Here is a 104,180-nt window from a genome sequence, read left to right as displayed (position 1 = left end):
AAAGTAGTTTATAAAAAAAATATAACAATATAAAAGTTGCTTTATGTATTAGGTATTATAAAACGTGAGCATCAAAACAATGATAGGCCTAACTACCATCCCAAGTTCTTTACTTTTGCTCGTCAAATGCTACTAATAATAGCAACCTTACACTGTTTTAATTTTATAATTATTGGTTTAGTAATTAACTTCACATAATATTAGCACATTGAATAAGAGCCATGTAGCAAATTAAAGGTCAACTTGCTTACAGTGAGTACTTGGCCACGATTCGCAACCACAAATAAGAAATAAAGGAGATATGGTAATGGTGCAAAGTGCAGTTGTACGGCTGAATAAGTTCTAGTGGACGATTTCCTCATTATTTAAGAAGAAAAGAGAAAAAGAACACCAATTGCATCAAGAGACATTAACTGGTGGGCCCCAAGCTTTTGTCGTTGGAGGATCATGATGGAACCATTGAAGTTCATGGTTGTCTTCGATTTGATATATGCCACCTGACAAGATTTGGCTGTCTTCTCCAAATCTTTTATTTTATTTTGAAAAGATCTTTCTACTGGGCAACTAGCCAAATTTACTGTACAAGTATGAAATTCATGCAGATTTGTATCTAATTTCGCATAAAATTTTTTTAAATCTTTATATAGAATCAAAATATCTAAATAATATATTTTATCTAATTTTTTAGATAAAATTCTAAATTATTATATAATATTAAAACTATATTTTTTTAATCATACTAAAATTTCGAATGCATGAAAATGACTACAAGGGAAACAAATAGAATGAGTGAATCTAAGCAAGTTAGTAATACCATACTATCTTAATGACCAACAAATCTAAAAGAAATCTATGATCTCATATAGTTTCATGTCTACAACACCATCATCTCTACCAAAGACTTCTTTTTTTCGCTAGTTAGGAATCATATCAGAAGCTTTGCATCACACCATTTGGACCCTTGAGGGTATAAAAATGAGGCTTTAAGTCCTGTTTGGTAGCCTATGCATGTTAATACTTTAGTTAGGTTATGAAAGTAAATTTACATGCAGATTTTGAAACTTCAGAAGCTCTAGTTTTATGCAGAGTAATTTAATTTATATGGTGTTTTAAGTTAATCATGGGTTATATATATTTTTTAAATAGGGACCCTCTTTTTGTCAAACTGTTCAGACTTCAAAAGTTCCTTTGTCATTTGACTCATCAATAGTTTGTGGGGTGACAAAAGCCACTGAAAGGTAAACATGTCCAAATATCCTTGTTTGGTTTATAAAGCAATCATGGACTAATGACTACTCAACTTAGTGCAAGGAACATGCAAAGTACTAGATATGGTACACTAGCCACTAGATATTAGCCGTACGTATTAGATCTCCATCATAGATCAGGTTGCACTAAAACTCGTTCTTGGCTTGCATGCTACCTCTGAATCATTAATCATATATATCGCATACAATAAATCATTAGAATTTCCTACCTTCACTCAGAACAAAATCTTTTATGGAATCAACTAAATTAAACCAAATGCTTGCTATCGCTCCTTGAGAATGATAGCAAGCCCAAACTATTTTACTAAGACTTCATGTTCATTAAAGAATAAGTATGAGCATATTAACCTTGCAATTTGTTTTGAAGGGCAGCCCTCCAGACTAGACCAAGGTGGAAGCAAGTGAGCTCTCATCTGCTACACACCAACAGCACCACTTCATTTGCCGTCTCAATTTCAAAAGTTTAATCATCCACACTTATTTGATCAAGAACAATGCAAACTACTTCAGCATTTGAACATGTTCTTTGCAAATTCGTTAGTCGTAAAACTTGTCCTGCTTTTATTTTTTAGATGCTTTTTAAGTTTTATTTTTTAAATAAAATATTTTAATTAATTTAATTTTTACTTAAGATAGAGGAACAAGTAAAGTGTACTAGCTAAAAATTAAAATATATTTATGAAATGAGAAGTTATAGCTTTTAATATTTTTTTATATGAATAGCGGTGCCATTATAATTGATGTCTTTAAAACAAATATAGCATTTTTTGATTTTTTTTAGATAAATTTATATTAAAACAGCGTGAATTGCCCATCTTAGCAATATATATATATCGGTCATTAGTATCTAAGAGGATCTTGTTATTGAAGATGGATTTTTCTCAAAAAGATATTTAAAGATGGATCTAAGTAAACTCCATGAGGATCATGACAACAAGTAAAACCTTATCATATGTCATTTATCTTTCACAATTTTACAACCAACCATCATGGCATGTGAGTACCTCTCCCCTTGAAGGTCTGACTGATCCACCAGAACCTTTCACAAAATAACACCTTGTGAGCTTACAGTCTTCTGAGTTGGACCATTGCCTCAAGCCTACCCCTAGAAGACCGGAATGGAGCTGGAGGCTTATCATGAAACTCCCATCTACGGTTTTTATCATGATGATTGATCTGTCCTTTATATCCTGACAAAATATACTAAATCGGTTATTGATGTAGGAATTAATTTTAGATATTATTTTGTTATTTTTGAGAGAATAATGAGCTTTATTTGATGTTCAACACCTTTAGAAATATAGTACTGTACTGTATTAATATTTAGCAACATGTACATGTACTATTTCATTTTTTTTATTAAACTAGATGTACCGTTTAGTATAACATTACTAGGTATTTTGCCAGATTGTCTTTAATTTTGATTGCATTACTTTAGTCTTTGTCCTTGTAAGGCCACAATGGCGTATTAAACTAATCCGTTCCAAAAAGTTGGTTTAGGCAATTATTAGCCCTCTGACAAGATAACATAATTAAAGCCACTAACAATAATCATTTGGTTAGTATTCTCTCACTGTTGTTCTTATTTTTTAAAAAAATATATATACCTTAATTCGTGGTGTGTGTATATATATATATATATATATTGATAAAATATATTTTAAAATATGAGAAAGCATTTGCATGTCTTGGAATAAAGATAACATTTGCAATATACAAAGATTAATTCAACTACATTTCTGAAAAATGTGGAGGATTAAAATATATAAAAAAAAATCAAAAGAATAATCCACAAGAGAAACAACTATGATTCAAATTATTATATAATATTATTTTATATTTTTAAAAGCCTGGAATACGTGTCTCTTTTTACTTGCAATTGAATTGAACTGATTTAATTCTTGATTAAGAACTTGCTTGTGATTCAATTAATTCATGATTAAATCAGTTGCCAACCGCAGGAGATGAAAGAAAAATTAAAGGAAAAAAAACCAACGTATTTACCAGACAAATAAAAGTGATATTTTAATCATTAATTGTCAATATTTAATAATATAATCCTGGTGGAGTGTACATATGGCCGCCGACAGCCACTCCGTCCGTGTGCCATCCGTTTCGACTTTCCCGTGCTTGAGATGGACGAAAATACCCCTTCCTTTTAAGGGCGGCCACGAGAAAGGCAACCGTTAGGTGGGGGTATTATGGTACGTTTATAGCTCGTGGGGCTGTCACACCCGTCTCTCAAGACCCCCACCCAAATTTTGATGGTATCATCCGTTGATGGGGATAGAGTAGGTATTGATTTTATAATCAGGAGTCATGACCCTAAGTTCATCATTATCGGAGGGCGAAGCACAGCTAGTTTGACAACGGTAAGATAGAGCTCAGGACAATATGAGAGAGAGCATCATCTATGCGAGAATGTTGAGGACGAAACGTATTTTTAAACGTATTTTTCTTGAGAGAGACTCAGCAATGATGATCGGCTGGAATTAGAAAGAGAGGCAGAGAGGACATGGGAACCCCTGCTCTATGATATCTATTGGATGGTGTGGCTTAGCATTCCAAAGAGATCTTTGGGACAGACCGAGATCCGCTTCTCCATTGCTTTGTCATCTTCCTACTCTTGATTTTGCTAGCTGCACCTCCGTTAGAGCAGCTTAAGCATTGTTGTACTTAATAAATAATAATAATAATAATAATAATAATAAACCTAAGCGTATAACCCTAGCTCTTGAGAACCCTAACCGTAACTCCTGGTCTCCATCCCCCTCCCGCCATAAAGGAATTGAATCGAGACAAGGAGAGATCCAGTAATCCGAGTTCTCTCTCCTAAGCCCTAACAGGTGCCGCAAAACCCTTAGAAATCGAAAGTTGGAGAAATGAAACCCTGTACCTCGGTTTCATATGTTCGGATCCGAATATCTCTTTAGAACCCTAAAAATTTGAGTTACGGAAAGAAATAAAGCAATTTGGTCATTAGAAGCTTCAAAAAAGAGATTTTGGATCGTGGAGAATGACAAAAAATTCGGCATTTTCGCTTGAACCGATGACAAAAGAGAAGGGGGAAAAAAAAGGAAAAACGAGGGTTTTTTCCTTGAACTCAGATCTCTGATCGGTGTGTTCCTAGTTTGTGATCGAGCTGGAGTAGCAGTAGAAGGAGATAGAAGGCCCGAATTTTTCCCCTTCTGTTGACCCGAATACGGAGAAAGGAGAGAGGGAAGAACTAAAGAAGGCGAAAGAGAATATAGTAATAAAAAATCTATTGGTGGGCCTGGGGGTGGAGATTTAGAGATCATAATAGCGAGATGATCCGAATAGTTTAATTGCCGCGTATCTGGCGAAATCCACGAATTCGATTCAGTCGCATTCGGGAAAGCGAGTTGTCTCGAATATTCATCCATCCCACCCAGGAAAAAAAAAAAAAGGAGACCGATCGACATGTCTCCTTGCCACCTTTTCTCCTCCTCTGCTTCGCTGTTCCAGTTCTCCTCCCTCTTCTTTGATTTGAGCGCAAGGGAACAAGCTGCGGTCTTGTCCTCACACCCCCAAGCTTTGATGCCTTGGCAGCGATAGCAGACGAAGAGAAGGCCGGAGTCTTTGCCCACTGATCCCTCGCTTTGGAATTCGTGAGCTCTCCTTTCCCATCTTGTTTCTTTTGTAGTACTCTTTCCGTCCTCTCTTTCATTCATACGTTTTCCCTTGTTAATTCTCAGTTGAAAGAGTGGAGAGAGAGTGGAGAAGAAGTCACGGACTTGCCCCCTGTTTATTCCTTCTGGGAAGAGAAAGAGGAAGGAATTAAAAAAAAAAAAGCTGGGATTTTTACTTGGTATGAAGTGGGGGAGAAAGGGAGGGAGAAGGGTTGAAAGCTCTTGCTGCGGGTTTAATGGCGGAGATGGCGGCAGGGGAGCGGAAGTGGTGGCTGAACCGCAAGGCGATGGTGGTGCTGTGGGTGGCAGCCTCTGTGGGGATATGGGTGGGACTCCATTGGTACCTCGGGAGAGTGAGCATGAGGAAGGCTGAGGAGTCCCTCGTGAGCATGTGCGAGGAGCGCGCAAGGATGTTGCAGGACCAGTTTGCAGTGAGCGTCAACCATGTCCACGCCCTCGCCATCCTCGTCTCCACCTTCCACTACCAGAAGCACCCGCCCGCCCTCGATCAGGTGGGAGAGATAGAGCTATGCTGTGATAGATTAGTTCATATTTATCTATCAAGTTCTTTTCATCTTTTCACATTCTTTGCATTCATTAGATTTGCCTTCTTCCATTATAAACTTCTTTCCTTCCATGAATTGTTTATGGTTTTCTCTTTGATAAATTTAAATGGTGATACATAGACACGGTCATTGTTTTCTTTCTTGTTATGGTGGTACTTTAGGTCTGATCTTGTTTGAATTTTCTCTCTTGGGATTGCCAAGCTAGAGATGAACGTCATCTGCAATTGTCGTTCTTTTAATATGGTTTCTTCATTGCAGTTACTTTCTGATTCAAATTGTTTAGTTTTCCCTTGAAGTATTATTGTTTTTAAATTAATTCCTTAGATCTTTGGTCCAGCTCTATATTCTCAGTGCTCTTTGCTTACCATTTTTTTTTTTTTTGATTCCTCTGTTTTGTATGCCAACTTTTGAGTTGGCTGGTATTTTCCTGATCAGAGTTTGCTTTCAGGAGACATTTGCAGATTATACAGCGAGGACGGCATTCGAGCGGCCATTGTTGAGTGGAGTGGCATATGCTCAACGGGTTGTTCATTCTGAAAGAGAGTTATTTGAAAGTCAGCAAGGGTGGATGATCAAGACTATGAAACGAGAGCCATCGCCAGTTCAAGATGAGTATGCGCCTGTGATATATTCTCAGGAGACCATATCCTATATTGAAGCTCTTGACATGATGTCTGGAGAGGTTTGTTGACAATTTAGAGGGCTTCTTTTCTTGACTTCTCACGTTGCTATCTTTTTGATAGTGTTACATTATGTCCTGCTTACATTGCAGGAGGATCGAGAAAATATCTTAAGGGCCAGGGCTACTGGCAAAGCTGTTCTTACAAGCCCATTCAGACTGCTGGGATCCAATCATCTGGGTGTGGTCTTAACATTTCCGGTATATCGCTCGGGTCTTCCTGCTGATGCAATGGTAGAAGAATGTGTAGAAGCAACTGCAGGGTGAGCATTCTGCTTAGATCTATTCCAATGTATGGCCATATATACTTTTACCTTCTCTTGATTTGTGGATTGAACCTGTCTGTATATATGAACGATTCAGCTTTGGATCGTGGTTTATCAGATAGAAACACAAAAAAGGCCCATGAAATATCATCTTATAGAATATGAGTACAGTTTGCATCATTACCCTGAAACCCATGTCGTTTGCTTACTGGATGTCTTCTCCTAGTTGTGATGAATTAGCTCAAGGTCAAGAAGAAAAAAATAATTCTATCAGTATACTCCAGCTTTTAGATTTTCAGGAATTAAACTATAAAGCACGCCCCAACTCTTGATTCTTTTTTGTCCAATTCGGGAGGCCACAATTCCTTCCCTTTTATAACTGGATTTGCCTACTGATGCATTTTTGCTATATTAGGCTTAACAATTTCATGAAAAAATTATTGTTTTTTTTTTTTTTTGGTTGGAGGGGCGGGGTGTCGAATTATATCAGTTGATTGGCCATAATGGTTGGATGACCTGTTAAGATTTATTTCCAGGATGTTAGATTTTCCAAACTCTGGATTCTACCACTAGTAAATGTTAACCCAGTTTCCACTATTTTTCTTTCTAATCCAATTCAGACATTATTGCTTGATGCCAATAACTTATTTGGTAGAATCTACTGAATGCAATATCTTAGAAATTTAACAAACAGGGCTGGAGAAATCAACACATCATTATCGCAAGCAAATATGTGTCCTAGTAATTAATTTTCTGTAAAGAAGCTGGTTTGCAAGGTACCTTTTAGAGAAAAGTTTTATTTTAGTCTACTTCCCTTTACTATTTCATCTAAAGATTAAGTTGAGATTTCAACATGGTAAGAACTAAACCTTTCACCAACAAGTAGTATGAGCCAAGGTTATTGAGAATAGTGCCCATTTTCTCTCTATCGTGCTGATAACAAGTATGAGCGCCTACAAACTGGTACTCATTAAAATTTTCTACTTGTTAAGTATCTCTTTCATTTTGAAAAAGTGTTGTTTCCTTTGTTTCAACTGTTCATAATTGATATATCCCTTCAAAACTAGATATCTTGGAGGAGCTTTTGATGTTGAATCACTTGTGGAAAACTTGCTGAGGCAGCTTGCTGGAAATCAGGATATTATGGTAAATGTGTATGATGTCACTAACACTTCCGAGCCCTTGGTCATGTATGGATCCCAATTCCCTGATGGTTATATGTCATTGTCACACGTCAGCATGCTTGATTTTGGGGATCCATTTCGGAGGCACCAAATGGAATGCAGGTAAGCATACCTAGATCATATATTGAGATACAAGGTTGATCTTACATTTCCTTATGGACTCATACCTTGCGGTTCGTTGACTAGGTATAGTAAGAAGCCTCCCATTCCATTGTCTGCCATTACCACCCCTTCTGGTGTCTTTGTGATCTGCATGCTAGCAGGATATATATTATATGCTGCTTGGAATCGCTATGACAATGTTAAGGAAGATTGTCGAAAAATGGAGGAGCTAAAAAAACAGGCAGAGGCTGCAGATGTTGCTAAATCTCAGGTTTAATATTTTGTTTAATATCATTGTGCAATCAGTGAACCATATGATTTGACCTAAATCATCGTTTTGTTTCCATAATGATAGTTTCTTGCAACAGTTTCTCATGAAATCAGAACTCCTATGAATGGTGTGCTAGGTAATCTCTAGTTCCGCCTATGACTGGGTTCTACTTTTGTGGATAGACAAATAAAACCCTTCATAACCTGAAAGCTGACTACTGTCATCTTTTATACCAGGGATGCTAGACATGCTTCTAGATACCAACCTAAATCTAACCCAAAAGGATTATGCCCAAACTGCTCAAGTCTGTGGGAAGGCATTGATATCATTGATTAATGAAGTGCTTGACCGGGCAAAAATTGAAGCTGGCAAGTTAGAGATAGAGTCAGTGCCATTTGACCTGCGATCAATCCTAGATGATGTAATATCTTTGTTTTCTGCAAAATCGAGAGAGAAGGGGATTGAGGTGAGCTTTACCGCTATGCTAGTTGTCAAATACCACATGCATGACCAGTGTGATGATCATAGTAGTTATCATTTCGATTCGTTTCCCTACTGCTTTTGTTGTTGCTTAGGTTTGCATCTTTAGTCTATGTATTTTCATTATATTATTAATGCTCGTCAAAAGTATCTTTTTGAGTCGGTATAGGGTTTCTTTATTTTTTTTCCCTTTCATGGATTCTGACCTTTCCAGTTATGATGCTTCTTTTGCAAACTGCAGCTCGCTGTATATGTTTCTGACAGAGTTCCCGAAATTCTTATGGGTGACCCAGGGAGATTTCGTCAAATAATCACAAATCTTGTGGGAAATTCAGTCAAAGTAAGTATGCCGTGTTTTTATAGCAATATCATTGGATACTCTTTTTTATCCCTCTCTATTATGAAGTTTAGAGCTCAGCATACCAAGATCTATGATTTCATATCAAGGTTATGGACACAGAAACTGTGATATCAAGTTATACTCATCATTAGGGCCATTGCCGAATCCAGTCTTCTAGTAACTAAGAAAAGGTAATTTACAACAGCTAATCAATTATTTATTTTCAATGTCACAGTTTACTGAACGTGGCCACATTTTTGTCCAAGTTCATCTGGCTGAGCATTCAAATATGGTCATAGATGCAAAAGTTGAAACAGGCTTGAATGGGCATTCAGGTGAAGCCAAAATTACATCCACCAGTACTGTATTTGATACTTTAAGTGGTTTAGAAGCCGCTGACAGTAGAAACAGTTGGGAAAATTTTAGAATGTTACTTTCTCATGAGCATACCTTGCCTCGTCCATCTGATAATGGGATGCCATATGACAATTATGCTGACAAAGTAACTCTCATGGTAACTGTAGAGGATACTGGGATAGGGATCCCATTTCATGCCCAGAATCGAGTTTTCACACCTTTTATGCAGGCTGACAGCTCGACCTCCAGGAATTATGGAGGAACTGGTATTGGCTTGAGCATCAGTAAGTGTCTGGTTGAACTGATGGGTGGGCAAATAAATTTTGTAAGTCGCCCTCATATTGGAAGCACATTCACTTTCACTGCTGTCCTCCGAAGATGTGACAAGAGTGCAGGTGGTGATACAAAGAGAGCTCTTTCTGAGGCTCTACCTACCTGTTTTAGAGGAATAAGAGCAATTTTAGTTGATAGAAGACCAGTTAGAGGTGCTGTAACAAGATACCATCTACAAAGGTTGGGCATAAGTGTTGAATGTGTTGGTAGCATCAATGCGGCGCTTAATGCAGTGCAAGGACAAAATGGTTGCTTGAGATCTTGGTAATCTCTCTATGGTTGTTGGTAGTTATCATTGTGGACTTTACTTAGTATGTCTCTCATGTAAATTACATCTGCATGCACACATACACAGCTGGGTGGCATTTGGGTGGTTCTCTTTTTTTATATGATGAGATTCTACTTTTCATTATTTCTGTTGACAACATTCACTAATTTTCTCCCTTCTAAAATACAACCTAGGTGCCATGGAATTTGTTATCCTGTTTTTCCATTCATTCAGTACTGAAAGTCTTCTGCACATATGAATGATCCCACCATTTTTTTCTCTGTAAATTTTCTTTTGTTGACCCAAAAAAGAAAATCAGATTTATCGAAAGAAAAAACAGAGTCTTGCAAACTTCATAGGCCATTCTACTTATCTGTTTTCCTATTGCATTGATTATTTTTTGTTTGCAGTATGGGTTGTTTAGGTCTCCCCTTACCATAATACTCTTGTTATTTCTACAGTACAGATAGCAAACAACCATGCATTTTGCTAATTGAGCATGATTCATGGGATACTAAAGTGGATGTTTGCTTGTGCAATCAACTATTACAATGGAAAGAGAATGGCTGCGTCACTGAAATACTCAAGGTGGTCCTTCTTGTGACTTCTGAATCTGATAAAACAAAGGCTGCATCGGATTTTGACACTGTGATCATGAAGCCTCTAAGAGCAAGCACAGTGGCCGCATGCTTTCAGCAAGTGCTAGGAATGGGGAAACAGCAAACTAGAGATACGCCCAAAGGATCAGCTTCCCTTGATGGTCTGCTAGATGGAAAGAATATATTAGTGGTTGATGATAATAAGGTGAATCTCAGAGTTGCTGCAGGTGTCCTGAAAAAATACGGGGCAAAGGTGGAGTGTGCTGAAAGTGGCAAGGATGCTCTCTCTCTCCTCCAAGTGCCCCACAAGTTTGATGCCTGCTTTATGGATGTTCAAATGCCAGAGATGGACGGGTATGTAAACAGCTGTTTTTATATTGACACAAATGCATTGCAGGTTCTCTACTTAATTATGAAAATTTTTACACCTGCCCTTTACAGATTTTGATAATTTTGCTCCAATATTACCAGATTAGTGTCTTTTAAAGGCAAAGTTATATTTGAACGGTTCCTAGTGGTTGGAACAGACATGAGGAACCCTTAAGCATTTATTCCCATCAATATTGATGTTCTTTGAACTCTGTCTCCAAATCTTTTTGTATACTTTTAAATTGGAAAGAGCTAGATATTTTAAAGTGAATATATTTTTTTCTCCTTGAGAGCACCAATGAAATTAGTCTACCACATCTTTTCCCTGTCTTTATGGGTAGATATGTCGGGCACCTATTCATGTGTAATCCTCAAGAGGGATAGCAATGCCTGTTTGAACTGCCCCTAGGCCAAGCATCACTGTGCATTTTCACAAAATGTGATGCTTGTCAATGGTGATCTTATAAATTTTGGAAGACCAGCAACTTGTCAAACTGCAACCACAAATAGGTGGCAGTATGAAAGCCAAATATTGTAGGCATTGAAAAGAACCGACTAGAGAACAAACAAAGTTTTTCCTCGATTTCTTTGGTGACAATCCACTGTAGCAATAACCTTTTTTGAAGGAAAAAAAACATAGATTGTCTAGATCAAAGAGGGTAGTGTAAAGGTGAGGCTGATGAGTAAAGTATCTAACCTCACAAAAGACAACAAGTATCAACTCTGTAACTACAAAATAGCAGATAGAAAGGTGAAAGAAAGACATTTATATGTGAAATAATGATAGGAGGCAATGGGTAGAAAAAAGAACAAAGGAAGAAGAAGAAAAGGAAAAGAGCAGAAATGGGGGTAGTCTTTCTTACCATGCCTATTCTCCTTGATTTGTGAGAGAAGAATGATGTTTTGCACAGGGTGTAGAGGTAGAGCAGAGGAAGCCTCTTTGTTCTAGCTGAAATATCGAGTTTCCGATAATTTTCGCTTCTTCACAAATCCAATGCTAGACCATTTCTTTTTAGTTCAGAGCAATGATAAAGAGCCATGTAAACTAAGGTTAAGCATTGGCATCTTTAAAATGCCATTCTTCCTTGTTAGAACCAAATTATTGATCTTAATACTCGACATTGCTTTCTCCAATGTCAAATAATTCCTAATCACTATTAAAATTCAAGCTAACTGCTTATGCAAGAAGACAACCATTATAATTGGTCTTCATAGCATAAAATTATTGACCTTCTTATCATAAGGTATTAACGGGTTCTTTTAGACTCTTGTTGGTTGTATAATTTTTGTTCCACCGTTGCTTGCCAAATGTTCCATGGCCATAAGAATACATAGCTAGGGTAGCACCACCATCTCTGTGTTAACATAGTGAAGAGTCTATAAATGTACAAGGAGTAACTTGCTCAACAAGCATGATGCATGTTGGCATAAACAGTGATGATTAGTCAAGCTATCTGTGGGTAAGTATGTCTTGTATATGAACCATGGTATGCCGTACCGGCCCAAACCGGGCGGTACGGGGCATACCGTACTATACCATACCAGTTCGGTACCGGTTTCTGATACGGATAGCGTACCGACACTCGGTACGCCAAAAAAATTTCGTATCGTACTGATACTGTGCTAGTGTGGCACCGGTATGGGGTGCGGTACCGAGACGGTAAACTTTGATATGAAAATTATTCTCTTTCTGTAGTTGTTCCAAAATAGAAACTAAATCAACTAAATAATTGTTGGCAACACACTATGGATAATCAGTTATCCATTGATCAATTCCGTCAAATAGGTTATACTTCTCTAGAAAACCCTTCCAACAACCTCTTATGCACACAAACATAGGTCAGAAGTACGCCATATTATGCACCCTTATGCAAGCATCTTAGATGGGAAAAATGGTTCAGCATGCTATAAATGGCCCAGGTCTGACTGCGATCATGCGAAAACTCTCAGGCGAGGTGGAGCATAACACAAGTAGTGTTGTCTTGACACTTTAAATTGGTGCTTTTTGAAGTGCCAGAATTGACACAGCAGAAGCGGCATTTTTTAGCACTGCTTGGTATTTTTCATGGAAGGACACTTGACTGTAGGTTTTGGCACTTTAACTCCTAAGTGTTATATTATATTGACTCAGCATCGGGCCCTTGCAGTGAAATGATAATTTTTTCTTGCTAATGTAGTACTGTTGCAAATGTGTTTTTTTTTTTGAATAAGTTTTTCTTTTCTTTTTAGAATAATGTATCTATATCAAGTTTCTTAGAGGCTGAACTATCAGGAACTCTAGGTAACTTTCCTGCAACTATTTCTGTCTCTCGATTTGACCATTTTATTTTTCTTTCAAAATCTGGTTTGTTAGCAATCAAATGCCATCCTTTGCTGACAATTCGTATTTAACACCAGTGCTAATGGATGTTGACAAAAAGAATTTCCTGTGATCTTGCACAAGTAGCAGATGTCCTGTAAAGAAAAATTTCTTAATGTTACTCATGACATCTATATCCATCGGTTTCTCCACATAAGGAATGAAATCCATGAGAAATGTGTGTTCCTGTTTTTAACAGGTTTGAGGCAACTCGGCAGATACGCTCGATGGAGAGTAAGGCAACTGAAAAGATTAGGATCAGAGCAGGAACTGTTCCAGAGGAAGGTTCTTCGAGGACTGAATGGCACCTGCCGATCCTAGCCATGACAGCCGATGTCATCCAAGCAACATATGAAGAGTGTCTGAAATGTGGTATGGATGGTTACGTCTCCAAGCCATTTGAGGAAGCGCAGCTCTATCAGGCAGTTGCCGAGTTCCTAGTGTCAGACTCCTGAAACTCCGCTCAAGAACAAGTGCTGCATTTCATGAGATACAATTCTGGACCACGCCACTAGACTTCCTGAAGCCGCAATGGTTTTCTTTGAGATCCATGCATGGTCTGCGGATGACGCCTTGAAGGTTCGGTAAGTGGAAAAGATATCCACGATAGTCAAGTGAAATTACGAAACTTTTATCAGGTTCCAGTCTCCTTTGACGTTATAATTCTCCACTGTCACTTTGAGCCAATGTGTAATGCAGCATCCGGCTGCTGTACATGTACAATTAACAGTATCATAATGTAAACTCTGTTTGGGTCGGTTATAGCTTGCATCAGTTACCCTGCTATCTAAAACAGGGTGTGTAATGTAAAATTTTCCATTCCCTGCTGTCGACTATGGGGGTAAAGTTTTTCGTGCCTGTTTTCCATTAAGAGCTATAGGGAGCATAATTTTGCCTTTAATGCTATTGAACAGGGATTTTCAGAAGCAAGAAAAAAGATATGGAGAGTCTCTCTCTCACACACACACACACACAGCAGGGGAGATATGGAAAGTTCACCAAGAGTTCCACAATGTTGGACCAGAAAAAGATATCAATAAGAAACGTAGCCTTGTGTCCTAATATACCAATTACTTTAACCGTGTACAGAGAAGGCTGAGAAGATCAAAATGAAAAATAGGGAAACAGTGGCAAAATTATAGGGGATTTTGCTTTAAAGACTAAATTATTTTTTTCATCTGCAAATTTGATGGGTATTTTTTTTCCTTTGTTAGAGAATGTGGTGTTTTTGCACCATAAAACAGAAATGTTTGGCCCCTGTTGCCACCCGCCGACGCTATTGGTCTGTCAATTGAAAAATGAGTAAATTTATTCAAGAATTGTTCAAGAAGTATCCAGATTGTGCACGTTTTCTTATAAAACTGTAAGTTTTGAAATTCTTTTGACAAATTTGTGTCATTGATATTTAGAACTCCTGTAAATTATACTATTAAGACCATGCAAGCTTGATTAAGACAAATACGCCAGCATGACAGTGGTTGAAGGCATTTATCTGATGGTGAGGAAACATCCTATTCTTACAAAAAGGAGAAAGAAAGCATATTGAAGTCGCAAATAATAAAACTTTTTTCCTTTTTCCAGAATTCCCTTTCATAATCCTAAGCATGACATTTGTGAGTAATCTAATCCTATACAATTCATGCATAGTTGAATAATTCTCGAATAATACGGTTATCTGGCTTGTGGACAGAAGTTATAATTATTCCAAAAATATTGTTACCATGAACAAGTTGGTGATTTCACCTTGATCAGCATCGACAATATTCTGGACCTCCACTTAATCCAACCCTCCATGTAAATTGTGGCAATACCAGTATAGGCGTCTAGAGCCAATTAAGCTTGCCAGTTACCCTTCCAAGCTCTGGTGTTGCGGGGTGCTGCTAATTCCCTCATCAGGCTTTCTGCTATGAGAATAGCTGGTCACCATGACCTGATAAACCATCGTAGCTCCACTTTAGTCGAAATTAAAATGCTTACAACTACATCTGCGAGTAAATATTGATAGTAGTTTCATGAACTACAGTTATATGATTTAATCTTTTCAACAATTTTATTTTTGAGACTGCTAAAAGTACATTACAGATGACTGGATAAGAGGGTTGACGGCTTTAATGAGGGGCTCTCTGCACAATGGATACCTGAGTACTTCGTATTGTATCTTCTAGTATCAACCATTTCAGACAAATCGAAAAGGTTCACCAAAGGCCACAAAAATGTCCTCTCATGGGATGAAGCAATGCAAACGCTGTAATTATACCTCAATGTAAGTTATGCACTAATATACAGCAACCAGTCAGCCAATTATGCACCCTCAGTAGATAGATTACAGCATTTCCCCGTCACCATACATCACCCCACCATTACATGGCACCCATTCCATGTCTGACATAAAAAGGTTAAACCCCAGTTACAGATCTGGGCTTCTGAGATACAGGTCAGCTCCTGAATCACTAGGCTGTTGAATTAACTCCACCCACAGAAAGAGTTAAAGCATATCATAGTTGCCTAAGGTATGGAGAAGAGCTTGCATCGGTGCTGTAAAATGACTCATCGAGGATCCCAAAAATATTTTCATCCTTCATATCATCCCATTTCAGGACCTCCCTAATGTATTTGAATGCCTCATCAACAGTATTGCACTCGAGAGCCTTCGTCTGAAATACAAATAGCTTCCGGCCGCTGATTGAGGCATATAGATCCTTAAATTTCACTGCAATGAAGTAGTATGCATGGCTGGCCAATGACTGGTTAGTGTTGTGTGGCTTTACTGGACTAAAGTCTGCAAACCACTCGCACACTGTTAATGGTACCCTGTTGATCTTCTCCTCGAAGGTGTCATACTTGTTTAGTAGGAGCACAAAAGGAGTCTCTCTAAAAGAAGGGTGCCTCACTACACTCTCAAAGAGTTCTTTGCTTGCCATCATTTTGTTGCCGAGTGGAGCTGAGCCTCGAGACCACATTTGGTCATAGTCACTTAGAGAGACGCAAAAGATCACGGCACGGACATCTTCAAACATTTCCAACCATTTGCAGCCTTCACTCAATCCTTTGGAATTTACTCGGAGCAGCTGATACCTGAATAAAGAAAGATATGGATTTAAACTTAAAGCAAAGCCTACATTCTCCAGAGTAATATTATTTTGAACCATAGCCTTAGGGAATTCTGAGAGCAACAGCCCCCAGGAGTTCCAGATGTCCACTTCACAGGGCTGATATTAAAGGATTGTTGCAGCTGTTCATTAATTGGGACCTAGTTGAACGTTAAGGACCTTTACTAGGTAAACTATGGTAATGAGCCATCTAAGAAAATCTAATTTATTTGAATCTCCAATCAAATGTCACATATAATTGGTCAAGGCGAATGTTATTGTCAAAACATAATTTTCATGTCAGTTGATCTAACAGAATTGGAGTAAAATGAAGACAAGATGGCTTACTTCATTGAGGGGGGAGGACAATCAAACTTCTCACTGTACAGCTCAGACATTAGACCCCGGTCATCCAAAGAGAACTCGACAAAAGCAAGGCCATTGCACTGGGTGACTCCTTCAGCATATAGGATGTCCTTCTCAGTAGGTTCATATTCATTGCTCGATATTTCAATAGCCTGCAAACAATTGTATTCTCAATCAGGACATGATCATCAAACTTTTGTTCCTGACATCTTTGCCGATGCATGAATGCATTCTGATCATGCATTATCACTTAAAAGAGGAACTCATAAAGATATGAAAGAGAGAAGCATATTTGATGATCCAGTCTAAGGTTGGGAATGGGTGTTCAAAATATCTTACAGTAACAGAGTGCAGATAATGGACGACAGATGACAACATCAATACTCTCAGCCAAGCAGTATCAACATTTTCCTTGACATGATAGATTTTTTATTTATTTTCTTTCTAATTTGCACCTTCCTTTTCTGGCCATCAGATTCCTTTAGTTTGTAGAGCTTTCCTGAATAAGTTACAGTATTCATTATCAGTGTTGCTTCCTGAACCCATTTTGAGTGCAAGGTAGATTCTTTTTGGAAAATTGTTGCCTTCAGTCGTAGTCATGCATAGGACAAAATTACGCATTAGAACAACATGTTTAACTAGTAGAATAATTGTTTTTGCTTCTTTGACAATATGATCATGCATAGCAACAAAATGGAGCATGACTATAACCGATTTGGCTAACATGCTTCAGTATCTTCTTCTGTTTACTTATTGAATTTAGGGGAAAAAATTCTAAACATGAAGGTAGAGAATACCCTACCTACATACATAAACATGATCTCTAGTAGTTACAAGGCACGAACTTTGAAAAATAAATGAACTTCTAAAATGAAAAGACTTTCTACATTAAGGGTGATTGCTGGTGCAGGTGCTGGTATTGGCTCAGAAACAGTAGCGCCAGCTGACACTTTCCAGCATCCACCAGTGCTTAAAACCTTGATTCGAACATATGCAATTCATTTTGCTTCAGTTAAAAACATATAAAATGGAGATCCTGTTGGTATCATTTTTCTATTAGAAACATAATCCTGATGCTAGCTTAAAGAGAAGTAGACATGAAAAATTCATAAAATGATAGCAACATGTAGTTCTGCAACCACAATAAGCAAAGAAAAAGTTAGTAGAATTGCAAATGCATATTGGCAATATAATTCAAAATTAAACATTCAATAGTTATAATAAGCTAAAGAAAAGTTGATTGAAATTTATTTCTGTAACAAAGAATGCACTAAAAGGCTCAGTTGAAACATACCCGGTCTAAGAAGTAACTTGCAACATCAGGAAGAAAATGTAATTCGTTTCTTCTCTTGTATGTCTCTTGAATAGCAGGATCTTTCCAAACCTCCTCCACTACAGGGGCATACTCACGCGTTGCAGCAGGAAAAAAGGCATCCAGATCTCCCATAGCCATAATTTCCAGCAGCCAATCAGAAAAATGTTTCAACCTTTGATTGATTGAGTATATGCATTTGTTACTTTCCTCAACTCTTCCTTCCCCTGATTTCATTTCACATCAAATGTTTTACTTCATTGTATCATGTAAATATTCTGGCATAATCCCCTCACAGCTTGCAACTTAAAATATGAGGATATTTAAGAAAATATATGTCTCTGCTCATAAAGTACATAATGATCCACCAAAATATGCAGTGGACTTCAAAAACAATGGTAAGTTCTCGAAATAAATATTTTACTTGATGACATGGAGCAAGGATAGCTTACATATATAACTAGCATTATTATCAAACTGCTGGCTGAGATTAAAATAAGTAATTTTGAAAAAAAATTAAATGTGCATGGTACAAGTAAATTATGATAGATTACAATGAGTGCCTTCAAGACTATGATATTTGAATATCAAAATCAAGTCAGTATACAAACATTAGCTTTATATCATCTCTTCCTAGCCAAGCTTCAAGGTGTGAACTTTTTGAGCCTCGATGTAGGCCTCTGAAAAACATGGCAAACATTAAGGAGACCAGTTGTTTGCATGGACAAGGACACTAGAGTCGAATCAAATGCATAACTAAGTGGCACAAGGCTATGCAGGGACAAAGAGTAACAAAGTAATAAATAGTAAATTTTTAAGGTAATATAGATGGTGGTTCATCCTTCATATAAAATTGAGAATATGTTTCTCTGTTGTTAACACTTAAGTTAACACTTAACATATGTCATAGTAGTGATTTATCAATTCATGATGTCACTTTTGAAATATTTTAAAGATCAGAATTCATTTAATGCTTATTTTGAAATGTGAAAGAATTAAGCAAATAGATGACGACAGATGAAGCAGCAGATCCAAGGAACTAGTCACAAGTATAATTATGATAAATAAGTTTGTTAATTTTATTTCATCATAGGTAAAGGTAGGTATATTTTCTACTCTAAAAGCTTCAAAAAAACGAAATGGTTAGTTACTATACATCTTATTAATGGTATCACTATCAAAATTCTAGTTCCTCATATCCTAAATCCAGGTCTTGAGGATACAAGGTGTATGACATTTTACAAAGGTTTTTCAATACCTCCATCCTTGATGAAGCTTCACTAATAACAAAACCAATTTCTTAATTTGCAATGCAAGTTGGACTCATTGGTATAAGTGTTCAATGCCAACTTATCCTTAAAATTTGCAATCATTTAATATGCATCCAACTAATTGATATGTGCTCAACATGCATTCTTCGAGCTGGAAACAAAAGCCCATGTGACACTGGATATTATTATATATGTTGATTGTAGATAATATGTTGTTAAATGATAAAAAGAGAATAGGTTCAATGCAACTTATATCATGGAGGAAAGCAAGAATACAGGTCATAAATGGAGTCTGAAGAATGAAAATTTGGTGGGAAAAAACGAGGGAGGTCCCAATAACAATTCTTGTCCAACAGATGCTTTAGTTGAGTCACTTTCACTTGCTTGGATCTTTCATATAGAAGAATAGAGAAATGCGGCAGATGTATATAGATTTAGCAATGAATGAAGCGGAGAACAAAAACTAGAATGTTGTCTCTCAAATGGTAAGAGACTCGCAGGAAATATTGAAGAAAGATGGTCATTCCAGTACTGTTCTATAGACAGGAACTCTAAGAAAGAGTTTAGGCAAATAAATTTAACATCACAATGGTGCGGAAGTTAAAATGGCTGTGTGGTAGATTTGAGGTCAAAGTCATAGAGAATTAACTTGCAAGGTGTTGGAATGTGCACCAATAATCTTAAAGGACCTTGGAAAAGTACTTTGATTTATATGTAAGGGCGTCAAAGAGGAGTAAGAGAAAGCATAACAAAATATAAATTTTTTTTTTGGGGGGGGGGGGGGGGGGTGTTGAGTTGACAAAGGAGGTAGCTCTTGATAAGAATAAAAGTTTGTTCAGTATCCCAGCCACAGATGGGTGGAATATGGCATTTTAGTTAAGGTATTTATAACAAGATTTAAGCTTGTGCAATATTCATGCAGCGGAGAGGCAAGCAAGCTAGTATTGCAAGTACAGCAGTGACATTAATTGAGAAAACTTTAAAAAGATCAAAGTGTCATGATTATGAAGAATACACTGTAGTGGTAATATAAAACGAATCCTAAATGTCCAAATTGTGCAGAAAATTCAGAATAAAGATAAAAAGAAATGATATAAATGGAATAATTCATAAAACATCAACCCCATAATGACATTGTCAAGCAAAAAAGACCAATATTAATTGAAAACGAACATGGAAAGTCTAATAGGATAAAAGAGCAATCTGGTGAAATGGACTATAAATAAACAAAGAATTACATAGCTAACATGTGCACAAGGGCGAAATGTTAGCCCAAACCTTGGATAGACTTCTCGGCATGCAGAGCAAGAGATTTTTTCTCCTCTAAAGACTCATCCTCAAATCGCTCTCGACCCTCAAGTAATGTGCTGAGATATTTGTACAGGTTGCTTTGAATCATGAGCTTCATGTCTAGCATTTCCTCTGGAGTGAACTTGTTTCCATACAAGAATTTTGCCTATATAATGAGAAAATAAGTTATAACTTTTGAGACACCAAGAATGATAAAAACCAACATTCCTTAGAAAGATGACAGATAATACATAATACTAAATGAACTTGCATCAAGATTTAAAAAATTGCATACTAAACTAGGCACATCTTTACAAATACAATGCATCTAATTGCGCAATTTATATTCTTCTGCAACACAAATGAAAAAGTCAACCAGAGCTTATGACAGAACATTAAGAGTGCAGCTGAAACATGAAGGCAATCATAATTCTGGACTAACATAGCCAGTAATTTTTAGCTATTATATATGTAGATAACACATCAGTAAATAGAAAGGGTCCACAGAAGCTTAAGATATATAAAGAGTTGAAGAAAAGTTATTCTTTGACAGTTGGCCAGACAGGCACACCATGATATAGTCCATTCTTTCTAAGGGCTTCCATGATCAATACCATACTTCTAATTGCCATGATATTCATGACAGGCCTGTTTGGATGTTGGAAGATCTTGACAGTTGCTAAAAACTTCCAGCAGGGCCTTGTTATTTAAAGTACAGTGCAAATGAGATCCTTGGAAGAGATCAAGAAGGTGGAGTATCTTTAAATTTTAGGGATAAGATAAATCACCTCAGAGAAGTAACTAATTATCCCTGAGAATTAGGATTAGTTTCCACCACTAACTGCCTCTCATCTATTTCCGCCGCTAGGAGCCGATAGTTTTTTCAAGAGGGAGGCCTTGCCGGAAGATCTTATCTTTAAATTTTAGGGATAAGATAAATCACCTCAGAGAAGTAACTAATTATCCCTGAGAATTAGGATTAGTTTCCACCACTAACTGCCTCTCATCTATTTCCGCCGCTAGGAGCCGATGGTTTTTTCAAGAGGGAGGCCTTGCCAGAAGATCTTATCAGACTGATAAGATCTTCCAACATCCAAACAGGCTTGACAAGTTGACAACTAACAAGAAACAGGCGAACAAATTCTTCAGTCTTTAACTGACACAATATTCCAATATCACTTTATCATGCACATAATAATAGCATTTTTATGATAAATTTATGGCTAATGATGGGAATCTTTAATTTATGACAAATTTATCATTCTTCAGTCTTCAACTTACACAAGATTCCAACATATTTATGATAAAGGATGGGAATCTTGTCCACTAATGGAGTTATGAGAAAATTTCATGATTTCCGTGACTAGAGAAAAACATAGATGAACAAACGAGGATTGCGCAGGCATACCTGTTTAAAGATAGTGCTGGTTCCTGATCCTTCTAGCCCAAGTAACAAAAGTTTCTGGACTCTCTTTTGCTCCAGATACTCTGGCACAGACCTGCCTGAAAATGTAGATGCATCTTCTTTTGATCCAGGATGATTTCCAGGAGGGGTAGGCAACGAGAACAATGAACATATCAGCCGAGTTGAAGCCTGACTAGCAAATACCACAAATCAACTGTTCAATGAACTAATCCATGATCAACATGTAATGCATCAACGACCAATCTTATAAAGTCATTTTACCGACAAATGAAGGAGTACCTTTTCCCAAATCTTTCCTCTTATGTTATTCTGTCCCTCTTCCTCATATGAACCATCATCATATACCCAGAAATGAGTATCTCGTGGACATTGCACATTGGCCAACTGAATCAAAAGCCAGTTAAAACTGTCATAAATCTTCTTTCAAGAAATATTTAACTCATAGGGTATGGTTTTATTGAAGTAGGCTTAAGAGGAAAAGAATGAATGAGAACTAAAAATGCCTAAACCACTTGAAAAAGAAAGGAGCTTATTTGCCAGGTGGCCCAGGTCCTCTAAATGAACACAGCATAACATGTCACATTGAGCACCTAGAAATTGTGTGCCTCATGCAATGAAGACGAAGCAATAATAAAAAGAAGCATTTAAGTAAATGATGGAAGAATAAATCATGACATAGTGGACATACAGTGAAACAAGACATCCAAGACGGGCTCTCCTCTTCTTCTTCTTCTACAAGCTAGGTTTGCTTGAAAATGGCCAGAAATTGTTTTGCAGTATATTTAAGCCTTCTGGACTGAGATTGCAATGGTGATTCAATGATCATTTCTGTTGATGTTTTTGACTCATATTTGCACTCGTTACATTATTTCTCTCTCACGAAATGTTACTCCTGTCCTCTGACTTTGTTGTTGACTCTTGGAGTGTCAAGCTAGTGACACCTACTTGAATCCCTTACTAGCACAAATGCATAGATAAATGAACAAAGCTACACTCTATAAATGAATTATATGGACAAGCATGATGTGCAAGCGTACAAGCAAGATGCACACAAGGAAGCATGAATTGTTGCAATCACTAGCTTAATTAAAGCACTAACAATTGTTATATATGGATTATAGTAGGGAACTTGCATGTCCATTAATGTAATTATAAATGAAGTTCTCGACAATATTGCCGCACAGCAAGGTTTTAAATGTGCTAGAATGGTGTGTTACCACCGGTACCATCCTGGCCCGGCAGGATTTCAGCACCAAGACAAGGCCCAGGTCTCCAAAACAAAGAAAGAACAGGCGTCCCAGCTAGGTTGGGACAATTTTGGCAGGTAGAGGCACTGAGATTTTAAACTTTGCTGCATGGATTATGAAGTTAAAACATACTCATGGAGCATTTTTCTATCATTGCATGCTGATGAAACTTTTGGAGAACATTAAGGCCCACATTCTTGGAACCTTTAAAAAATCAAAACGTAGGTCTTCAATCCACTTCTGGGTTCAGGACCCTATTTTCCTATCAACCCTACAAATTTAATGCTTCTGAGTTTTCTACTCATTACCTTTTGATGCATACATCTATTATATATAACTACAATAAAGGCTCTCTATGCACCACGTGGATGCCCATATTAATAATGTTATTAATACATTTCTTTATTTTTTGCATAATACGTAGCGCTCTTATTAAATATGATTCTTTAATTTGGATAATAAGTAGCATTATTAATTAATATGGTTCTTTATTTTGGATAGTCTTTTATATATATCTAAAATGACTACAATCATTCATCAAACTCCCTATTCTTGATAAAACTAATAATATTCATCAAAAATTTTCTGCTCTTAATAATTTTATAAAATCTTAACACCTTCTTCTTGACATGTAAATTTCTTATTTTGATAAATGAATCTCTTATAACATATTATTTATTGTTATAATAGAAGGTTTTGATATCATAACAACCATAATTTCATTTGCATCATTTTTTTAACAAAATATTTTTACAAAGTTCATTTTTTCGCAATAATTTTCCTCTAAAAACAATTGTATAGTTTGAGAAATAATATTTTTTATCAAGTGAAAGGTGATTAAGGAAATGCTATCTATTCTATTATCATAGTCATCATAATAGTAATTTTAAATACCAAATTAATAAAATACTATATTTTCTAGAAAATAATGGCGGTTAATTACTCTTATAGTTGATGCAAGATGTAGATAGGCCTAAAATGATCACTTGTTACTAGATATCTATTTTAAGTGAGGATTAAATTATCTGTTTCCTTCATGATAAATGAGTATAAGTGATAGATAATAGAGTATCTTACTGTTATCAGTGTGAAGTATCAATTATATAAGTACCAATTATACTTATATAATTGATACTTATCTAAACTAATATTACTACGTCAGTTTAGAAATTTGACGAGACTTTCGACTTGGCCATCATTAAAGTTTCTTGCTTAACATGCAACAAAAATTTGGCTATTGAAGCCATCAATTTATTATAATTTATTATATTTCTATATTGCATTTTAAAAACAGCTGAAACAAGAAATAAAAAAGGTACCCCACATTTCTTGGATTATACACTAGTTGTATTCTATTTCACAAAAAAAAAAAAAATAGCACTCAACCCTGATATCATTCCTTTCATTAATATAACATCTAGCTTACATTTCTGATCACCCTACAATTTTCTTGAATCAAGTTGACAAATTAATTTTGTAACATCAGTCACAAATACAAACATCAGATTAAGAAGCAAATTTAGCTTTTGAATGGTGTGGATGCTGATATCTAAACGGTTGCATCAGACATGTTTCTCATACCAATAGTACTTATTTATTATCCACCTTCTCGTTGACTTGAAAACATGCTAGACTATAGTAAAACACCTAAATTTAGCAAACGGGCTGGAATATGTAATGCTTCACTTGTTATGTGAAAGAAGCTGCATCAGCACATACGAGTAATGTTACATTGCATCTTGCAGATATTGATTTGACTTGAAGACAGTGGGAAAATAATTACATCCAAACATTTATTTAGAGAACTAAATAACCATTTTAAATTAAATGAAGATAAACAGTAAAGCCATACCTTCAAAACCCTGAGTTCTAACTTGGTGATCTCACGCCCATTTATAAAAACTTGTGTGTTACCATTGCTTGCATCTGGCCTTAGCTTCCCTCCCACATTCAGCTTGGAACTTATAATCCTATCAGGTCTCTCACCTTCCTAAAATCCAAACCAACAGAAAGAATCAAGCAACCAAGTTCCTTGTCGAGTGCAATGCAACAAGATCAATAATGAAAACATAGTTGCCAGGGCAAGCATGGTTAATCAGTAAGTAGAAAATAGAACCACGAAGAAGTAACAGGGTGCATCAAAGTAATAACTAAGCTCCCATAATATATGGAGACCTAAGAACAAATTATCACCCACCCCACAATCTTATTCTTCACTTATTACATAGTAATTATAGTTTGGTATAAACACAAAAAATAAATATAATGCACATCTCATTCTGAGTAATTATTGAAAGATAGAGAATAATCAGCCACCTTGATCCTTGTCCGTTTCAAATAAACTAAACTGCATGCAATTAAAAACACTTACACAAAAAACAAGAGTATATGTGCTTCTCTCATTGCATTATCAATTCAATTTCTAATACTGCACTAAATTTTAACCATCGAAGTAGCTCATTAAGCATGCAAAAAGGTTTAGATAGACTTAAAGAGTTGTCACCTTTCCCCACAGCCCAGAATCTTTGTCATACCAGTACCTCCCGGGCCTCAACTTCTGCGGCGGCATTGAACACCCCAAAATCTCATCGAGCTCTTCCTGCCTCAATGGCTGCCCATTGACGATCAATTGCTCAGGTCTGAGCTGGTTTGCAGGGCACTCCCTTTCTGCCTTCATGATCTGCCGGACCTCCAACGGACTGCACAACTTAGACAGCATCCTTGAACACTTACCAAGGCTCGGCCTCTTCGACTCATCGATCGGACGGCCAATACAGCTCACACACTTCCTCCCTTCCGGCATGGACCCCATAGCCTTCAGCACACAGTTGCTGCAGTACCTCGCGTCGCAGACCAGACAGGCCTCCCTCTCCTTCAAGATGTTACCTTTCCCGCACCTGCTGCAGACCCCCCTCCTCCTCTCCCTCGACGGAGCCGCCGGCAGCGGTGCAGCCGCTGGGGAGCCGCCGGAGAGGTCATCCTCCTTCTCGGACTCCACCGTGGTATTAAACGTCACGGTCCCGGGTCGGGGCCTCCGGGGAGAGCCGGAGAGAGAGTTGGGGTCGCGCGCCGAGGAAGCTCTAGGGCTGGACCGGGACGTGTCTCCGCCGTCGGACTCCGCCGACCCTCGCTGGGACTGGACGACGGAGGACGATCGCGCGCTCTCCATCGGGCTCCCCCGTGGCTCCCCGGTCCGGAGGCGGTTGAATCTGGGCCCCCTTGGGAGCGCCGGCAAGTCGCCGGCGGAGGCGCTGGAAGAGGCGCTCCGTAGGTCCAAAGGCTCGATCTTGGGAACCTCGTAAGGGACGGGGGGACCGTCGTACTCAACGGCGATCGAGTAGTCGAGGTGTTCCTCGTCGGGCAGCGGAGCTCCAGGGGGAAGCATCTTCCGCAGAGCCTCCTCCCACAAGCTCCGCTCCTTCCGCTCCGCCGCCTCCGCCGCCGCCGCCGCCATTGCCGTCCTCCGCACGAGAAGAAGGCTTAGAGAACCGCCGGCTGGACGGTGGACCTAGGGTTTCGAGAGATAGGGTTAGGGTTAGGGTTTCTGGTCGCCATTAAAGAGCTCCGAGGAGGAGGGGCCTCGGTGTCGGGTGTAAGTAAGGGAAAGCCGTTGGAGTTGCAGAGGTAACGGACGGATTTGACGGAGAGGGGACGGAGTCCGTTATGCTTGACGGCGGTTCGACGTTCCCACTGTGGACGACGGTTGACTCTCGACACTCCCCAGCGCTTTGCCGAACTCTAAATCATGTCACATTGACTAAAATACCCCACACTCATGAATGAAAAATGTGCTTTCAAATGGCAAAAAAGTCGTAAATATCAGCAAGTTTACGGGTTTCCCGTAAATAGAACAACGGAAAAATCGAAGCTAGGCGCGTCGCTTTCACCTTTAGTTTCAACATGCCGCCGGAACAGGTTACGTACTTAACTACAACATTTGGCATTCAAAACACCATCCAATAACATATCGGCACGTCGGCGAGACTTTCTTTATTATCATAACCCGATGGTACACGTCAGGGGACAGGGAGGACCGAACGCGAAGTGGGGGGGCGCCCACCTGCACACTGCTTTCTTCTTGGGCTGGCGGCTCTGATCACCGTTGGTTTGAAAATGGACGGTAGATGATGGGGGGAGAAATGATGTACATGACGGGTGTGCGTTGGGCAGTGGACCAATGGCGGATGATCCGGTACTGACGTCAGGACCGAGGACGGCGAGAGATCAAGGAGAAGGACTAGATCAGAACCGTCCGACTGTCTCTTAACGGACGTTATAGGAGGACGCTAGCTACAGGACAAAACGGAGAAGATGGAGGACGGATCTACGGACGCGCGGGCAGGTGTCGATAAAAGCCGTGTGATAACGGCTGATACAACGTTTGATAAGTTTGATACTTTGGTTCGGAGCGACTCCAAAGCCAGCCGTTTACGTTCGTGTTCCCAAAAAAAAAAAAAATCAGTTGACCCTCCGACTATAGCCTGTCAATCGACCCTCCCACTACAGTAAGTCAACCATCTTCATTTAGGCATTGGATTAAGACTCCGAAATCCAAAAATATTTTTTGAAGGATCAAAATTTCTATTGAGTAATTTTAAGATGTTCGATAGAAATTTTGAAATATTTTTTTTTACTCTTACAAAAATTGAAAACAATCTATTAGAGAAAAAAAATTAATTTAGAATTTTTAGGAAAAATTTCAACTTTAGTACATCAGAATATTGTTTGTCACTTAAGAGACTCAAGCTCAAGTCTTAATAAAGGATTATTTTATGGTAAAAATAACATTTTTTTAAAAAATTGTCATAATTGTTTAAATTGATCTTTTGTGCCATAATTATGCAATTAAACTTTTGAATTTATCTATTATATTATTAAGTTTAAAATATTAAAATAATTTATTTTAGCAATATTTTTATAATAATAGTTTTGATATCATATAATAATAATAATGTATTATATTATACCTATTGTATTATTTTATTTTAGTCCTTGGTGGAGTGTTCTTCATGGACAAGGTTTCTAAACCTAACTATTGTGCGACAACCTATGATTGAGTAGGATACAAATTGTTGTTGACATAGCAAGAAGAAATATTAATGATGCTCGCTGTTTTGCCTCATGCTCTTCTCGAGATTTTCACAGCGTCGATGTAAAATCCAAAGCAAAGAACATTTTTGGTGAACAGAGATTTGAAATTCTAAAGGCCTAAAATTATAAAATAATTGCTCAGCTTTGTCCTTTAAATTCGAAATCATTAGCATATGTTATTAAGATTGTATGGACCAAAATTTGGTCCATCAATTATGACTTGAAGAGATCATAGTTGGTCACCAGTTACTCAGACAATAAGCTATACATGAATAGTTTATTGCCGGAATTAACTATTATGTGGATGGTAGTACCGTTGTAGCTTAACTATACAAAAAATTGATGACAAGCATCATGAGAAAATTATCAAGATAAGACACTGTCCAAAAGAAAGTGTTGTTGCTAGAAATAATTCTCTCTATATTTGAAGAGAAAGAAGGATTCGTTGTGGCTCTCTCACACTCTAATGCACTGATAGATAATGATATCAACATCAGCATGAATAAAGCTTCTAAGCCTCCTCAACTAATTTTTTTCCCTTTCGTCTCACTGGAGTGGAAGTTTGATATATCCTAGATATTCTCAACTATTTTACATGGTGTTTTTAAATCATTTTATCCTTTTTTTGGTGAAATCATTTAGTCCTATTTGACTGCAATGGATGAATCTCATTATATATCCTCTCAATGCTATCCTAATAACCATTCTTGTATTGGTATGATTATTGCTATAGTGAAAACTATAATTGTTATGGTGGCAGTACTCGACTGCGTGGATCAGTCTGAACAAGGTGAACCGAATTGGTCAAAATCAGGCATGATTTAAATAACTTAATGAAGACCAATGATGACCGAATTTCAAAAAAATCTAACAAGGGTCGAGGTAACAGGTCAACCTATCATCCAGGTACCGAGGTGGTTAAGGACTTCCACATTAGGACCAATTGGGACCCAAACAAAAGAAAGATAGGGCTTTCACTAAAATTCCTAGGTGTGCTTAGAGAGAGAAAGAGGAGAGAGTAACAATACAGAAAAATAAGAAGGGAGGAAGAAGAAAAGAAGAGGAAAGAGAGGAAGAAGAAGAAGAAGAAGAGAAAAAAGAGGAAGAGGGAAGGGATAGTGCTGCAGTCAAGTGGCCGAGGTGGTCAACAGCTGGAAAACCGGCAACCAGTGGCGGGCGACCAACGACAGGGCGGCCGACAATAGAAAAAAAGAAAGAAATGGTTAAAAGCAGATGTTTCGATCCTTTCCCTTTCCTTTACGATTCTCCGATGGTGGGGCTCCAGTGACGGCCCAAAGCAGCAAAGGGGACAAATCTCCATCTCCGGCAACAAGCGCCGACAGCAGTGGAGGCCGAGAAAAGGATATAGGTGGAGTTTTGGATCGAAAAATTGGGGGTTTTCGAATCTAAAAATAGAGCCACTCATTCTCGAATTTTTCCGACGAAAACTCAATCGACGGCAAGGCTTATGAACGAGGAAATAAATGAGATGAATATCGAGGCTCTTACCGATGATTCTGGCAAAGCTTGGCTGTATTTTTCAGTAAGCACAATGAACTTAAATCATCGGCAATCAAGGGAGGAAAGAGAAGAAAAGGATGGTGGCTGCGAGATCTACTGGTGAAGAAGATTTATGGAGGTCGACAACTTAAATAAGAGTAGAGGCTAGGTTATCCTAGTCTCTGGCAGAGTCCGTGGTGGAGGAGGACTAATGCTCCTCCTCTACCATGATCTACGAGGGCATTGCCTGTTTCATATCCAAACGGGCCTTCGGGCCTTCATTTGGCAGCGAGCAAGGCCAAAATGCTGACCAGTGAGGAGGGGCCTCACATAAATCCTCTCTACCACCAAGAACCAGAGTTGCCATGCAAATTGTAATCTGACCTCAACAATCATGCAAGTAGCAAAACAACGACTCCGAGGTCGTTTGGAGCGGCAAATTACACATCGTAAGAACAACGAAAATATTATCCTTCACTTCAGCCTCGATTCAGACCTTTTTCTGGAACTTTTTCTCAAAGGATTTCCAGGGCTTTATACTGGTGCTCTCCGCTGCATGATGAATGCGTGATGCTTCCAAATTGCGAGTTCCTCTCTCAAATACAAACTGGTTCTCATTTTATCTATCTATTTATTTCGGCTTATATGTGGATGAATGTAATCCACGCCAAGCCCCTAAAGACCAGTCCAAGACGCGTGCACAACTTTTTCCTTCAATCATATTTATTTTTTAATACGTACGTTCCAGCCACGGAGACAAAAGTATCATCAATGACCGTACTATTCCCTCATCTTGAATAAATTTAACACGGGCACCAAGTTTAACCAACGGATCCACATTTTGTAGGAGATGTGTATGCATGAATCTAAGCATAAAACTAAAATTTTTAGGAGATAAATCTATCGACACCAAGGTTATCAAACTTATTCGTATGTTGTTGGAGATAACTGTCAAAATTTTGTGCAAACAGGAATTGGTTGGGTTAACTGAGCATCAGAAACTTCATTTTCACCCTGTGCTAAGTTCAATATATACCTATGGGGAGGCTAGGCTAAATAAGCTGCTGACTTCGACTGTACTATAGTAAGCTTTCATCGTCTTTTTTTCTTTATAACTCTTTTCTTATATTAAGTAGGCGAACCTAGAGGTCCTTAATAGCGTTGACGAAGAAGAACAGCTGATTAAAAGATAACAAATATTTTTAATATATGGACCAGCTTGACAAGCTACCTTTCTTTTCGATCTGAGGTGCAAAGAGAAACATCTCTTTTTTATGACTTCCACTTCTCGATCCCAGCCTGAGAAAGTGACCCTTTTGATGAATGAAAGAAAGGATTTTGGAGCCCTAGCCCTGTAAGCCCGCACCTATGTAGAGTAGATCGTTCAACACCTGTGGCACAAATCCATTTTTGACCAATTGATCCATCTATCATAGGCGGTTGTACAACTCCCCTCTAATTACTACACCGACCTGCTATAATAATCCCATAAACATCTAGAGAAGATATGACAAATAAATAAAGTAGCCTTATATTCGGATCCGACAATACCATAATGGATGCATACATATAACTAGTAAACATATTCTCGAAACAAATTCCAAAGCCCCTTATATGTGGTACACGTATGATAGTGAAAGGTAGCTTTTATTTTTGTTTGCTTAATCTAATGAAGTTGCATCCATATACGAGATATAATTCACGGCGTATATTGATAGGTATAAATTTATGTTTGCTGTTTGTGCTTTACATCAATGGCAATCAACTTTTGCGTTGCTCGCTTGCTCTCTCTCTCTCTCGGCTCTGTTTGATGGCCACGTGTTTCTTTCCCACGAGATCTCAGCCTCCTGCAATTGTGGTCGTGGGAGGCCCGCGAAGAACGTGAAGATCAAGGGGCCAACGCGATCAAGTCCAACCGAGACATCTCGAGTCGGGACGACGGGAATCTTCGAAAAAAATTCCCAAGGGAACGGGTCTAAAATGGCAACGTAACGCATGAAAAATCACCAAAACAACCTTAACTTTGACGAAAATTTGCATGTCCGATGGAACTGGCTGGGCTCATGTTAGAGCAATATGAGAAGCTGATGCATCAAAAAAAGAAAAAAAAAAAATCATCGTTGGCCATGATTCAAACATCTATAAAAAATAATTTTATTATTATTACTATTGCCATTATTTTAGTTTATTAAGATCTTAAAATGTTTGGTTTAGGATAGGTTGTACTAAAAATAGAAATGATAGGAGTTTATGGAACCTACATTTAAATTATCAGTTTAATGATTTATTTAATTCGGTTAATTTTCTTATCTCTATCAAGTCAAAAAAAAATGTTCTAAATTATCACTGATCTGGTTTTGCCGGCACACCACCTTTTTTATCTTTTTCTTTCTCCTATCTTCTCTACCTATCTCACTTAATTAAGTTAGTGCTGCTTGGATATATCATATCTTCTGACAAATGGAAAAAGATCTAGCTTAAAAATACTAAACCTTAATAATACAATTTTGTTTCACATATACGTTATTTGATCCAACCCAACTCATTGCCATCTTTGAGTTTGGACATCTTACTCTTCTTCTTCTTTGAATTGGAAAGATTAATGATTGCTCGCTAATGTCATGAGTAACTAATAATAATTTATGCTATACAATAAGTAGTAAATCCAAATGAGTTGAAAATTGCAAAAGGAACTACATCACAAAGTGATCATATTTCAAGACTACGTTATGACATGAACAAATTTTGTCTCACTATCTCTACTCCCTTGTCATTATTGATAAGTGCATCCCAAAATAATAACAAGGGCAAGAAAAGGGGAGTACAAGAGAGACAAAGTAGAACTACAATAAAAATTTATTTATTAATAGCATGTTATTTGAACGAATTAGCATATTTTTTTGACAATTAAGGGGGAAAAGATTTGCAAATGGCATAATTCTTGAGGAAATTTTTTGAGAGTCAACTATAGCATCAAGAAAAATGTGCCTGCTTGTTGATTAATGAAGCCTCTTGTGTTGACATAAAAAGCTTTTTGTTTAACTTCACTCTCCCAATATTCAATATGATTTTTATCTAGCCTAGTTCTAATGGTGATGATGATAAATCACATAGGAATCTCAAGACAAAAACTAGACAATGAAGCATTTTCTTATCATCCATTCATCCCTATCAGAATCCTCCAAGCTAGTACATTAAATTCCTTGGAGGCGCAGGCGAGAAAGAAATTTGAATGGCTGACTTGTGGGTTGAAGTACAATTATTCAAAACATGTAATACATTTGACCTCAAAAATCAATCATTACATAAATTCTCCATGCTGCCTGAAATGCTGAAATTGCCTGTGGACTTTTCACAACAAAAGATGTTATTCCAAGATCATAGCAAGAACAAACTTCCATTCACAATCTCCATTCAATGACTCAAGTATGCAGGCGACCAAAAAAAAAAAAACACTACTAATTAACCAATGGCATGAAGAGAAAATATCTGGAACTTGAAGGGTAGTTCTTCGAAGGCCAATCCATCAAGGGACCTATAAACGGTGCACCTTCCCGGTCCGACGTTGCGGAACGTTGACGGCTCCTCAAAGCTTTTCCGATCTCCAAACCTAATCCCAACCATAACTCCAATCCTCCTTTCGTTTCTTTTGCTACTTGTTCCTGCGGTACGATAGATCGTTATTTTGATTCTAATTTTAGGGATTTATCTTGATTTCCTTCGCTCCGTGTTTCCAATTTCTCTGATCCAGGGTTTCTTGTGTTGCAGGTTTAGAGATCTAAGGCGCGTCGATCTCGATCCATGGACGCCGTGGCGGTCGTTCGGTCTCCCCAGTTCCTCGGCAAAGCTTCCGATTGCGCCTCCAGATCGTGTGTTCTGGCGGCCTCCCGGCCGGATTTCGTCTCATTCGATCCCAGATCCCATTTCTCCAGCAGATGGCTCAAGGTATGAAATTTCGATATCCAATCCATCACTTGGTTTTGGTTTTTGGATATATTAGAGCTACAAAGGAGGCAAATTTTTTCGAAGTTTCAATCTTGACTCCATTCGTTTGATATCTTGATGTTTGATTGTTGCATGGATCCGTGGTAGGGTTGCCGTTCAATCTCTGTACGGAAGCTTGGGCAAAGAGGATTCGGTGATCGAAGGAACAGCGGTATTAGGGCATCTTTATCGTCCCCCAATTCATCCGAATCGTCCTCCCCCATAGCTCCTCTCCAGTTGGAATCGCCAATTGGGCAGTTTTTGTCTCAGATCCTCATCAGCCATCCTCATCTCGTCCCTGCTGCCGTTGATCAACAGCTCGATCAGCTCCAGACTGACCGCGAGGCCGAGAAGAACAAGGAGGAGCCATCCCCTTCCGGCACTGACCTCGTTTTGTACAGGTAGGCCATAAAAATCCGATCTTCCTTGCTGTTTATAAGTTACGGGTTGTTTATAAGAGTGAAAGGTGAGGCTTTTCTGTTGTGATTGTTAGGAGAATCGCAGAGGTGAAAGCTAAAGAGAGGAGAAGGGCTCTGGAGGAGATACTATATGCCTTGGTTGTCCAGAAGTTCATGGAAGCTGATGTTTCCTTGGTTCCCACCCTCTCACAATCAACGGATCCCTCTGAGAGGGTTGACCAGTGGCCGCCCGAGGAGGAGAAGATTGAAAGGCTCCATTCTCCAGATGCATATGAGATGATCAAGAATCACCTGGCTCTTATATTGGGGCAGCGATTGGGGGATTCAAACTCTGTTGCACCCATAAGCAAGCTTCGGGTTGGACAGGTTTATGCTGCTTCAGTGATGTATGGGTACTTCCTCAAGCGAGTGGATCAAAGGTTTCAACTTGAGAAGTCAATGAAGAGCCTCCCCTGGGGAACTGATGAAGAGGAGGATGCCATTAAACAAGCAATGCCCGATGAGTCGAGACCATCAGCTCAAATTGGGAATTCTCATCCTGAGGCATCTTTGGGGTCTTCTCCAAGCTTCAGCCAGGGTGGGTTTGGCCATAATGTCAAGCCCTGCAGGCTACGGTCCTATGTCATGTCATTTGATTCTGAGACATTGCAAAGGTATGCGACAGTGAGGTCGAAGGAGGCCTTTAGCATTATTGAGAAGCACACTGAGGCGTTGTTTGGGAGACCAGAGATTGTCATCACACCTCAGGGGACGATTGATTCCTCTAAGGATGAGCTGATCAAGATTAGTTTTGCGGGCTTGAGAAGGCTTATTTTGGAGGCTGTAACTTTTGGGTCCTTCCTCTGGGACGTCGAGAGCTATGTAGATTCCAGGTACCATTTCGTGACTAACTAGTTTGCTCGAGAGTAAATTTGAGCAAGTTACTACTGCACAAGTTAGTTTGAAGATGTTCATCAGCGATAAGGAGATTCATATTTGCCAGTTGTGGCAAGCATTATGGAGTTGCTAACTCTTTTGTTACTATCAGATCCCTCCCCTCTGTTTGAGGGTTTAAGCATTGTACAAAGGGAGCCTCTTTAGTTTTATATTTAGGAATTTTATAGTTGCTATTAATGCTTAGAACTTGTATTTCTCAATGGTATTTGGGATAATTTTGAGTTGCAATGTGAAATCCTAGAATTTGTTTCTGTGAGGATGATAAATTCTTCTATAACTAGATTGGGTTATTGGCATTGCTGTTAGATTCTTGGGCTTATTCATGATTTTGCTATATTCTGAGGTAGTCGTGATCAATTTGAATGCAGGCTCGATATTTCATTTCTGTCAGCAGATATTATGAGTTTTTTATGACTTTGAACAACAAATTTATTTGAACCTATTGTGTTTAGGCTACTACTTTGTATGAATTAGGTGGCCGGTGAAATATCTCTGAAACAGTAGTTGTCCCTTCTGCATCATAAGCTCTTGATTGATAGCAAAAAGTTTCAGGGGCATGTTTAGGAGGCTGCGTGGATGTTCAGCTACTGTATCTGTGGGATATGTTGTAATGTGTTAAAAACAAAAATAGCATATGTTAGCCAAAAAGAAGATTGGAAAAACAAGAAGGAAAAGCATAGAGACCTTGGATTTGGCTGAGTGTGGGAGGCTGAGCGAAAGAGAAGTGAGACTGGTGAGGGAGCTGGTCAATCCTATTAGTATAATGGCAACATTTATGGGATACCGACCTTTCATCACAATTTTAGATTGATCGTGCAATCGTGAATATCTTGGCATTGTAGGAATAACAGCCTCTTTGTTTGCATCTACTTTGCCATTTCTGGATCTCCTAATTTTTCCCAAATGTAAAAAGAGCTCTATGTTCTATGTTCCACCCATGCCTCAGATATACAGAATTACAGATCGCTGGTTATATGACTCCTAGTTTCTTTAGCTAGCAAGGCTGTCCAAATTTATGAAATTTTTTTTGTTGTTACTTGCATGGAAATATACTCAAAGCACAAGTAGTTTGAAAAATAAATTTTATAGGGTAACCACAAGATTACCCCATCAAGTAGTATGATTAGATTGCAAAAAAATTATGAAGGTCTGAAATAGGTGTAGCCCTTGTTCTCCATCAAGAAAAGAAGACTTTGGACACTTGAAATATAACATGGTTCCTGTGCCAACTAGTCACGTTGTTATGAAGGTCGTTGTTATGACTGGTCTGAGAGGAATGATGCTAAAGTGAGTACTCGCAAGAAAGTGAGAAACCAGCAAGATATTTGAGGATGCACAGAATTACAGATAGTGGTCATGCAGTATACTGCTCCTAGTTTCTTTAGCTCACAAAGTGTTTGTCTAGATTTATGAAAATTTTATTGATGGTATTTGCATGAATATGTAGTCAAAGCAGCGGTTTGCAAACTAAATTTTACAGGGGAGCAACATGATTATAGCATCACAATTTACAAAGAAAAAGTATAGAATTAAGAATAGATGCTGTCCAGGTTACCTTGAAGAGTAGATGTTTGATGTGGTTCGTATGCCAATTAAAGGTGTTGTTATGTGAAGGTTGTGATTATATGATTGACGAGATGCACAATGTTGATGTAAGCACTTGCTCAGGGTTGAAATCAATTGTATCCACAAACAAACCAGCAAAATTTTGGAGGGTGCATCTTTCCACCCTTGGCCCTTCGGTTGCATCTCAACAGCTCTATATTCTTCTTAAGGATCTCTTTGGAATTTATGCTTTGCCAAATTCTAGTGTTCTGGGTCGGATTACTTGTGTATGAATTCATACGTTGTTTAAGAATTTTTTTGGTTAATAATCTTATTAACGCGGTAATACTTGATATAGGAATTGCCTTGGTAGATTTTGGTCCAGTTCAGGTGTCTTTGAAGTTTATCTGAAATCTCTACGATCTGCCATAAAAGGGCTATGGGCAGATGATTTTGAATCTTGGCAATAATTTTGTTATTATTATAAACTCTTAATCACTATATTATCTCTCTTGTTCATAAAGCCTTGTTTAGAAGAAATCTTTTGCTCCTTTTGTTTTTTATGATTTCCTGCCACCTCAAGTTCTATGGCAGCAAAAGATCATGGCAACTGTTTCCAGATAGAGAGATCTTGTCAAGATGATGATTGTAAAGTCGAAGTCACTGGTTTCTCCTAGTCGATCGAAAACTATTTACAGTATCATGGTCCATTACTGTAATCTAAAGCAACTTTATTCCTCCAGAAATTCCGGCAGCATGCCGGCTGCCAAATGATGGTTGCTAAAGTTGAGTCTTATGGCCCTTTGCATGGTCCTGTACAGATTTCAAAAGTGTTTTAGAGCTTGAACACCTAGAAACACAGCATATTACAATTACCCCATGCCTTCACTTGCTGAGCAACAAAGTTTTCTTTGTTTCTTCAAGGTAACAGGTGGCTTTCAAATGCTCTTTTCAAAGCTACCAACTGTGAGCATCCCCAGAATTCTCAAGCCCAAATGTAGAACCACTCCCTGTATCTGCCCTGGGTAGCTAGGGGCCTTACCAGGTACATTGTTTGGCTGGTTTTCAATTACTAGGTATTGGATGTCATCCAATAGCTTCCCTGCATCATCTGTACATACCGACATGGCGTCGAGGCGCAGACAATGCACAAGGAATGCAGTTTGCAGGATCTTGCAAGCCAAACTGCATCCTTCCATCTTTACAGCATGTTAGTATTAGGGTGTGAGAGGTCAGTATATGGCATGTATGGGTGGTGCATTTGATCCCCTTGACTTTTATATTTGATTGGCATCCTAGAAATCTCTACTTAAGTCTAATTTAATTTGATCTGTCAGTAAGCTAATAATGTATTTTTATTAGTTTTCTATTTTTGATTTTTCATTTAGTCTGTCAATTACTTATCATTCAGGCTCCACATCATCTGATAATAAGATCGGCTTTTTTGAATGGATACCTGAATTAAGTTATTAAGTTATCAAATACCTAAGACATCCTAGTCTTTTAAATCCCCCATTAAAATGAAGCAGCCAATTTTTTAGCTAATAATGATATTGTCGTATAGGTCATGGAGAATGTAATTCAAGTGTCTTTATGGATGCAGAATACTTGGAAATCTTCTCGCTTCTTTATGTGTGTCCATTTTGCAACAAAGGAGCGAAATTTGCAAGTCATGGTATTTTGCATTCAAGCAAGCGCAAGAGGTCTAGGTCTGGTTCATGTGTAGTGCATTTAGGTAAGTGTAATAGGTGTAAGTTTGGCTTTCCAAAGAATATTATCCACTCCTCCCCTAGGAGGATATGGATACCTTAATGATGGAATGATGGATTATGAGGAGGCTATACTTCTAACCCTAGCGACATCAAATATTTAATCTTTCCGGCCATTAGCATCCACAAACTCCTAACTAAAACAATGACAAAAGTTTTGTGCCAAGCTATATACATGTAGCTCTTCCCAGATGCCACAATAGTGGGAGCCTCTTGCATTAAGCCGCCCTTTTTATACTTTATGAATATGCTCATCCTCATTGTTAGTTGTTTAGCTTTTAAGCAAATGGTTGGCGAAGAAATTGATATGTGCTCATCCTAAAGAGCATTTGGGAGCAATAACCATTCTTATCTTTAATTCTTAAACTATGTAAAAGTGGCTTAATTTCCCAATCTTTTAATTCCAAAAATAATTTTATAACCCTAATTTCAAAAGTAATCCTCATCAAAGTTAGTATATTAAAGATTTAAAATATTTTTATAATGATTGAAATTAGATTTCTCTTTTAGTAGATTCAAAGCATGCTAGATTTCTAAAGAAAGATGTCCTAAAAAGGAGTTTTAGTTGGTATATAAGAAAAAACCCACTTTTGCCGGCTTCTCAACTAACATGTAAGAGAAAATCCAAGTCATCAAAAAAAAAAAAAAAAGAGTTTGGGAACTTATGAAAAGATATTAATATTTATGAACTCTAAGAAAATTCAGAAGAGAAGGAAAAGAGATACAACTAAACCAACAAGCACATATAAGATATAACGCATTAAAAAGTTAGTTATAATTTAATTACTCTAAGCATTTTTTAGAATTTAGGCTTTGAGTATAAAATATCCCAAATCTTAAAATTGTAGTAGTCATATACATTTGCGCATGCATTATAACTAGTCTTTCCAAAAAGATACTCTCTAAATTTTTAACCAAGTACAAATTCTTAAACTATATAAAAGTGGCTTAATTTTATATTTTTTAATTTAAAAAAATAACTCTAATTAGATTACTTTGTCAAAAACTTAGATTTTTTTTTTTTGAAAAGTTTTAAGTACACGGAAGTTCTATAAAAAAAAGGGGATTCTACTAGACTTTAAAAACAAGAAAAGTACATAGTACATAAGAACATACTCACTTATGTAACTATGAAACCAATAGTTGAGAAAAACAAATTATTTTCAAATATTTTTAGAATTTAAAAATTATTCAAGTTATTTCAAATATAAATTTTAGCAACTATGTATATCTGCATGCGCATTATAACTAATGGCACTTAAAAAGCTAGCTAACTGGCTTATTGCATATATCCATGCATAGTCATAATTTTTTTGGACAACGTGGAAACCTTTCATAAAATTACAATGTGACATTCTATTGACAAGGATAGAGATTCTTTGTGATTACCATTGTTAGCATCACTATATTGCTAATGGTGGTTGCGATAGTAGTAAATGTATATGTTCCAAAAGCCTTTTAGCAATTCGAAATCAAGACATGCACCAATGTATATAAACCTACAAATAATTCATTCTATTTTAGTTCTCGTCGCATAAAGAAGTAAATCAGATGTAACCATTCATAAAATAATCCAAATTCAAGGTCCCCCCCAAAAAATAAAGAATACCAGAAGGCATTGATAGCTCTATGCACCTTTGATTCCCTGCCTTTTTTTTTTTTTTGCCTTATGAGATTGAAATTATGACAACAATTATATAGAAAATGATAGGACCAGGAATGAGGAAGGGGACAACCACTTTAGCCAGCCGCACAAAACGACACAACTCCCCGACAAACCAATCATCGACGCGCACCCTCCTTGTTGGGTCCCACCACAAACGGAGCATCACCGTGACCCCACGTCATGACTCGTTTCGGTTCCTGTGGGCCCTGGAACTCCAGCTTTCTCCCCGTGCGATCTTATCCGCTCGAAACTGGTCCGCGGAGAATTACACTCGCATGCGCCCATCCCGGCGGCTGGTGGCAGCCTACCCAATAGACTCGGATCTTTTTCCTTGGATAACTATGAGCCTTGGTTTAGTGGACCAAGCTGTGCTCTGGCTAATGGGGGCAACCTCAAGTTCAGATTGATCATAATTCTCAAAAAATAATCTTCAAATATGATTATTTTAGTCAACCAATTGGTGTGGTTGATTCAAATTATATATGATAAGTAATACTATTTAAATATTATTAGAATAAAAATATTAATATAATAATAATTAATTTGTTCGACATTTTCTCATGTAGGATAATGATAGCGTACATATATAGGTTAATACTCATAATTACAATATTAAGAATTATATAATATTATTTAAATATTAGGAATATAGTTGATAATATAATACTAAGATTTTAATCTATCGATACTCCCTCTCGCATGCTATATATATATATATACACACACACTAATACACTGCAAGGGGTAATTTTACCAATTACCATCCATTTTGGGTGATCACATCTCCCCACTATCAGACCAACCAAATATTTTTTAAAGTGATTGGAAATGCTTACATAGCCAGTCACTCTGGTAGTACCCTAAGGGCTGAAGATGGGGAATTGCCCCTAGCACTCCATAGTTTTTTATTTTTCGATTTTATTTGGTGCATACATACTCGTCAGATATGATCCACTCGCCTTAGCAAAAAAAAAAGTGCACTTAAGTGTTTTAATTCTTCTTGTAAGTCGGATAGCAGAAATGTTCATTATTAAAAAGACTATTTTCAGAAAATATCTAGAAATTGCTCTCAGAGCTGGAATTCTTTGTGGTGCATATTTTGTACCATAGAAAGCTATATATGTTTATGTTTGGATGGGTGATACATCATCCATCTCAGAAAGAGGCAGTTGTCGCTCATCTCTCAGCCTACCGTGTTTTGTGGGGGACTTGATGAGTTATGGTTGCGTTATATCCATCACGCCTTGAAAGCTATGGATGCCATTCTGATGGCAATGACAAAGCCACCTAACTACCCTCTCGTGGCATGAATAAGAGAGGAATATGGAATCATCTAGTGGTTGTTTGGCTGTCTAAATCTATCATGGAATAGCTGTAAAACTCAGCTGCTTCCTTGCATTGAGAAGTCACAGACAATCAATAAAAATCATGTTCAGGATTTAAAAATCATCTAGTTTAGACACTTTAGATTACTAAAAATTGGATTTTTTTTTTTCTTTACTTTCTTCACAACCTTAAATATGGTGACTACTTACCAAGTATGTTCAGGAGCTTCCACATGTTCAGAGGCATTCACTACTGCTTGAGTCCTATTCATAGATTTGTTTATAAAACTTGACATTCAATAAAACCTGAAAACTGAATTTATGTGAAAGAAACTTTCATTTTTTCCACAAAAATTCAAAACCTAATTCTATCATCAATTTTTTTCTAATAGGTTAACTAAATTGTTCCTTAAGCAATGAAGCATGAATAAATTCGCAACTGGACACAGTTAAGGTTCATGATCATTGTTGCTGGAAATTGGACCCGGGGGCCGCCGCGAAACCAGGGGAGGAGGAGCTCCGTTGCCGGGAGGGCGGACGGCGGTGCGCCGGCAGACTGCGTCCTCCGTGGGGATGAGAGAGTGGAGAAGAGTGCGTCCTGTCCTGTCCTCCGTGGGAGGAGCTCCGCCGCAGGGACGGTGGTCGGCGGTGCGCCGGCTGGTGGCGTCCTCCTGGAGGGTATGAGTCCTGCAAAAAAGCCGGTGGCCGGGCTTTCCAGCGCCGGCCCTCCGATGCTTAAGTCAGAGGGGGCTAGTATGTGGAGAGAGCAAGGAAGAGATATGTGGAGAAGATGAAGAGAATATTAAGCTCAATTGTGTCTGTGCTGTTTCTTTTTCTTTCTCCGGTCCGAGTCCGGGGCCCCCCTCTTTCCTCCCAGGTTCCCTTTTATAGAAGGGCATTATGTTACCTGGGAGGTGACAGGGGAATTTGTCTTCTTTTGTGATAATTGGGCACGATTTGGCCCATTAATGGCGTAGTAGAGAATAAGGCCGAATCATACCGGAGTCAGGGAGTTGTCACGGTTGATCGGACCCGTTGGGGTGGTTGAACCGCCGGCCGTGGTGGGCCTGGGGTTCGTAGATGGCAGGCGCATTGATTGCTGAGTGAACCGGCGGTCAGGGAGAGCCATACGCTTTGATGGTTCAGTGATCCGGAGATCATCTTGAGCCGTGTTCATTTAATGACTGAGTGCATCGGAGGCCTGAGGGGGTCTCAGGCATTAATGATAGGTCGTGCCGAATACCTGCGGAGATCTCGTGCCTTGAAGACTTAGGGATGGTGGCGGATTGTAGTGGGGTCATGTATCTAGTTGTCAGATCCTTTGGAGGGTTAGGCGGAGATTGGATATTTGGCTAAGGCATGGGCTCGGCGGGGTTGCCTTTCTGGTCGACGCTCTCTGGTCTCGGCCTTCTGGTCTCGGCTTTCTGGTCTCGGCCTTCTGGTCTCGGCTTTCTGGTCTCGGCCTTCTGGTCTCGGCTCTCTGGTCTCGGCCTTCTGGTCTCGGCCTTCTGGTCTCGGCTTTCTGGTCTCGGCCTTCTGGTCTCGGCTCTCTGGTCTCGGCCTTCTGGTCTTGGCCTTCTGGTCTCGGCCGATGAGCTCGAGAGCGGAAGAGCCCGATCACTTGGATGAGCTCGAGAGCGGAAGAGCCCAATCACTTGGATGAGCTCGAGAGCGGAAGAGCCCGAGCACTTGGATGAGCTCGAGAGCGGAAGAGCCCGATCACTTGGATGAGCTCGAGCTTGCTGACGGATTTGGGTGCTATAATTGCATTTGTGGGGTGGTCCATTTTTCCACCAACAATCATCATTATCCTAAAGTATTATTGATCTATTTTGATATGACAGAGGACACTATGGACCACTTTATGATGTGAACTAGCATGAATTATTAGTTAGTGAGTTTCCAATAGCTTTCAATTGGTTTGTGACACACCAGCAGTAGTTTATCATAGTCTAATAAATTTTAGTCAACCCCATTTCACTAAATCAAGGATAGTGGTAAAAATTCTGCAAGGAAAAAAAAATCAGGAGCTGCCAAGTAACTCTTTGAGAATAAAAGAACTTTTTTCTAATAGGAGGATGCCATATCTCGTCTCATTGACATGTTTCATCCATGTTAAAGAAGTTGGATTAGGTTGGTTTGGATTTGGTTTGTATTTTTGATTTGTGCCCCTAATATTTATTTTGTTAAGATTATGCTTTTGTGTGTGTGTGTGTGTGTCTCAAAAAGAATATATTTATTTTTTTTGTAATTTTTTCTTGATGTTTTTGTGGACCTATCTTAAAATTGTTCTTCTTAGGAAAAATACATGAAATTGCATAACAACAAAGCATGGGTTAAAGGAAGAGCATGGAGATACTCTACACATGCAACAGACATGCCCAGAGCTAGCATAACATAATTATAATCATACATGCTACAAACTTCCATTATTTTCCAATTAGAACTTCCATTTGAATACTCATAAATAATTCAATGCAGATGGTTGGATCACCTGTTAATTCCTATGTGGCCAACTCATTCATCAGCACATCAACTCCTTTATTATGCAAACAGTGTGCTGCCTGTGATACCAGAGGCAGGTGGATGCAAATAGTGTGCTGCAAGCATGAGTTCCTCTGCAAAAACTATGCAACAAGTGCCACAAAGCACAAGGATCACAAGTGCCACTGTCCAAATAACTAAGCACAACATTCAACACCTATCAATATCTTCCATTATCCTTATCCCTTTCTCCTTTGCTTCACATACATCCTTGACCCCAAATTTCCAATGCTCCCACTCTTCTTGTGACCTTAGTGATCTACAAAGGACACCACATGCATGAGACCTCTCCCTTTTTTTATTACCCTAACCACCACCCATGACCCATGCACATACCTACATGGAGGCACAGTCCAAACTAAAAGTATACCACCTTTGCGTGCTGGGCAATGCTGCCTTGACCCTCCCCTCCCACCACCTTTTGTTATCTCCTTTCCACCTCGGCAACAGCTGTTCATTGGCACATAGAGAAAGACTCCAGAAACTTTTGTCACCCTAGATTTAATCTATTGTTTTGTGACCATCCATGCTCTATCCATTAGAAAACTGCGTCCATGGATGGGTGAGGGTTTGGGGTGGCGAGTGGAAGCTGGGGTCAATGGCCCGCGCCTGGTGGCTTTGGAGCTTTGCTTGTTTGGATTTTGAGGAGGGAGGAGTATAGTTTTGCATGGGGTGTACGGGGTTTAATTTGGGCTCACGGGGGTCGCTTTCAGGGAGGGAACAGTGGCTCTGACAGCTTGTCCGGCTGAAAGACCTCGTTGGCCTGCAGGCTTTTTAGAAAACGGTTCCGACGACGACGACAAATTCAATTATCCTCCATACCAGATTTTTTTTCTCGGCCAGCTTTCTTCCATTGTAAATTTTTTAACGTTTTCAACTTTTTGTAATCGGAGAAAGACCGGAGCCGTTTAGCGAAATCAGAATCCTAACAAAATTAGATCTTAGCTGATTCGATCTATTTTTTTTTTTTTGGTCTTTGAATCTAGTTAAAGAGATTAATTACTCTCTAAATCATGACTTATGACTCAGATTCTATAATTTAGGAGAAAATTACCGCTTAGTTATAGTTCTAATTTTTTTGCACCTTTTGATTTAGGAAATTTAATATCGGTACTACATTTCAAATTATTTTTTTTAAAATGAACTTCAACAATAGTGTTGGCAAGGAAGGAAGCAGTGAAGATCACATATGCGAGATGTGTGGTGTATGCAGACCGCATCCTTCTCGAGAGGGATTCGACTATGGTGATCGAGTGGGTCCGAGATTGAGGACGCAGTACTAGCAATAGGACATTGCTCCACGACATTCGCAGACTTTTGAATAAGTATAGTTTCTATCGGGTCACACATGTCTACTGAAAAGAAGCTCTGGTCGGCTATAACTTGTAATAAGTGTATTCCTCTTCTTGGTGTGCATCAACACGTTCACTTTCTTGTAAAATTCACTATTTCTAATGATGCCACAACCTGGTGTAAAACAAATAGAGATTGCATGACACGATTTGGCTTTCTACTTAGCTGCCATCCACAATTAAGATACAATAATTAAAAATACCTATCAAAACAACAGGGCTGAAACAGGATAAGGTGTCCGTTGCCGAAGTACACCAAGCAAGTGGGCGGTTGGTCGGTGGAACGAACCTAGCCTGCTCCTTCCAAGGCGCCCTCTCCCCCCGTGAACTCAGAAAAAAAAATCCACTGACGTAGCAAGAAGGGTAAAGGCAACCACATGATTTTGATCAGACGGACGAACCATTTTGGGATCTGTCAATCCTTTTGACCGTTGTAAGAGGCGTCGTGTGGGGCCGGACACTAGAGTCTGACTCCCGATTGGGACCTGCGTACTGGTTAACGGCTACTTATGCTGACGTTGCGAGATAAATTTGCGACACCGCGTAAGGCGCGCGTGCTTTCGGGATTCGGTTCCTCGCCGCGGAGCGCGCCGTCCCGGACGACGCCGTGGCGCTCCTCGATAGCTCCTTCACTTCCCTCCCACATTTCCTTAACTACAGTGGTCGGGACCACCATTCCAGGCTGACTGCAGCAGGAGGATGCACATTGATGGTATGATTACCATTGAAGTAGAACTTCGGACAGCTTGAAAGGGCATTACCTTCACTAGGTATATGCTCAGTGATAGTAGAGTATGGCTGGAGGGAGACTGCTATGGTAATCGGTTGGATATGAGAAGAGGATCGACAAGAGTATGGGCATCTATTATTGTATGACATCCGCAAACTGACGAGTGATTTGGACTCCTTCTAAACTGTCTATATCTATCGAGAGGCGAACCGTGCCGCTGTCTAGGTCATCTCATTTGTTGCTCGATACTCTGCAGCGGTTCTATAGACGTGTAATGTAGGGACCCCTCCTTGTTTACGCCATTTTTTTTTATAGACTCGATTGGTTGTATTCTAATACGAGCTGTATGAACTGCCGCTGTACCAAAATAAAAAAAAAAACTACAGTGGAAACCTATCATGACTAATTGCTAGAAGACTCTGAAAATAATCCCATCATGTTCAAGTTGATAGATGTAAATCTTGTTTAGTCGCTCAAGTGATGAAGAACTGGAACTTTTGAACCTTTTAATCAGACTTCACATCCTCTAGAAGGATGCTCGTGTTCAAGTTGATAGCTGTAAATCTTGCCTTAGAGTTTTCCCTCCTGTGTGATGTCCCAAAGGACAAGTTGAGCATTATTTATCATGACAACTTTGTCCATCATTTTCTCCGCCGGTTGGATTTGCATTTTGGATACTATCATGAGTGCTAACATTGTAGTTAATCTTGTATAGATGGAGTAGGGATCAGTTGTTTGAGGCCATGTATTAAAAAAAAGAGTAGAAACATCATGTTTCCAATAAATGGTATAGGGAAGGGTTAGCTAAGGGCGGTAAGCATAGGTGCTGCATTGATAAGTGCTATAAATTTGGCAATTATGGATGTTTTTGGTAGAATGGTGTTTGTTGAGATTCCATTTTGTAACTATGAGGCCAGAGGTGACAGAACATGCTGAGGGATTTAATGCAATTAAACAAGGGTGTAGGCATATTATGATAACTATGGATATAGGAACATAATGATAAATATTCTGATAAAATGGTGTTTGTTAAGTTTTCATTCAGAACTTTCAGACCAAAGGTGATAGAACACATAAGGCAATTTAATATAATGAACATTGATGTGGCTCATCATGATAAAAATATTAGTAGAGTGATGTTTGTTATGTGTCTATGTATAAATCTAGCACTTGAGGTGACAAAACATAACATTCGGCAAAGTGATGTTTGTTAAGTTTCTACCTATATGTATTAATAAGAGGTGACGAAACTTAATGAGGGAGCCGATGTGATTAAACATGGATTCAAGTATATGCTGCTCTAACTTTGCTATAAGAATTAATAGACAAAAGAATGGAAATTTTATGGTTGATAAAACAAATTATACGGGGATATCTTTGGGCAAAACCATTAATCTAGAGAGAATAATACAAGGGGAAGAGGTTTATGTGCATGGTTACATGCTATTAAAAGGAATTTCTTTAAGAGATGATATTGTCCTTTTTATATGTCTCGACTAAAGATATTTGGCAACTGATTAGTTAATAAGATATCTAATTATTAGCATGATTATTGAATTTGGATTGAAAAAATGGCGGCACCATTCTGCAATGACTCAAGTTTCTGAGGCACATAGAAGGGTCTGATTTCTTGCTGCGGATTCTATCTTGACTATATCAATAACTGGATTATCAAATAGCATTCTATAATTTCTAATATTTGTTGTTTGCAGTCCACATACTATTCGAGGACTGTAATTTACCATGTTTTTTGATTCACAGCATATATTAAATAAAATAAATGAAAGAAATCAATTTATAGTGTAGTAATCCAGCAAGAAGTGACTCGAATTTATTGACCTGCCTATAACCTCTAACGCATAGTTATGTCTTCCAATTAAAGTTATGAGAGATGCAATAATGCTCATATTAATATCTTATTTTATTAATATTTATCTCGAACATGAATTTAATAAACGACCGATTGGTTTTTGACAAACCAATGAAATCCAATCTCCAGGACCATGCAGCGTGGTAAAAGGATGAAAACTGCCAATTAATGAACTTCGCCATTTCAATCCAGATTTCAGAACTCTAGTACTCTTATCAGCCTTCATTTGTCTCCTAGATTTGTATGCTTACCAAAACGTACAATGGCCAAGAAAGACCTGCCATCAACCACGAACTCTTAAAAATCAGCATCTATATTGATGAGTGAAGAGAACTTCCATTGCTTTCTTCTTTGATCATCAGAATCCAGGTAAAATATTTCAATTCAGTAAGGTTACTGCTTTTAGGTTCGTATTCCTTGCTTTGCAATTTCTTTTCTCATATGCTGACCAAAGAAATGAAAAAACAAGGGCTTCCAGCAGATCTTTTGGCCAGGATCATGTGATGCACTGATCAGATGCTTTGAATTACTTCTTTCTTACTCCATTCCCATTTGATTACTGCTGCTAATCATATTAGCATTGCTTTTTAACACTTCCCTTATATCACATATTCAAGTCATTGTTGAAATGTTTACTAATCATTTACCTAGTAATATTTACTAATTTCAGAATAAGCAAATGGTCTCTTATCCTTCTAAATCTTCGAGAAATAAACCGGTGATTTATTTAAATCATCAACTTGATCAAAGAACTAGAGAAGAAATCTATTCAAAATTTTTTTGGCACATGATTAAAACATATTTCACAGTTTACTCAAGCTTGGATGACTAATTAATTAATTAATTAATTACCCCAAAATGTTACTTTTTGACTAATTGCTATCTCTAGCTTTGTGAACCGCTATTATGTCTGTGGTGGTGGTTGGGGTTGGCAGGAATAAGAAATCTCATTCAAGCCTCAAGAAAAAATAAGAAAAAAAAGAAAAGAAAAGAAAATTCTCTTCCCCACCACTATTAAAGCCGCCACCTTTTCTTTCCTCCTCTCCCAAGGAACGGAGAAAAGAGGGAGCTCTTTCCGCAATAAAAATAAGCAAACCACACAAGGGGAGGGACGCAACGAAGCCAAGACTCGGCAGTAGAGCAACAGGGAAATTATTAAGCAAGAGTAGAAGACGAGTCGATGGCCTCTTCTCGCTTCTTCTTCTTCTCCTCCCTTCTTCTCTTGGCGTCCTTCCTTTCCCTGTTTCTCCTCTCCCATGGGGCCATCTCCTCTTTCCCCAACCTCACCAGCCTCTCCTTTGAGGAAGGCTACACCCAGCTCTTTGGCGACTCCAACCTCATGCTCCACCGCGACGGCAGGGGCGTCCACCTCTCCCTTGATGAGAGAACCGGTCTCCCTGCAGACTCTCTTTTTCTTTAATACTCAATCCTCTGTCCCTTACGGTTCTCTGTTCTATTCTTTTCTTCTATCCGTTGTAACTGAAAAAAATTGAATTTTGATTCGCTCAGGTGCCGGTTTTGCCTCCCAAGATCTCTACCTCCATGGATTCTTCAGCGCCGCCATCAAGCTCCCTTCAGATTATGCCGCCGGGGTTGTTGTAGCATTCTATGTATGCTTCCTTCTTGCAGTTAAAAGACTATTAATCTCCATATATCTGTTTATTTATTAACTTAGCTTAGTTCAAGCTTTCCGGAACTTTTTTTAAGAGAAAAATAGTGCAAAAAGTTGTCGAGATTTACTACTTCTTCCAAGGTTTCACTGTTACCAACTCTCTTTATTTATCCCCTCAAAAAAAAAAAAAACTCACCTTTATTTGTTGTTCTCTTTTAATCGAGAATCGGTGAACATCAGTTCGTGAAATTCATTTCGGTTTCGAGATCCGTGAAACCAAGTTGGACAATTATTTGAATCCAATGCTTATTTTTCTTCGAATTCATGAGCATCTCTTCTGAGAGAATTTGAATCCATGAAGATCGCTTTTTTGAATAGAATACAGTAGCATTTGTCCTTTTAGCTTGATAGAAGTTTACTCTTTTTTTTTATGAAGAAAGCCTACGAGATTTTTGTACTCCTCTTTCCATGTTGCCGTTTTAATGATCGAATCCTTTAGATTTTCTATTGTCTGTATTTATTTTCCTAAGTTTTATATAGTAATTGGCGAACGCCAGTCCTTAGAATCCATCGGCGTCTCCTCTAATCAATCGAACCAAGCTCGATTTTACACTTGTAAGCTCAGAAGATATCTGCTTCCTTCAATTTCCAAGTTTCCACTTTTATGATGAATCATTTGGATTTTTTTTGTTCTCGATCCTTTTATTTATTTCCCTCTGTTTCATAAGGGGAAATCATGAACGTAAGTTCTTATAATCTGTACGACTTTCTCTCTTTCTGAGCGCTTTTGGCTCTGATTGCCTACACCAGCTTGGAGTTTCCTATCCTTTTATTCTTTCCGTGGTCGATGTCACATAACTTTATTTCATCAGCTTTTACAGAGTAGAGAGATTTCTATTTCTTTCGTCTTTCCAAGCTTCTACTTTTGCAGTTCTAGTTTTCTACTATCCGTGATTAATTTCCTCAGATCTTGCAGTCCATTTCAGAGCTTTCTTTCCATCGAAATCAATTGAATCCAGTTTGATTTCTCACTTCCCATCCATCCGCGGGCACTGTTTAGTATATGTTCATTTCACAGTGTTTTTCTTCGCTTTATAAGATTTAATTTTCGAAATGGTATCATTTCTATCTTCTTTACAGGATTAGTATATTTTCCTCTTATTGAAAGAATCTGTGACTATTTTAATTCTAATTGCTGAAGGTTTTTTAAGTTCTCATCAATGAAAACTAATTGGATTTTTCTCTCCCTAAGTCATCCTTTGCATATTTTATCTAATTCTGCTTTAATATGTTTTTGATTGCTCTCATCAATTCAATCCACCTGGCTTTTTCCTCTCTTGTTTGTCTGTCACTGAGAAACTTCTCTTTGATGTGGGGTAGATGTCAAATGGGGATGTATTCGAGAGGACGCACGATGAACTGGACTTTGAGTTCTTGGGGAACATAAGAGGAAAAGAGTGGAGAGTTCAGACCAATATCTACGGCAACGGGAGCACAGCGATCGGAAGAGAAGAGCGATATGGGCTCTGGTTCGATCCCACAGAAGATTTCCATAAGTACTCTATCCTGTGGAGTCATGATCGAATCATGTAAGAAAAAATTACATACAACTAACACTTCCTTTCAGATTGTTTTGAGGCTGTTCTGTTTTTGTTTCTTAGGCGTTTGATGCTGTTTATATTTTTTTTCTTTTTCTTTCTTTGCTTGCCCTGGGGGTTGTATGCCCTGTTTTTCTTCTGCTGGATTCCACTGATCTTTTTGGCTTTTTATACTCTTTTCTGTGTTGTTATATTTAATGTAAGTTTTCCCCCCTTTTCTCCAAAAGGATCGCCCTGGATCTTTCTAAGTTAGAGAATACTTCCTCTATAGATTGCAAGCAACTTGTGGCTTGTTACTTCCTGAAAGCTCATCTTCACTTTTGTTTGCATAAAAGTTTATGCACTATAGAACTGAAGGACAGCCAAACTTATTCCCCTTCTTTTTCTTTTTAATTTTCCTCTGATTGGAATTCCCCTCCATTTTTACTGAATGACATTTTAATGTACGTGTGATGCCATTGTTTTTCCTCTTCTAATGGTAAAGGCATGCAAACTTTTGTTATTTTCTAAAGAAATGCGTGATTACCAAAACTCGCGATCTGACACTATTGTTTTCTCTCCTTTCTGATGAGCAGATTTTATATTGACAATGTTCCTATTAGAGAGGTGGCAAGGACTGAAGTCTTGGGTGGTCAGTTCCCCTCCAAGCCCATGTCCCTCTACGCCACCATATGGGACGGCTCTAACTGGGCCACCTCCGGGGGCCGCTACAAGGTCAATTACAAATATGCCCCTTACATCGCCGAATTTGCCGATCTCATCCTCGATGGCTGTGCAGTCGACCCCATGGATCACACGCCTACATGCAACGGGCTTGTTGCTGACTTGTATGATACCATCACGATCTCGACCGATCAAAGATTGGCAATGGAGAGATTCCGGAAGAAGCACATGACCTATTCATACTGCTATGACCGCATCCGATACTCGACTCCATTGCCAGAGTGCTCCGCTGGTCCGGAGGCCAGGCAATTCCAAGAGTCAGGCGAGGTGGTGAGATTCGGCGATCGCCGCCGCCGTGGGAAGCGGCACCACCGTGCTCCAACTAATTCCGCCATCTGAGTCCGACTCACCACCGGAACGCTTAGGTATTGGAAGGGTAGATTATTTTGTGTATCATGCATTCTTGTGCTGTATAGTAACTTTATTGGCGGGTGGGTGGGTAGGGTTGGTAGAGGGTAGATTCATTATTTAGAGGACGTATATATGCCTGCATACCTTACTGTGTCCATGCTTGTTTTTGGTGCCCATCTTCTTTACCGTAGATATCTTTCCTGAACCTGTTCCTTCTACCTCCTCTCCAGCTACTCATACTGTTAACGTTGGCACCTGAAATAAAAATATGCGGCGATCATGAATGAATAAGATAAATAAAAGGTTGAGAATTGTTCTTTGCATTGCGCTCTTGCTCTACGGTGGTGATGGTGGAGGTGGGGCAGGGCCATGGCTTTACAGATGGGAGTCGTTAGGTTGGCGTCTCTTTTTGAGCTGGTTTTGGCCATTTGGGAGGTGTCTGCATTATAATTTACCCCCATCTGGGCCAGTGCTCTCCATGTCCTCTTGCTCTCCGCAAAGTGGCAAGATTCTGCTAGCCTTGGGTGGAGGAATGCGGTCCCAAAAGTTGGGGTACAACGGGGACCAACATAGGGGACCAAGGTGATCATGGTGAAACCTAATTAACGCCTCTTTCCCTTCCATCATTGAGAGACAACCGCTGACGACAACTGAATTGATATAAATAGATGCTAGTAAAACTTGCAGGGCTCATCGTGGGATTTTCTCTCTTCTTTTTTCCCCTTTTGATGGAATGAGCCCAAAGAATATGTATCATGGCGGCAGTGGAAGCTTGGCACTTCATGGATGTCTCTTGAAATGAATGGGTTACGTCACTTCTTCAGTGGACTTCCACAGCCATAGCGAGAGATCGACTGTCACCTAGGAGGCTCACTGGCTCAGCAGTATCCATCATAATCGGCATCTGATTTAGATCAAACAGTATAGCAAGAGTGCATTTAAACCCTGCAAACTGTACCAGAGTTCCAACCTGCTCATAATGAGTGGGCATGGAGAATGAGAGAATGGATGGAGAAAATTAGATCTCTATTGACAGAACAGAAGTGCTCATTATTTTGTTCTGAGTCTTATAAATCTTTTTCTTTTTTCTTTTTGGCAGATATTTTCAAGGCTTGGGAATTGAGTCACCCAGACTTTCGATAGACTTGATGAAGTTGTTAACGATCATCTTGCCTTCTGTGGTTATGATGCTCTCAGGATGGAACTGCACTCCCTGAAACTCAAACAACAAGGGACTTAGTTAGTAACAAGAGTAAACAGTGCCCAACCTAACCCCAAGGGGAAAAAAAGAGAGAAAGAAAACTGTAATAGTTGTACTGAGTATTCAAAGCAGTATCAAAGTAACCAACCAGAGACGATTCATGAGGATTAAGAACAAACGTAGTGAAAAATATTTGTGAAATATGATTAGTCGATATCCTGCCCTAGAACTTTAATTTGGAAGTAAACTTGGCATGACCATCGACCGAACCAGTCATCTTGGATGTTAATTAGAAAGTTCCGACAAGGTCTCTACCAGTGAACCCCTCGGAATAGGGTATTACTAATTTGGACCGCATGGTTGCTGTACAATCAATGACGTACAACCCACTTGCAAAAAAAGTAAAAGGAGGCTCAGAAGGATTAAAAAATGATAGAAAAAGAACGCACAACAGTACAAGTCACAGAATAAGATTTGGCAGCATGCAACTGTTTAGACCTGGGAAGGGTGCATGAATGTGTCTGCATAAATTTACCCTTTACGGTAAAAAAAAAAAAAAAAGGCTCTCCGAGCTCAAAAAGAAGAAATCATTACTTTCCCTTCTCGAGTCAAGACGGATGATTCTTGATTACGAAATTCAGAAAAACTCCCATAAATCACAAAAATCATTTCATGTGATTAAAGGGCAGTCAAAACACGGATAATCCTTGTCATACTACTAGAGCTAGACATTGGCAGACTCCTTAGTAGGATAATGAATTAACAAAACTAATTTACTCAGAAAAAAGTATACTATGATTACACAGACACAAGGTTCGTATCATGCACGCCATAAGAGAAACTGCCTTAATTATGCCTAAGCGTTTTAAGTGCGTGACAATTTCTAAACACATGGATCCTTGCATGTCATAAGTACCTCAAGTGGATGACGAATTCATGCAGCTCCAAAACAATCAGGGAAAAAAGAGAGAGAGGAAAAAACAATGAAGGACGTGAGAGAGTGGAAAAAGACATGATGAAAGACTGAATATGGAGATGATTGAGATGCGAGTTTTAAAAATTTGACTTGAAATCGACCTTTTGATCTAACAATACCAAGCACATATCTTTAATGGAAATGATAAAGATCGGCAGTGGATCAAGACTCTGTAATTGTAACATATTTGGTATGAAATCAGATAGAGGAAATGTGTCATGGAGTTGAATGATGCAAAATTTGGTGGTAGAATAACGAGGTCTTAATCACAGATATAAAAGGTCTTTGCAGGAAGGAACAAAAAAAGGCTTGCACAGATAGAATAGAAAGCTAACTACCAATATGTTAGGTTCAGATGAAGGTATCAATGATATTCAGAGATTTGCAGAGTAAGAACATTGAAAATGGCAAATGAGTGGTGAATATAAGTCACTTGATCTTATTCTTGGCAAAGTCAGGCACTTCAACAAATTCTAATTTGAATAACTCTACAGGCTCTGCAGAAGGAATGGATTAGGACAGATGCGTGTTAGCGCTCTTTCAGTTTTTTTATGCTAATAGTTGTCAGAAACGGTCAAAGGACAAGGCATTTCAATCAATGCAAAATGTTTCCATTCCACCCCATAAAGTTGGGAATGTCAACTTAGTACATAGCATGTGACAACAATAGCCCATGCTAACCAAAACATATTAGTGGTAAGAAATGCCTTAACTTGGCTTTCAACTTAGCTCCAAAAGCTTAAGGTTGAAAATCTTAGACTTAAATGGTTGGTCTGTAGCACAATTGCCTAGCACGTTAAACATAGGCCGTTTCATTGAGAGCATAGAATTTTAACCACCATCTTTTACAACAATATAGAAGTTTAACACAACAATTTGTTAATGGGGTTCCAGGGTGCAAAGGGGTCTAATAGGTGGGAGATAGGGTAGTCCCCCTTAGTAAGAGATTCCTATAAGTTCATTAAATTCAACAGATTCAAGAATGCAAGCCTTCAATACATTATGATTGCATCATAAAGTGTTAAAGTGTCTGCAAAGCAAGGTAGTTGATTTTAATATAATAAACCTCTTAATAATATGCTTCAATAAGAAGCTCCAGTCAACACTTCATAAGCTTAAAACCAGGATAAATAAGATCCCTGTTCAGAGAACAAAAGCACACAATTGGTCTTCTGATTATGGTAAAAAAACATTGACAAGAAAAAATTAATGGCATAGTGTGAGGACTCGTGCAGACGTGTATTTAGTCCCACATCGGTTATTCGCCGAGGAGATCTTGGGTACTTATACAATGACTAAGGAATCTAAAAAAAATACCTTCCGACTAGTCTTTTTGGGCGTCACCTGGTTTGTGACAAATGGTATCGGAGCGAACTCAACTCATAGCCTATATGGACTAGGAAACACTATAGCATAAGTTTATGAAGGATGACTATGAGCCTATCATGGTGCTTATGATTAGATTTGAATGGATTTGAATCTTTAGTCTAATAAGGACGTCAGGGCTTGAAGAAGGGGAGTATGTAAGAAACCGTGCGAACATGTGTTTAGTCCTACATCGGTTATTTACCGAGGAAATCTTGGATACTTATACGGGACTACGAAACCTAAAAAAATATCTTCCAACTAAGCTTTTTTGGGTGAGGTTCTGAGTTGTGACAAAATATGAAAATAGTATTAACTATTGATGAAGTCATGTTTTCTAAAAATTAAGGATCAAGCATACAATATTATGAAACTCACGATTTATAGCGAAATAATAGATCCATGATTATTTTAATGTTAAGCACTATTTGTGAACTATGAACTCCATATCTATGAAATTTGTATTTTTGTTATGAAAATTTCAGGATCATTCTACTGTTAAATACTTATTTATGGGCTATGAACTCTATAAAGCCATTTAGTGTTTTAATTATGTATGATTCAAGAAAATATGATTTAAGATTAATTATTTTAAAATTTATGGTAAAAAGGCTCTCAGATAACTATGTATGGCCCCTAAAAGTGGGGTAGATCGACATCCAGTTTCATACGACCTTGCCAGCAGGTAATAATAGTTGGCATACGACCCTACCAACAAGTAATAGTAATTGGTGTTTGTCGATTACGGCTCTGTCACAGGTATAATAGTGACTTTAGCATTTAGTCTGAGAATAGTAATTTGATCAATGATAAATGATTTAGGATTTTATTTATGCTATACATCAAGAACCATGTTTTATGAATGATTTATTTATGCATGCATGATTGGCTTTATGACTTGTTTTAATATATTATACTATGAAATGCTTTATTTTGTAATATCTATTATTTTCTTTAAATAATATATTGACATGCAAAAATTTATGCTTGATCCGATAAAATAATAGAAGATTTATTTACAGAGTTGTGTCGCTCATATACCTCTATATTTCTTTTTCTCTCTCCATACAAATAAGGTCAATAGGAAGGATACTCCAGACTTGGAGTTCGCGTTAGCAAACTTAGCGATCTAAATAGCAGAGCAGAATTTTAGTTTCTCAATTGATTATGAATTTATAATTAATGAATTTTTCTGAATATTGAGGATTATGGGTTTGGTTTTATGTTTGGATTTAGACGCTCTGAACTAGTATTGGTTGCAATTATTGGATAATGAAACTGAATTCCTATTTAGACTATTATTTTTGAGATGGATTTGAAAGCTAATGTAATGTTAGCTTCGTGTTATCGTGGGCCGTACCCCTTAGTAGCATGGTTATGTCATGTTCCAGATCCGAGGCGTGACACATAGAAGATTAATTAAGTTATATTTTTTGTTTAACACAATCTTTATAAACCGGTGGCATGAATTAACTCCTATCAAAAAATCCAATAACACAGGGCACACCTTGGTTACAAGCATTTGTGCAATTGTGTAACTTTGCACATACTATATGTTACGAGCCAACAAAAGAGATTTTAGTCCCTATTCCCTCAAAATTCATATTTGAGCAGGAGAATTTTTACCAAATTGTCCGACTATATGTAAGTGCAAAAACTTGACAAATTGCAATGCGTGCATGATGCCCTAAAATGGGGATTCACCAAGAAACCAGATACTCTTGACACTTTGATTCTCTAAAAGAATTCCTTTAATCTCAGCAGCTCGGCATCCCTATATCCCAATCAACCTTGTCATATGGGGTGATTCGTCCAGTTACTGCTATACTCAACAAGGAAACTCTTGCCCAACTTGATTGCTACCATGCACTTGATTAAAACATGCATACAAAAGCCCCCAAACAGTGGGCCTACCACCCACTCCACTCTATTTTTATGGTAGTTTCAAAGGATGATGCCTTCTCGAAGCCAGCACTAACTCTTAAGCCACCAATCTAGTTTCAAGAAGCCACAAGTATTTATTTCCAATCCTAGACCATCTTCATTCCAGTAGGCCTTGAATCCTTCTTCTAATAACATTCATAAGTTTAAAGGTTTTATCTTTACATGAATATAGATATCTTGACCTCAGATATTGGTTTGATATCAGTTATCGGTATTAATCAAAGATGTTCAAGTGAAGAAGCTATCTTTAACTATGTTTGCCTTGTGTGATTCACATAAACGACGAGACAATCTAATATCAGGACGGCCAGCCATCAAAGCAATTCTAATTTCAATGATTTATTCCTCTTTTTTCGAAGGTTAGCAAAATGTGCAACTCTCTTGGGTTTGTTGTTCTCACTCTCTTGGGTTGTTTGGGTAATTAGAACCTTTAAGAACCAACAGAGAGAAGAAAAAACTAAGAATGAGGGTAGAAGTCACAAATATGAATAAGGAAAAGTACTTTTTGATTGTCAGTTAGGAACAAAAACCTTAGTTTGCAAATTGGGCTCAGTCCTATAATATCAAATCTAATCTTCCTAACTCTGGCTTGAACTTTGGGTTTGGATGTTAGACAAGGTGCTCAAGGTCAGAAATTTAAACGATTTAAGACTACATTTTGTTTGCTAATGCCTAATTTCACTATTTATCAATCAAATTATTGGCTTGATAAATGACAAAGCAACAAATTGTTGTTTGACTGAATATTGAAATCTTCCTCTAAATTAGTGCCTATCTTTAGTTATAATTAGTTTAAAAATCTTTTATTTAATAATGATGGAAAGTAATTTGTTTTTGACAGAACAATGAATAACAAAGTAAAAAAAAAACTATTTCTATGTTCACCATTAGTTAGACAAATAATATATACGTGTATATATGCATATATATAACATATAACATACAGTATATAATATATAATATATAATATATAATATATAATACAAAGTATATGATATATAATATATAACATACAACATATAATATATCTTATATTATATATATGTGTATGTGTGTGCAAAGCATGACTCCTCAATCCAGATCCTATATGTCAGGGTGAATTAATTCTGGAAAATTTATGATGTCATTTTCAGAGGAAAGGCAAATCCAATAACAAATATTAAAAGAAAAGCAACCACACCTGAATATGTGGATACTTTTTATGCCGAGCAGCCATTATTAATCCATCTTCTGTCCATGCTGTGATTTCGAGGACATCACTAGGAAAAGTATCTTTTTCGATCACAAGGCTATGATATCTACCAGCAGTGAATGGGCTGCAAAGCAATGTTCAAAATGTCGGCCACTTCAGACAAAATCTTTGCTCAAAAGGAGTACAAGAATAAGCAGACAAGAGTGACTAATGCTATGGCAGACAAGTTTACATAGTTATGATAAGTTCTACCTAATAGAATAAAGATCATAATCAAAGTTCACCGTCTTGTACCAGACCCCTAATTGGTACCATCCTAATATAGTATCAGTACGCCTAGAATGGTACTCAATTCGGCATACGAAGTGTCGGTACGCCCCCATACTGCATATTGGTTTGGTACCAGTACGGTATGATACAGTCGGTATGCATCGGCACCGACCGATACGACAAACCTTGGTCATAATGCTCTAATACACATTGTAAGATTCATATACACGCTTTCTAACCATCCAAGTCAAGTAATCAACGCGATCAAATAAAAAGTTAATGAAAGAATTATCTAGCTCACTAGGTATGTGGATCCGTGGCACTATGTGTATTCCAATCTCATGATTTGCCCGTCTTTTCTAAGTATCAATTGGCATCACCTACTTACAAGGGAAACATGAAATTCTTATGATGAAATGGCCTGCACACAAAACAATCTAAGGCCTTACCTTAGAAGATGTAATATAGAACCGAGTCTCAATCCCCTTGAATAATCACAGGTACCTAATCAATTAAATCAGTTTCGTAGTCACATTTGTTTTTACAGTTTCATAAGGTTTATAAATGATGATGGGAAGAATAAGTCAATGCCATTAAGAGAAATATATATTCGAAAATACAAGCCAACTAGTACTCAGATCTGTAAAAATATAGAATGCTTCCATAAGACATACACTATTCAATTCCACAACACATAGTTAACTATGATTAGTGCTAAACTCAAGAGGGTTCTTTGGAAATGAACACAGATATATGCTTGAAATATCTTTGGTTCCTTAATTCACTAAAACTACATCTAAATTCTCTCTTCAAAGTGTATAATTAAGCCCATACTATATGACATGTTTAATGCAAAGACAACCTAAAAGAATCTAGAATCGGACATTAATTACCAAATAAATAAAAAAGCTAAAGGGAAAAGGGAAAACAAAAAAGAAAAGCATTTTAGCAAGCGACCTAGACTAATACATACAAACATCAACATGCCGGCTTACTAGGTTGATAACTAGGCATTTAAAATGCAATAATACAAGTTTCACTAGTTCCCACCTTTCTATTCCATACTCACTCCGCTCCTCAAGGGGAAACACCAACTGGAGTTGAACCACTACCCCTTTGCTCAAGTGGAAGGGTGATACCCCTACCCCTACACTAGTAGTTCAGTTTTCAACTAGTGTTTCAAAGTTAATAATTCCTCAACAAACAAAGCAAGTAGCAAAGAGCATAAGGAACCAGTAAGCAAAAAATGGCATTAAACAAAAGGGAAAATGAAAAGAATCCTACTTTGGTAAACCAGAAAATAAAGTATCCCCTAGGCTTTCATCATAATAGACAAGAGAGTGTTTTCCATGCACCACGCCAAAAGGAGAGCGAACGACCTTTCCTGCAAATATAAAAAAGTTTTTAGAATATGCAGATAGGTGTATAATATTAGTCCAGGCACGCATAAATAAATATCTAACCTCCAAATGCTTCCCCAATGCACTGCAAGCCCATACAAACCCCAAACAATGGTATAGAAGGCCCAAGTTCTAGAACAGTTTGTAAGGATATCCCTGAATCTGGAGGTGTACCTGCAGAGAAGAAATGATAGGATAAATATTCTTTAAAAAAATAAAACATCACATGCATATAGTAAATACACTTACCAGGCCCTGGAGAAATAAGTATCCCACGTGGGCATTTCCTAGAGGAATAAAGTAAATATCATCAGCAAAATAAATAAATAAATAATTGTCTCATCACCAGAACATAAGCGGTTCATGTCTTACCTTTTAAGTTCCTCCACAGTGAGCTCATCATTGCGATACACCTCAAAATTAGCTCCCAGCTCTCCAATATACTTCAGTATCAAACAGATACACTTAGCTTATTTTTAAACAATATAGCATTTAATAGAACTTATTTTTCTATATATGTAATATAACGCCATTTTCTCCACAAACATCCAATATTCTTATCCTTTACCATATATAATGTTTCATGTTATGCAATTCCAAAATAGCACGTATTAGACCATCTGATCATGTATATGAGATATTTTTTATAGAATGCTATGAAGATGCTAGTCAGCTGTATTAAAAGGTTCCTTAGTAGGCTAAAAACAGATGGTAATCAGATGCACAAATTCATATCCATAATTGTTTTAAATGGACATGGATACATATTGGATACTAAAAGTACAAATGCAAATAAGTATGTAAGTCAGATGGTTTAACTTTGCGGCCATAAAATCAAATATATCACTAAATAGAAGGCAAATTAAGTTTTTAACATGTTAATATGGTCATTTATTTCCTTTAAAATTAATAAGTAATATATAAAATTAAATAGGATTACAAACAAAACCAGATAATTAGATACGAATTGGATAGTGGTCTATTTATATCCATATCCATTTTTTCTTTGATGGATATAAATAAGAATAATAATTGGATGCTCAAATTTGTATCCATGTCCAAATAGATTTGGATATAAAAACGGATCCAAACAAATATTATCTAACCCACTTTCACCCCTATTCCTCAGGCCCACATGGTGCTTGTGTGGCAACTTCTCACACGACCAACTTGTCAAGTAGCACCAACCCCCATGAATTGCACCAATCTCCCCATGCCAAGTGGCAAAGGAAACTTTTCCCCAACTAAGCAAAAGCCCTTTAGCATTGCTCTTTTCCTACTTCTGTTAATGCACTTTGTCATTAAATTCTTTCAGGCTAAAATAATCAAACTTCCATTTAGTGCCCCGGAATCAGCCAAGGTTCTAGATAGCAGTTTCAGTAAGCAGGCAATTACAGTAGGACACAGTGTTCAAGCAGGGCCGGCCTGAGCCCTAGGCGACCGAGGCGGTCACCTAAGGCCCTGGGCCAATGGAAGGTCCCCGGGAGGCTGACCAAAAGGAAGCAAAGGCCCCATATAAAACGGAGCTGGCTACGAGTCTTCCCCCTTGATGGAAGGGAGGTGGAGAGTTTCCTGGCCTGCAGAGGGGCAATTTGGGAAGTTGGGGACAGTAGTTTTGTTTTGGGTGGAGAGAAAGAGAGAGGAGGGATTTGGTTGGCTTCATACACGTCTGAAGCCACTCTTATCTTTCATCCCTTCTCTTTTTTGGTTTTGGTCTTGGTTTTCCTTCCCTCACATTACTCCTGATCCAGCTGGGCCATCAGCAAGAAAGATAGGGGGAATGGAGATTACTTCTTGGAGGGTAGAGAAAGAAAAGGAGGGAGGGGGGGTTGAATGGCTGCTGTGCCGTGATGTTGCAGCGGCTGCTTGGGTACTCACTTGAAGGGGAGATGGTGGGATGGGACTTTTATTAATTAGATGGAGTGAATTTCCCATAATGCCCCTACTTTCTCTTATCGAGAGGTTCCTTTTTAGACAAATTCTTTCCTTTACCTTGACCATGAAGTGCCATGGGATAACCTTTTCCTACTCTGCTCTTGCTTGACATAGTAAAGAGTACTGTCAAGCATTATCCCAGTTATTTAATCAGTTTTATGGGCCCTTCCTTAAGCATAATTACTTTTTCGTGCTTCCATTTAAAAACTATATTAAGCTGAAAAGATTTTTTACCTATCTTTGTTGCATACATGCATTTTTGTTGAAATAATGTACTTGATGGCTATCTATTTTCATATCTTTTTTCTAAATGTTTTATACTTATTAAATTTTTTATTATTAAAAAAAAAGGCCTCATTCACTAAATCCGCCTTAGGACTCCAAATATATTGAGCCACCCCTGTGTTCAAGCCATGTGCCGGTGCCTAGGCACGTTGAAAAAGGTGAGAAGTTGGGGATAAGAAAGAGCTGGTGGACTCAGGGTGGAAGAAAGTTGGAAGGAGTGGAGATGGCAGAGCATAAGGAGGAGGAGAAGAGGAGGTAGGGTAACACATAGCATCCAATTTAAATTCCTACTGCCCTACTTGCATATCTTCACTTAATCTGAATATTATTCAAGCCAAAGACAAGCTATTTGGGCTTCTGTGCGCACTTGGCGATCGTTTTTGCGGTCCATATCAAAACCACTTGTACCTTATGCAGGGATGCCAGGTGTCGACATGCAGCTGCACAAACCACTTTGATGAAACATGGATCCACTTGCATATATTATGTACTCTTAGGTGTTGGACAATCGCCAAGCTATTATATTTGTGTTATTTCCTGCTTAAGTTTTCATCGGCCAACAAGAGGAAGGGAAAGAAGTAGAAGCTGGAGAGTGATGGAAACTCAATAATCCCAATTCCCAAGTTTTCAAGATACCAAAATCTAGGAGTATTGTGGTTTCCAAATCCTAATAGTCATGGTATTTCAAGATCATACTCTTCCCCATACCCTTTTCTTCTCTCTTTCCCCATTTCCTCTCCTAAACCAATTCTTGTTGATGTTGGAGTTCTAATCTGAATATGGGGCAGAGCATCCATAATAGCCACTTAACAAAAAATAATCGCTGTTTTTTTTGGTACATCGGATGCTCATACTAATCTTGCATGAGCATAGCCTACATCGTCAAGAGAAAGTAGACTACCCAACACTGAAGGAATGTCCGACTCTCGAGTCCAAAGAAAACCACTGAAATGCTGGGCAGCGTAAGAAGCGACCCAGTCAGCCGTTCTATTTACCTCTAGGTACACATGCACCGCCTGAAAGGAAGCACAACCCCTTACCAACCACCGGATATCACCGAGAAGCGGATGCTCTGCTCCCCTCCGCCCGTCCTATTGAATCCATTCTACCACCGCAGTCGAGTCACCCTCAAGAGTGATGCGCCTAGCCCCTAGCACCTGTCCCGCATAGGAGACTCCCTCTCACATTGCCCGGAGCTCCGCCCCTAGAACTGAAGCCTCGAAAGAGCAACGTCCCCCAGCAACAACCAAACTGGAGTCTTGATCTCTGATCACGAGCGCAACTCCAGCTCCATCACCACCACCAGGCAAGCTACCATCAAAGTTCACCTTGAGATGGCCAAGGGAAGGAACTCCCAAGAAACAAGGATAGACCTAGATGCTGTAACAGCAAAGTGAAGGTCCCAAATTTTCTTGGCCAACCCGGATGAAACTGCCACTGTAGCCTCAATGACTTCAGTAGCCTGATAGATAAACCTTTCCACAATAAACCTCAGGGGTGCCTTCCTGTTCTCGAAGATCCTGTCGTTTCTGTCCAGCCAGATGTGATAGGCCACGTAGGCACAAGCAATACCCCATCCAACAATGTTCGGCGACCGCATAACTGCCCTCATATGCCGAAGCAGGTCCTTAGCTGACTCAATCGACCTCGGTAGTGGAATCAATGCCCTTCTCTATATCTGTGCAGCTCGTGGGCAACCTAGTAGAACATGATTGACAGACTCCATTGCCTTGAGGCAATCTACCCACTCTAAGGGGACCCTAACCCCCCTCCTACCCAGCAAGTTCTTGGTCGGCAGATAGTCCTAGTCCACTTTTCAGATAAACAAAACCACTTAGGAGTGGACCTGCATCCTCCAAATCCATCCTCTGCGAATAGTATAAGTAAATCAGTTGAGATCAACGTTCTTAACAGAATGGAATACATTGCTTGATTGTCCATTTTTTCGCACAAAATTCTCAACATTCATGAAAACCTTGGATTGCAATTTTCGAATATCATCTTAAACTTTATCATGCTCTGCATTTTTGACAGCCCTAAAAAAAATTTCGGCAGAACAGTCACATAACTGTATCTTTAGGTGTTGGTGTGAGAATATACTCTTTAAACAGCTGCATGTGTCTGTCAAGGTCAGACAGATTACTAAACAGTACTTTCTATTTTTTCTAGGACACTGCATTAATCTTATCAACAAGTATGTATCTTGAAACTCGGATGATGGTAATGGTATGTGTCAGTTAAATCCAGATAGAGATCATTCTGAAAATGTATATTTTGGCAAAAGGTTTACCATAACAGCACATATTCATGTCAAAAGCACTCCTTGATTTCTTTCCACATAAATTAAAAATTCAGATACTCCAACCTTAGGAAAAAATCATATTTTCATGATGTTTTGGCAGGGATGTGCTGCCCCCTTGTCAGATAAAGTTACAAGTTCCTCTAGGACAATTACCATAACTCTCCAGCCTTGTTCTCAACTATTTGGTGTCAGTAAACAGAGCGTGGTTGAAATAATTAATCAAAAAATAGCTGATCGAAAATATTATAAAAAATATAAATTTGATTAGAATATGCGCCAACAATGCGAAATTTAACAGATTCAAAGAAGGAAAAAGAAAAAGAAAAAGAAATCTAAAACCATATTCAAATCCTTTAGAAAGTTACTGCAACCCTACATTTTTACGTCTTTTGCCATTTCAAAGCCTTTTTTTATTATTTTTTTGAGAGGAAAAGGCCTTCTTTTATTATTCTCTTCCATTCGTCATTCTTCTATCATAAAATCGAATCCCTGAAAGCAAAACATCCATATCAAATTCAAAAAGACAAATCAAACAATCAAAGCAGAAACTTGATAGCCAGAACAACAGAATCAACGACCATCCCCAACTAATCACCAAAATCCATTCAACTGCAACACGTACCTGGCACAGATTATATGTGAAACTATCATAGTTATCTATAACAATGATCGGCTTCTCATCCTTCCAATCCCCATTCGAAACCCTAGGTTCGTCCACCCCACGTACCGCCAAAGGTCTCGAAACAACCAATCCCCCCTTCCTTATCGCCCCAGCCCCATTCCAAACTTCTAAAACATCAAAATTATGCCATCGTAAAAACAAATCTCGAAAAAACACACCCTGACACCACCGAATGAGATCGAAGAAATCGTCATTACCTGAGACGCTGGTGGTGGGAGCGAATGCAGTACGAGCTCCGGGAATCGAGCAGAGAGAGGGTTTGGGGAAGAGCAGGACAGCTTGCAGAGAAGCCATCGGAGGGATTTGGAGAGAGAGAAAGAATTGTTTAGGGCTTACATAGAACGAAGGGGGTGGGGGCCGCGGGGAGAGCGAGAGAATTTCTACAGTCCTGGAGTCGGGAGCGCTCGGATACTACTTTTATACGGAAGCGAGGTCGGGTCCTCCGCCTACCGGTGTACTTCTGCAGCTCTGCCATGTTAATACGGTCACCGGTTGCCGACTTTGGTTTGCCAACTGGGTATGGCTCGGTTATAGGCATCCAATGAATGCGGTGACTGGTGAGGGTACACAACCGAATGATATGGTGAACACTGGAGAGCATTTATTTAGAGAGCATCTTGCGATGTACTTTGGAGTTACGGCGGACCTTGCCCATTAGTTCCCGTGATGGACGTGCATGCGTCATCATAGCAATGGCAAGGACAGAGTAAAGAAGGGGCGAATGTGGGGACGGTGAGGTTGGCTTTATGTTGATCATTTTTAAATTTTATGGAAATTTTTTTGAAATTTTGAAACGAAGGCGACATTCTGTCCCAGTTCTCTGATGCAACCACATAAAAAAGATAACTTTTCCTTGATCAAAAGTTTCCATAAAGATTTAGCAGAAGAAGAAATATATTTTTGAGAATAAAAAAAAAAAATGTGCCACCAAGGTGGTGCAAGACGTTTTACTTTCACCAGAATGATCCAGATTCAAAACGTACGGACGTCGATTAAATTTGGAAATCGGATGCCCCACGCCTAGACGGAAGGGAGGCCTAGTGGGGACTGCTACGCGGGTGAGATTTTCTATCTTTCCTTCTATTTTTCAACCAAAAAAAATAAAAAAAAATGTTGAAATAATAATCTTATTGTTGGGGGAAAATGATGTTCGTCGGAATTAAACTAATAAGACATTCAAGCAAGACTCTTTTTTCTTGATTTCTCGTAAGGAGTAAGCAAGATTTATATCTAAATCGAAATTGATAGATAATGCGTTCAAATTTGGATCTCACTTTAATAAACAAACAAATTTTATTTCTCCACGGCCTAAAATGTCTCTTCTGCACAAATCTCAAAGCGATCCACACAGATCACAAATGAAGTATACAACGCTGACCCGTCCATGGTCCTCGAGACTGCCTTAGCCATTGCTTCGTTATTTATTTATTTACTCAATAAATTTGAAATAGTTATGCTTTTTTTAAAAAAAATAGAAATACAGGATCATTGTAAAAACTATTTTTGTTTAACTTATTTTTGTTTCTATTATTTAAAAAAATAGAAGTAAAAATTTTTATTTTTATTTTTTTTCAAAAATAGATTTTCATTTTTCTCCCTCGTTCAACCTTGCCTTCCTCGCCCAACTACAACAGCTCCTTGGGGCTTACCGGTCATCTTTCTATCCAATGCTGAGCTATTTTTCGTCTCTATCTACATTGTCAGCCTATTCTTACTTCTTTTGTTATTTTTTCAACCCTCTTTTTGTATGATATTAATTTTTTTTCTGTTTCTAACCATGTTGTTGACCTTGTATCCACTCTCTCCTTTGTCGTCGACCATATTGCCCGTTCTCATTATTTTTTATATATAATAAATTAAATATATTTTTGGTTGTCATGAGTTTAAAAAACAAAATATTTTTTTATAAAAAGTGATCAGGATGCCAACCCACTTTGAAGCATTCCATTTCTTGACCACACAAACTCGCCAAACGTTCCAAACCATTGCCGCCTTTGCTTCCGCATCCATGACTCCGCGCCCCGACTATTAAAACGCTAGGCACCATATCATCATGCTTAGGGATGCAAATGGGTCAGGCTGGATCAGATTATGAATGACCCCAACTTAATTCGGTTTCTTGTTCGAGTTCTAATGTTGGACCCAGATTCAATTTAATAGAAGATTGATTCAGGTCGAGTCGGGTTGATTTACTAAAATTTCTAACCTAATGGGTTATTTGAGTTGGATTGGGTCAATGTATAATCCGACGCCAACTCAAAAAATTTTCGATTCGACTTCGAGTCAAGTCCAAATGAATCTGAAAGAGCATGTCTGTGTCTATGAAGTAGAAAACAACCTCAATGACTTTCTTTTTAGTTATTAAAGAATAGAAAACTACGAATAAGATTAGGCTGATTGGCTGCAAAAACAACATGAAATGCTCATCAAATTAGATTATCTAGAGAGTTGTCCATGTCTTCATACTCAGGCTTTTTTGAAGCCCAATTGTTATTTTGTTACTACAAATGCTCATAATTCTTCAATAAGTCTTCAAAACCAAGCAATAAAACTGTATAAATCATTATATATTTTGAATTAAAGCATAAACTCAATATGCAAAATACTGTTTACATACAGGACATGCGCATTAGTTGTAAGGCATAATTGAGAGAACAATATAGGTTCAGACTTTTTCGGCCTAAATGGTTTACCGGATTTGATTCGGGTCAGGTCGGATCATAGGGTTTGAAACATAAAATTGTCCAAAATTCAAACAAATCGGGTTAAGTCTAAATACAGTAAACCTAGACTCGATCCAAAAATTAAAATGAGTTTAATTTTATAATCAAATACGGCTTTACAGGTCATCTAAAATGAGCTGGGTCGGATTGGGCCGGATCGCAGCCTTAGCCGGAGCTACCGGGTGTCGCGTCTCGGACACGTGGCCCCGGTGAAACGGGAAACGAGCAGGGGGCCCCTCACCCTCCTCGTGGCGGCGACGTCTATAACTGCTTGCCTCAAATACCCCGACCCAACCGACAATCGCTGGCTCGCACACAGCTTCTATGCGGAAGTCTAATATGCGTCCATTTTCTCCCTTAAATCCGTCCTGCCCGTTAACACGCGGGTGTCAATTTGTCAAAAAAGTGACGCCAGTATCCGACGATATAAACGGACGTCCGAGATGATAGACCCGTTACCGCATGTAACATCTGTACGTTCATCCAGATTGTCACGCGCAACAAGCCGACGAATCTTCCCTTCGGGATCCGACCAATCTCTCCCCCCCTCCCCTCTCTCTTTGGGCAGTCGGGAGAGAACCGGGAGCAGCGAAAGCGTGCTGCACAAGCCACCTCTCCCTCCCCAAAACCTTCGATCCTCGCCCCTCCGCTTTCCTCTTTCGATCCTCTCTTCTTTTCTCCCCTCCGAGGTCGATCTAGATCTAGTGGAATTTTGCTCCAGATATCCCCGAATCCATTTTCTTCGCGTAGAAAGAGATCTTTCTCCTAGCTGAGATCAAGCTGGGTTCTTCCGCAATCCATTCTCCGATCGTTTGAATCCACTCCAATCCCGATCCCAGATCGAGTTCACTGCGTTTATTCGCTCGATTCGGTATTTGCTTGCAATTATTGCCTCGATCGCTCTCGAATCGGTTGTAAAGATCTGAATTTTACCTGCATTGCTTGTGATTTCTATCTATAATCTAATTGATCCGGGTTTTTATTAGTAGGAGTGTTTACTGGGATTTGTTGATTATTTTGCTGTTTTTTGAGGTTTTTTGAGTGGATTTATTCTTGGGTTGGATCTGGAGGTATGAAATTGTGAATTAGAGGGGATCAGGGTTGCCGGTCATGGCGGTTCCATCAGGGAATGCGGTGGTCCTGGAGCAGATGCAGTTTTCGGGTGGTGGTAGTGGAGGACGAGTCGGTGGTGGCGGTGAGGTGCAGCGGCAGTGGTTTCTTGATGAGAGGGATGGGTTCATTTCATGGCTGAGAGGAGAGTTTGCAGCGGCGAATGCCATTATTGACATTTTGATTCAACACCTCCGGGCCACCGGCGAGCCTGGGGAGTATGATCATGTTGCCGGGTGCATTCACCAGCGGCGCAGCCTATGGCAGCCCGTCCTCCACTTCCAGCAATACTTCCCGGTGGCTGAGGTCATGTTTGCCTTGCAGCAGGTGACTTGGAGGAGGCAGCAGAAGAGGCACTTCGATGGGCCGAAGGAGAAGGACGGGAGGAAGCTGGGGTTTGGGTACCGGCAGGTGCATCGTTTTGAGGGTGTTCGGGAGAATCATAGATGCCCTACTTCAGTTTCAGTTGGGATGGATGTGGCCAAGGTGGAAAAGGTGGAAGATAAGTTGAAGAAAGGAGAAGATTCAATGCCAAAGGGTGAAGTCCAGGTGTCAGAAATGAAAGACTCATCAGATGCGGTGGAGAAGCAGGGTGAGCATTTGTAGCCATTTCTATACAGTCGTGTTCGTATCGTTCTGGTTGTTATCATGAGCCTTTTTTCATCAGTGTGAGGTAAATGATTCATAAATGATTTGTTTATGTGTTTTGATCGATATGTGTCTTCGAATAACAGATAACATGCATAGCATTTCTGACCTGTTATTTACAGGGCTTCATAAGCTATGTTTTCGATATGATTTTGAATGCTCCCTTTCTTTGAAAATTAAGTCGTCAAGCATCTTGTAGAATGTAGTACTGTCATGGTAATGTTAGGTATCTTTTCTCTCTATAGAGGTAAGTTATAAGCTGGACGTATTTGATTAAATTTCTCCCATAGAAAGGAATAAATTTTGAATAAATATTGCAACACAATGATCATTATACTTTCTAATTTATTGTCTTTGTGCATTGCGTACATCCAGGGGTCGGTGATGTTTCAACATCGAAGAACAATTGCAGCCTGAAGGAGGGGGAAAATCTGGTTGGAACTGAGTCCAGTAATTTGGAGCCTGCTCTTACAGATGCTAGCACTAACTTCACCGGTATGCATTTCATAATTCACAGTTTTGAAAGATCTTCTAGACAAGAACAGAAAATGGACCATGATATACAGGATCTGGTTTAATATGCTTAATGTGCAGTCAAATTTCAAAATTAGTACAGCATGTTGAGATTTAGCAGTTCTGTCATCATATAATGTTCTTTGCTTCTTCCTGCAATGAATAAAATTATGCTTTTCATGACACTTACATTTCAGACGCTGTAATTTTGCCTTGCATGGAAATTGCAGCTCTTTAAAGTTTGCTGGGAAAAACGATTGATCTCCGATGGTCTAATAATAATGATACAATCCTCTATGACATGAGTCACAATCAGTTTGTGACAAGTAATCAGTGCATCTTGCTATTCAATCTTGACACATCAGCCCTTTCTTCAAAATTGTCAATGTAGATAGATGACTCTATCTTTTAATTACTTATATTTGATAGTAATTAGATAATTTTCTAGCCTTTTGTGAAGCATCTTAGTTGACCTTCTGGTCTTGATGAACTTAAACTCGTTGAATTAGTGTCCCACTGGTCACAACCCAATCACAAAACTCCTCATTTCATCCATTCATATTTGAAATTATAACTTCTCAACTTGCAATGTTATTTTACAGTTCTGGTAGCTTAGGATGATGGCCTCATGGAATATGTGCCAAATGCTCCTAATAAGTGGACATGTGGAACAGATCGAAATTGAGACCTTTATTGACATTATTTGAAATGCTTGCGTCAACATTGCAAATATCTGTTCCCTTTTGATATCTCTTTTTCCCCCTTCCAGTGGGAGTCTCTCAGTAAGTATCATAGGATAATTTTATTCTATCTTTCAACAGCTTTCTGACATCTTATATTGCCATCAAGGGATAGCATATGCCGCTTTCACTTTATGATCAACTTTAGTATTAGTCCATTGAAGAAGGAATATTGAAGGAACTTGAATCTAGAAGATCACTGTCATTATTTATCGCTGATGCCTTCCACTTCTTCCTAATCAAAGTGGAGTTGGGTTTGTAGCCTAACTCTAAGCTGAGAAGAACTCTTGTTCAATTCTTCAAACTCTGTTTTTTTTTTTTGTGGTAAAAATGGAAATTTAAATTGCTCCAACGTGAGTTCATCCAGCCATGCCATCTGCAGACATCCGAAGAAACTTCCCGGAATGCCGGGTGACGACCAAACAAGGACATCATTTGTTTTTGAAGGAAAGGGCATCAAAATGGTTTATCAAATTTGGCAATCTCGGCACAATTATCATTTAATCTTGAAACAGTTTATTATTTTCTTTTTCTTTTTTCTTTCTGCTCTTCTAGAAGGCAACAACATCCTTTGACTGAGATCATTCTGAATATTTCAGTTTTACAATTTCCTATTAATTGATAAGCAGACAACCAAACAAGGACATCATTTGTTTTTGTTACTTCGATTTCGGTTATAAGTTTAAATTTATCAGGCAATAGATGAAGCTTTTCAATGTTCATTTCCTTTACTTTCCCCTGTTAGCATTTAAACACAGCCTTGGATACAACTCATTTCACATATTTAAATTTTATCATGCCCATTGAAGTGATAAATAGGCCTCTAAGACCTATTACCTATTGTAACCTAAACAAATCCCCTCTCTTAAAATCTAATCAATAAGTGGATTGGTTACGATGAGCTGGACTGCATTTTGAGCCATGATGGAGAAAACTTTCTTGCCAACATGGAAAAGAATTAGATCGCCGCCCATGGTGATCCCAAGGGAAAATTGAATAGGGGATGGGGGACTTGAATCTAATTCCAAGTGCACCATCCATGGGGAACTGTGTGATAGAGGGAGACTATTGGATTTGACATAGGGGTCCATATCTACTGTTCATTTTCATGTTGTAGTTGCTATATACAGCAACCTAAGCTGCTTCCTTCTAACTCTTCATTCTATGATATGACTGGATGTGAACAAATTGTGCTCTTCAAGATGCTTGTTCATCTTCTGTTTTGGCTACTGTAACCTTACTTTTAATTGGATTTAAACAGTCAATTTGTGATTTCCATGTCATAATTTGATGAAATGGCTTCAGTATTATTATTATTATTATTATTATTATTATTATTATTATTATTATTCAATTAAATAACCACTCCAATGTTGAGCTTCCATTCTTTCTTTTTCTTTTTAAAGGGACTAGCAATGATTCTATTCCTTGCCATGATGGAGATATTACCTCAAACCAAGTTGGAAAACAGAAATTAATTCCAATCCCCAAAGATTTTGTGGCCAATGAAATAAGTGATGGAAAGACGGTATATTCTCATATTACCAATACTGTTCTTTCTCTTCTCTGTAATAGCTGCCTCTTTCATTCTGGAAAATTTCTTTTTTAACCCTTCTGGTGCATGCTAATTATTAAAGCATAAATATGATTTTGCAGGTCAATGTTGTCGAAGGACTTAAGCTCTATGAGGAGATATTGGATAGCTCAGAAATCACCAGACTTAAGACATTGACAAATGAATTGAGAGCTGCTGGTCGTAGAGGAGAATTTCAAGGCAAGACCCCTTTTGTCCACTTTCTTTTCTCTTGAAAAGATGAGATGGCCACCATAGTTTTACACGCATTCATGCTGATACAACAGGGTCCTGAATTGAAGAAACATTTTCTTATTTCTTTTGGATGATATGAGAAGATTCTATGACTTTTTTCTATTTTAAAGAAACTGATAAAAATGAGTCAATGTTGAGAAAGAATTGACTGCAAGTAAGAATTGGGGATAATGGGATTTTGATGTAACCTACAAGAAAGAGGAGGGAAATGACTGCATGAATTTGATGTAAATAAAAATGAGTCAGTGTTAAATAATTTGGATCTGAATATTACACATATTTGGCCTTGATCATGATATCCATGTCTAGTCAATGTAATCTCTTCTGTTTTCCTATTTTGGCAACTATTCACATTTTATATGACCGGGGTAGTGATCCAATATTTGGTACCATGGTTCTTCTGTGAAGGGATTCAGAGTTAATCTTTATGAGTTTTCATGGGATTACAAAGGGGTGTAATATATGTGCGCCCCAAGCAGAGTTATTCAATGGTTCAGTCTTGGTTTTTGAGATGGTTTGGGGTGGACTGTTGTAGCTTGGGCTCTGTAAAAGAGATGCTTAGTTTAGGTGTTGCCATGGGGTTCAGGATGGGCATGATTTGCCTGGTTTTGAGATTGCTTGATGCAGGTGGGTTCAGATTTTGTCTGGTTTGGTGGCAGCTCAGTGGTGGATGGACTACCTCTGTTGTATAGTCCACTAGCTTTTTGGCTGAAATATCCAGAGAAAGCAGAAAATATCCTATTTTGTATAATCTCTCGTAGGGTAGCACTCATGCTTATAATCCATTTAGAATAACCTAGTCTTTATCTGAGTTCTACATAGTCAAAATGCAATACCTAATCTAGACCCATTCAATTTTAAAAACTACAATAACATTAACAAACTGATATAGTTTATAATTTGATATGCATCCCTCCCTTCCTCCCTCAACCTGGTACTTATCTCTATTCTGCTGGCATAGTGAGTGGATGTATAGTAATTTCTCATGTCTGCTTGTGATCATTGTCTCCATGACAATTTGATATGCAATTTAAACATGTTGATGTTTGGAAAGCATTCATTTTGTTTTCTGGTTTACATGTTTTATACATTTTCTTCCCACATGTGCTGTCTTAACTGACACATCATCTGATGCGGCTTTGACTGTATATCACATGTGGCCCATGCACTAGGGGGAGGCTGGTATAGTTCTTGTCATCCATAGTTGATGAAAACCTACATGTTATAACTTCTTCTTATGCAGATGAATGCCATAGATTTTGGTGGTGAACAGTAAGTGGTCCGAATGTAAGATGAAACCTGCACCCCTCGAAACTATGTCTTGAAAATACAATAAGGAGCTTGGGCAATGGCTCATTACTTTCATGTGCATCTCTATTTTGTTCTCATATTTCATAAAGTAGTTCCCAGTCATTGGTGTGACAGAGAAACAGTGCTTGCTTGGGTAGCAAAAGTGTGGATGCTTGTATCAGTTTTTTGTTTATAAAGTTGCAGTTTGTTCTGGCAACCAGATTGATGTTTCAAATGGTTATGAGTAGAATCCAATTTCCATATCTTGTCATTATTTATGATCTTGGAATGATGTGAAGCAGGGCAGACAATTGTGCTGTCAAAAAGACCAATGAGGGGGCATGGACGGGAAATGATTCAGTTAGGCATTCCTATTACCGATGGATCTCCAGAAGATGAAAATACAGCTGGGACCTGTAAAGGCAAGTTCCGCTTATTAATGCTAAGCTAAATTGTAAATTGATATTGCCTCCCCCCCCCCCCCCCCCCCCCCCACACACACACACACACACACACACACTTTTTTGTAATGTGGGCCTAAAATCCAAACTTTCAGAGCGGAAGGTGGAAGGGATTCCTAATTTAGTGCAGGATGTGTTCGATCACTTGGTTCAGCTCCAGATTATTCCTGTCAAGCCTGACTTTTGCACTATTGACTTCTTTAATGAGGTAAGCAGTTGCTGATGATGATGTTTTTTTGAAATTAGTATCATATGTGTAAGCCTGATTTTTGTTCTTGTATGTAGGGGGATCATTCACATCCTCATACCTGGCCACCCTGGTATGGCAGGCCTGTTTGTAGCTTATTTTTGACAGAATGTGACATTGTCTTTGGCCGAGCTATTGGGGGAGATCACCGTGGGGGGGATTACAGAGGTCCTCTCAAGCTATCTCTTGCAATGGGGTATGCTTTCATTTTTTTTTTGTTTCAAGACTTTTCCTAATAGTGTCAATTAGAGGTCCTTTATTGTTAATTGATTATGGTATTTCATTTTGTCCGATCAACTTATGGGTGGCAAGCTGTAGGTTTCAGCTTGTGCTTGTGATATGTGCATCTTTTGTTAATCGAGTTAATCTCTTATGAAACTGGAACAAATGCTTAGACCATTCAGCTTCTCCTAAGGGATATTTTAAGGTCTGGATCCTTTTTAATGTGTAGTAATCTTGTTTAATGATAATTCATACATCAGAAATTGCAAGCATAAGATTTGGGGAAGCAAAGTTTGATAGAACATTGAAAATGGTATTAATCTTTTTGCTCAACTGGCGGCAATGTGTGTAACATCAAACTTCTTGGTTGGTCTAATTTGTGGACTTCAAAAGTTGTGGATAGGTTGACTGATCCATGACTAGCCTTGCATTGAAGCAAAAGTTAATCAGGAACATGAGGGGAGTCTATTTCCTCTGTTCCTGGACAGTTTCATGATATTTGTGATTTAGATTCTGGTGGTTGTATATATACTAGGGCTGGTTAATAGTAGCTGTATTAAAAAAGAAAGGAGATGGGGATGTGGCGGGGTGTACCTTGAGAAGTGTACATGATTTAGGGACTACTAATGCCTTCATGATGAAATGCAGACCTATATGAATCTAATCTTTAAGCATGTTAAGAACTCATTTCTTGTTTATGGTTTGATCAAATTGGACCCATAAAGAAAGAGTTATTCCGTGAAAACCACCAAGATCGCTTGAAAATGTGTTCGTTTGGCTGATCATATCATCAAATGTGTTTGGTTGCATAAAAGTAGCACGCACAAAAAATGCTTAAATATTGTCCAAATGCGGTTGTAAGCCATGTCATAAGTTAAACATACGTAACAAAATTCTCATGATAAGTTGATTTCGTAACTTAATCGCTCAGCCGCTGTTGTACATTATCTAAGTTCATATTTTGTTTTTTTTGGGATGTGCGGTACCATCTAATGCATTTACTTTATTGGATAATTCCTAATTGTATATTTTGAAGAGACAGTTAGGGAAATCTTTGACATCTATCAGTCTGTTATGCATCGCAACTGTAAATATTTTAGATCTGCCATTGCATAGATTTAATGTACAAAAGAAAACAATCATTTGGGAGAAATAGCTGGAACCAAGGAAACTCAGCATATCCTGTCCAATCTAAATTGCTTCAGTTAGCACATGATTCTACCAATATTTTCTAACCTCTGCTCTCTCTTCTTTCTGTACTATAGGGCTCTTCTTGTGATGCAAGGAAAAAGTGCTGATCTAGCCAAGCATGCCATCCCCTCCTTACGCAAGCAGTGCATCTTTCTAACTTTTGGGAAGTCCCAACCAAAAAAATCTTTTCCATCTGAAGACTTGCGCCTTTTTTCATCCACTGTACCTCCACCATCACCTCGAGGATCAACTCCAGTTAGACCGCAGAATGTTGCCCGTCATTCATCTGGCCCTAAGCATTATGGAGTTGTTCCTACCACTGGTGTCCTGCCAGCACCACCCATCCATTCCCAGCACCTGCCCCCACCTAATGGGATCCCGCCAATCTTCATTGCACCTTCCACCGTCACCCCTGCGGCTGTGCCTTATCCTGCACCTGTTCCAGTGACACCCTCATCAGCTGCATGGACAGTGGCTGCACCTGCAAGGCACCCAGCACCTCGACTGCCGGTTCCTGGCACTGGAGTGTTCCTGCCCCCACCTGGTTCTGGCCACTCTCCGACATTGCAGCAGCCACCTGTGGCTCCAGGATCCACTGGAACTAGCTCTCCTCCAGAGACAACTGCCTTGCCTGAGAATGAGAGCAATGGGTTGGAAAAACCAAATTGTATCGACAATGCTTCTCCAAAGACTTCGCCAAAGAATAGGGCAGATGAGACAGGACCTAAACTGGACTGTAATGGGAACTCCAATAGTGGTAATGATGTTGGTGGGAGGACAGCGGTAGGTAAGGAGGACCAGCAGAATGTTGCTGCTAAGAGGAAGGTGGTGAACAGGCCAGCAGGTAATGCTACTATGTAGATCAAAGAGGGCATAGAGACAGGAGATGGAGATCTGTTCTGTTGAAGTAATAGCAGGAAAGAATAGTCAAGGAACCTCTTGGAGTTTTGGGGCAAATGTAAAGTGCAACAGAGGGGTTGCTAGACCACTTTGTAAGTTTAGATTTCAGACTGAATCTGTTTTCAATTTTTGTAGGGTCTAAAATTTTCCTTATTTTTTCCCATTTTATTTTTGCTGTCATTGATTTCAAACTTATTTATTTTGACGAACTTTACTCAGAAGAGGTGACCAAAAACATTCTCTCCAGACAGTATTGCATCCTTAATCGTTCTGGAAGGCAGAGTAGCAAATTTTTGGCCTCCAGAGCTCATACAATCAAATTTGTGTTCAATGTTTTGTCTCGGCGAGCTGAGCGCTGGCTCCCACGCGCATCTTAAATGTGCCGAGTTCATGGATCCGGGGAGTTTGTGTTGCTGTCATTTCTTTTTAATTGGAAACTGGGCTGCCGTTGCATCCAATCACCATGAATGAACCCTCTGGATATTGACGCATTGCAGTTAAAATCCATGAAGGTAATATGGAGTCAGAATGTTTACACCGGATGGTTTATCCCGTTTTTGTTTTCTGTTTTTTGGGGTAGATGAGTAGTTTACCCTTATGGCCGCTGGTTTTGTTTTTTTTCCGAAAGAATGAAGGGGAAAAATATAACCAAATCTATGATAATGCTTGCACTCTGATACTGTTACTTTTTGTGTGTGTGTGTGTGTGTGTGTATTTTTTATCACTTCAACTTGCAAACCTGGCACCCTACCTGGGTATGACCCGAACGTGACAATGAATGGTTCGTGTGGAATCAAAAATCAATTCCGATGAAACTTCTGGACGTGTCTGGGTTGGAGATTTTATACCTGAATTTGACCTAGACTCACATAATTACCTGGTTTATGATACAAACATATATGCATGTATATACATAAATACAAATACCCATGTAGGTACATAAATACAAATAAACAGGTATGCACGCACATAATTATATCATGTATCTGTAGATACATACACGTATCAAGTAGCACCCCTAGTTGGCTTATGAGTGGTCAAGTCCATATTTAACATGAAGTATTTGGTCGGCGAGCATGATACAACATCCAAACTATTATTGGACCATTGGGGCTTCCAATGGAAACATGTGCCTGTATGCTAATTTACGGTTATGGCATATGGATTTTGAATCTTTTTGCAAGATTGTGTTAAGGTGTATTAAGCACTACAAGTAGATCCGTTGTTTCTTTGCATAAACTTGCTGATTGACTTTGCTAAGACAGTGAAGTATTAGTTGTCTAAAAATAGAAATGGCAACAGGTCTTGGAGTGGGATGGGCCGGGATGGATAGAGTTTGATAGATTAGACTGAGTAATACTATAAAAATTAATATTGTGGCATACAGATTAATTTTTCTTTTGCCTTAAGGAAGAAATTTCTGAAGAGCTATATATATATATATATATATCCGAGGAGTTTATAGTAGATTTTACAATTACTTGTACCTGCTTCAAATCTACTGCAAGTTGTGTAAAACTTGCTCCATTAAGATGTGTCGGGTTGGATACCTGATGGGGCAAAGTAAACTGCCACCCCTAGGAAAGACCCAAATTAAAGGAATGAGTTGCTAAAAGAATAGAAATCGATTAATTAGAGAAAAACAATCATTGAAGTTGCCTTTTTTTTTTCTTTTTTTTTTTTTACATTAGAGATCCTATAAGTGCAGGTGATGACAGCGCACAAAACCCACAAAACAAAAAATTCAGCTGAAAAAAATCTTAGCTATTAATGCCCATGATGAATAAAGAAAATTAATAGTAGAATTAAAGAAGTTAGGTGGGTAGCCAGATGTAAACCCGATCAAGGTCCACACTAGGGTGTGAACTCGAGCTTGTAGCTCGTCTGACTTGGGATGCCTCAATGGGGCAAAGAAGTCTATACAACAGAAAGCAATTGCAATATCAAAGCCTTCTAAGCAGATGTTATTATCAAGGGACTCATTTCCATTACTTTTTGTAGTTATGTTAAAACAGCTAAATCTTATAGATGATACATTTATACCAAACTAATATGGTCCTATGGTCATTGGTAGACAAAAAGGCCACATAACACCCTAGCGATTATCCGAACTAAAATGCGATACTATCATAGATCTAACAATTGAGAAACACTCTAAGGAAGAAACAGCTTAAGATTCAGTGATTCACTAAAGGTTTCAATGTCTTTAAAAACTTTCCAAATTCACATGGTTATTAACCTCCCGAGATCTGAAAATGAATACTATACATCTATTTCAATCATTTGATGCTTAAGCAGCACAAGTGGATAGCATGGATCACTTGCTGTCCAGCCCTAGCTCCATATCTCATGCCCATGGTAAAGCCTTGCACCTGAACTGTCCAGTGACTGGTGGTCACATTTGGTCAGAGTTGATCTTGAACCCAACCCAACAAACCCGAACCCGAACCCAAACTTAAACCCAAACCCAAACCGAAAGGGAACCCAAATGTTGCATAAAACCCGGTCATTGGGCGCAGGCGACAGTTGCTCAGCTAGTGGCGGCGAGTGAAGCGGGCCTCCGCGCGCTCTCGTCCGCGCGATCCTCTCCCGGTTTTTTATAATCTCCCAACCCTACAAACGGGGAGAGAGGGAGGGAGGGAGAGAGAGAGAGCGCGCGCGAAGAGAAATCGGTGGGCTCTCCTCCAGCGCGGTTGAAATCTAGGGTTTCGAACCATCCCCGGATCCATTGCCCCCTTTTTTCCTCTTCTCCGAATTCTTGTCAAGAATCGCCGCCCGATCTGGTAAACATTCTCATCTGGTTTCGTTGTGTTTGGTTCTCATTGCATTGTCCTTGATCGGCGTTTTAGGTATTCTTTTGTGGAGGATTTTGTGAGCTAAAAGTTTGGTTCTTTGATATTGTTGTTTTTTTCCCCTTTTCTTTTCTGGATATGATCAAGTTTATCAAAGGAATGATCGTTGATTTGCGTCTCTTGGTTTGTTGATCTTTTTTGGTTTGTGACATCGGTTTAACTGGATGCGTAGTCTACTTTTACTCGTAACTCTTGGTGGATCACTCAATGGATTGTTGTTCATTTTGACTGGTGGTATTATAACTTTTTCTGTTGCTTTTGGACAATGTGTAAGGAATGCTGGTTTCTTGATCGCACTAGAATAGATTCTAGAAGCAAGTTTGTTGACGGTACCGTTGCTTGTTCTATATTTGGGAGTTGGTTTCTATTAGTAAGAAGGTCATTGGGATGTTTCTTTGATTTATTCAGTTCTGTGAGTGTCGTCAAAATTTATGTTGGGTTCTTAGTTTTTGCTCGTGATTCCTTTTGTTTTCCTGTTAGCGATATGTATTACTGCCGAAGGAAAGGTTTATCAATGATGAGCTGTAAAATGGAGAAATTCTACGTATCTTTTTGAATGATTGTTATGCTAAAAGTCTCGAGTCAGGGGAATGTCCGTACAAACGGTGATGCAAGTAGTGGAGCCTTTAGTATCAAGATAACAAAAGGATTTAGGAGTCCTCGATGAGGCTGAAAAGCAGTATGACTTTAGAATCTGATAGATACTTACCGGAGCTCCAAGGATAAATTATTGAGCAAGGTGGACTTTTTTTGGACATCAATAAAATGCATCAAGGAAAAAACACAATGATAATGTTGTGACGAACTACACTGGTTTTTGCAGATCAAGCTTGATATGCAGCTCGGGTGCATTTGAATAATACATGTACCAAGAAATTTAGGAATTCAATTTGATATTGTATGATGATAGAAGTTTTAACAACAGAAAGATACTGAATCCTGGTGAAAAATCATCCATGATTTATAATGGAACCGAAAATGAATATGATCCAATAGTAAGACTGTAAAAGATATACAAGGTGGAAATGAGGTAGAAACATTTTTTGATTAATTAGAAAATGCTAAATGGAATCTGTAGCATGAGTTTGAGAGCATGATGGTTTAGACCTATCTAGACCAAAGAAAAGTTCATAGATTGTGATTAGTTGGAATTGATATAGAACCAAAGATGTGCTAAGAACTAACAACTTGTCTTCCAAACTGATCTGTAGAGTATAGTCAAGGATTTGAAAGTAAGTAGAAGGGAGTTGAAGATGCTATCTATTTCAGAGGATTTGGCCTTAAGAAGAAACAAATGGCAAATAATGAACCGTGAAGATTATTTTAAATAGGCAAAAATTACTCTTATCTTTTATTTTTGTTGCATTTCTGTTGTCAAATGAGTTTGATACCTATATTTTTAAGATCAGAATCAAGTATTAAATTGCAGAGGGGGCTAATATTAGATGGGATAATTGGGTCATAGATTGTAAGATTTTTCTTCTAATTTCCTTTAGGACTTTTTGAATATAAAAGAAATTTGAAATTGAAGTTCAGTCAACTATAAAGTAAATGAATGGAGAATAGAAAGCCACACATATGACAATACTAGTGTTTACCAATATAGACCCATATATAGCATGTCTAATGAATGATTTATTTTGTTTGATTATATATAATCTATCAATTTAATTATTCTTTTAGGTAGAATTTTTTTTTTGAGAAAAAATGGGCAAATCTTTAACATATGGCTGTAAAAGACAAATATTTGCATGTTGTTTTTAGGTCTTTGAACTCCAATAATAGGCCTGCTAATTTTACTTCTCAACACTTATTGGTGGTAAGTAATTTAAAAGTCACATAGTCCCATAATTTATAGAAACTAGACATACCCATAATTTGATATGCAGTCAGCATAGTCAAGCTGAATCTATAATTCCAAAGGAATGTAAAAAGTCTGTCATATGGATCTAAATTTTGTGATCCTACCCCGATCGTGATCGAAGGATTGGATCTGAATCATTTAGGGCCATTTTTTTCTGGATTGTAAGATCCAGACTGGGAATTGTAAAATTTTAACAACAATGTCTGATACTAATAATGGAAGTACAAAGCATTGTAATCATATTATTCAACATTTCTATTTCTAATATAGCAGTAATAGTCACTGTAAATAATAAGGAACAAGAGTTGATATTGCAGCAGCTTTTTCTAGTAAGAAAAAAAATGTGTGTTATGTTTTTAGGTATTTACTTATTTTTTTTGACAATCTCCATTAGTCACTGGCACAATCTGCTTAGACAAAAATTGGAATTTTTCAAATTTTCTAATTTCAAAACTGTATGAGTTGATAGTTTCATGCTTTAATCTAATGGTGAATTATACACTCTTCCAAAAGTTTTTATCTGTGTTCTTGGAAATCAGATGTCCTGAGAAATGTATTGATTGTTCGTACCATATCCTTTTTTAGATGTAGTTTTGGAACATACTAGCTTTTGGTTCTGGGCTTGAACTTGGGTGGGTCAAAATGGATCCATGTCTGATTGCACTGAAGCTATAAAATGTATTGAAATTAAGTATGGAACTGCAGTAGAGATTCTTGGACAGGATTGGTTTCCATCTTGCTTCTGGAAGTTATGAAGAATATATTACTTGATAGATGTTGCTATTCCGAAATAGCAAGTATTTGTGGTAAGCGTGATCATCTTGATTGAATCTGATATTACAGCTTTGTAAAGAAAACACGAAAAAAGAAATTAGGAAGGACTTCTTCAGCTAAATGTAATTTGTCAAAGGATAATATGGGATAGAGTTTTATTTTATGATCACCATGTTTAGATACAACTGTTTATACATCTATCAGAAGCTGTTGATACACCTATTTGTATAGGTGTCACAGGTTGTTTTATCTTTTCTCTGTATTTGGTAATTGCTCTGGATCTGAACTAGTTTCTTGCTCTGGCAGAGATAGAAGATGGCGGACACTGAGGATATTCAGCCTCTTGTGTGTGATAATGGAACCGGGATGGTGAAGGTACAAACAAATGATACTTCATCTTATTTAGGGCAATTGTTTCTAGGAAAATGCCTATGCTTCTTAAATTCTATGCCTCATCTCCATTAGGACAGTGCTCTTATTGATAATGACATTAGGGGCGCAATTTCATGCATCTATCTAACCAACACCCCAACCCTCCCCCTCAGAGAGAGAGAGAGAGAGAGACAACACACTTAAGGGCTGTTTTCCCTCTAACTGTAATGGATAGGAATTTCTTAGATGGGTCATACCATACATTCTTATCATTTTGTTTCTCTCTAGGCTGGATTTGCTGGAGATGATGCTCCTAGGGCTGTTTTCCCTAGCATTGTTGGCCGTCCACGTCACACCGGGGTGATGGTAGGCATGGGCCAAAAAGATGCATATGTTGGGGATGAAGCACAATCCAAACGTGGTATTTTAACTTTGAAGTACCCTATTGAGCATGGTATTGTGAGCAACTGGGATGACATGGAGAAGATTTGGCACCATACATTTTATAATGAACTTCGTGTTGCCCCAGAAGAACACCCAGTTCTCCTCACCGAGGCACCTCTCAACCCCAAGGCCAATCGTGAGAAGATGACTCAAATCATGTTTGAGACCTTCAATACTCCTGCTATGTATGTTGCTATCCAGGCTGTTCTCTCTTTGTATGCTAGTGGTCGCACAACAGGTAAAACATGTTATTTGCTTTTGTATATTTATATTTTGAGATTTTTGCATATATATATATATATATCCAATTGCATATTTACCCATGCAAAGTTGCAATTTCTTTTTGTATTTTTACCCTACCATCATCTTCCATTAGGTACTGCCAGACAAAGCCATTAAACCGTTTCTAAATTTAGGAAATGACATTTTTAGCTTCACAAAACCAGATCCAAAAAATTTAAATCAAAATAATGTTTAAGAGCTGAATCAAACCACTAATTATCAGCTAAAACACAACCTCTTAGCTTCCCAGACTACATTTAATGACAGCTTAAATTGATGATTCATTTTCCTTATATTGACTGAATTGACTTATTTATGCTACCTTATAATATTTGAATAGTCAATTTTTTCCTTTTTGATTAAAAAAATAAACAAAATACATACTACAATTTACTTTTGGATACTTCTGGAACTTCACTATTCAGAATAATCAAAAGATAACAATTAGTCTTATTAGTTCTACACATTTTTATATACTATATGTTAACTTGTCATGATATTTTTAAAAAGATAATTTATGATTACTTTACATTTATTCTACTATTAAAAATTAGCCTAGAATGTAGACTCAAGCAATTTAAAGAGCAATAATTAAAATAAAAATTTATCAATAGTTTGATATTCTTATCTCTTTGATAGAAAATAAGAGATTTTAAAGATATTTCATTTTATTTTCTAGATATTTTCAAAATTTTACTACTTAAAATAATTAAAAGATATGAATTTTATTTTAAAATAATTAAAATATATCACTTAAAATATTTTAAAATAGTAAAGTTTCAAAATATTCAAAATGATAGAATAAAACAAACATCGATCATTTAATTTTTTAGAGAAAATTATTAAAAGTTAAGATATGATGTAGAATTCTGTACAACTAATAGAACGATTTAATAGTTCTTAATTATTTTAATAGAACGAATTAACAGTTCTTAATTATTTTAAAAAGTAAAGTTTACAAAATATCCAAAATAATAAATGAAGTATGTATTTTGTTTATTTTTATTAAAGAAAAAAATTGAATATTCAAATTTGTGAGCTAGTAGAAATAATTCGACTCATTCAATATAAGTAAAATGAATCCATCCCCATATGTTGTCTTGGTGCTTAGGAGGTTTGTGTTTTAACCAATGGTTAGTAGGGGTGCAAATGGGTTGGGTCGGGTCGGCCCGAGGTTCAATTCTGCTCTTAAATATTTTATTGATTTAATTATTTTGGAGCTGGTGGCAGTTTAGCTGCATTGTCTAAATGTACTTAACGGAGGGTGATGACATGGTTAAATATGCAAAAAGAATTGGATTTAAAGGTAAATATGCAAATTGCAACTTTGCAGGGGTAAATTTGCAGTTGGGCAAACACTTCTTATATTTTTGGTCCAATTGCTTATTTTGAATGAAAACATTTTCTTGTTTAAATGTCTTTTGCTAGTTGTCTGCAAGATAATTTTTGTTTACTTATGAACTTAAGTTCACAAAGAGTTTTGCTAAAGGATGGAATATCTTGGCATGTCAAGACAACGTTTTGGTAATCTTTACTGTAAAAGCAACTGCAAACACAACTATTTCATCTAGTGTGCATTATCTCGTGATGAGCCTTTTGTAAGCTTGTAAACTGTCACTTTTCTTAGTTGGATCTTTCAAATTTTTTACATTTCATATTCTGCAAATACAAACTTATGCCAAGTGCTTTTTGTTTACGTTATTGTTTACATTTTTTGTTTTCAACTGACCAATGCCGTCATCTAATTAAAAGGTAGTGGGAAAGATCAGCATTGATCACTTGTGGTTTTTGAATGGGGACATTTCTTTATATCATTAGTCTGTTCGGTTTAAATTCTTAAACGCTGAGTTGGTAGATATTTTGATTCTAGACCATATCATAGTTTCTCTTCTAACTCTTCCACCAAAAGTTGTCAGAATCTGAATTTAATGATATTTTGGAAAGAATTGGAAACTCTTATCACAGAAAATGACTTGATTCTGCAATTTAATCGAAGATTTCTGGATATTGCTATATTTTATTCTATGATGCTTTTCCTTTCGTGGTCAATCATAATTATGATGCTTGTATGCATCATTTTCCCTCTTTGGGTGTTTGCTTGTATAGGTATTGTACTGGACTCTGGGGATGGTGTCAGCCACACAGTCCCCATCTATGAAGGATATGCACTTCCACATGCAATCCTCCGTCTGGACTTGGCAGGGCGTGATCTGACTGATGCTCTCATGAAGATTCTGACAGAGCGTGGTTACTCTTTCACTACCACGGCTGAGCGTGAAATTGTGAGAGACATGAAGGAGAAGCTGGCATATATCGCTCTAGACTATGAGCAGGAGCTGGAGATGTCCAAGACCAGCTCATCTGTGGAGAAAAGCTACGAGTTACCTGATGGTCAGGTGATCACCATTGGTGCCGAGCGGTTCCGTTGCCCGGAGGTTCTTTTCCAGCCATCAATGATTGGAATGGAAGCTGCAGGCATTCATGAGACCACTTACAACTCCATCATGAAGTGTGATGTCGATATTAGGAAAGATCTGTATGGCAACATCGTTCTGAGTGGTGGATCCACCATGTTCCCAGGTATTGCTGACAGGATGAGCAAGGAGATCACTGCCCTGGCACCAAGCAGCATGAAGATAAAGGTGGTTGCTCCCCCTGAGAGAAAGTACAGTGTTTGGATTGGAGGCTCCATCTTAGCATCTCTTAGCACTTTCCAGCAGGTGAGTGGGATTGCCACAATTTTATTTTCTAGAACACACTCATTATGACAGACTTACACACCCATATGCATACTGGCAATCACATGAACATCTCTCTGAAAGAAAGGGCGATATGAGCTTTTCCAGAATAATCAAGTGATTTGAACATTTGAATAATACTGCTTTTGAGGATTTCACTTATTGTAGAATTATTTATTAATGTTCATTTTCTTGTTTGACGAAAAGCACTCATGAGAATTTGTCCATGATGGCAGATGTGGATTGCAAAGGCTGAGTATGATGAGTCTGGCCCATCGATTGTGCACAGGAAATGCTTCTAATTCTGCAGGACTGGGAAGCAATTTGAAGGAACTATTGTTACGTCAGGAGGATATGGCTTTCTTTGTTCTTTTCTTCTTTTCATTAGTGGACACAATTCAGCCAACCTGTTCGTTATTATTTTCTTCTTTGCAAAGACTTGGACTTGTATTCAGAATTGTAGCTTATAAATTTCGTTTTAATTTGGGTTTCAGTTAATCTTGTACCTTACATTTTTATTTCCAGTAATCTTATTTCTATTAGGAAGTGCATTTTAGTTTGTGGTTGGTTTCATGCACCTATTGAGGTATAAGTATGATGCCCGCTGGTTAGATAACTGACTTGAAGAAAAACCACAGGAATCCTTTTTTGCCCTTGGGCTCTGACGCCTTGTTTGGGTATAACCGAATTTGTAGTTCTATTCTGTTGAATGTCCTTGTCTTTGGATGGAGATGCGTTATATTCCGTACTGTAATCAGATTTGGTTGGATTTCAGTTTTATGTGGTTTTGATTGGCAGTGTGGTTTGCATCAGGAAGCGAAGAAAATTAGTAATTCTAGAATCTTTCTCTTTTTTTTTGTCACCTTCTCGGCAACCAAACAAAACCCTGAAGTATGATTGTAATAGCATGACACTTGTGGAAGATTGTTTGGTTGATGGCTTATTTTTATGCCTCCTAGGTTGAAGGCTAAAGAAGCAGACTGCACCTGTTTGGTTCCGCTGATATAATTCTCTAGATTCTGTGGTTGTTTAAACTTTTGTTTGAGAAGCCTTGTATAAGTTGTGGCTTTTTTGATTTGCAGAGTTGCATAATTCTCTCGGTTGCTTATTATTGACATTCACATAAAGGTCAGGTTTCTACATCCATCTATACCGACTGGCATCAGGTCATGCTTTACTGAATTATATGCCTTTTGATGCAACTTTTTCAAGTTGCATTTTAGTTATATGACTTGATTTATATACGATGGAGCTAACTTGAGTGAGGCAGAAGGACGGAGCGACAGGGGCTGCGGCCGATCCGCAATCTGAGGATTTTTGAGATACTGAACTGTGTCTACCAGTATTTAACCTCTTGCAATTCTTGGGACAGAAAACCGTCCCTCGAATTCCTCCATAGCTCTATGTTTTTCTGTCATGCCCATACGCTGGCCAAACGAATCCTTAGAAATATCCTCACGCTAGGTAGAAAATGCCATTCCAATTGTTGCACCTTTGGTTACTCCAGCCAAATGGTGGGCACTTCAACTTCTCGTTTCATCTATTATTGTCAAGATAGCCAACCAAGCAAGCAAACCATAGTTGAGAACCAACCAAGATTTAGCGTGGTGCTGTAAATACAAGGCTGCATGTGGCTGAGGAATAAGAGTAGAAATAGTTATGTTTGGTGGATATGAATTTTGCTAAAAAAAAAGATCGCTTCATAATTGATATTGTATCAAAAGGCCGGATTTTTTTTCCCCCTAGTCCCATCCACATTTAGTCTCTCCCGGAATAAATTATTTCTGATATATCTAACAACATATTTCCTTGATGTGGTAGCTGAAGACTGAAATTCTGAGCTTGTAGCCGAGACAGGGGACCAAAATTTTATGTCTGAAAAACAGGGCCTCTCCCTCTTCTGTGCGGGCCTCTTTACCGCTTGAGCTTCTAACTGATCCGAGTTTCTACTACTAAGTTAAGTAACACTTCAGCTATTCAATTATAGAATAGATTCTGATCAAGCAAGCACCCCCCGAAAGTGGACTCCACCAAGAAAGTCTGTACCACTCAAGGAGTACTTTGCAACGCCCGAAGGAGCAGCAACCAAACCTGGGGAATGAATGCACTCCAAGTCTTGAAATGCAAAATTAGATGGGACTTGCTTCTGGTTTTCAACCGGCCTCAGATCCATGCAGTGCTAAAAACTAGCTTCACAAGATGAGCTCCGAGAGATGTGAGAGGCTGCTAAAGAAAGTAGAGCGGCATTGTCGATGAAATTAAGGTAAGTTTTATTGTAGAGATAACATCCTAGAAGATGGAGGCAGGATTGAATATGAGGTGTGACTCATGAGAAGGTTATGAGGGAGAGGGGCTGCAATCCTAAAAGAGCAAAGTGGCGAGAGTGAGAAAGAGAAGAGAGATGTAGGTGGTAGTGTCATACCTTGGGGGGACCTCTCCATCTTCACTCCTGCCAATCGCACCTCCTTCGCAACTCTTTACCAATCGCACCTCATCTTCAACCCCATCATTCTTTTTTTATTGCAATCTAAGATATTATCCTTATCAATGAATCCCACCTCAACTTTGCCAACCTTAATGTTTCTCCTTCCATGCTTAGGCAAGCTTGTCTCTTCCAGTTGACCACAATTTTTGGCAGGCTACATACATATTGAGGAATATACTGTTAGATATATGAGGGATAATTTGAGTTCCAAGAGGTTAAATTTATAAAGGACTCTGAAAAAAAAAATCTTATCTTTCGTTGCAAAAATTGCTATGAGGAGGTATTTTTTATTTTTTGGAAAATTCACGTATTGAAATAACTACGCCCCAAGTAAGCTCTTTTTTAGATATAATTTCTGAATTTTCCTTATATTTTACAACAACTGTTTTCTTTGAAAAACTATAGACATAAACGAAAGCTTTGAGCTATAAAAAATTTTATATTTTTTTTGAAATACAAGTCGTTATGCCAATGTAAACAAGTTTAATTAACATAATTATGTCTTATTTATATTTATTTCTTAAAATTATCTGACAGCAATTAGATTTGATTTCGATTCTTAGACCTGGTTTATTCCTAAGCCGCTCTTTCTTCTTGGTCCTCCAGAAGAATAGAATCGGCCTCTAACCCTTCCCTTCGCTGTTCCTCCTTCCCTCTGAAGACGAACAGATTGGCGGCCATGGCGGCCGCGGAGCATCCCCGTCTCCTGCTCCCCCAATTCCTCTCCCCCGACCTCTGTAAGGTATTCTCTCTCTCTCCCCCCGCCCCCTCCCCGGCTTCGTTCTCTTCTACTATATATGGGCATAAAAGTTATTCTATGGAGGGGTTTCTTGTTAGGAGCTGGAGTTCATCCACCGGAGCTGCGGCACGGTGGGGTATCGCCCCAACGTCTTCTCCACGACCCTCTCTCACCTCATCGCCACCAACTGCGCCCACCTCATTCTCCCTTTTCTCTCCACCAGGGAGAGACTCAAGGAGAAGGTCGAGGAGTTCTTCGGATGCGAGTTCGAGCTCTTCATCGAGTTCACCGGCCTCATCAGGTCCCAAGTCCTCATCTTTTTTCCATTCAAATGCTTCTCTGCTTCTTCTCGAGGATATTTGGTGAAATAGCATCACGCTTTCTAGCTAATATCGTGCCTCTTGGAGATTGGATTGGATACTAGTTGAAAATAGTCGGAGATCATTGGAACATTTGATGCCCTTTTCCTGGTTTGAGGGAATATGACAGTTCAATGGGTTATCTTTTGTCTCAACGTTGGAAGGACATCATGCATGGAATTTCCCGTGCAACACTTGGAGACATTGTTGGCTTTCTCTTGGTTGCAAGGAAAGCTATGTAAGAGGAAAGGCAAAGAATGATTCTTTTCTGCGGAAAAGGAACAAAATTTGAATCTTTATTTGTTCTCCTTGGTAGAAAAAACATGATCATTCAATACTCTAGAAAAAAAATGGTTCAGCATTTTATTTTCTGCACTATTTTTGGGAGAAAACTTAAGGTCGAATTTTCTGGCAATTATGGATAATGATTTTCCATATCTTAAGTTGTTCTTTAAAACAAAACAACCGAAGAAAAAGAATTTTCCAGGGGATAAATGTTCCTCAACCTTTCTCCCTATGAGCAGACATACCACTTTTATTGTTTTCCTGATGTCTTTTTACTACTCTCTCCATGGTTCAATACCATAATCAACAACTCTGCTGTTGAAATTTTTTTAATACATTATTTAGTTTTTTACGTGGACTAACTGAGGTATTAAATTGAGGTCTTACTTTACTTGTCAAGATTGTTTAATTTTTAAGTATCTATTTGAGGAGCAGAGCTAATTCATTATATAGCTAGATCTGTCACTTTGGACAAATTGTCACTGGTGTTATGTATCTGAATTAATTTGTCATTGGTGATGGCTGGTCGACATGATATATGATAAAATGGTTTTCCATTATGCAGTTGGTGCAAAGGCGCATATATTGGATGGCATAGCGATGACAATAGGCCTTATCTTAAACAAAGAGATTTTGCGGTTTGTACCTATTATCTAGAATGTTTCACTTTCATGATTATCCCTATCTTGTACATGTCTGGATTTATGTATTATGTCCAACTTTATGTAGCTTCTAGAATAATGAAATGTAATCACATGGTGTTTATTCATGTTAGTGCTCAGATATCGTTAATCGGGGAATCTTTTGTCTTCAAGAGTTCATTGTTTCTGTCGGTCCTGTATAACTCATGCACATCTTTACTATTCTAGTGCTATTTAGTTGAACTATAGAGTTTTAGTTTTAATCCTGAAAATATAGTTTCCCAGTTTTCTAGTATTATATTCTCGGATATCCTTATTAAAAATCATCACTTATTATTTATAGGGTTCTTTTGCTTGAGTCATTCCAATTGATATTCTCCCTAACAACTTCTCATTTATTTCATAAAAGGCAGTTTGCTACTTAAACAGTCATGGAAAGGATTTCAGAGGTGGAATATTTCACTTTAAAGAAGGGGAACCTTCGTCCCTTGTACCGGTCGCTGGAGTAAGTAGTACATCAGTGATCTTCTCTTCCTTTAGAAAGATACTACCTTTTGTTATATACAAAAGCTTTAGTCTTCTTGTTATCACATTATACAAAATCTGTTGTTTACTATATTATGGTATGGAAGGAAGTACTTATTTGAAATGGCCAATGCAGGCATTGTAGTTATATATATAGAATTATCTAGCATTTTGTGTGATGAAAGTTTGATGTTTTGTTAAGTAACTATGTGTTATTTCTTTCAGGATGTTGTGATCTATACAGCTGACAATCGCAACATTCATTCTGTAGATGAGGTATGTTTCCATTCCCTTAAACTTTTGTCACAACATTCCTTGCTGAGTTATCTTTTGCTTTTGCTAAATACATGAATTCACTTTGATCTCCGGATCTGATAAACTTTAGTGGCATTTTACTCCATTTCATGGTCTTCTGGTCCTATGTACTCATATGTTTTGAATTGAATCTGGTTCATCTTGGTAACGCAAGTAGTAGATGTGGATTATAGTAGCCAAAAAGAGGCCAGCATTTTCTCACATGTGGTCTTCTATGAGGTTTAATTGAATTTATTATCTCTGTCAGCATGCCATTTATACAAGAACAAGCTGAAATGAATATCCCTATGGTTGCTAGTCAGGAAATTGTGTCACTATCTTTTATCTATTTGGCAGCATTCCTTGTGCTTTAAAATGTCAATACTCCAAAAGATGCCCTTAGTCTATGGCATTCTACATTTATGAAAATGCAATATTAAGTTAATAAAAGGAAGACAAACCAGAAATAATTAATAACTTATATAATGATCTGACAAATGAAGAATTTCTTAGTAGTGAAATTCAGGATAAAACCAAATTTTAGAACCCCATGGGGGGTAGCAGGTGCTAGGCAATTGGACATGACAGGGAGGATAAGAGAGTGGAAGAGGAGAGGATAGGAGAGTGAGAATGAAGAGGGGAGGGGTGAGGAGAGGAGAGAAGGATAAGAAAAGAGATTGGGGAGGATGAGGCCAAGAGAGATCTGGATGAGTAAGGGTAGGGCTGAAATCGGATTGGACATGAATCAGATACTAATTATCTATATTCATATTTGTTTTGTTTGACGAATACAGATACAGATACAGATGTTAGTTAGATGCAAAAATTCATATCCATATTTGTTTTAAACGAATACGGATATAAATCGGATACCAAAAGTATGGATATAAATCGGATAATTAAATTTATGACAAGATATTACTAAATAGATGATAAATTGAATTAATAGCATGCTAATATGGTATTTTATTCTTCTTAAAAGTTTATGAGTGATATATAAAATTAAATAGGGCTATAAATGGAATCAGATATTTGGATACAGATCGAATAGTTGTCTATCCATATCCATCTTTCTTTGACGGATATGGATACGGATACGTATATTAGTCGGATGTTCAGATTTATATCTATATTCGGATAGTTTTGGATACAAAAACAGATTCGGACGAATATTATCCGATCCACTTTCACCCCTAAGTAAGGGGTTTAGATAAATAAGGTTTGATTTATAATGTATTGCTAGTATGTAATGTGTTGCTGCATGATGTGATTTTATTGCTAATTATGGCTGGGTAGGCTGAGGTCGGCCTTGGCCAGGTCTGAATTAGTTTGGGACTGGATTTTGGAGCCTGGCTTGGGCCTAATGCCCTTTTTATCTTAGCCTAGGCCTAGCCCAGAGTTAGGCAGCCTTGGCCTATTATGTATTGTGATAATACAGTACAATTCAGTAGAGTACAGTATAATACAATACACATATTTAATATAATTGTATATGAATATGTTTTTTTTTTAATATTGACTTTGGGCCACACCTTGGTGAAGGTCAGCGATCTTGGCCCTGAATCAGTTTGGACCTGAATTTTGGGGCCCAGAATGGGCTTGAAGCTCGTTTGCTCTTAGGGCCTGTGTGGTTTGATGTAAGTAGGGTGAGCCAGAGCCCACTTCATTGAAGCGGCTTCCGCACCTGATGGGCTGAAGATGCTTCCGGTCTAAGTTGGCCCATAGCACGAACTCAGTTCAGCTCCATTTTGGGCCAACAAAACATTTGAAGAGGGCTCACCCTGGCCTGAACTTGGTTCAGATGCCCGGTTATGGGCAACCAAATGGGTTTTTGGTCCAAGCCCAGCCCCTTCACTTTGCTGCACAGAGATCTTAGAGAAGAGCTGCCACATTTGTTTTCTTGTACCAGGAACTTTTGTTTTATGATTCAACATGTCAGAGTATTAAATAAACCCTGAATTATGATGATTAGTGTTCTTAACCGTCAAAAAATGTTCTCAATGATATTGATCCACTTATGATTTCACAGGTTATTGATGGTGAAAGACTTACATTAACTCTTTGGTTCAGCCGTGACAGTGCACATGATGAGGATGCCAAGCTGATCGCTCTTCTCTCTCAGATATTATTGAGCCAGGAAGATGATGAATGTAATTCTAACCTGCCTTTGCCAGCATCTGATAATATGTATTGGTTTCCTCATGGGGAGTCGGGTTTTGATATACGCTGTGCCAGATTGCAAATCCTTGGCTTTAGTTTCTATTCATCCAATGATGGCAAATATAATATATCTAATACATCACATGACCCTTTGGAGCTGCTCGTGAAGCCATTGCAAATTGGTAGAGGGAATGAAATTTTTGAGAAGGAATTCATCAACAGTTTGCATGCTCTGCAGGTAACTTCTTGACAGCATCTGTAAAAGAACTATTCTCCTTTACTTAACCGACTGTAGAGGGTAATGGGCATTTTGATCATCTTGCTTGAACTACTATACTCATTCCACTGTTTGTTGCTTCTTGAATGGACTAAGGTATTGCAATCCAAACATTTATGGGGGCTTAGCTCTATCAAGGCAACAAATCCATATCATTCCATGAAAAATTTGTATTATTCTATGAAAACTGATGAGCTTATTTCTGTAATTCATCAAGCAGGTTAAGTGATTTAGATATGCTCTCATGGTTTAAACTGAGGACCCCTTTCAAAAATAACTGCTAAAGAAACCAACTATTGATACATTCTGTTTGGTGAAGCTAACTCAATAGAGAGGCTTGTTATTTAAATGGTTTCGAAAGAGTTTGTCACACCATTCATTATTATTTCACAGTGAGATAACTGATTAAATTAGATTGAGGTTGGCTAGCCCTTAAAACTTCATGGTTATTTTGTGAGGAGTGTTAGTACCAGGACCATATTTAATGCTAGTCTCGTCATCTGCTCTAACTGATTATACGAAATCTTCAATTATTCAAGCGCATGAGTCATCCGCTAAAACATGTTCTATTATTGCTATTGATTTTTGTGATCGCTAATGCCATCTTTTACACAGGTGGTGCAATTCTACTACTGGAAAGCCCCTGAATTGGCTACAGAAAGAAGAGAAACTGGCACTGCCATGGGATCGGCCCAACATTCTCTGATAGAGAAGTCAAGCAACTTGGAACTGGTGTTGCCATGCAATAACGAACTTGCCGAGACAGTTTTAGGCCGCATATCTTATGATGATGCAAATCTTTCCTTTGACTGGAGTGACTTTGCACTTGCAGTTATCAGGTGGGAGGACTATATTTGTAGATTATGCGGGGACTTGTCAATTCTTATGCCACATTGGTTAGCCCAGCGGACTGTATTCTTTGTCAATCCTGCTGAGCTGAAGAAATGAAATGAATGACCAAAATAAAGATCTTTAAATTATGCTGAAAGCTATTGCAATTTGATTATTCCATGCGTCTCTTAACAAATTTGATGTACCTTTGGAACTGTTGCCAGGGGAAATCCTTTAAACTTTTTTAGTGCTTTCGAATTAGGAAATGCACTGTCAATTTATTTTTTCTGCTGGTATGTTTGCAACTGTCGTTCGGCAGAGAGAAAATATTGGCACAGAAAGTAATTAAATGCAGAGACTCTGATTTATCCATCTCAAACTTTTATTGATCAAATGAGTCTTGGCTTCAATTCCTGTGTATGACATCTACTACAATTATCATCAAATCTGTTTGCTCCACCCAAAATAACATTCAGTGTGCTTTTTGGTGGGGTGCCCTAGGCAAGAAGTGGCTTCTGCATATGAGGTCATGAAGTCCATTTCCAAAACTCAAGCATTCAGGGGGTATGGGCATTTTGACATAGAGCTCTTGTTTCGAAACTACGCTGGTGAATGTTGACCGAACCAAATCACCTATTCAAGTTTATTGTTGCATGCAAAATATTTATCAAAAGATGGTGCATGGCAAGTGAAGTTCTTTGCTGATCACGTATGCTCAAGTGTTATATCAAGTAGGAATATTTTGAAAGTTTATATTTGTTGGTTAGTAGGCAAGGGAAATACTATCAATTTTCATAATGGTCTTGGATTCCTGCACTTCCCCATTATAGAGTAAATATTGAGAAATCTTGGGATGGGATTACTAAAGCTGCTACTTTAATTGACTCCACTTCAAATACATGGAAAGAAAACTTCATCAGGGCTGGTTTGGGTAATCCAGTAGGATTTCAGTTGAATTTCTTTTCCTACTAGATTGAGAAGTTCATTTGAGCATGGCTCATATCAACTCAACACCCTTTCCGTCCTAATTCTATGTGGATTTTTTTTTTTTTGTACAATTCAACAGGCTTATAGATTGGGACTTAGGCCGGAATTTTGATGGGCTCTTTGATGATGCAGTCTGGGTGGGCCAACAGGTTTGATTTTTAAGCCATTAGCAACATAGACAATTCTAAAATTGAAAAAGGTGCTCAGCGGATTTTGACCTATCAAGATCAGCTTCTTTAGTTCAAGGCAAAGAATAGAATATTTTCTTCCATCACGAAAAAAAAAGAACCAAAAGAAAGGAATATTTTCTTCGTAATCTTTTTATACAGAAATCGCAAGTGGATCCTGATGCGGGATTTGCACCCCGTCACCAGCATAGTCCCCACCGATCCGAGCAGCGAAAGCGACTGCGTCCCTCCCGAGGTATTATCCGCTTTGGGGATGCTCTGCTGGCGCGGAGCTCGCGCAGGGGGCGCACCTGTCTGTGAGCGTGAAGCTCGCACGGGGGTCACCCGTCAACGCCCCTCACGATTTTGTCTCACAAAAGGGCACTCGAAAGGAAAGGCTTAAGCCTCCTCATTATAAGGCACAGACCTTTCCGCTGCTTGGTCGATGTGGGACTAAATTCGGGAACCCCCCACAACACAGCCCCCCAGCGGGAAGGTCCTGTGCGGGTTAGAGGCTCCTTGCCGGGAAGGCGAAGGGCTAGGCCCTCCTTTTAGCGCCATCTGATGCGGGATTTGCACCCCGTCACTAGCATAGCCCCCCACCGATCCGAGCAGCGAAAGCGACTGCGTCCCTCCCGAGGTATTGTCCGCTTTGAGAATGCCCTGCTGGTGCGGAGCTCGCGCAGGGGGCGCACCTGTCTGTGGGCGCGAAGCTCGTACAGGGGTCACCCGCCAACGCCCCTCACGGTTTTGTCCCACAAAAGGGCCCTCGAGAGGAAAGGCTTAAGCCTCCTCATTATAAGGTACAGACCTTTCCGCTACTCAGTCGATGTGGGACTAAATTCGGAAACCCCCCACAACAGACCATAGGTGGGCCATCATCTTTATTAAGTGATTAGCTAAAGTTGTTTGCTCAAATTTGGACACTGCAAAATATTGCTCCAAGGATCCAAATGTTCATTTGGAGAGCTCCAGTTGGGCCACTTTCTGTTCAGCCAGCACTTTTGAAAAAAGGGCAAAAAATTTGATTATTTGTGCCGAACCAGCCAATCTTTTTGTACCTCATCTTTTATTCATAATTTTATTTTTTTTATTATATCTCCCCCTTAAAAATATTAAAAGTTGCGAACGCTACCAAAACAACACAGGAAGCAGTCCTCCAAAGTGGGGCGGTGAATGTCAAGCAATAGACCGTTTTGATTCCTTTGTTTCATGCCTCTTGGCTGCTTCTTTCGTTGTGCCATTGAGCTGGAAAGTAGCAAAAGCTCTCTTGGCCATGCTTTAACGATTCATTTTTCTATGGGTTCTGGAGAGGAAGAGAGGATATGTATGATGATCATTGTGACATGACACCAACCAACAAGATGGAAAGCATATTATGGAGGACACATGAGACCATACTGCTTTGTTGGCTTTGGTGCAATAATCCTGCAATTAGTGTTCACTAGAATGTGTCATGCCGGCTCTATATTGATCTACTTCTTTTTTTCATTTATACTACTCTGGTGGTCGGCATACCAAGCTACATTTTCTTTTTGGCAGCCAAAGAGATAAACTACCCAACAACCATTCATCTATTATGATCGTAAGCATGGTATATCGTATCGGTCCGAACCAGATGGTATTGATATTCGATACGGACGGCATACCGATACTTGGTACGTCAAAAAAATTTAATACCGCACCATATTGATACTGTGCTAGTGTGGCACTAGTACGGATTTGGTATCGAGATGGTGAACTTTGATCGTAAGAAATCTAGTATATCGCGTCCAAAACATATCATCTTTACGAAGCCATCGCCGTCGGAAAAGTTCATGTATTGCTGAGACAAGCTTGGCGTAAACGGCATCAGTAGTATTATTGGAGAGTGTATTGAAGCTAACGCTGACATTATCGACATTGCCAGGACTTGGGTGGTGTCTGTGTTGGAGTGAATAATTCTTTGCACCGATCGATCGAGAGATATCGTTTCTCTCTCTGTTATTCTGTTGCATCCTGAAGCTATTTTGAGTGAGGCATCAAAGCCCTGTTCTGGTTTTCTTTTACAAGTCATGTAAATACTAGTTGGTGTATTGTGATGGGCCTATAAATTTGATCCTGGTACACTATCCTAACAAAATTTTCTTGGACAATTATCTAATTCTGACATGCTACCTAATGCTGACGCATACCATAGTATATAGATAAGGTTTTGGACTCGGAAGACTGTCATATTGGTCTTTCCTCCCTCCAAAAAATTAGTAGCTGAATAAGTGAAAATTAAAAAGAATGGAATTCTTATGATGAATGACATTGGCATGCATGAGGACCATTTTCATGTCATTTTCATGGTAAATTTTTTTTAAAAAAGCCACTTGTAGATTATTATTATCATTATTTCATGGAAGGCAATGACAGGATAAGCGTGGTTGCCCATCCTTTGCAGCAGCATCAAGTACCAATATTATCTAGTTCAGACTAATTCTTATCGTAGAGGTGTACCAAAAAAAAAAAAAGTTTTTTTTTCTCTATGTGAACCATCTACATCAAGATGACACTTGCTCCAACTCTAAGCTTGCTTTAATTTGTGCCACTTGCTGACTAGGTGGCCATCCTATTATCATTTCAAATTATGTTCTGTAAACTACTTGTTTGTCCTTTTCTATTGTCGGCATACTGTATCCATGTAGAGTATAAATCAAGATAACATTCAGTTTCTGTCCTTATCTGATCTCCACTATTTTTTATTTTAGTATTTATTTGGTTAGGGAGGATGAGCTGGGTGCACCTTTGGTGATTGCTTAGGAATGACAAAAGTCACTGGTTCTTCTCGGGAAAGGGATTCTGTTTCAATTACTCGTGCACAAGTTTTTCAGTTCAAATTCTTCTCAGGAAAGGGATTCTGTTTTAATTACTTGTGCACAAGTTTTTCAGTTCAAAAATTTGCTCCTTTTTATCTTCTTTTTTTCTTGTGGTAAACAAAAAGTATACTCCTTGAGAAACCAGCCAAGGAAGGGCCAAATAGTCCTCACGACTTCAATTTCAAACACATCATGAGAGCAACTTCTGGTTAATCAAATGATCAGTAGATTCAGAACCATCTGGGGAAGGCTTCACTTTTTTAATAAATGGTCATCTCTTTGCAACCACAAGCTTCTCTAAATTTGGAGGTATCTGATCTAAAGTCGAAAGTATACAAGGGCATCTTGCTAGAGATTGAATGACATTTTCTTCTTCCTGCTGTCATCCCACCACATAATGATCCTTCCTGTTTTCTCTGTCCTTGTTACCTTGATTCACATTCAGTGTAAATTCTTCTGAAATTTAATAAAGGCCGGGTGGCTGTTTTGCCTTCCTTTTCATCAAACAAACAAAAAAAAAACACAGAAGAAGAAGAAAATTCTGGGGAAGTCCTCCCAACTCCAAATTTCGAAGAGGTTAGCAAAGCCACTTGTGCTTGCCTCATCATAGCTTCCATTAAGTGCACAATGGTTCAACCCATGGCAACATTCACATAGTCCAGGTCCAAAGTTTGTAAGTTGAAAAATAGGCCCCTTTGACTCAAAGAGAAGCAAAAAAATGGGGGGCCCTCTTGTGTGCCCACTCTCATACAGAAACTGCAACAACATCAATATTATTATTATCTATGTTTCAATAAAACCAGTGCATTTGGTGTAAGTAAACCTCAGTTCCTCTGTTTATCTTTTTTTCTCTAGCATACTTCTCATCCTGCTCCAGCTAATGGGCTGCATGCACCCCATGATAGATAACACCACATCAGCATGTAGGCATCACATTCCTACTAGCTTCATTGCCTATTGCCACCACAAGTGGCTCACGCCATGCTTTGTGCTTTTAACTTCCTACATTTCCTTGTCAAGCTGTTTGTCCATGCTCCATTTGTACAAGACTCGGCCGAAGACATCGTAGAACGCTACATCGGCATTGGTCTTGGTTAGTTGAAGCGACATGAACCCTTGGCCATCATAGAAGAATCGAAGTTTATCTGCGTTTGGAGTGAAGACACCCCTCCATGCCTTCGAGCCACCTCCACTTGTCAGATATTGGAGCGGACTGCAATTATAATCCAAACCATAAGATCAAAGAACTCTAATGAGTTATATTAATCTTGAGGAGTCAATTAAACATGTACCTGTCCTTGCTGCTAATGTGCTGTAGGCAATGGTCGTGCCCATTGATATACAAGTCGACTTCATTAGACTGCAACCGAAGGACTTACTCAAGATTTTGTTTCTAAAGCTGTAAGCATGAAAACTTGAATCCCAACTAGTCCTATGCCTATAATGTATAGAACTTCAATTACCTTAAGAATTGGGAGCAGCAGTGTCAGGAGCTCTTGGGTGTCTCCATGATCGCTGACGCTTCTCATGGTATGGTGTCCTACAACAATCTTCCATGCTGCTGAGGATTCTTTCAGCGCCTGATGCAAATCCTAATGAGAAGTATAAGGAAATTTAGTTCTGGTTGTTCTATAATCAAAATGGACTTGTTCCCCAGAATTATATTGGAGTGATCATACATATAAGTTTGTAGTGGATGAATGCAATCCTATGAATTTTACCTTCAAGAGATTCGATATATACTTTTCACGAGGAGCGACTCCCCTCCAATCATAGTGGTCATCCTCTGGATCGATCCAATACTTTTTGACGAACGGGGTAGTGTCCACAAAGAAGAACTCCACAATTTCTAACGGCAAGAAGAAGAATAAATGGAGGTTAGAAGCGTATGACCTCCAATAAAGACCTGTTATGAAAGTTCAAATGAAGAATCCCTTCACCTGCATTAACAATAAAAGATCTCATGCAAATCCAACGGTTGTCAATCTTTCGGAGGATAGGATTCAATTGTGCTGCCACGTTTCCTCTATAGTCATGATTCCCCAAAACTACAAAGATTTCACAATAACATGATTCAAGTCCAATTTCACACCTAAAAATTACTTGGTAGAGACCTGCTTAACATACGACTTACCAGCATACCATGGCTTTTGTAAGCTCTTTGCAGTGTATATGTTGGTAAATGACTCCTCGAATGCCTTGTCATCGACGCCTGTTAGTCCATCTTCGTAGAAGTTATCGCCGGTGGATATCACAAAATCTATATCTAGCACCTCTCCGATCCTTCCCATCTGCATCAGATCAAGTTAGGCTGCGTCAATCTTATTTTGTAATTGGCATCTAGTTTGTATTTTCCGATGCACCAAGTGTAACAACTCGGATCTTACCCAAAAAGACTAGCTAGAAGATGTTATTTGAATTTTTTAGTAATATATCAGTACTGAAGATCTATTTAGTACGTAGCTGATGTAGGATTAAACACATATCTGTATCGATTCTTACACCAAGTATTACTAATATCTTGGCGAGAGAAGAACTTCTGCAACCTAGCTTGCACAAAAATGAGCTAAGATATTTTTGGATTACAAAGTTGAAAGGAAATAAGAAATTGCTGATGACAGAAGAAATTGTACATCAAAAGATACAGATCGAAATCTCGTTACAAAAATAATGTAAAAAATACAAAGATCTTTTCTGAGTTCAATACTATGCTTACCGTTACAATTCTTGTGAACTTAGCCGACACATTCCTTTGGACCCATCCAGCTCTATAAATTAAATTTAATCAAAACCTTACGTTTGTTCCACACCACCTAGAAGTGGTCCCAAACAAATTTATTCTTCAATTAGTATTCACATTCCATGACTACCCTCAACCATAGCTGCTATTTATTCCAGCTGCCCCTGAGCAGGTTGATGCTTGACGCTGCCCTTCCAAAGATGACTTGCCGTTTTCCATCCCTTGACTTGGAAGGCAAAAATCCTTCACGTATCCAATAGTCTAACTAAAAATAAATAAATAAATAAATAAATTGTTCCTATCTTCTATCACTAATATACCCGATTTTGTTTTAACTTTGAAGAGTGTGCTTACGTAACAAGTGCGTCCAAATAAGAGAAGTGCGTCAGCCTGTATGGAATAGTTGGTAAAGTCTTTTCAATGTAGTAATTACTAGGGGCGAAAACGTGGCCAACCAAATATCAGCTTGCTTGCGCCATGATCATTAAATAAAATTTTCCAAAAAAAAGAGAGAGTTTCTAAAGCTCTACAGGAAGAAAAAAAAAGTTGTGAGATTATCATCTACTTCTGTTTCTATTGATGTCGATTGCTACTACTGCATTCCTTTATGAATGGTAAGTCTCCAAAAAAAAAAAAAAAACAGAAGAGAGAGAGAGAGAGAGAGAGAGAAACAAAGGGAATTCACACCTGAGTTGCGACTTCGGATTGGTTATAAGCTCCTTTCCTTCCCCAATCTCCGATCACTAGAAGGCTGAGAGAGCCATCATTTTTTAACGGGTGGTCGAGCCTCCGAAGCTCCGCAGAACAGGAAAGGAAGGGGGAAAGAGCCACGAGGAGGAGGAGGAGGAGAAGGAGATCCAGAGCCACGGATTTGCTGCAAAGCCCAGCCATGGCTCTGGTTGAATAAAAGATTGCGGAGAGCAACAAAGAAAGAACAACTTGATCTCGAAGGATGGCCGGTCCAAGCCCCTTAGAGGGAGGGAGGGAGGCATTTATAATGAAGTTTTGGCGTGCGGGGCCGGGGAATCCGCAGTACATAGAAAGAAATCGACGGCATCCAATCGAATATCACCGGTCGATCTTACCGGCCGGTCTATATGGACGCGTGGCGCGTTTTGACTCGCTAGTAGGTTAGGTTGGTGTGGGCTCCCTCTGCGGGTGGCCAGGGGAATAAGGCATCGGTTTTCTCACTCGCGGGTGGGGTTACGTTAAGATGTTCCGCGCAGGCAGGCTTCGAGGGTTCCGCTCGCTGGTCGGCGTGGCGAGCATTCGATAAGGAAAGGGAGAGAGGTCGCGGCTTATCTTAACGGAGCGTAAGCGAGGTGGGGAATATTCGCGGGATCTTTGAGGTATAACCGAAGGATGAAACCCTGGAATATTCTGATGGTGCGCCGTCGTGGAGTTGCACCTCTTCTTTGGTAGAATTTCTTTATTGCAAACTTCCCTTTTTTTTTTATTGGCAGGCATTTAAGCTAATGAGGACATTCCTCTTGATGGATGTCTCTTCAGTTTTTTTTTTTACTTTTTTTTTAACAACTTTACTTATTACAATTTCTTTATTCTTTAATCTTTGTATGCGTGCATGATCCAGAATCTCGGCATGCATTAGTTGCCAGCGGCCGCTGAAAGGCATGCAAGAAATGTGGGAATATCGAGACGAGATCCTTGCATCCACCAGCATTATATTTTAAGAAATTACATTAATATTTTTTTATTAATACAAATTTGTATCGATTTATAATATTTTTTTATTAGTATTAGAAGTAATTTTAAAAATTATATAACAATTTATACCAATAATAATATTTTTTATTATTAGTATGATCCCATATCAGCTTATATTATTTTAATTATATGAAGTCTGTACATAAGTATATATAACTTCTGAAATGTATCAAATACGATGGAACAGAAAAATAATATTATTTTTTTATTTTTTTATTTTTTTTTCTTCTGTAAATATTTTAACACAGACCGAGCAGGTTGGTT

At 38.5% G+C, this 104,180-nt stretch overlaps 9 protein-coding genes across 12 annotated transcripts; 6 read left to right on the top strand and 3 right to left on the bottom strand.

The window, feature by feature from the left end:
• The first annotated feature begins 4,044 nt into the window (after nucleotides 1-4,044).
• Nucleotides 4,045-13,962, top strand: LOC103696690 (putative histidine kinase 4). 2 transcript variants are annotated; one of them, XM_008778378.5, is made up of 12 exons: nucleotides 4,045-4,897; nucleotides 4,985-5,430; nucleotides 5,933-6,166; nucleotides 6,257-6,426; nucleotides 7,497-7,715; nucleotides 7,800-7,986; nucleotides 8,071-8,122; nucleotides 8,223-8,452; nucleotides 8,708-8,806; nucleotides 9,042-9,760; nucleotides 10,226-10,717; nucleotides 13,291-13,962. In XM_008778378.5, exons 2-12 carry the CDS (start codon nucleotides 5,155-5,157, stop codon nucleotides 13,544-13,546), a joined length of 2,934 nt encoding a protein of 977 aa, XP_008776600.3. In that variant the 5' UTR covers nucleotides 4,045-4,897; nucleotides 4,985-5,154; the 3' UTR covers nucleotides 13,547-13,962. The 2 variants fall into 2 exon arrangements, with proteins under 2 accessions (XP_008776600.3, XP_088557919.1); XM_088701793.1 differs by lacking the exons at nucleotides 8,071-8,122; nucleotides 8,223-8,452.
• A 1,358-nt stretch (nucleotides 13,963-15,320) lies between these two features.
• On the bottom strand, nucleotides 15,321-26,802 carry LOC103696689 (extra-large guanine nucleotide-binding protein 3-like). The gene is made up of 8 exons (XM_008778377.5): nucleotides 25,596-26,802; nucleotides 24,945-25,082; nucleotides 22,125-22,229; nucleotides 21,828-22,013; nucleotides 20,408-20,585; nucleotides 17,841-18,085; nucleotides 16,529-16,698; nucleotides 15,321-16,166 (listed from the first exon to the last, which is right to left on the bottom strand). The coding sequence occupies exons 1-8, from the start codon at nucleotides 26,544-26,546 to the stop codon at nucleotides 15,587-15,589; spliced, it is 2,553 nt and encodes an 850-aa protein (XP_008776599.3). The 5' UTR covers nucleotides 26,547-26,802; the 3' UTR covers nucleotides 15,321-15,586.
• A 6,410-nt stretch (nucleotides 26,803-33,212) lies between these two features.
• LOC103713309 (UV-B-induced protein At3g17800, chloroplastic-like) lies at nucleotides 33,213-35,278 on the top strand. 2 transcript variants are annotated; one of them, XM_008800190.5, is made up of 4 exons: nucleotides 33,213-33,350; nucleotides 33,452-33,628; nucleotides 33,776-34,068; nucleotides 34,161-35,278. In XM_008800190.5, the coding sequence occupies exons 2-4, from the start codon at nucleotides 33,485-33,487 to the stop codon at nucleotides 34,978-34,980; spliced, it is 1,257 nt and encodes a 418-aa protein (XP_008798412.1). In that variant the 5' UTR covers nucleotides 33,213-33,350; nucleotides 33,452-33,484; the 3' UTR covers nucleotides 34,981-35,278. The 2 variants fall into 2 exon arrangements, with proteins under 2 accessions (XP_008798412.1, XP_026663047.1); XM_026807246.3 differs by having other exon boundaries at nucleotides 33,234-33,350; nucleotides 33,435-33,628.
• Nucleotides 35,279-48,748: 13,470 nt separating this feature from the next.
• LOC103713283 (putative xyloglucan endotransglucosylase/hydrolase protein 27) lies at nucleotides 48,749-52,430 on the top strand. The gene is made up of 4 exons (XM_008800162.5): nucleotides 48,749-49,214; nucleotides 49,333-49,433; nucleotides 50,816-51,024; nucleotides 51,609-52,430. The coding sequence occupies exons 1-4, from the start codon at nucleotides 49,004-49,006 to the stop codon at nucleotides 52,093-52,095; spliced, it is 1,008 nt and encodes a 335-aa protein (XP_008798384.2). The 5' UTR covers nucleotides 48,749-49,003; the 3' UTR covers nucleotides 52,096-52,430.
• A 686-nt stretch (nucleotides 52,431-53,116) lies between these two features.
• Nucleotides 53,117-66,053, bottom strand: LOC103713292 (anthranilate synthase beta subunit 2, chloroplastic-like). Its single transcript, XM_008800173.4, has 8 exons — nucleotides 65,857-66,053; nucleotides 65,600-65,766; nucleotides 60,828-60,898; nucleotides 60,705-60,742; nucleotides 60,519-60,629; nucleotides 60,340-60,439; nucleotides 58,774-58,909; nucleotides 53,117-53,320 (listed from the first exon to the last, which is right to left on the bottom strand). Exons 1-8 carry the CDS (start codon nucleotides 65,951-65,953, stop codon nucleotides 53,213-53,215), a joined length of 828 nt encoding a protein of 275 aa, XP_008798395.1. The 5' UTR covers nucleotides 65,954-66,053; the 3' UTR covers nucleotides 53,117-53,212.
• Nucleotides 66,054-68,857: 2,804 nt separating this feature from the next.
• Nucleotides 68,858-77,852, top strand: LOC103713273 (RNA demethylase ALKBH10B-like). Of its 2 annotated transcripts, XR_605049.5 has the most exons (9): nucleotides 68,876-70,084; nucleotides 70,516-70,635; nucleotides 72,800-72,921; nucleotides 73,050-73,167; nucleotides 74,814-74,933; nucleotides 75,068-75,180; nucleotides 75,258-75,415; nucleotides 76,707-77,624; nucleotides 77,752-77,852. XR_605049.5 is itself a non-coding variant. In XM_008800146.4 (8 exons), the coding sequence occupies exons 1-8, from the start codon at nucleotides 69,493-69,495 to the stop codon at nucleotides 77,491-77,493; spliced, it is 2,130 nt and encodes a 709-aa protein (XP_008798368.2). In that variant the 5' UTR covers nucleotides 68,858-69,492; the 3' UTR covers nucleotides 77,494-77,852. The 2 variants fall into 2 exon arrangements, 1 of the variants encoding a protein (XP_008798368.2); XM_008800146.4 differs by having other exon boundaries at nucleotides 68,858-70,084; nucleotides 76,707-77,852.
• Nucleotides 77,853-80,049: 2,197 nt separating this feature from the next.
• On the top strand, nucleotides 80,050-87,404 carry LOC103713238 (actin). Its single transcript, XM_008800105.5, has 5 exons — nucleotides 80,050-80,315; nucleotides 83,329-83,397; nucleotides 83,683-84,076; nucleotides 86,227-86,840; nucleotides 87,095-87,404. The coding sequence occupies exons 2-5, from the start codon at nucleotides 83,338-83,340 to the stop codon at nucleotides 87,158-87,160; spliced, it is 1,134 nt and encodes a 377-aa protein (XP_008798327.1). The 5' UTR covers nucleotides 80,050-80,315; nucleotides 83,329-83,337; the 3' UTR covers nucleotides 87,161-87,404.
• Nucleotides 87,405-89,885: 2,481 nt separating this feature from the next.
• Nucleotides 89,886-95,826, top strand: LOC103713247 (2-oxoglutarate (2OG) and Fe(II)-dependent oxygenase superfamily protein). Its single transcript, XM_008800116.5, has 7 exons — nucleotides 89,886-90,085; nucleotides 90,181-90,383; nucleotides 91,292-91,364; nucleotides 91,777-91,872; nucleotides 92,118-92,168; nucleotides 94,216-94,584; nucleotides 95,239-95,826. Exons 1-7 carry the CDS (start codon nucleotides 90,023-90,025, stop codon nucleotides 95,569-95,571), a joined length of 1,188 nt encoding a protein of 395 aa, XP_008798338.1. The 5' UTR covers nucleotides 89,886-90,022; the 3' UTR covers nucleotides 95,572-95,826.
• Nucleotides 95,827-100,208: 4,382 nt separating this feature from the next.
• Nucleotides 100,209-103,195, bottom strand: LOC103713258 (purple acid phosphatase 4-like). Its single transcript, XM_008800125.5, has 7 exons — nucleotides 102,879-103,195; nucleotides 101,586-101,742; nucleotides 101,392-101,499; nucleotides 101,173-101,300; nucleotides 100,915-101,043; nucleotides 100,744-100,811; nucleotides 100,209-100,664 (listed from the first exon to the last, which is right to left on the bottom strand). The coding sequence occupies exons 1-7, from the start codon at nucleotides 103,080-103,082 to the stop codon at nucleotides 100,454-100,456; spliced, it is 1,005 nt and encodes a 334-aa protein (XP_008798347.3). The 5' UTR covers nucleotides 103,083-103,195; the 3' UTR covers nucleotides 100,209-100,453.
• Nucleotides 103,196-104,180: the final 985 nt, after the last annotated feature.

This window comes from Phoenix dactylifera, chromosome 7 (assembly GCF_051530095.1).
Source record: "Phoenix dactylifera cultivar Ajwa chromosome 7, Ajwa_hap1_PhDact_Kaust_v1.1, whole genome shotgun sequence".
Taxonomy (NCBI): Eukaryota; Viridiplantae; Streptophyta; class Magnoliopsida; order Arecales; family Arecaceae; genus Phoenix; species Phoenix dactylifera.
This window is presented reverse-complemented; position numbering and strand designations above follow the sequence as displayed.

Bases quoted from the DNA above. Each gene is read 5' to 3' on its own strand.
- LOC103696690 (XM_008778378.5), top strand. From the start codon at position 5,155: ATGGCGGAGATGGCGGCAGGGGAGCGGAAGTGGTGGCTGAACCGCAAG. The intron at 6,427-7,496 runs GTGAGCATTCTG...CTTCAAAACTAG, and splicing joins TGTGTAGAAGCAACTGCAGG to ATATCTTGGAGGAGCTTTTG. The intron at 7,987-8,070 runs GTTTAATATTTT...CCATAATGATAG, and splicing joins CAGATGTTGCTAAATCTCAG to TTTCTTGCAACAGTTTCTCA.
- LOC103696689 (XM_008778377.5), bottom strand. From the start codon at position 26,546: ATGGCGGCGGCGGCGGCGGAGGCGGCGGAGCGGAAGGAGCGGAGCTTG. The intron at 25,083-25,595 runs GTGACAACTCTT...TTTGGATTTTAG, and splicing joins ATTCTGGGCTGTGGGGAAAG to GAAGGTGAGAGACCTGATAG. The intron at 16,167-16,528 runs GTAAGCCATCTT...TTCTTTATTCAG, and splicing joins TGTCCTCCCCCCTCAATGAA to GTATCAGCTGCTCCGAGTAA.
- LOC103713309 (XM_008800190.5), top strand. From the start codon at position 33,485: ATGGACGCCGTGGCGGTCGTTCGGTCTCCCCAGTTCCTCGGCAAAGCT. The intron at 33,629-33,775 runs GTATGAAATTTC...GATCCGTGGTAG, and splicing joins TCTCCAGCAGATGGCTCAAG to GGTTGCCGTTCAATCTCTGT. The intron at 34,069-34,160 runs GTAGGCCATAAA...TGTGATTGTTAG, and splicing joins ACTGACCTCGTTTTGTACAG to GAGAATCGCAGAGGTGAAAG.
- LOC103713283 (XM_008800162.5), top strand. From the start codon at position 49,004: ATGGCCTCTTCTCGCTTCTTCTTCTTCTCCTCCCTTCTTCTCTTGGCG. The intron at 49,215-49,332 runs GTCTCCCTGCAG...TGATTCGCTCAG, and splicing joins CTCCCTTGATGAGAGAACCG to GTGCCGGTTTTGCCTCCCAA. The intron at 51,025-51,608 runs GTAAGAAAAAAT...TCTGATGAGCAG, and splicing joins TGGAGTCATGATCGAATCAT to ATTTTATATTGACAATGTTC.
- LOC103713292 (XM_008800173.4), bottom strand. From the start codon at position 65,953: ATGGCTTCTCTGCAAGCTGTCCTGCTCTTCCCCAAACCCTCTCTCTGC. The intron at 60,743-60,827 runs GTAAGACATGAA...TTATTCCTCTAG, and splicing joins ACTGTGGAGGAACTTAAAAG to GAAATGCCCACGTGGGATAC. The intron at 60,440-60,518 runs GTTAGATATTTA...TTATATTTGCAG, and splicing joins CATTGGGGAAGCATTTGGAG to GAAAGGTCGTTCGCTCTCCT.
- LOC103713273 (XM_008800146.4), top strand. From the start codon at position 69,493: ATGGCGGTTCCATCAGGGAATGCGGTGGTCCTGGAGCAGATGCAGTTT. The intron at 70,085-70,515 runs GTGAGCATTTGT...GCGTACATCCAG, and splicing joins AGATGCGGTGGAGAAGCAGG to GGGTCGGTGATGTTTCAACA. The intron at 70,636-72,799 runs GTATGCATTTCA...TTCTTTTTAAAG, and splicing joins TGCTAGCACTAACTTCACCG to GGACTAGCAATGATTCTATT.
- LOC103713238 (XM_008800105.5), top strand. From the start codon at position 83,338: ATGGCGGACACTGAGGATATTCAGCCTCTTGTGTGTGATAATGGAACC. The intron at 83,398-83,682 runs GTACAAACAAAT...GTTTCTCTCTAG, and splicing joins ATGGAACCGGGATGGTGAAG to GCTGGATTTGCTGGAGATGA. The intron at 84,077-86,226 runs GTAAAACATGTT...TTGCTTGTATAG, and splicing joins TGCTAGTGGTCGCACAACAG to GTATTGTACTGGACTCTGGG.
- LOC103713247 (XM_008800116.5), top strand. From the start codon at position 90,023: ATGGCGGCCGCGGAGCATCCCCGTCTCCTGCTCCCCCAATTCCTCTCC. The intron at 90,086-90,180 runs GTATTCTCTCTC...GTTTCTTGTTAG, and splicing joins TCTCCCCCGACCTCTGTAAG to GAGCTGGAGTTCATCCACCG. The intron at 90,384-91,291 runs GTCCCAAGTCCT...TCCATTATGCAG, and splicing joins GAGTTCACCGGCCTCATCAG to TTGGTGCAAAGGCGCATATA.
- LOC103713258 (XM_008800125.5), bottom strand. From the start codon at position 103,082: ATGGCTGGGCTTTGCAGCAAATCCGTGGCTCTGGATCTCCTTCTCCTC. The intron at 101,301-101,391 runs GTGAAGGGATTC...TCTTGCCGTTAG, and splicing joins ATCTTTTATTGTTAATGCAG to AAATTGTGGAGTTCTTCTTT. The intron at 101,044-101,172 runs GTAAAATTCATA...ACTTCTCATTAG, and splicing joins ATATATCGAATCTCTTGAAG to GATTTGCATCAGGCGCTGAA.